This window comes from Syngnathus acus, chromosome 16, assembly GCF_901709675.1.
Source record: "Syngnathus acus chromosome 16, fSynAcu1.2, whole genome shotgun sequence".
NCBI lineage: Eukaryota > Metazoa > Chordata > Actinopteri > Syngnathiformes > Syngnathidae > Syngnathus > Syngnathus acus.
The window spans coordinates 1,492,293-1,614,188 of record NC_051101.1 but is presented as its reverse complement, the minus strand read 5'-3'; the positions used below and the strand labels follow the sequence as shown (position 1 = coordinate 1,614,188).

The following is a 121,896-nucleotide window of genomic DNA, read 5'->3' as shown; positions in this document are numbered from 1 at the left end:
CATCAACCTGTCCTGCTCTGCTGGATCACGACCTCCTGCAGTGTTCCAGTGGTCCTTGGATGGAAACCCGTTGGCTGCTTCGGGACCTGAGCTCAGACTGCAGAATGTTCTGCACAGTCAGAGCGGGAACTACCGCTGTCAAGCCTTCAACAACAAAACAATGAAGTCCAAAACTCGCCGCTCGGCTATAACTATAATTGGTATGTGTATGATCAAAATGGGTTTATTGACGTTCTGATTTCCACATAATGGAGTCTTGAGTTTTCTGCATTGTCTACAGCACCAGTTTCTAGCGTGGAGATCAAGACCAACGCCACAGAAATGTTTGAATTCAGCGGACCCGTCAGTATGTCCTGCTCCTCGGCCGGGACCTCGCCCTCCTTCCGCTGGCTGAATGGCAGCGTCGAGGTTATAGAAGGCGAGAGAGTTCAGCTCACGGACGGAGGCGCCAAGCTTACTGTCGTCAACATGACCCGCTACGATCAAGGCCCGTTTCGGTGTCACGTGTTCAACACCATCAGCAACAGCACCAGTGATCCGGTGGTCCTGTCGGTCTACTGTGAGCCACAAACCTTATTTTCATCAGTTGCCGCTTCGGCCCTTGTTTTCTTGTCCTCCCCACCATTGTTCTGTTGTCACTATTTATCTTCTGTGCTCTAAAAGTAACATTGACTTGACTATCACCTTGCTTATCAGTGATGCGCTTTTCCCCCCATAGTTGGACCGGAGAATATTAACCTGACGAGCCGGCCGTCCCAAGAGAACTACGACGAAGGTTCGGACGTGGACCTCATTTGCTCAGTGAACTCGGGCCCTCTGCCAAAATTTGTCTGGTTCCGCAATGGAGTGCTTTTGTCCCAGGCTGGATCGGAACTCAAGCTGATGAACGTTCATTTGCATCAGAGTGGAAACTACAGCTGTCAGGCCTTTAATGACAAAACTATGAAGAATCTAACATCAGAGCTCGTGGCTATTTCGGTGAAAAGATGTAAGTTGGATGAAAACATTTGAATCCAAGGCGATTCGTGTCGCGGAAGTGATGCGGCTGATTCTGTCCTCTTTTAATGTTTTTTTTTTGTATTCTTGTAGCAGGAATCTCTAATGTGGTGATCATTGCCAGCAGTACGGACATGGAAGAGCTGAGCAGCTCTGTCAGGCTCTTGTGCTCCTCGACCGGATCGTTCCCAACGTTTGTTTGGCGCAACGGCAGCTCCGAGCTGGCGGCCGGTGACCGAGTCCAGATCGGCGGCAAAGGCGCCGTCGTCACCATCTCGAACGTGAGCCGCTACGACGAGGGTCCCTACGCATGTCATGTCTTCAATAACTTCAGCAGCGCCACCAGCACGCCGCTCAAACTCGCCATCAGCTGTGAGTCAAACAACATTTTTGGACATTCATTGGTGGTTGGAATGACTTTTATTTTTTTTGTTTCACCACAGATGGACCAGAGAGCATTTTTTTCCAGCTCTATCCCTCCGGGGAATACTTTGTGAGAGGATCCAACCTCAGCCTGTCCTGCTCAGCTGCATCCAGACCTCCTGCCCTGTTTGAGTGGTTCTTCAATGGAGACCTGCTGTCCCAGGTCGGCGCGGTGCTCAATCTGCAGAAGGTTCAGGAGAACCAAAGCGGGAACTACAGCTGCCGGGCTTTTAACAACAAAACTGAGAAATATCAAACAACAAAGCCATCTGCAATCTTTATACAGAGTAAGTTAGGCCAGATCGGGGGTTCCTCAGCCTGGACCACAATGTGAGCTAAAACTTGGTGTAATCGTCCGCAGCACCGGTTTCCAACGTGAGCCTTACCTCAAACCTCACAGTCATGTTTGAGTTCAGCTCAGCGACCTTGTCCTGTTCGACTGCCGGGTCGGGACTTTCCTTCCTGTGGTTGAACGGCAGCTCAGAGGTCTCGGCCAGTCATAGAGTTCACTTCAGTGACGGAGGCTCGACGCTCACTGTAGTGAACATGACGCGCAACGACCAAGGACCGTTCAGCGTCAACGTGTCTAACGGCGTCAGTGCGGCACTGAGTCGCCCAATGCATCTTTTCATTCAGTGTGAGTTTAAGGCACACACTCTCAGCTCGTCAATACGGCACTGATATTAGTCGTTCTTTGCAACAGATAAATAATGAAACTGTGACTGCTTTCATGTTGTAACACCGCAACATAGAGGCTATTTAGCATTCGGGTGAAGCTAGATGACCTCAGAATGGTGCTTGTTTTTATTTTTTTTAGTTACTGAAATTACGATTGTTTTGTATACTTGTCTTGTCAGACGGACCAGACAGCCTGACCATCGAGGGCCCGGACTCCGTTTTCGGCGGACAGCACGCCATGCTTCTCTGCTCCGCCTTGTCTGTCCCGACAGCGAGCTTCTCCTGGCTTTTGAACGGAAAGCCCACGGGTGTGCACGCAGCTGCATTGGTCATCGTTGCAAGCCAACATTGGGATGCTGGCGAGTACGTGTGCACAGCCCGGAATGCCGTCACCGGACAGAGCGCCAGTGGAAGCCATCAGTTGGCTGTTTCGGGTACGTCGTGCGCAACCAAGTTCACTGCAAATTGAATTTGTATGCAAGTTAAATAAGTAAAAAAACACTATTACATTGCCTTGTTTTCTTCAATTTTTGGATCATTTTAATGAATTTTGATGAATGTGACGAACGGAAAAAAGAAGACGGGTTTCTTTTGGCACAACAATGCCAAAGGAACAAAAAGCAACAACAACGGTCTCGTCAGTTTTTTCCTCATGCCTGTGGATAAAGTAAATTAAATAATAGTTTGTGTTGAAATTGTTATGTCATTGTAGGTAGTGCAATTTGTTGTGAGTAACGAACATCTTTTTCTTTTTCCAGACTTGTCCGACTGCAACTGCTGGACGTCTGTTACGGTCGCTGCCGCCGTCGCAGTTGCATGCTGTGTTGTCGTCGGCATGGTGATCGGCTTGATCCTGTATGGTCTCAGGAGAAGGCAAAGGTGAACCTCCTCATATTATTACGCATATCGAGAAGAGAGAAGAAAAATATGACTTTTTTATGGCTTTGTGGGAGATATTTCAACATCATATTCATTTGACTTGACAGACACAGAAGCATATATCCAACTCTCAAAACAGGTTAGTTCTCGTCTTATTTGGTCAAAACTATTTTTTAGACTCTACTCTATCAATAAAGACCAACTTGACTGCATTCTAGGGAGAAAAAGTATGAGGGTGAAGCAATCAGACATGTACAAGATCGCAGCTGGAACTCAGAGCGAGCGTTAGTCTGCTGCTTCCTTTCAAGGTGAGTCTGACAATTTTTGTCTGCATCCAAATACAAAAATGGATTAGTTGATAACAGATTTTTGCTGTTTGTTTTCTGCAGAAGAGAAGTGCAACTGAGTCCCCCACATGAAAACAAAACTCCATTCTTTCATTTATTTATTCCTACTTCGTGATTTTAGTTGTAATGTAGTGACACGCCACACTCAGCGACCGAATGGTTAGCATGTCTCCCGTTTCATTTTAGCACTCGGTTCACAGCGTGTTTGCCAATTTGGAGGGCGGTCTCAAAACGTCCGCGTCACGGCACAGATGAGCTTCTGCCATGGCCGGGATGGAAGTTGGCTGTGGACCACGCCCTCCGCGGCTCAGGCCTCCCTCTCGTAGATCTGCCGGCTTGTGCTCATCTGTGAAATTAGCACGAGCGGGTCAAACCCACCTACATGCAGTGATACGCCGCACGAAATTAGAGCTCTTTGAGTTGTCTCTGTGTTTATTTCAGTAATACAGACAGTTGTTTATTCATTTTTAAAATTGCAGATGAGCAACTATTTTGAAGGAATGGGTGTAATTATTTGTGCACGCGTATGTACAAAAAGGTAAAATATTTTGACAATGCGCCACATTTGCTTTTGTGTACATATTGTATTTGTGTATATATTAAATGTTTAATAACTATTATTGTACACTGGTTATCTCATGCCAATAAAATGTAATCGCAGTACGTGAGTTGCATTTCAATCGCATGGAAAAGACAAGTAGACAATAAACATTTTATTAGTTTTCATGTTCTTATCTTCAAGTTCATAAAGCAGGTGAGGAACATGAGATATAAAAAAGATCTAATGACCGTGGTGCTATTAAGCATGATTCCTTGCGTTATTTGGTTAGTTTGCAGCTTTATGCACCTAGTGGAGATTTGTTTTGCTTTTATAAATATGTTGATCGTGTAAATTACTCGTGAATATTTGTTTCCTTGGATGAAAAATATGCAGAGTTGTGTCAATGAGCTCAGAATGGTTATTATTTTTATGAGCCTTGTTGTGCGGAGATCATTGGACTTTGTGATTTGTGACAGGCGGTCACCCTGCAGCTCTTCTTGTGTGGCCACCGCATCAGCATAACTCCACGATATTAACAAGAGGTGACTCCATTTCAGACCTTAGCTGCTGTTATATTCATTTTGGGTGAAAATATGTGAAGTTTAGGGAAAACTATTCAGTACTGGACAGAGAAAAATGGAAGCTCGAAATGTGTGGATTGGTGGTTTAGGATGCTTATTTATTTTAGGGGGCGCTACTGAGTGAATTAGGGTTGTCACATTCTGTCACGAGATAAATGTATCTGCCAAATTTGGTCAATTTTCAGTCCTCTCCAGATTTGTCAGAAATAACGAGATGACACAACACAACAGAAGCAGTGAATATGACAATTGTAGGAATGACTCCAAAATCCCTCCAAGCAGGTGCGGCCCTGAAACTGTTGAGGCACTGTGTATTTGCATTTGACAGAGATGCATTGTCTGGATTGTTTGAGTCCGGGTGCCGTAAAAAGTTCAACTCCGAGCACAGTTTCGCCGCCTTTCGCTGTGCACCGCTAATTCACATGGCTCCATTGACGACATCTTGGCCTGTAATTCCTTCCGAAATGGCCAAGAAGGCTTTGATCGCCCTGGCGTTGCGGAACCAGACGAGACGGTTGACTCCTGCTGCTCAAACACGACTCACTCAAAAGCGATGCACAAACACTCGCAAAGCCGCTCTGACCTGGCGCACTCTGTCATCTTGTAATCAGTGACTAAAATAGCCGGAGAAAAAAAATCACTTGGCGTCTTGTGTCAGGTCGAGTCGGGATTTCACATTGGCGTTACTTTTTATTTAGTTTTGACTTTAGTGTTATTTAATTTCAGTTATTTTTGTTTAGTTTTAGAGCATGATTGTTGCTTTATACTTTGTCGAAAATGCTTTGTTTTACTTGAGCTTCTGATAGTTTAAGCATTAGTTTTAGTTTTTAAAAAATGTAAGTTTGTCATTTTAAATTTTGTTTTGGTTTTCAAATGAGAATTTCAATGTAGGTTTCGGCTTTCATTATATAGGGTTGGGGTTTCAAATGAATCTTTTAAGTTATAGACTCAAGGTAGGATTTCAAACTAGGAATTCACATCAGGTTTACAAGTTTGAGTTACAAATTAGAGTTTCAAATTAGGATTTCATGTTAGAGTTTTGTCTCAATGCAGTTTAAAACTAGTGTTAGGGTTTCAAACTAGGGTTCGCCTTGGAGGTGATTACACTGACGGACAATGACGTCAAAGCTGAGTTCCTTATTTTTGGAACCTTTCCGTCAATTGTCATTCAAAATCAGTGGCAGACGGATGGCCCATTCTGGTTCAATTTGAAAAAAATTGTGTGGTGCAAGGTGATAAATGTGCACAATGAACTGCGTGTGTGCGTGTGTGTGCGTGTGTGCGTGTTGTGGTACGCAGTACATGCACATTCCAGCGTTTGTGTTCCCTTTTTAAGAGAAGGGGGAGCTTGTTGAGCATAAAAGAGACGGGAAGACAGCGGCCTCTTCTTATTTGAGACTTGTCAAGTCGCCATGGACAGTAGGCTGCAGTGGAGCACCTCCGTTGTCTTGTTTCTTGTTGCAGGTACACTTCCCCTTTCTTCCTTTTCTGCAGTTCTGGGAAGTACAGTTCAACTCTATCTATGTATTTATTTATTTAGTTTGGAGTCAAGGTCTAATCTGCTTTCGTCAGGCACGTGCACGGCTCAGAACTTGCTCCCGCCGGGCCCGTTGAGCGGCGCTGTGTCCGGCAGCATCACCTTCACCACCACCCTCCGGCCCCCAGAGCGCCCCTTCCTCTCTGTCAGCTGGACCTTCAACGGCGCCAACGTTATCACCGCCACCTCCGACGAAGACCTACCCGGGGACGGATATGGCGAGCGGATCACCCTGGATCGAACCACCGGCAGCCTGCAGCTCCGGAGGCTGACGGCGGCTGACAGCGGGGAGTACGTGGTCGCCGTCATACCGCGGGGCGAGAGTCTGAAACAGGGCACGGTTGTGCTCAACGTGTACGGTGGGTTGGTCCTCGGACAAATGCCTCCTGTGTAAAGGGGGCTCAGACCCACAAACAACATCCGTTTTTAATTTTCGCCAGTGCCGGTCTCCGGGGTGACCGTGCGGGGTCCCACGAGCATCCTGATCGAAGACCAGCACTCGGCCAGCGTCACGTGTGAGGCCTCGGGCTCCGTCAGCGCCCGAGTGTGGACCAAGGGCGGGCGTCCCGTCCTCGCTGGGCCCACCGTCAACTTGTCTCCGGGCAACGTGACCGTCTTCATCCAACCCGTCCGCAGCCACGACGGCGGCGTCTACCGCTGTCGGGTCAGCAACCCCATCAGCGCTCTGACAGCCGCCTTCAACCTCACCGTCAATTGTGAGTATGTCGGCCGGCCTCGCCTCTGCACTCCTCGTGTATGTAATCGGCATTTTCAAATCAACAAATGTCCTTCTTTGAGTCTAAATTAAAAGTTCAAAGGCCTCATTTGAAAGCTATTGTTGTTTGCGCAGTCGGACCACATAACGTGTCCATTGCGGGGCCCACGGCAGCCCCGCTTGGCCGCAGAGTGACGCTGCTCTGCTTGGTCAACTCGTTCCCGCCGGCCGACTTCACCTGGGAGTTCAACGGCAACGCCACCGGCGTCAACGGCTCCTCGTACGTGGTCCCCCGCATGGACGAGCAAAGCGAGGGCAACTACACGTGCACGGCCAGAAATGCGGTGACCCGGCGCCATACCTCCACCCTTCTTTACCTGAGAGGTACCAATCCGCTCGGAGTGCCTCTCCAGTCGGAATTTTCTTACCTGATGTTTTTCCTATTTGTTGCTGATGTCATCAAGCGTCCTGCGTCGCTCCTTGCTGGTCCTTATCAGCGCTGGTGCTGAGTGCAACAAGCCTCAGGTGGTTCATGTCGGCCTATTAGAAGATGAGCGGGTGAGTTCCAAAATCGAATAATAGGCCGGCCGATATGAACTTTTTTTTTTAATTGGTAAAAATTGACCTTTTTTTTTTTTTTACCTATTTTTGTTGACACCAACACATTACTGCTGAATAAAAAGCGCTTGGAGCAATATGTCAATTCGACACACTTTTATAAAAATTTCCCACATTGATTGTGGAATAAAAAAACTGTCAACAAACATTAAAAATCACGTTTATATTCGACGTTGACATTGCTTTATTTTCGGTATTGGACCTAACAAATTACTTAAATTGGCAGATAGGAAGAGTGACAGAATTGATCGACAAAGATTTAATTTTTTTTTTTTTTCTTTGCTAGAATCCAAGAGCCTTTTGTAAATGTTTGCATTCTCTTCCTGATGCGTCCGCTTAGGACAGCCATATCCAAAGTTCTGGCCCGCGGGCCAAATCCGGCCCCCGATCAGATTTCATATGGCCCACAGCTTCGGTCTTATAATGTATTATTTATGGACCGCCTGCACTGTCAAACTGAATATATATTAAAAAAAAAAAAATGAAACCTGAACCTGTAATTCCTCCTATTACCAAAGGGTGGCAGCACCACCCCTCCCCGCTCATTTCTGCCATGGCGACTGCAAAGAAAACGAGGACAGTTGACATTGAGGGCCGTCGCTTTCAAGAGAAATGGGAATTACAATAATTCTTCGCTGAAAATCAAGGCAATTGTGTTTGTCTAATTTCTAAAGAGACGGTTGCCTTGTTTAAGGATTTCAACCTAAAGAGACACTAGTAGACTAAACATGCTGACACATACGACAAGCTAACAGGGAGTAACCGCGCTGATAAAGTGAAGCAGCTCCAAGCTGAAATGGCATCACAACAGCGACTCTTCACGCGGGGCTGTGAGTCAAAATTAAATAAAAATTAAATATTACTTAATATTAAATATTACGAAGTGGCCATGTTAATACTGTTGATGTTATAAACCTGTAGACATGACACAATATATATTGTAAATGACAAGAGCAAAACTCACTTGTTTTAAGTTTTAATAATAACAGACAAATTTGCATTACTTATAACTCCTGTTTAAAATGTTCATGAGGCAAAAATAATTTTAAACTCATGTAAATGTAAGGTATTCAAACAGTTTGTTCAATGTTATCTGACTCTTCAGATATGAATGAAAGGCAGAATTTGTGTTTTTAGCCTGAATGGCTTACATTTGGTTATTTTGTCATTTGAAAAATAAAGACAATTGTGACAATGAAATTTGTTTTATAACAGTGTGTATTTGCATGAAATTTTTGTAGTTAAAAAATGTCTGAAAAAACTATTGGCCCCCGGGCCCCTTCACTTTATTAAACCTGGCCCTCCTTGCAAAAAGTTTGGACACCCCTGGCTTAGGACATATGTCTTATTAAAAAGCCTTTGCGAGAAGCGTCGTCATGGAGATACAAATGAAGGAGCTTGCTTTGGAACAATTAACAGTACAAATATTTCTTTGGACTCAAGGATTCGGATGCACATTTGTGAATATGAGATGCACTAGAGCTGTGTTTAGGAATCCTGTTTTCTTTCACGCTCACAAAAAAAAATCTCATGACACACGCATGAAATGATGATTGTGGATGTGGATGATTCATGTTGAAAATAATTCCCCTGGCATTACGTAATTTAGCAGTATTGTCGTTGAAAGCCCTCCTTTAAAAAGGATATCTTTTCAACACCAGCCTTAATGAATCACTTTTTTATTGTTCGCTTAAATAAACACCTCAAATGACTACAACATTATTTACCCTCGTGAAAATAATGTCTGTATTACGATTGTTTGTTTATTTCACAGTAAAAGCGTTTGTAATGCCTTTGCCCAAATTGATCTCTATGCGCCATTGTGAATTTTTGCATGCCACAGCTCAAAAGACCACGCCGAGGTGATAATGACATGATAATTATGCATTGTCAGCACAATATCCTGAAACAATTGAGCCACTCGCTTGAATAAGAACACGCAAAATCATCATTATTATTGTTATATAAGGTCTTTCTGTGTTTTGTTCAGATGAAAAAATAAAGCTGTTAAAAATAACAGATCAGATTAAAAATGAGGTTGCAAAAAGACATTTGCATAAAGTCAGGTTAAATTTGCTCTTTGAACACACACGATTTATTTAGTCGGCCCCCCCATCGACCCCAGCGCCTCCCGCGGCCCGCCACACGAGTTGTTTTTCTCGTCAAGCCTTTTTACACCAGCGATTTACATGCGGGGCAACAAGCTGATTGGAAGCAAATGAAAAAGCTTTGCATCACTGACCTGATTAGCTCGCTCGACACCTGCGGCTCATTTTGCCAGGCAGATAATTATTTAGCGGTGCTTTTCCCGCAGGGGGGGAGGAAGCTTAACGGCGGGCCACTGGTGAGAAGAGCCTTTAAATAAATGCACCGCCTTGCTACTTTAGCGGTAACAGTTAAGCGAGTCATTCAACCTGATGCTGACAGCGTCATGAAATGGAGACCGCCGCTACTTTTTGAATGTTAGGGGTTTCGGATGCGTGTGAGGGTTAGGTTGCGGGTTAGGGTTCAGGTATGGGTAAGGGTTAGGTTGTAGGTGAGGGTTAGGGGTTACAGGTTACAGGGTTAGAGTTAAGATTTAGGTTAGGGTTCGGGAGCGGGTTAGGGTGAGGGTTAGGGCTAGGTTGCTGGTGAGGGTTAAGATTAGGTTGCGGGTGAGGGTTGCAGGTTAAGGTTCTTAGACTTCAAAAATGACCATGGCTTTAAAAAGGACCATGTATCGTAAATTGAAAAAGTATTACTTTTTATATTTTTCAAAGTTGGGTTTCTAACTAGGATTAGAGATTAGGGTCTGGCTGTTTGCTAACGCGCGATTTCGAAAATGTGGTCTTCTTGCACATGCAGACGCTGCCGAGCACGAGAACATGGGTTGACTGCTGCTTTGGAACCGCCGAGAGGAAGAAGAGGAGGACGTAGTTTGTCGGCAACATCAACTTCAAATGGTTTATTCTTATTGTCATCATCCAACGATCTGAAGAGAGAGCAACAGCAATGTGTCACACACGCAGGGCAGTAACTTTCCATCACACATAGATACCAAATGGCCAGGTGATAACAGAACAGAGGACATGCTTTTGCCTCCCCGCCTTGTCCCTTCCCCCTTGCCGCCTTTTGCCTTCCCGCCTTTTCCCTTTTTTGTTCCTACGTGCGGACAGTACAAAACTTTCTGACCTTGGAGTGTAGGGGTTGTTGTTTCATCTGATGTAGTGTCTCGTGTACTAACCGCCATTAAACAACCCAAGATCTTGCAAATAAAGAACCAACTGTTACTCCACAACTTTGTTTTACTTGCTCAACGATGGACATCTTGAACAAAGCGCAATACATCCATCCAGTTTCTAAATGCTGACCCTCCCGAGCGTTGATTCTAGTACGAGTAGTATGTAAAGAATGTACCAAAATTACTAATTGAATGGAACCACAAACACAATTGAACTGAACACATTAAAATATCCTACATTCCAAATTCAAGTTGCAATTCACTATTATTATCCGTAATACGGATAATACGTACTAACAACAATGTCTAACAAAAAAAGTGACTTGTTTGATTTTAATTTTTTTTCATCCATCCATCCATCCATCCATCCATCCATCCATCCATCCATCCATCCATCCATCCATCCATTTTCTGTACCGCTTGTCCCCACGGGGAACCTATCCCAGCCGTCATCGGGCAGTAGGTGGTCACCCTGAACTGGTTGCCAGCCAATCGCAGGGCACACCAAGACGAACTACCATCCGCACTCGCACTCACACCTATGGGCAATTGGGAGTGCTCAGTCAGCCTATCAAGCAAGTTTTTGGGATGTGGGAGGAAACAGGAGGACCCTGAGAAAACCCAGGCAAGCACGGGTAGAACATGCAAACTCCACACAGGGAGTGCCGGAGGTGGAATCAAACTCGCACCCTCTAAACTGTGAGGCGGGCGTGCTAACCAGTGCGTACTGTGCCGCCATTGTACTATTTTAAATGTATAAAATAGATTCTTAAATTATTAGTTATTTGACAAAAAAATAACTTTACGAAATTAAAATATGAATAAATTACTAAGGAGATTTTTTTTATCAAAATAAATTACTAGGTGAATAAAATTGCTAAAAAAACAAATGTTTTAGTAATAATGATTCATAATAAAAGCAAAATAATGTGAACTACAGAATGCAATTTCTGGAGAAATTGCATGTGAAGGCGAAGAAGTTGAATTAAAAACTTGGGGAATGCTCCGGAATTATTTCAAATGATACTGAATGACTGACAGGAAGTATTATACAATGAGTCGGAATGAGCTGAAAATATTAAAGATGGAACGATACAAATTGGTAAAAAATGTGGAAAGGTGAATATATAAATATTCAGAAAGACCGGAAAGTGAGAAAAAACAGTAAGCGAGAAAACCAGTAAGCGAGAAAAACCGTAAGTGAGAAAAAACTAAGCATGAGAAAACGTAAGCCAGAGAAAACGTAAGCCAGAGAAAACGTAAGTGAGAGAAGACGTAAGTGAGAGAAGACGTAAGCGAGAGAAAACGTAAGCGAGAGAAAACGTAAGTGAGAGAAAACGTAAGCGAGAGAGACCATAAGGGAGAAAAAACGTAAGGGAGAAGAAACGTAAGCGAGAAAAAACGTAAGCAAAAAAAACTTAAGGGAGAAAAACAGTAAGCAAAAAAACTAATGTAAGCGAGAACAACCGTGAGCGAGAAAAAAACATAAGCAGGAAAAAAACGTAAGTGAGTAAAACCGTAAGCGAGAAAAAACATGAACGAGAAAAAACGTAAGCGAGAGAAAACGTAAACAAGAAAAAACGTAAGCGAGAAAAACAGTAAGCGAAAAAAATGTAAGCGGGAAAAAATGTAAATGAGAAAAAATGTATGTAAGTGAGAAAAACCATAAGCAAAAAAAAAATTGTAAGCGAGAAAAACGGTTCGCGAAAAAAGCAGGAAAAACCGTGAGCGAGAAAAATCTTACAGGGATGTGAATTTTCCGCGGATCTGCGGATTTCCGTGTTTTTTTCCGTCGAAAGTATCATTTTCACCACTTCTTAACTTAACTTACGCGGAGAACTAGTGTTTGGAATGGGGTGAATCGGATGAATTATGTGCAAATAGTTAAGCGTCAAAAAGTGGGGGGAATATGTAGAATAATAATAAAGTACAGAAGGGGTTTTCAACATTTTCAACTGGTTTTGTCCAAGGAACCACCATTATAACCAAGAAGGAACTCGGGGACCACTGCTTTGGGGGAATATCATTTCATTTTGCGGCAAAGGAGGATTGGCCTGTACAGGCTATTTATTTGCATCTGTATGTCTATTTTGGGAATCTCAGCTACATTTGACATCATTTGGACGGGTAAACGATTCACAAAATTAGTCAAATTAGCTGGAAAATAAATCAAGTCTAAATAATAAACCAATTTAATTTGTAAAAATGTTAGTTATTTTCCATTTCCGATTTCGCGGACCACCTGCAATGCCGCTCCAGACCACTAGAGGACCGCGGACCACCGGTTGACAATCCCTGAAGTACTGGAATGTCATTAGTGTGAAGGCCTTCACCTTCACGCGAATGATATTTTGAATAATTAGGCCAGTGGTTCCTAACCTTGTTGGAGGTACCGAACCCCTCCAGTGTCATATGCACATTCACTGAACCCCTGTTTAGCGAAAAATTTAACAAAAAAATTCAAATCCAAGACATAGATGTTTTTTACTGGTGTACAAAATGAGCCGTGCATGATCATCACCTTGTTCAAAGAACAAAACCAACACAATCATGACCTCAACAAATTACATACCTGCAAATCAGTGTGCAAACCTGCAAGACCAGTTCAGATATGCATTATCACGAACTTACACAATAAATGTGTGTTCGGACTTCCGCAGTGGAGGCTCTGCCGAACCGCTGAGACCGACTCACCGAACCCCTAGGGTTTGATCAGAACCCAGCTTAAGAACCACTGAATTAGGCAAACCAACGTAGTCATGAAAAAAAAACAATGAATCAGTTTCATTTGAACCTTCGTATTGATCTGTTGGGGTCAATCAATAAGAAAAGGTTATGCGCTGGAAGAATATGCTACAAGTTGAATTTAAATCGTGTTTAAAATGAACGTTTGAAGGTTACCTTTAACAAGACACAACATTCAGCAAAATGTTCACGTAAAGCTTAAAAAACACATAAAACAATTCAGTCAGGTATTTCAATGACAAGCCGTAACTGTCGGTGATGTCTGTTTGAATATTTTTATTGCAAAACAAGTTGGATCTGTCTATGAGCTTTGCACAACGGGGCGGACCAAGGGACTTCATCTCTCCTCCCTCCTGCCGCCATCACCCACACACACAATAAACATCTTGTTCAGCAACAGGAAGAGTGACGACAATGTCGTCAGAATATTCAATAATCCATTTAGCACTAGTATAGAAATATGAAAACAAATTCCATCCAAAAGAAAGAAACAAAAAGAAGAGAGCGCCCGCCCTCTTGCGTGAGTGACCGCCTGAGACTCTTCTATTTGTTTTGTGAGCCGCCCGACCTCCCTCCCTCCCTCCCTCTTGCGTTTCGTATTGAGCCCGTAGTTCATAGACGGTATGTTTGATCTTCTTGACAGCTTCATCATGGTGTTGGTTTGATGCCGGCACAGAAATGGAAAGAGAACACAAAAGGCCATCAAACCTACACAGAGAGCACAGTGTGCAAAACGCTCTTGGAGAAGGTGGCTGTTCTCAAAGTGCTGTGATTTGCGGAAAATGGGTTTTGTTTTCTTGACATCCAAGATGAAGCCTACCCTTGCACACATTACAACTTTGAACATCTAACATCAGAGACCGGCATGAGAAGAAAAATTGCCGCACTTTAAGCTCTCGGCCTCTGGTGGACTCGAGATGAGCAACACCGCACACAGAAGAAGGGAATTTGTAGTACCAAGAATGACCTGACAGAGGCAGCAGAGTGCCACAGGGCATCCAAACTGACAGAAAATCCAAAAAGACAAAGTGGAATGAACGGGAAAAGCTAGGCTAAGTGTTAGCATAGCACAACCAAGGAGTCCATCCTTCAAATAGGTTTTTTACACTAGCGATTGTTTTCTGAACAGATCGGGCTAAAATAATCGTTGACGCTAATCTTTCTGACGATTGGGCCTTTGCTGACTGAAGAGAGACATTTGGTTTTTGTCATCTTGTACTCGGGGACAGGTTTAAAGGATGTCTGTGCTTTGGAAGGGGTTAGGAGACTCGAATTTTGATCAAAGGGTAAAGGATCAACGGCCTTGGGGTCGTTTGTTCTGGGGCAAGGGTAAGGGGTCAGGTATTAAGGTTCAGGCTAGCAGAGGCTTTGGTGAGTAGGCATGATACGGGGGATCAATCGGAGTTGGCGGTGGCATAGTTAGGCTGTCAAGATTTTAGAGTTTAAGCGATTAAATTTGAGGGCTTGGCCAACTACGCCTGCTAACCCATTTAAGGGTAGCAACTTGCTCATGCCGTTGGTGGGAGATCTTTAAAGGGTTTGGTGCTCTTGGTTTCGTGGTTGGCAGGTAATGGTTAAAGGGTTGGCGTTTAGCTTCAGGCCGTTAGCTTAGCAGTCAAGGAGGTCTTGCAGTTCTTTGAAACCGTTTGAAGTTAACCAGATTCCCCCAAATGGGTGACTGGCAGCGACCATGGCAACATCCATTTAGCATAAAAAAACAGACAGACATTGACAGATGTTCAAAATGTCACCGCTATTGAAAGTCAAGCTGAGCAAATGATTTTCACGGGCTGAAGCGGGGACTCGGCCGTTCTGCTTTTGCCTCATCGAGCGAGCGTTCACGTTGCAAACTTTCAAGCGCATCGACCGCTTGAGGGTTTTGCTCAAAACCAAAGTGCCTGTGACATTAACAGCTCGCGATGGAAAAAAACAGAGCGTCGTCGTTTGGCCCCAGCGACTGATAAAAACGTATTCCCTCTGCGTCCAGTCGGCGGTATGCCACCGTTCCAACGGGCAACGTTCTGACGCGCTTCCCCATCAGCCGGGCGAGGGGAGTCGTTAGGCAATCAAAAGCTTGAAACGCTATCGACGATCGAGCCGGACGGCCAAGTCTGGAGCTGCAGTCACAGCTTGCTGGCGTGTGAACAAACCCTTTTAAAAAGATGCCCAGAATTAAAGGATCAGGACCCATCTAATTGCAGTGGATAAAGTCCTCACTGTTTTTTTTAAGCTTCTTTCTGCCATACTTTCTATCTCCCGGGGAAGGGAGCCCGATAACGAGTGACATTCATTTCCCATTTGGAAGTCTCCCGCTCGACTAACAGAAGGGTGCCATGCTGCTCGTCACGAGTTCTCCTCACACTCTTTGAAGACGCGCACACACCGGCAAGATTGAACTACAGACCGAAGTCTTCCATCCTTCCCAGAGCGACGAAGGGAGGGACACAAAACTCTCCAACGCAATTAGCCGCAGTCATGTTTCTTGTTGTCGCGAAGCACCGCAATTGTCACATAGAAGGCTTTTAATTGAAGTCCCACTCGGAACAAACGGCAACAAAACGAAACAAAAAAATGAACAAAACATGGAATAATCCCCAGGAAGTCTTTCTGTGTTGATTTCAAACGGCATACAGGTACAACACGTTGTCCAGTGAGCAGGGCGGTTAGCTTCCAGGAAGTGTCTGTGGAAGAAAAGAAAAAAATCCTCGCTCACGTGAGGGAAAGAATCAGAAGCTCGATCTGGCCATGAGCACTTCCATCATCAGTCTTTGTCCAAATGGGAGTGCTCAAAAGCGCATGCGAGGCAGGCTTCAAGGTCAACCACACAACGGGTTCCAGTTTACATGGTTTTGTAGCCGCTTTTTTTTTTTTTCCCATCCTTTCAACTGCCCGTTTTTTTTTTTTTTGGTTCTACTCTCAGGCCTGGTCCCCCAGTAGGTCCGCTTTGTTCAGGTTCTGCTGAAGAGGAATGGGCCGGGCGGTGTGGTGCGGGGGACTATGCAGCCGCCTGGGGCTGGGACCCCCGCCACCCTCGCTGTCCGTATTGGACGAAGACGGGGGAGGCGGCGGGGGCAGCCGCGGCAGGGGCGCCGACGATGGTGGTATCCTGGTGACGGTCGACGCCAAACCGCCGTCTGATCGCAAGCTTTGGATGCGGCGGCACTCCTGGCAGATCCTCACGTGGGTGCAACCGCGGCTGGGCAGCATGACTGGGGTGGGCGCCGGTGGGGGAGGTGTGGCGTTGGCGCCGAGGGGCTCTTCCAGGAGCCGCTGAGGACCCGGGCCCAGATCGGGCGGCCCCGCGCCGCCTCCTCCTCCGGCCCCGCCCGTTAGGGGTCCGGCTCCGCTGTAGAGTTTGCCGTTGCTGAGGCGCATCTCACGGACCAGGCGTAAGGGCCGCGGGGCTCCCAGGGAAATACGGCCGGGGTGGCGCAGGGCCGCTGCCGAGCCGCTGAGCGGGCGCCGACGGCGCAGTCGAGCGCTCTTCTTACAGGAGACAGCGTTTCGGAATTCGGTGATCATCTCCTGACAGACAGACACCTGAAAGGACAACCGGGTAAGGGGGGCGGGGACAAGGAGGGGAAGGAAAGACGAAAAGGAGGGAAAAGAAAGACAAAGAGTAGGCAGGCGGCGGAACGGGATGCCACACCGATGGGAAAAGCAAAGAAAATGGCGGAAACCAGGCGGGCCCAAAACAATGGACGAACACAATGCAAAAAGAGCAGCGAAGGTTGAAAGACAGGAATGAGGGGGAAATGGATTTCGGGATGGGAAGAGTTTCCAAAGAGCAGAGAGAGTTATTACAATCCAGAGACACGGCAACACCCAATGTCGTTTAGTGCAGCCGTTCCCAACCAGTTTTGCACCACAGCCCCGCTTCGTCCAATTAGAGTGAAACCTCCTTGATGTCTAAAAAAACTAAAAAAAAAAAACTGTCCGTAGCGACGCTGACTTGGGACTAGACATCAGGTGATTATTTCATATGGCGTTCAGCATTCACTCTCTTCGAGTGCCAAAACCTGTTTGATTCCAACGTGTTGGGATTATCACATGACTAAGGTTGACAGGCCCGGGTGGAGGCACCTGATTTCAAAATAAAACTTATTTGAGGTTCTGCCAATTCATCAAACATTTTGGAGGCTCCAAATGGCACAACACACCCCACCCCCTGGAATGGTACCGGTCCGCAACTGAGCGGTTGGGGACGGCTGGTTTAGTTCATGGACACTTCATCATGGCAACGTGGCGCTCAGGCAGGCCGGCCACACACGCGCTCGTCACCACAAACAGCATTCAAAAGAAAAGGTCATGGGCTCACAGAAACAGAAACAGTACTCTTTGTCAGAGAACGCCGACTGATGGACAGATGACAAACAGAGAGAAAGAGAGAGAAAGAGAGAGCAAGAGAGAGAGACGGCGACAGTGAGATGGGGGAGAAGAAGGAGAGGAAGAAGTAATGCAAAAGATGGAAGACCAAGAATACCAGCAGAACGTGAAGCAGGGGCTCTAAAACTTTTGGGGCCCGGGGACCCCACCCCTTAAAGTCAGATTTACTTGATACGTCACACAATCATGTCACAGCTTTTCGTTGGCTGAGAGCTAATTGTTTCCATACGTTAGTTCTCTTGGTGTGTACTGAAGACACATGTTTTCCTAAATAATATGATGCAACATTTTACTCCAAATAACCTCAAAAGTACGAGTCACGGAAAGTCTCCGGACCCCAGTTTTTGAACCCTTTCTTAAAAGGAGACAGCGACATTTAAAGTCGGATCACAACGTGGCATTATGTAAGCAAATATTGTCGGTAAACAATATTGCTCTTGTGTAGCAGCACGTTTAGTACACAAACAGCTGACATTTTCGCTTAACACTCAGAGATGTGCGCTGACCTTAAAAACAGGCAGGACATGCAAAATGGACGCAAATGGCAGTGGGGAAAGTGCTGCCGTTAGCATTTCATTGAGTCTTATGAGAAATCAAACCTGACTACACTAGAAGGAGGGGGAAAAAAGCCGAGTACAGCGCAAGATGGGAAGATTTTGATCAATCTGACTTTAAATTGCTGTTTGGACGATACATTGCTAATTAGTAGCGTGTTAGCCTTTCATCCAGTCAAATTAGCATTACTGGTTTTAGTCGGCACGAGGCAAAATCTTTCCCAATCTGCCCAATTTATGATGGCTGCTATGTGAATACAGTAATCCCTCGTTTATCGCGGATAATTGGTTCCAAGACCACCCGCGATATGTGAAAATCCGCGAAGTATTATAATTGTGTGGACACTCCCTGCCTTCTGCTGGCGTGTGGGCAACTTTTGTGCCATTGTTCCTCAATTTAGAAGGTTTATTTTGAATTTGTGATTTTTTTCTTTTTTTGGGGGGAAAAAATCTGCGATGTACTGAAGCTGCGATAATCAAACTGCGATGTAGCGAGGGATTACCGTATATTTTAGCATTTTGTGTGGTTTAGACCTCTGAAATACAGCTCATACTCAGGTTTGTGAGGTTAACTATATATTATAGCATTCCACCTCTTTGCATCTCAGCATTAGTTCAAAGATTACTATTATTGTTCGACATAAGAGCTGATGTAAGATCTTTCACCCCAAGAAACCTAGTAAGTGTTGTGTGAAAAGGCCTGCCTTCGCATTTTCCATAATCAGGTTGCTATCTTGGCCTCTGATAGCATGCCAGCTAATAGCATGTTAGCCTTCTATCTTGGCAGGTGTTAGTACTTCTGACTTGCACAATCATCTCATGTGCACGTAACAGACATGAAGCCCAAATAAAGTGGGACAGCACACACAAATGGAGACAGTTCCGGAAAAGAAACAAACCACTCTAACACATACACACATACACGCATAAGAAAAAATGGAAAAAGGGTTGGCGGGAACCTACTGGGGTGTGTCCGCGGGTTCGGCGAGGGCAGGTATGGGGGCATACCTCATCGGTCTCTGCCGAGCGGCGCGTCGACCATACAAACTCCATGATGGCCACAAACACGGCAATGATCAGGCCGCAAATGAGCACCACAAAGATGCCGCCGATGTTCTCCATGCCTAGGCCTGACACAAAGCAAGAAACAGAGAAGGACCGCAAACGTCTCAATGGGAAAACAGTTGCTCGCTTTAAATTGACCGACTTGCAAATGGATCAAGTTTTACTTCTGTGACAGTCCAGACAGAATTAAATATATCAAATCACTGATCAAGTGAGAAGAAAGTTAGTGTTTGCATGAGAGACAGCTGCCGTTTTGATGGATAGGAAACAAAAGTAAAGCTGCCCATGCTTTTTAATATCAAACAGGATTGATGAGTGGAGTGACCTTTGGCCCGGTGGTCCTCCTCCTTGGGACACTGCCCTCCCTCCCACCACCTCCTCTTCAGGATCTCCAGCCTGTTGTTCTCCTGCAGCTGGAGGATGGCCAGCGTGATCTCGTCTCGAAACGGCGAACCTGGACAATGATGATGAGGAGAGGAAGAAGAGGAAGCAGGAGTGTTTTGACTTTGTCATATAGGGTGAAAATAAATGTTTCGGACATCCTGGTCGATATTATGAATTCAATAATTTGTGAAACAGAATTGTAAAAAGTGCTAATCACTTGGTGTGTTCAAAAAGAGGTTTAAATTATTATTATTATTATTTCTATCTATATATCAAGGTACCAATAGTGGCATAGAGTCTGAGTGCATGAGAAATGAGAAAAAATTGAGTTAACCCACTCCAGTTGTTCTTTGCGACTCAAATTATGTTCAAACACGAGATGGAAATATAAATTGGCGCCACGCCATTAATTAAAAATGTGAGTGGCTGTTTGGTATATTGGAACGCTTGAAGATTCTTCTTGTTGATTAAGATTCCAGTGTGCAGAATGCAGATAAACGGGCATGGAACGCAAAGGCGATAAGCTGACCTACTTGCGCAAGGAGCGGCGGCTTTGCGTACCCAGCGGCATGCCGATGCCGTAGCCCTTGGTGTCCAGCAGGCCTCCAATTTGCGTCAGGTTGCAGTTGAGGCCGCGGTGGTACTCATTCATGGTGCTCTCCATCAGGAAGGCGTACTTGGAGTTTACCACGCGGGCGATGCCCTCCTCCGTGCTCTTGACGAACACGCTGGGCTGCTTGGAGTTCATATAGTTCCACATGCGCTGGTACGTCTGGTAGCGAGAGTTCTAAGGATGGCAACAAAGAGGAGACAGTGGGCACAGAACGTAAACAAGCAGAAATACTATACTATAATACGCATGTGAAAAAAAAAGGCATCGTGACTCTCGAAAGACACACGGGCTAAGATAAGGAAAGACATTGTGCGATAAGCAAAAAGGGGAAAAAGATGCTTGCCGGATAAACAACATTGGAACCCCCGAATGTGAGCGTGTGTGTTTATGAAAATCCAGTGTGAATAATGACGCGGTGACATCACGGCAGCTAGACGGGGGGGGGGGGTTGGTGGCGAGGTAACTCGATGGAACACATTATTCGGCGGCTACGTTAAGCAGATGCATCATCTCTTGCGATCCAGGTGGGCGGGGCTGGCGGGGGGTGGCTCAGCATTTAGGGGAAAAACGTGGCGACACGATGGAGTGCCTGGAGTGTGCCGCGACATTTTTTAGCGGGTTGCATTGGAAGAGGAAACGCAGCGTGTTGGGGAGGGGCGCCAAATGCGTGTCTTTGGAATAATAGTCCACAGTGTCGTTGAAAAAAAAGGAAAGAAAAAGGAAAGTAAAATTCTGAGAACGGCTTCTGATTTCCACGTTCTTTTCTCAGTCACAACACGAAATAAATATTGATCACACTTTCAAATGCATGTTGTGGACTTTGTGCAACACGGACTAGAGAACCACTTCACGCCTGTCAACCCCCAAAATGATTGTCACAATTTACTTTTTTCGCTGTGTTACTCAACACAAGCATTTTGATCACAACACAAGGGAATACAAACGCTTCCAACCTGGCATGCGGCCATCCGCTCACAGAGAAACAAATACGCTCACCTACTCACATTCCCATATGTAAACACACCTACACGCAAAAACACAACATAAACACACGCAGACTCTTGTTGCGCAAACACAGATGCCAACACGGATGCCCCGAGGCGCTCGTGGAAACAAACAAAGGCGGCCATGCCGCCACTTAAATGCCCGTCGCAGCCAATGAAGATAAAGCGGCAGATGTAAGGACAAACATGAAGACAAATGCGTCACGGCACAAAGAGAAAAAACAAAACCAAAAAAAACAACAGAAACGGAAAAAAGGCCTTACCATGAAGAACGTCATGGTGCTCCCTCCGTGGATGGTCCCGTACTCGATGTTGGTCTGGTCGGCCAAGTCGTCAGGGGACTCGATGGGGACCTCCATCCTCTGCACGGTCAGGAAAGCGGCCAGGTTGGCCGTGTAGGACGAGATGATGATGAGAGTGAACGCCCACCTGGACCGCGGCGGAAACAACGGCCATGGTCACTTCGTGCAAAATGGCTGACTTGGGTGTCTTTGCCTAAAACATCAGTTTCAGCTGCGAACATTGATTAGCTCAGCACATAACTTGCAGTCTTCAGGAAAGCCCTCGGATGAGTTTTCCTGCGAGCATTTACTAAACCGTTCGTCTCGAATCTTACGGCAAGGGAAAAGAAGTGAGCCGCACGTCAGCTAAACGACCGAATGGAGACAATATGCGCTCGCAATCTAATCCCGGTCCTCCAGTTTGTTTGGAGGATTTGTGGATTCATAATTCATGTTACGGGAAGAGCAAGAATCCTTTAATATCCCACGAGGGTAAATTTGATTTAACATTCTGCTTCTAATTTACATGTCATCAAAATGCACACAATTAATCAGAGTGCGAATGATATGCGCCCGAGTCGAGTCAGACTGGTAGTTTTAGTCTGTCTTGAACTTGCCCTCTATCAAAAGCATCCGTGACAACTAACTAGCTATCTAATACTAACCATACACTTTTCACGCCGGTCTTGGAGCTAGTTAGATTTTTACTGACGTTACGCCCTGGTCTAAAGGGCCGTCCTTAAATTCTGTTAGCGTGACGCTTAGCTAGCAGGACAACTCACCACACTCCACTGACACATCTGGTGGACAAGGCCTTGGGCATGATTTCTGAGCCCTGCTGCATGAAGCCGCCGACGGGGAACCACAAGCTGTTGCCCAACGTGTACTGGTTCTCAAGCATGTCCCGGCGCTCTCGCAGACACGGGTGAGGGTTGTACCACTCGTAAGGGCTCAGCCTGCTTGAGAGAATTCAAGTCATCACGGGAGTCCGCAGTTTGATCGATAGGCGCGGCAAGGCCAAATGCAGCGGCAAGTGACCCGCGCAAACTGAATGTGGTTGGCGACCTTGCAGCCAAGAAGAGCACACAGCTCACAGCCAGGTAGGCGAGCAGCATGAAGAGCCAGACGGCCGGCGAGAAAGGGTCCAGGAAGGAGAAGTAACCTGGCTTACGACCCTGAAGAGGAAACGGATCAGCGTGGGACGGACAGAAGGGGAGGTACAAAAAGAGGTCAACACAGCGGGGCGGGGCGCTACCATGTTGTATGCCGCCATCCATACTCGCTGCCTTTTGCAATGTCTTTGCTCAAAACCTCATTCGCGATGTAATGCTGCTAAGACAGAGCGCTCCACAGCATGTGAATGCCTACGACTAATTACAAGGTACAAAAGCACAACACTCAAATTAGGCATTTGAGTTCTCCCTCGGGACCACCAATGATTAAAAAAAATGCTATGTACTAGCGCACTGGAAAAATCTGAAAAATAAAGTCAGACCAAAAAAAAAAGAAAAGAATAAAAAATATAAAGACCAAAAATAATAAGACCAAAAAAGAAAAAATGGAGGAAAAAGGCGTAAACATGACCAAACAGGCATTAGTAACCAGTGTAGTAACTGCCTAGAGTCCCTCCCCTTGTCTAGATAATGGAGGGCTGCACCACTGTGGGAGTGGTCACAATCATGGCCAGTCAAAGTGGCTTTTCTCATGGCCTGTAAGCTTTCTAAAGTCAAGTCTAAGCAAAACAATGAAAGCCAGGAATGGGCGTGCCCCGAAAAAGATCCTTACCAGATGAACCCTGTAGAGGATGCTGATCCCCAAGGTCATAAAGGGCTTGGAGAAGTCAATCACTTTCTCGCGCTCCGACGTGATGGTGAAGCCCGCCACGGCTAGGTCGGCTTTCTGAAAATAGACCAAATACAGAGAATAGAGAGCGGCAGATGGAGAAGAAAAAAAAGAGAGAAAAAAAAATCAAAGCAACACAAGTGTTCAGGTGGGTGCGTGTGTCCGCACTCAATGGCAGTGGCACAGCAGCCGCCAGTGCTCGAATGTGCTTGTAGAGACATTTGAAAAGAAAGAAAAAACAGATACAAATGCATCCCTCTCCTCGTTCTATCCATTAAGTAGATGAGGCTAATTGCGAGGAAGCGCAGGCTTGGCAGCTATTTCCACCTGTGCCCCCCCCCCCTATTAGAAGCTAATTGATGAACATGGGCCGCTAATTAGAGCCAGCGTTGCCTGGTGGTCGAGCGTGGCAAGCCGGTGGGGGGGCACCAGCATGCCAGACCCCACGAGGGGACCGCAGTCTGCTAATTGAAGAAAACCGTATGGTAATTGGGGGGGGCTCTCATTTTGGCTACCGCAAAAATGGCCGTCACTTGCTTCCAAGGCCTGGATGAATGAAAAAAAGACGACATGGGCAATTTCAGTGTTTCTCCCAATTATCACTTTTTGCAAAATCTTGGTGGAGAGCCCGGCCACAGACAGACGGACGGACACATTTATTTGTAAGCCAGTTTGACACGATTCTCTACTTGCCATCCTGCATCACAATGAAGCTGCTCTGGAAAAGTAGAGCTACTTCCGTAGCTTTTGCCAGGCACGGTAAAACGGTTTCCCGACCCAAATATTTTGAGGAGCCGCTTTGCGAGGACTCACTCTGTTGATAAGCTCTCCAACCATGCCCGTCCAGGAGCCGTTGGGTTCGGGGGCGCCGTACAGCCCGTCGTCCACCAGCTTGATCTTGAAGGAGAACTTGAGGATGTCAGCCAGCTCCCTCAGCATGTCCACGCAGAAGCCCTCGTACTGCTCGTTGCCCAGGAAGTCCTGGTAGTTGTCCTTACGCATCACGTACGGGTTTTCCTGAACAGAAGAAACGCATGCACGGACATAGAAAATGTGGGCCTGCTAGCCAATTTGACTCCCCGACTATAACAAGACGGGTTCTTCTTTCCCACAGTTGCACACAAGCGCTCTTTGTTGTGTCATCATGTCAAACTCCTTCGAGCTTGTTTCTTGCTTTCTTTTTTTGGATCTTGTTTTGAATGACTGCAGGTTGCTCGGCAGCTTCTTCCCCTGCTCGACTTCCACTTGGGAGCCGTTTTGTGTAATCCTCCAGAGATACCAAAACGAGAGCAAGTGGAAGCTCCCACATCGCTGCCAAAGACAAAATTCACAACTTTTTTCTGTACGTGAGCGCCCAAAAAGTTACTTTCGAGGCTGGTGATGCTACATTCCTCATACTTAATCTATTATCAGAGAGATAGGCAGAAACGGTGAAGTCACACACAATCACAGTTCACAGATGCTGATCGAGACTCAGGACTTTTTTTTCTAATGTCATGAATTCCTAATTGACGAGATATATATTTTCTTTATTTTTTATTATATATTTATTGAGCTATTTATTAGCCTTTCTATAGTGTTTTGTGTTGTTTGTTAGCATTAAGCTAGAGAGTCTAAAATAAAAGCAAAGCTATGTGGTTATATTCAATGAATCATTCTCTTTGTTTCATATTTAATTTGACAGTCAAATTTAACTGCAAGTTGAAAGAAACGAGTTGATTCAAAGTGCAATTCTCATGTTATCACAATGTCGTTTTAAATGCGGTCTTTTTTTCTTTGTGAAACCCACAGCCTCTCGACTTATTATTTTTCGAAATATTTTTAAGACAACGAATGTGGCCAACGAATACGGTGATGTGGTGTGCCTTTGCATTTGCAAGATGAGTCTGGCGCTTGTTGGGCTGCCGTTGCCGCCGCACAACACATTTGCATGTGTCTCCCGTGAGATGGCCCCAGTCTGACTTCGCTCCAATAGCCAATTAGCCTTTAGTTTTGTTTTTTTCAAAGGAAAGAAAATGGCAGGGCTGATGCATTCCGGCTGCTGATGCGAGCGACAGGATCAAATGGTTTGCATTCCAAACAGGTAGCCGTCGTCCACAAAGCTGGGAGGACAAGCTGCGCCAGAACGCCGAGCAAACCAAGGGCAAAAAACTCGCATCAACATTCCACTGAAAGGATTTTAAGTGTGTGTCTGTATGTGTTTTGAGTACAGTATTCCCAACACGCAGCCGACTTCACACTTGGAATCGAGGCGAGAGGCCCCGCCGGGAAAGCTCGGAATTCATTTGAACGAGCGCAGAGCGTAACGGACGCGTGCAACGGACGCAGACTGCGGCGGCAAACGTCACAGAGGCTGCTGCACCTTGTCAAAATTGCGACTCCCCTGCGAGGAGAGAGCCATCACGCTGCTTTGTTAGCACCTTACAAAACACCCTACCTACCCTGCCATACATCACAAGTACAAGGCAAAGCTTTTCATTTGGTGCAGCAACAGCAAGACCTCTTTTGTTTTTGTTTTTTCATGTTTCAATCCGCACTCACTTCAAAAGATTTCTCATTGATACGACACATCAGGGGTGGGCAATTCCGGTCCTCGAGGGCCAGTGTCCTGCATGTTTTCTATGTCACCCTGTTGAAACACACCTGCAGAGGCTGGATAACAATCCTGATCATTTGAATCAGGTGTGTTGCAGCAGGGAGACCGAGAAAACATGCAGGACACCGGCCCTCGAGGACCAGAATTGCCCACCCTTGCGACACATGCTTCACACACATACTGCTTCCTTCTGGGAATGGGCGAGTATCGGTGCCCATAGCAGCCTTATTTCAAGGTATCGGTACTCGCAACGACCATCTTTTGGGGCCATTTTATCAGGAACTAGAAATTTAAAAGGAGGAGAGACGAAAATTGCGGCTAACAAAACGTCACTTCCAGGAAAAATGCTATCTTGGCATATGGAGGGCTTGTTTTAAAAATATCTGTCATTGCTTTTTGGAAGAAATTGTATGTATCAACCGTACAAAGGGCATCGGTGCTTGGTATCGGTGACTACTCCAAAATTGATTACTCGTAGGGAACATCCCAGTCGCTTGTTTCCAACGCCGCCGAAGCTCCTGAGCGTCAGTTGCCAAACTGTTCCTTCTCGTTACTTCAAGCATCCAAAAATACCAAACAGAAATCGCTCGCAACAGCGGAGCAAGCTGGCAAAGGCAGGAAAGATTTGGCACCTCTGCTCATCGCACAAAAACACTTTCCTTGCGACTTGGCCATCATTTTAGGGGGAAATCAATTGGCACACACAATCGTGCTAAGAAATTAAGCTACCAAGCACACATTTCCACACTTTGACTTGCTAGTAAGCTTCATCTAGTTTATGAAAGCACATACTATGTGCGTTTGTGTGCGTTTGTGTGCATGCGTGTGTGTGCGCTGTTGACTTTTCATATCTGCTCTACTTGACACGAGGTGGGTGTACTGCGGTGCTAAATGGACCATCACTATTCTATTCCTGTAAACATTTCTCACGAGGTCCGATTGTCAGAACTGACCTTGATTAGGCTTTTGTTCCATACAAAGCCAATGGCGAAGGTGAGCACAAAATTAAATGGACTGGGACATTACAACCAGAATGGATCAGTACATGATGGAAAATTGAAATAGTTGGCTCTCTGGGTAGTTTTCCCAAATATTCACACCAACGAAAGCTGCACTTGGCATTGGCCCTGTTGCGAGGCTCAATTGCATGAGCTGGCCCAGCTCCCTTAAAAAATGAGTTGATTTGAGCAACGCGAGTCTCCTAGTCTGCCCCCACGTCCACTTCATCTCACAACAACGGGAATATTGCAGATTGTTATGTCAACACTGTCACTTCCTATGAGAACAGCTCGAGCCATGAGTGAAAAGCGGAATCTCCAACGACGCAGACACACCCGACGCAAACGCCGCGGCCCCCATCTTGTGTCGCTGCCCCGAAGGAAGGGGCGACCTTACCAGAATGGTGGTGACAATGAGGGTCTTGTTGGCGAGCGTCTCCGACACATTAATATCCAGGCTGGTGGAGTTCATTGCCAGGGTGTTGTTGGAGAACCAGATCCCGATCTGAGCGCAAGACAGAAAATGTCCTTCAAGCTTCGGAACCAAAAGAAATATGATTCCACTGTGGAAGGTTATGGCCAGCAAATCATAGTGACACAATGAAATGATGCAAAGCAAATGAAGGAGAGCATAAGACAGTGTTGGTTCCTGCCCGCGCTTAGACTTGCAGCCAACAACGAGGCTCTCAAAAGCGGACACGACCAAACCAAAAGGTTGAATTAGGCTGTAAAGCTCTTTTTCTTCATCCCACTCAGACATTTTATCCCACCGCCGAGCTGGAACGTTAATTATAACAAGTGAGACACCAAATTAAAGAACAGCGGCGTTTTATCGGTTGGCATTTGGCGCTAAACACAGGGGCGCCTCGTAAGTGCCAGCCCCATCTCTTTGGGTTGTCTCATTGCGGGCACGCGCACGGGCGCTTCATTTAATCCCGCCTTTGAAAGGACACAGCTGGTCAGTTTTGTGACACGGTGGCTTGATTTTGGGGAGCTGACCCAGAGATCAAACATTCACCAAAACAAGCTCTTTTATGGAAGGTCACGGGGATTATCACTTTTCAAAAAGACCCTCGCACAAAATACATAAATAAACATGAAGACAAGTAGGGGAGTGGATGAGGATGATTATTCTGATTTATTAGCCAGCCCAGAATGCAGCTCATCCTCAGCTCCCTAAAGTCATTAGCGGAAAGACCAAACTGCGGGGAATGGTTACAAAAGAGCTGCGTGATAAAAATCCCGTCCACGTAATGAAATGGCCTCCGCCCGCAACGGCCTTTTGTCCAGTTCAAAGGCAACGCCAAAATTGCTTTCTTTCTTCGCCGTTATTATTCACAGGCCAAATTTTACAGTCATGATCATCCTGGTGAATATTCATGTCTGGTAGGAGCCGTGGGCACCCTTTGGAATGTTCTCAAAATTCAGCCCCCGCAGCAAGAAATCGGACAGACTCACAAATTACGTCTCAAAAAGCCTCGCCTGAAATTCCGGGTTCGAAGCGGCTACTTTACGCTCAAACAGATTTTCAATTCAACCAAGCATCATGTTGGTTGCGTGCAGAAATAAAATTTGCATTCCCTCCGGGTGTTTATTGATTTCATATATGCAGCAAACTACTTTCATTTTAGACATGCAGGTAACAAGAAAAAAATCAACAACTCTCAACAACTGCGTAGCAGATGGCTGCTGACCTCTTTGTGGCCTCCTCGGTGCTTCTCCAGGATCCTCAGGGTGTAGTTGGTCCTTTGACCTTTGCTGTTGAACTCCACGTGTCCCGTCAGGCCGTCGTACTCCACCTGGCAGAGACGAGACCACGGCGGAAGAAGAGAAACCAAAACCAACAACATTACGTCCATCTTTTGATCGTGGTGACTCATTCAGGTAAAATGCTGCCGTTGCTGTCGCTTCATTTTTTGTTTTATATTTAATACAGAACAACGGTTTAACAGAAAAATGAATGGGAGTCAAATATACTGAAGAATAAAAGCAATTCTTTTATTCTATTTTTCATGGATGCTCAAATTGTAGCTCAATTGTTCTCCCTGTTGTGGAGTAAATGAGACATTTCAATTGCTGTTTTGCTGGCCTCACTTTTTCCCCCAGAAAAGGGCCGCAAATGCAGACATTACCATGACGATCAGTGTTTGAATTCAGTCGGGTAAACGAGGCGGCGTGTTTGTAATGGCGGCTTAACACAAGCATCAATATTTGGCTCCACAACATCAATAGCTTATCAAGGGAAGAATTATCATGATGGAGTATCGATATTTTGTCCCGTCCTTTGAGAGCGCAAAAAGCAAAGAGTGAAGGGCTAGCCGGGTCAGAACGGGACCGGCGGCTTCGATTCAACGAGGAGACGATGAACTTGAGTGCCCGGGAAAAGAAGGAGGAACGTGGAGGACGGCACTCATCGTGATGTTGACTAACATGGACAGATGTCTGGCCGGTGGGGAGGAGGCAATGAGGGATGGCGCCACGGCCACGTTGACAACGCAGACGCCGTCCTTCTCATACAGACGCACACGCCCAGGCCACATGCAACATGAGATGAGGATGATAATGAAGCTGCCATTTGTTCTCATTAAGCGGCCAGAAAGAGACAAGCGCTCACAAATCATCATCATCATGACAGCAGTCAACACCACTTCTACGGGATTTCATGGCAAATGAAGTCAAAAAATGACTATTTGCCTTCTGGAACGCTCCACGTCAGCCAAAAGAAAGCAAAAAGCAGTTTTGGAAATTAACACACAATAGTCTATGACGCGCCGTGCATTGAGTTTCCCACTGAATGTAGAATGAAGCGAGAAGGCGTGTGCGTACCATGCGCAGGTAGTTCATAAGACTGGTCCCGTGTTGCCAGATCTGAGGTGAGGTGCAGCTGAGCGGCTTCACTCCGATTTCCTGGCTGCGGTTGAGTTCCTGCACCGCCCCCACCACCACGTGCACTGCATCAAACATCAGCGCCGACGACAGCTGCAGAAGCCAGAGTGGGAGTACGGGAAAGAGGAAAGGGGAGGGGCGGGGGGGGGGGTGTTTGTGGATGGATGGATGGATGGATGGATGGACGGACGGACGGACGGACGGAAGGAAGGAAGGAAGGAAGGAAGGAAGGAAGGAAGGAAGGAAGGAAGGAAGGAAGGAAGGAAGGAAGGAAGGAAGGAAGGAAGGAAGGATGAGGGTACAGATGGATGGATCAATAGTCATTACATAGAAGTAAAAAGAGGTTACGTGGCCTGTTTGCATCATCAGGAAACAAAACGTCTTTAGTGGCTGCTAATTAGGGTCGGTTTTTGAGGGTATGTGCAAGGGAGGGGGAGGCGCTGACTGTCAGCGTATTGGAGATGGTACCTGTGGGTGAAAAAAACTCAAGTAGTATAAAATGAATACGGAGTTTTAGTGTTAAAATAACTAACGAGTAAAAATCATTAGGTCAGATGCTATTTTGTTCAAAATGGATCGGTACAGAACGAAACTTGTCATCTTCAGCGCTAAAACCGCTTAGTCAGCTGTTTCATTAACGGCATGGCACCAAGAGCTGTGCAAAAAGAGTTTGAGAATATGACTTCAGCATAGTTCGAGGTGTGAGCAAGACCTGGTATGAATCCATTTTCGTACAAAGGGACTGACCGCCGGGCCGGGATAGGACAGGTGGCAGCCCTCGTTCCATGACAGGTTGAGGCTGCGGATGAACTCCAGGTAGAAGGGATGGCTGGTGTTGAACATGGAGAAGCCCACCACGTTGGACTGCTCGTCCACGATGTCATCCAGCCTCATGAGAGGGAAGTCCTACAAGAAGCCGCAGAGACTTTGAAGCCACGCCGGATGACGAAAATACAGTGCCAGCAAGTGACAGCATCTAATCTTAGAAGGGCTTTGACAACAAGGAGAGGAGATAAGTAGCAATTGAGTGAGACAGTGACTCAGGTTGCTGACGCAGCCGCTCTACTGTTATTATATTCTTAAACGACTTGCTCTGTTACTTGAACGACCTTTTCAGTCATTTTGTTGTTAGTCATCCCCACATGGTCACATTTCACCCCAGACATTTGAGAAAGCGCAAGAAACCTTACCTATACTCATGGGCTAATGTGCGCTAGCTAACTTGGCTCGTTAGCCATTTTTAATACGAATTCAAAATATATCTAAAATATTCTTTAGGTTAAGCTAAACATATTAATTAATATGTTCTATGCGGCCCCACTGGTTCAGAAATGGCATTCAGATTCATATTGCGTTTGTGGAATATCAGCGAAATGTAGCCATCACAGATGGCAGTCATTTTACCACTTGCTGTGGATTGAAATGACATCATAGTGCTTGAATGGGACAGTCCAACTCCCTAGAATCACAACCGTACTGACTTCAAACATTGGCCGTTCAGACAGTTTTGTGACCCCGGAACAGATCAAAACGTGCACAAACCGGAGCTTGACAAGCATCTGAAGCAGATTTTCTTTTTGAAGTGCATCTTTAGAGGCTTAACGGCAGTGTACGTTGGTCAGAGCTTTGCATCTTAATAGTGACTTTTGCGCGGTGCCGCACGTAAACATCCAAATCGCATGTGAGGCACGTACGGAGGACGGACAAGGGAGGGAATGTAAGGAGGCGGCGGAGTGAAGGCTGCATGAAGCCACACATTAATCGAAAGGCTAAAAAGGGGGGGAGGCGTCGGCACCGCTTGGCTCGTCCTCTGTGCGTTCCCGCGTCTCAGCCTTCCCCCAAAGCGTGGCCTGATCGTCTTTCTTGTGCACAAACCCAAACAAGGAAAAGGTGCATCTGTAAATTACGGCCAACAGGCAGTTCAATAAGTAGAAAAGTCAAAATATGAATTAATAGTGAATAAAATGAAGTTTGATGGTACTGTCCCGAGTAATCAGTCGAGATCCTGTGAGCAATTTTGCGCTTGTCACCATCGTGGGAATATTGCACATGTCAAATCTGCACTTGGGTTGCTGCACTTGTAATGTGATTACAGCTCATATAAATAACACTCGGGATTTACTGCACTTGACTTTAAAGTCAGTGTAAAGTGAAACTAAATAAGTCTTCGGATTTTGCCACACCACAGGGACAAGTGCTGTTAACATCCAGGCTACATTTTAAATAATACAAAAAAATGGCAAGTACTGTAAAGGAGGTTTCAAAATCGACAAAAATCAAGCCGTCCTCTACGTGCTGAATGAAAAAGTCACGCTTACCAGTCAACTGTCAATCACAATACTGCAGATGCGACGCCGTCAACTAGCCTCTATCTTGTGCTGACACCTTTTAAAATTAACACCTTCCCACTCCATACTCTTCTTCTTACTCTGTCTGACAGGTGCGCACTTGTGGCCTACAATGAGGCGCTCTAAATCAGCCAGCCAGGCTCCAAATGAGGACAACAGTTAAACGGATGCATGAAAAAGATGAAGGTTGCACTCTTACCATTGTGGTGAGGATGTACTTGTAGAACGGTGACGTCATGCCCAGCTCTGACGCCTGCGGCAGAAAAGGTGGGGGGGGGGGGGGGACAATGACAAAGAGACAGGTGGGTGAGACGACGAGGGATGGGAGCAAAAAAAGTAATGCTGGCGAGAGAGGATGGCGAGTCGAATCATTATTTTACATCACGGGAAACATACAGCCCCCGGAGGGCGCAACGGCTCTGCCGCGCACCCCGAATGAGTCCTCACGGAGCTGCGGAACGATTCCCGCTCCGAAGTCCCGTTATCACGATGGTCCCTCAAGGTAAAAATCCGCCAAGGTAAAATTAGACCTCCATCCGCTTACTGGGGCAAGCGTGGAGCCCATGGAAGTTAAAAAGTTGCTCTATTCTATGGATGATGAGCTCACTTGAGGATCTGGCACTCCCACCGAGAACACAAACACACACACAAAAATAAAAGTACTCCCACAGTGTTGCCGTGGGCACCAGATTAGCTTTACACACTGCACGAACAATGGCAGGAGCTTTTGTGACACCCCATTTCAAATAATCGTCAATGAAATGTTATGAATAAGCACTAGCCAAAAAACTTCAATAAGACTAAGTCCTTACACTATATGGACAAAGGTATTAGGACACCTACAGGGAGCTAAAATAGGATGAATAAATGCTGCAAGTGGTGATGAATTTTCTACAGGTGTTGGGAGGTACTCACTCACACAGAAGCTGCTGTTGGCCACGGCCAACAGCCAGATGCTCACGCAGAGACTGGCTGACATGAAACAAAAAAGGTGTGTGCGCGTGTATGCTCTGACCTTCTTGAGGATGAGGTAGGAGACGGAGGCGTTGGCGTCAATGATGATGGTGGCGACTTTGTCGTCACGGATCTCCTTCAGCAACGGGGTCGGGTCCAGGCTGTCATCCAGCATTCTGACTGACAGCGTCTCGCGGGAGATGAGGAAGCGGCGCACCAGTTCCTCCAATCTCAGCAGGCCTGAGGCAGAGCGACGCGGCGTGTCAGGCTGCATATCAATGTCTCTATCAGCGCACGGCAGGCGGAGCGACGGCTGCCTCGCAGGGACCGTTCAAACGGTGAAATATTGCTGGGCTCGGGGCTTATGTGTGTTCAAACCTCCCCGCTCAGTAAAAATAATTGTTGCTTCGTGACAGCTCTGGAAAACAGATTTGTGAGCTGGTGTGAAAAAGAGTCAATATTTTATTCCTCTTGAAGGATTTATTTGAGACCATGATTTAGGGTGCCTTGTTTTATTTGGCTTGTTTGTTGTTTCCAAGTGTAACCGTAGAGATCCGGGGTCGCCATGGCAACAAGAGAGAAAACAATTTGATTGGATTGTATAAAATATTTCAATAAAAAATAATTTGACTGCAAGACGCTTGACTTTCACCTTCATTTTTTAGAGTCCTGCTGCTTACTGTCATGTACGACATTTCTATGTCGTTCTGTCCTTTTGAGTCAAGCAGGTGCAAATGAGCAGTCTGTACAGGCAACAACGGTGATATAATGGCAGCAGCTTCCATTTTAATTTTACGCAATGGGAGAAAAGAAATGTCCATCTCGGAGGAGGCCTTCAGGCGTGCTGCAATTCACAGTTTATGTCACAGCTCAATTACAGTTTTCGTTCCTCTGAGCACTGCTGTGATTATTCTTTTTGAAAGGCAAACAGGGAAAACCGAAAGCCGAGTTGAAGAAAGGAGCAAAAAGACAGAAATGTGTGCACTTGAGCTGATTCTCGCTCTTCACACGAACTTCTTGGTTTGGGTAATGAGCATAACCAGTGGCAGTCGAGACACATTTGACGCCGTATGTGGAGTGAGCCTTGACCGCAAAGTCGACTCTGCCGACGCGCGTCGCCTCATAGTAATGCGAGAGTAAAGCACCCCCCAGCTATGTAAATAAGTGGCAGAGGAGGAGCGGGGCGGCATCACCGCGCATCCGGATTGAGAGGTAGCGGATAGAGCCCTTCGGCGGGAGAAAGCCTCTGTAAGCAGAGGGGTAATCACTGAAGCAGGCCAAAACTTTAATTAGTTTGAGCAAGGAGGGGAGAAAAATCAATGCACTTTACAGCTTCCTCTCTTCCCTCCCTCTGCCTGCTCACGTCACATATTTTTCTCAGCTGTCTTTGGGGCGGCCTCTCTTCTCTCTCCTGTTCTCTGTTTTTCTGCATTCAACGTCTCGCCGTCCTCCACCTCATCGAGTCGCCGACGACCGCTTAATGGAATTAGTCTCACGATAGAGCGTCGGTAGCCGGCCGCAGCGAAAGAAAAGATGCGTCGGAAATGACCCGAAATTCGCTCACATTTGACGAAGCAAACGGGGATTAATTTCTGTCGGCGGCCGGCCATGTTCAAACGGAGCACGATGCAAACCATTCTAATGGGTCCTGGGATGGCGATGACGGATGATAGGATGAGAACCATAGAACAAAAAACAGCGAATGGGAAAATGCAATCCTAAGCTTAGAACAGGAAATGAGCTGAGGAAAAATGTGACAATAACCATGGCATGAAAATGGCAAGAAAAGAAAACGGCAAAACAAAGAAAAAACAGCGGACAAAACTGTGTTGATACCCATGAGCGTAAAAGACAAAATGGGCAGAGAAATTAAAAAGGCACTAATTGTTATAGAAAAAGAGATGGCAGAAAAAGGAACTGTGATCGCAACCATAGAACAGGAAACTTAAAATGACAAGTCGTCAGTGCAACGTCATCTGTGTTCTTCTCCCCACTTGAAGTTTGCTCTCATTTGTCCCTGCGAGGACGATTCATAGTTGCCGTCTGCGTCAATAACAGCCGCCTGCCAAAAGGTTAGCCCCGCCTCGCCCATCTTAAATGACTCAAACGTCAGCCTAACAAATGGCCAAAAACACTCTCAATCAAAGTGGACCTTCCACACTGGATCCAAAACACACACACATAGACGCACATACACACACACACACACACACACACACACACACACACACACACACACACACACACACACACAGTCATGCACACACACGTGTGTGTCTGCCCCAACGCAGGGCAAAGTGAGCACGCAAGCAAGCAAGCAATCAAACAAATGACGAACGCATCACGTAGCAGGACAATGAGAAGCGCGAGCGGCAAGCGCACGTACGCCCACGCCGCGTTTGCGCAAGTGTGGAACAAGCTGGCTGCTGAATGGCAGTTAGCACCTTTCCCGCAGCCATGGCAACTGCCGCCATGGCGATAAGATAGCACAGCCAAGTGGGTCACCGGCTTCCTGTGTGATAACCTCGTGGGGGGAAAAAAAAGAGAGAATTGGAGAGAAGGGATGGGAATTGCAGCGTGTGCTCCATAAGGGCCATCGGAATATAAAAAACATATGCGATACGTTGCGGAGCAAAGGAGAGAAAGAGCTCAAAGAGGCACGAGAAAAAGCTTTTGGAAGTCAATGGCGCGCCGGGTCCATAAGAATTTGAAAAAGCACCTCGCGGCTCCCTCCATTCACGCCCGAGGATAATGATCGGCTCTGTGTGATGCTTTTTTTCCCGGAGGCCTCCAAAGACTTTCGTGGGCGCAGCGCAGCGCAGCACAGCGCAGCACAGCGCAGCACGCTGTCCATCCTTTGATTCCGATAAGCCACTGCATAATCAATCAATAATGTGCTCTTTCAAAAATGAACATAATGAATTCCCTGACGCTGTCTGAGAGCCTCGTCATTTTTCCCTTCCGAAAACAAAACATTCCAACATTACTTCTATGATTAGATGAGTGCGGCCTGACAAGCCTCCCAGGAGAATGCGCATGCAAGTATAATAAGTAAAACAAAAAAAAGCCTCCAGCACGAACTCAACTTTATGATCGCTGTCCAAACGGTGAAAAACACGCTTTTAAAAATCAGTCACGCGCTGCATTGAAAACAGAACTGTACAACAGTTTGGCAGGCAGCACAAGAGTGGCCTGCTAGCCCTTCAATTTCGGGACACCTGCTGATTTTCAGAACTGAATATGAAAGAATCCATTCCAGCCAACCCTGAATAAATTGTATTATTAAACATTTTTTTGGGTCATTTTCCCTGCAATGACTGCGTTTCCCCAGTAGATGGGGAACCGCCCGCCCGCGCATTTACTAGCGGAAGCTGTGTCAGAAAACTCAGCGCACACTCACAAGTGCGTGTACGTATTTCAGTAGTACGGACACGCCGCACTCCGCGCTCTATTTCTATCAGTGCCGAATTTAGAGTGTGGGCTGTGACGTCAGCGTTCTCGTAATTCGCGCGCTGAGCTTTCAGATACAGTTTTACGCTAAAGCCACCCACAAACCTTCCCCTGGAATCCTTCCATTAAAATGAGTGGCCCAAGGAAAAGAAAGGTGGACACTGAGTGCCGAGTGTTTAAAAAAGAGTGGACAATTTGGCTGGACCTATGCGACGTGACGTTCAGCCACATGAACATTTACATCAACCCATCACAGATCTAGGTTAACACACCAACACCTCGGCTCTATTCCAAGAATTGCCAAAACAAATTTTACTCCAGACTATGATGCACTAGCAAAAAAGGGAGACCAACAACACTGTTCCCACTGAAAATGAAGGGGAGTTTCTCAAGTTTGTTGTAAAAAAAAAAAAAAAAAAATGCATTTTGAATATAATTTGTACAAATAGCAGGGATTGAAACTAGCGACCAATCTCATTTTCAAACAATGCAGGATCCTCAAGGACATTGATGCACCACTTGTTTGCGACTCATCTAAACTTTTAAAGTTCTTCAGGCCGACTTTAAGGAAGTGTGTCCCGTTTCCTCACCTCTGTCACCAGGTGTTTGTGAGTTAAAGCTCTACTCTGATTTTCAGATATTCGTCACCGTGTTGCCGTTTTGATTTCTTTATTACTTTATTTAGATGTATTCTTTCACTGATTCTTCAAGATGATGTATTTGGTCAGAATGTTTGCCGTTTGATGTGATTTCGCCTCATAAGATAAACATCTTTCATAAATCTGACCTGCAGGCGCTGAAGTGATGGAAACTGTTATTCATAATAACAGTGTTGTATTTAATGAGAATCACTAATAGCAGTTTTTTGGTGAAATATTCTTTTTAATGCTGTTAATAAATGCATTTGTTTTCAAAAAGCATTTTTTTGAATATCCATGCTTTACTAAAGGCCAAAACCTTTTATCCAATGACCTTTACATGTCTTTTATATTACTTCACACAAACACTACATCCATCTGCTCCTGGTTCGGCCCACCGGTCAAAATTTAGAACCCAATTCGGCCCGCAAGTCAAAAAGTTTGCCCACCCCTGATATAGAATATAGTAGTGCTAGCAATATTAAACTAGCACTAGCATGATAAATAAAATGACTTGATCATAGTTGCCACATTGGCAGCATGGTGTTACCTTTACTTTAGCATGACATAGGGAGGCATTTCTTTCTTCTTCAGGGTGTGCGCATACTCACATTCCGCCTTGGCACAGAGCAAGCTGGCCGACGGGTAGCTGAATGAGCGCAGGATGGCCCCGATGGCCAGACTCAGGTCCTCGTTGCTGGGGTACAAGGTGACCGAGGCAAAGCGCAGGTACGGCAGGCGGGGCGTCTCCTCTGGACCGATCTTCACATGCGGAATCTGCAAGGCGGAGGGCAAGGAGGTATCGTATTAGAATAATATTACAATCTTGCCAACTTTTCACGTGGCAGACTCACTCACCTCCTTCTCACCGCATATGTGACTGACAGTGGAGCCGGACGCTGGGCTGGAGGCGGGCCCGATCACCGAAACCACACCTTTGGGTAGAATCTGACACACTGCGGGGAGAAAGTGGACCAAAAAAACTTGAGATATATACGCCGTTGCCGAATCCAGGCGGGGTTGGAGTTTTGGAATTCATCCATTGATCCCATTGTAGCAGTGAAATCCGACTGTCTGTAATCTGATTTATTTGCGAGGAGGAGCGCCCCCAAGGACAACAACCGCTGCTGAAGCTGCTTGAAATGTTTTGCTCTAATGTAACTTCAACAGCACAAGAAAAATAGAACAACTGAGCATGCCAGTAATGAGAGCCAACACCAGAGCTGAATCCAAAAGCCGCTTTTGATGAGAGGTACATATCTCCATTTGTGTTTTCGTTCATTGTGGAGATTAAGTAAAACAATCAGTTTTTCATATCCTCAAATACTGGCCCTGCTTTTAATAAATGCTTTGGCTCAATGTACTCATCCTTTGTAAGTGGAAGTTCTATTATAATGATTGATTTCTCCCAATAAATGCCTAATAAATGCTTAAAAGTTAGCTAGAAGGACATAAGACTCACGCTATGGAGTGAAAATGAGGCTTCTCGTGGCCAAAATCAAATGGGCAGTGGGGAAAAAACACATCAAGCAGCAATCGATGGCGCTCTCACGCTCGCTCACGCCGTCCACCTGACAAACGCAATTAAAAGGAAGGCCCAACATCAGCCAGCGGACGCACAAGCAGATGTTTGCCGAATAACAGCTCTGCCATCCAAAACAGATGATGGACCAAATCTTCTGATTTTGGAGATCACTTTGTGACCTGCGTCACCAGGCAGAGCAAATAAAGAAACAAAACCAAATGAATCAATGCCAGACAATTTGTTATGTCCAGCTTGTTGAGAGTCAGGGAGGAAAACAACAACAACATCCGGCTCGAAGGCGTTTCAGTGACGCCTGTGTTAGAAAAATGTATATATATATATATGTTATCATGCGTTCTCTAATCAATGCTTTACCGCAATATTACTGCAATATATGCTTGCTGTTTGGCCTTGCTGTTTTTATGATGTACCACAGAAGAGAAAAGTTACGGCTGGGTCAGGAGAGAGGTTACAGCTGGGTCAGACAGGACCAGCTGACAACTCAGCAAAAAGAAGACATCTACCGAGACAGTTCCTTTTTAACAAAGACCACTTTGTTAAACAACATGCCTCATTGCTGTCTTGCACCTCAGATGAACCTACAAGTGACCATCATTGTCAGGGTTTTCCAAACTATCTTGATCGTAAGATTATGTCGGAATGTATGTATCCAGTAATAAATAACCTAGCTTGTCCCATTCTACACAATGTCGTAAAGCATCCCTTGCTATGTTTTGACTAGAGGTCAAAGGTTTTCTTCTCTATCCAGGCCACTCAAATTCCTCTTCCCACATGTTCTTATCAGTATGTAAACACCTAGTGATTTCTTCCTTACGAGGCAAAGCCCACATGCGTTCCCCCTCCTCTTTTAGGGGCTTTTGTCTCACGATTTGTGGGTAGGGCAAATCCCAATAAAAAGAGCGGGAGTGCATACAGATATTTAGTGTAGTGAGATTGTTGTGAAGCTATCTGTACTGCACTCCTCGCGAGAAAAGACTTAATATTCTGTCTCACTTGTGGTTTGTTTGCTGTTGCTCTTCTCTTGAAATTTGTTCGGTCAGCGAAAAAACCTAACAGTAATTGGGGGCTCGTCCGGGATCTCGACACACCTGGCGGTTCCAGCGGACTCTTCGACGCAGGCGAAAATCCTCGGCCGAGGTAAACAAAAGCCCTTTGACGGGACTGTCTCGATCAGTCCGGCTGGACACCGGGAGGGTTGACGAGGCTATCCGAGGAGGAGAATCAGCAGACCGTGAGTAGGAATATTAATTCTACTAAAAAGAAATGGATGAGCGGTGACAAGAGGTCACCTAATGAATGAGCAGTGACGAGGTCACTTACAACGAGCAGTGACAAGAAGTCACTTAAAGACCTTGAGAATTCTAGACCCTATCAAGTGCAATCAGAAACAGTTAAATTCCGCAGGGGCGGTGTGGAGCCCCCTAACTTTGTTAGTTAAATTCCGCAGCGGGAGTGCGGACTCCTCTGTTATTAAAAATCGCGCGTGGTATGCTTGTGTACGGTTTGACTGAGAGTGATCTCATTTGAGCGCTCCTCTATATAAACACACAGGATTGTAAACAGTGGCTTTGTGTGGGTGCAGAGGCAAAAAACTCTCCGCTCCCTTCGGGGAGGTGAAAGGAGACTTACCACACATCGAACTTTTAACCACTGTCCTGTGAATAAAGTTGGTTTTAGGACACTGTAGGTGCCATTCAAACTACCAACTCCAAAATTTAGAAAAATAAACCATGGGAAATTTAGATAGTAAGCGAAAGTCCCTACCCCGACATGAACTACAATGCAAAGATTGGAAAATAATTGAAAGGCAGGATCCCGACCGACTTAAAAAAGATTTCGATAAATGGGTTAAAAAATATAAATTTGAGGGAGAACTAGAAGAAGTACAAGAGCGGGAAGAGAAAACACATGCTACAAATTCAAAACTAAAGATCATAGCGAAGTTGTATCCGCAAATACATGACACACGCAAAATTGAGGAATCACCTCCTCCTTATGGGTTGATGGACAGGGCCACTAGGCAGAAAAGCCCGCTAGAAATGGATTGGTCAAAGGAAATCAGAGCAAATTATACAGAAATAGGGAGAACAAAGCAAAATGATAATGAAACCTTTGTTGAGTATCGAGTGCGCATGACAAAAGTGTTTAAAACACACAGTGGACTGGTGGAAGATAATGCGCCTCAAGGTGCTTATCAACAGCAATTAAAAAATGCCATCCACGCAGGGTCCAGACCAGCAATACAAGGCTGGGTGATCAAACATTATATGGGCATGAACACCGGAACTTTGGAGAAATACATAAATCACGCCCTCCATGCGGAAAAAGTAGTAATAGACAAACAAAAACGAAAACAAATGAAAGCTTCAAAAGACACTTTTCTGGTAGACCAGGATAGTGACACTTTTTACCAAAATGCAGGCAGAGGACAGAAAGGCCAGAGAGGGCGAGCAATGTCTAACAGAGGAGGCTTTAGAGGCCGTGGGAGAGGAGTTGTGCAACCTCCAATAGAATGCTGGAATTGCGGAGAAAACGGTCACATGGCACGTGACTGCACAAATTAACAAAGACAGTTATGATTAGGCCAAAACCAAATCAAATCAGGTTTCCATGTAATGAAGTGGGAACCTGGCTGCCAAAATTAAAGAGAAATTAGCTTAAATATACAGGAGATATTTGTGTTAAAGGGATAAAGTAAGATAAAGAAACACTGAAGTTAAAATTGGCTAAATAAATGGAAAAGAATTACAAATAGCTTCTAGAAGTAAAATAAAGAATAAATCTGACAAGTAAGACGAGCAAAAAGGTGTTCTTAGTGGGATCTATGTGGTCTTATACGTATGTTGTGCGTCATCCTTTTGTGTTGGTGTGTGTGCGTGTGCGCGCAGAGGATCCTCATGAGTGGGTGTGTATATGAGTGTGTGTGTGAGTGAGATGTGTGTTCTATGAAAGAAAAATTGAAGAATAAGGGAAGTGAAGAAAAATCCAAAGAGAGCTTGTTGTTGCATAGGCAGGAAGATGATGAAACGACATCAGCGCGGCCTCGCTTGAGGGCCGTAGCTGAGGGTGTGGACAAATGACAACAAATGTTGTGTAGAAGACATTGAAAGATGTCGAATGTGAACATGACAAAGGGCGCAACAGCAAAGCTGGCCTGCCCTTTGAGAGGGTGAGACTGATAAGCGTGCCTGCGCTCGCGCGTTGTCGCGGGGCGGGGCTGTGCGCGTGGGCCTTTGCTATGCTCGTGTGGGCGGTGGGCCGGCATCATGGTTGTTGCAGGAAATGGCCAGCCTGTGACCAATCAACATTGATGCTGCGCCCCCCCTCGCACGAGGGGTGCTATGGCTGCGGGCGACGCAGGGAAAGTGCGAGTTTCTCAGAGAATGTTTGAATATTTGAAGCAGGGTGATGCTTAAGAAAGATGTGACAATATTTGCATGAAGGATAATAGGCACTGATGAGAAAAGGAGTATAACCAAAACGTCAAAACAGAGGATGACGTTGGCGCAGCGTTGTTTGTTGGTATTGTTTGTGAGCTGTGTCTCTGTTGTTTTTGTGTTGTCTGTGTGCTGTCAGTGTTATGTGTTAAAATTGGCTAATGTAGGTGCACAAAAGAATTTGCTAGACTGTAGTCTATCTGATTTGCACCGCAAAACAAAAGCAATTTTGTGAAAATAAGAAGAAAAGAAAGGCAAGCAATTTTTTGTGGGCAGAAACTGGTCCACACTGCATTAATGCCTAGCCCTGATGAAACAAAATTTGAGAGATGGAAAGAACTTGCTTTCTGGAATTGGATGAAGCAAAATTATTAAATAACAACATTTCAAAGCTAAATTTAGAAGAAATAGTCGATTGGTTGTGTCAAGACTACACAAGTTTTTACATTTGAGAATAAGAGAGTGATTGAGTTAGTTAAAGTTAAGAAACAACAACAATTGACTATTATATTAATTTACTGGCGGTTATTTTGTTGGTTTTTATCTTTTTATCTTAATTGGTTTGACACCTTGAGGGAGAAAAGATTAGGATGTGGAACACGGGTTGAGACAACCAGTTACACACGCAAAGCATGTGAGCACTGGGACACTGAGAAGCATTTTGAAAGGTGTGTCAAATTAAATGAAGATGAAATCATATGTAGTAATACAACACTTTACTACATATGGATGCTCTAAATCAGTGGTTCCCAAAGTGGGCGGTACCGCCCCCCTGGGGGCGGTGGAAAGATCTGGGGGGGCGGCGAGGAAGAAAGGGGCGGCAGTCGATTTGTACACAACACGCCGCTCTGGCCCAGTCAGATCCGACAGCATAGACTACAAAAGCAAAAGCTCAGGTTTATAATTTCAAGCTTGTAATGTTCAGAATTGTATCTATAATAAAAACCGCACTCTGGCGGTCAACATCATCTTGAGTTCAAGTCAACATGAAATTGGGGACTCGCCAGAACGCGCCGTGTTGTGTTGAGCTGGTTAGGGCAGTGGTCCCCAACCACCGGGCCGCGGACCGGTACCGGTCCGTGGGTCACTTGGTACCGGGCCGCCAAGCCGCACAGAATTTTTTTTTATCGACGATCAATTAATTCAGGTCAAGACACTTGTTTCCATATGTGCCTTGGGGGGGGGCGCTAGGAATTCACTGGGGAGCCAAAGGGGGCGCCAGCCTGCAAAAGTTTGGGAACCACTGCTCTAAATCATACAATTGAGTAAAATAAAACATACATTTTGATTTTCATTCAAATTGCTAAGATTCTTGTGATAAACAATGAGAGAATGATTGAAAGGAAACTACAAGGAACTACAACTAAGCTAGTTGTGGAAGCAGTCCAATTGCCACGAAAAATAGCTATATGCACGTGTGCAGGGCACACATGAGACTGATAAGGTGCCAAGAGGTAACAAGCTTGCGGACGGAACCGCATAGCTGTAGTGCAAAAGACGCTTCAAATTTTGTACACACAAGAAGCAGATTAAATTACTGAAACGTTTTTAAAGATGTGCAGCGACAAAGTCCATAGACTGAAATTCGATTATGGACGAAAAGAGGGGCAAGAGTGGAGAATGGTATCTATAAATGACCAGAAGACTGACCTATCCTACAAAAAGCCTATATAAATGGGCAGCAATATTGAGCCATGGTGTGTGTCACATGGCTCAAGAGGAGGGATAGTGGGGCAGTTCATTCAGCTTTATACAACATATGGATTTGATTCATATTCAAAACATTTATAAAACAAAATTTTTGTGGAGTTTGTTTAACATGTGCTAAACACAATCCACAGGGTTATAATGCCTGGTCATAATAGATGCATTCTCAAAATGGTTTGAATTGGCTTCAACAAAAACACTGAATGCCTTAACAGTGGAAAAAAAACGTTATGTAAAGAAATAATACCGAGATATGGGATTTCGGAAATTAATTCTCATGACAGGACTGGTATAAAGTGTGAAAATGTGCATGGAAAAAAGTGGAAGATCATGGACAAAATGTTTACACCTGGTCAAACTGTACATAAATATTACAAGTACTGTGGGTTTAACCCCGTATGAAAAATTGTTTGGGCGACAATATAGATTACCATGTTTCAAAACCAAGTGGGATACTAAGGATGATTCAAATTTGGCATTTACATTTTATATTTATAATTAATATTTTAAAGGCAAAAAGAACAAAGCACGTTCTCATTAAGAGCATTGAAAACGAAACACTGGTGTTCTTCCAAGGGGGAAGGGCCACATTGAATATTGATAATTACATCAACTGCCATTAAAATAGCAGAAAGGTCAGTTGAGGTGGTCCTAGCAAATTACAAAAGGGTAATTTCTTTTGAGGTAACGTTCAATCGGAAAAAGTGACCCAAAGGAAGCCTCAGAAATGCCGGGAACAAGAAAATGGAACAATGACGTTATTGCATGTAAGGTGGCTATCTTTGTTGCCATTTTGTTAACTTCAGCAATATGGTATTTGTGGGAACTAAGTCATAATGAGTAGGGGAGAGATGAGTGAACAACTTATATTGATCACTCCCAAAAAACAATGCTGCATTGTAGCAATTTAAAAGATCAATTTGACTTTTGCAGGATGATCTGCTGTGTCGGATCTGGACTGCAATGAAAATATGATGTTTATATGTGTACTTTGTCAACAACCGCTGTAGATGTTAAAGAATGGGATGATTATATCTAAAACGAATGTGGATAATTTGTTTCAGGTAACTATAAGAGTTGCTGAAAAACGAAACAATTGATTGCTAATGGCAAAACAAGCTGCAAAGACAGAAACAAAAAGTGAATATGTCATATGTATGGATTTGCGACCGATTCTTTATGTTGTATCGTTGCCATTGACCAAAGATTGTGTGACATCTGTCACATCTACTGATTGTGAAATGTGTGACAGAGCATTCTATATAGTAATATCCATTGAAAAAAGAAAAAAGAAGCCATTGCTTTCAGAGAATGTAGTCAAGCTAAATTGTATATGTATCAACATGCCAAGATCTGGGAAAAAGCTGGAAAAACAAACAAACAAAATGTCTTTAAATTTGAGAGTCGACGATGATCTGACTGAAATTGATGCAATCAGAGTCCCCAGAGGAGTTACTGATTAATAAGAATTAATTGACCAAATTGTAGCAGGATGGGAGTCTTCCATTTGCTGGTGGTGTACGATGAACAAAAACGTCGACATGATAAATTACAACCATTGCAACATGCAGAAATTGGGCAAACGGACACAAGCGGGACTTGAGGCAGTGCACGGACAGCTAGCCACGCCTTCCCTAATGTCAATCCAGAACCGCAATGCTCTTGTTATGTTGTCGTCTGAGAAAGGAAGGGTCTGCGCAATGTTCAGAGAACAATGCTGCACCTTCATCCAGAACGACACCGCCCCTGATGGGAGCCTGACGAAGGCGATTGCAAGCTTGCAATCCCTCAAAACGAGGATGAAAGAGCACAACAAGTGGATGACTGCTTTTGGGAAGTATAAAGCCCTTGTGTCCTCAATTACTGCTATACTCACCTTGTGTGGTTGTTGTTGTATTCCATGTCTCCGTGCTCTGTTTAATCGTCTCATCACTACAGCAATATCGCCCATGGAAGACAAGATGGCCGGGGTATGCCTAATGTCTGAACGCCAGCATGTTGATGATAACGATGATGATGATGGAATTTTTGCACTTGGGTTTACAGACTTCTTCCCAGATCTGGGTGTTTCCGAATGATAATATCGCAACGTTTATCCTTTCTTGGTGTAAACTTATTTGTGCTCATACTTGTGATCCTACGGCTGAAAATCTTTTTGAAGTGGCCACTTTTAGGTGATAAGATGGTCTCTGAGAACTTATGATAAAGAGGAGGGAATTGTTAGAAAAATGTATATATATATATGTTATCATGCGTTCTCTAATCAATGCTTTACCGCAATATTACTGCAATATATGCTTGCTGTTTGGCCTTGCTGTTTTTATGATGTACCACAGAAGAGAAAAGTTACGGCTGGGTCAGGAGAGAGGTTACAGCTGGGTCAGACAGGACCAGCTGACAACTCAGCAAAAAGAAGACATCTACCGAGACAGTTCCTTTTTAACAAAGACCACTTTGTTAAACAACATGCCTCATTGCTGTCTTGCACCTCAGATGAACCTACAAGTGACCATCATTGTCAGGGTTTTCCAAACTATCTTGATCGTAAGATTATGTCGGAATGTATGTATCCAGTAATAAATAACCTAGCTTGTCCCATTCTACACAATGTCGTAAAGCATCCCTTGCTATGTTTTGACTAGAGGTCAAAGGTTTTCTTCTCTATCCAGGCCACTCAAATTCCTCTTCCCACATGTTCTTATCAGTATGTAAACACCTAGTGATTTCTTCCTTACGAGGCAAAGCCCACATGCGTTCCCCCTCCTCTTTTAGGGGCTTTTGTCTCACGATTTGTGGGTAGGGCAAATCCCAATAAAAAGAGCGGGAGTGCATACAGATATTTAGTGTAGTGAGATTGTTGTGAAGCTATCTGTACTGCACTCCTCGCGAGAAAAGACTTAATATTCTGTCTCACTTGTGGTTTGTTTGCTGTTGCTCTTCTCTTGAAATTTGTTCGGTCAGCGAAAAAACCTAACAGCCTGAATGAGATCGCTGAGCCAAAGCTGCGGGTCAACAAGCGCTCTTATCTCACAAGATGAGACGGACCGCTGTGAGGGGAGTCAAACGAGCCGAGTCGAGCTTGTAGGCAGGACATGAATGGACACGACTTAAGTAGAATTCTCAGGCTTTTTCTGTCAAATCAAACAAAATCTATTTTGAGAACCCGGTGTGATACCTGGGCTCACTCAAGCCATACTTGAAAGGATCATAACCCAAATACAGTTTTGTTGTATTTCACTTTTCAGTCTGAGGGTTGAAAGGGCTTGACTGGACTCAATGGTGGCCAGGCCGCTGACTGTGTCCGAAGCAAATTTTATGTTGCAAGGACTTTTTTTGAAACGCTTCATTTCTTATCATAAAATGTGATCTTTAGCAAACAATAAACAAACAACGTTAAACTAATAGCCCAAAAACAATTTTGTTGTTTGTTTTCATTTTGACCTCGCATGTAAACATTCACAGTGCAGGGTGAAGGGAAACAAAGAATGCGAACCGTCAGCTAACGACTTCTCCAAGAGCTTATCGGCGCGAGCAGTTGGCCAGCCAAGAGTGCGATCAATATGATGAGTTTGAGGGGATGGGTTAAATGCGCGCCGGCCTCAAACAAATACACACAAGCATTGTCCGATTCGGACCGTGCCACGCACAGTAAGAGCTAAAAATGTTTATCTTGCATGAAGCTTGAAAATACGTAGCTGAAAAAGCCTCAGCATTCATCAGGCCATGGTAAGACGGAGTGTCTATTCAGCGCTGTTGCTACTCTCGCTAGGCAAGATGACTGCAAGAGCGCAGCACGAAATGCTCTTGGGTGACTTTCTCATGGCGGAAACAATGTCAGCCAGATGTGTGCAGTTGTTGCAGATCAGACCTGCACAACAGTCAGGAGCAATTTCGGACCATTACCAATTAGGACTCCGCCCCACAGCTGTGTGGTGTTCCACCAGGGCTCAATTTCAGAACCCCTGCTGTTTTATTCTATTTGCTTCCATTTAAAGGAAACTTGGGATTTCCTTTGATGACAGTCAGCTCTATGTCCCGCTAAGCAAAAAGACAAGGGGTTCACATAGTTTCCCCATCCTGTGCTATGAATGTGGCTGGGTCAGAATAATGAAAACCTATCATTGTTTTACTGGGATTTGTGAAGCTCAAATGACACTAGCCCGTAGTGACACGGGCCAATGTATATGTTGGTGCTTGCTGTATACGTCGGTATGTTAGTTGTGTGTGCATGTGTGTGTGCGTGTGTGCGCGCACTTCAGACAGTCATAGCTGTAAGATGACAGAGCTCTCCGATCTAAAGACCCTGCCAAAAAAATGGCTTTGAGCAAACAAGTCAGAGTCTCCTGCCCATCGGGCAAAGACACAGCCGCACGCACACACACAGCCGCACGCACATATGTACACAAGCCTTGTCATGCACAAGTAGACATTGTGCCAGGGGCTGATGGCAGGGTCAGAGAGCCACAGTATCAGAATTGGAACAAGGGAGTCTCAAGCCTGCACCGATGCTTCATTTTTTATCAAAATGGGCATTTTAGAGAGCCATACTGGGCACAGTGGCGGACAGAAAGCGCTGTTCCTGGAGGGCACTGGTCCACTGCTTTTAATGAGACCGGCTTGGCGGGTCAGCAGCACTCTCCACTGAACATATAACCTCATTAGCATAAGACCATCAAAGAAAAAAGCAGAGTGTTTTTTTTGCTCCCGGTGTCATTTTCAGCCTTTCTTTAAGAAAAGAAGGAAAAGAAGAAACACAGTGCTAATGAGAACGGTGTTTTTTTTACCATTTTCCAAAGCCAGAGCTGCATTAACGCCTTCATTCATCAAAGTTGAGCAACAGCGGAACAGTTTGAGTTTTTTGAATGAGAGCACGACTCACTGGTGTCAGTGGTGTCATATTGGGAGTCTTTCTGCAGCTCGTAGATGTCTACCTCCACTCGAGCTCTGGCCGGGCCCTCCATCAGGCTGTTGATGTTTTCCCTGGCCAGCGACAGCGCCAGACGCTCGCCGCGCCCACACACAGACTGGTCATCCAAAATGGCCGCTAGACAGAGAGCGAGAGATGGGGATGTAAAGAAAAAAAAACTATTACAATATATATTTCAGATCTGTTTTAAAAAAAAAAAATCGGAATCAGTGGGTGCTAAACGGCAAATACCCAGAGGCTGATTGCAGTTTTTAGTTGTGACATCACCAAGCACCACCAGGCGGCATACGGGTCTCAGTTCCAACTGTATGTGCCCCCCCCCCCACCCCACCCCCGCCCCTCCCAGTCGCCCTGATGAAAGATTGCGGCCGCTCCAGCTTTGAAGTTGCCCTTCCAGGTCTAAGCTCTGTTTGTATTTTGGACTGTCTTCAGTCTCGCCTCCTGCTTGAACTGTTTCTGTTCTGTTGAGTTGCTCGAGGCAGTGATGCGCTCCCTCGACCAGATTGAGGAATGATAGCGATGGCCCGAAATAGCGGCGACTCAAAGTAACTCTGCTCGCTGCTCCTGTTTGCGAGGTTGACATTTTGCAAGGCTGATTACACAAGAACTGTTTCAATCCCAGCAGCAGGTAGGAAATCAGATATGCAAGCCGTCGCATTAAGGCAAAAATGACTCTTCATCTTGTTGGAAGCACCTCGTGAAAGCTTGTTTAAGAGGCCGCGATGCTGTAGGATCGTTAGTGAGGACCCTAAAAGATGCTGAGTGGACCAGCTTGCTAGTCAAACCATTCAGTTGTTTTTATTTTACAGCGCTGGAGGTGCCACAAATTTCATTCTCGGCGCTGTGACAGGTCCCAATTTTCAACGTTGTCGTTATTGCTATCAAAAAAACAAAGTTAAATGAAGACACAAGATGAAAAGTCAAAAGTGAAAGAACTGCAGCAGTAACAAATTTCATTCTGGGCATGTCGGCAGGATCCAGTTTTCAATGTTACGAAATCTACTTTGTTTTCTCTCAGAACATGTATGGATTGCTAGATCGCAAGGCAGGTGGTGCGATTGTTGTCTTTGTAGCAATGTAACGACATAAGATGATTTATTTGAGATTGAGTCAAAGGTGGAAAAATGACTGCTCCTTTTCGGCAGCAGTGTATTTTACTCTAATTGCTCTGCCGGGGCCTAATTTTCAACAAACCAAGAACTTTAATGGTTTAAAAACAAAGGACAATGCTACATGAGTGCAGGTTAGGGCTCAGAAGCTTTTTCAAGTCGATTAATCGATAATTAATCGACATCATTGATATTTTTCTAGCAGCGGACAGGCCTCGCCAACTGATGTGGTTCGTGATGCAAATGCAGTTTTCTCACATATTATTGGACCTAACATTTTTGTGATGAAGGCGGAGCTTAACTTTGCGCCACTGTCGTCATTCACAGGTACTTTTGGGGAAAAATGTGTTATGAATCAGAAAATTACAGAGTTTTGCATGGCAAAGTTAAGAATTTCTCTCCTCCATCTTGGAAAGACAGATGTACCCTGACTTACTGTCCCGGAAACGCCACTTGAAAGATTGGAGGCTGAAACTCACCCAAGCGAACGGCAGAGAGCACGTGAGTCTGACAGAGCGAACGTGGCGGCATGTTGGCTAGCAGCAGGAAGGACAGCAAGTGTATTGACAGCAGCAGTGCTGGCAGAGCCGGCATCTTCTACTGCTCCTCATGGAGAACGGTCTGCTGGCTGCCTGTACTGCCACCTGCGGGAACGGAGGACATGATGCACGTTCATTGACTGAAAATCACATTGATTGAACATGCAAGAAGAATGAAAATGGCAAGTCTTTCAGCTCAGCCTAGCAAAAGTGCAACATTAAGGTGAGATACTCTCCAATCCTGCTTTTTACGGCTACGAAATGGGACAGCTGTCGGATCACTTGATAATCAATAATGATGAGTCAAATGTATTAGTTTAGGGGGGTGGTTGTGATTTGTTCAGTGGGAACAGAGTGATCGGTATGTTGTTTGTACAATATTTTCTTATCCATTGCTCTTCCCCTCTCCCGGTATATTACGTGTTTTTATATTTGTATTATTTTAAAAGTGCGTTTAAAGACCTTTAAAAATTTAAGTGTTGTAAAAGCTGTAAAAGCACAGCCAGGGAGTATTTGAAGAGGATATTTCTATTCTGCGGATTTCACTTATCGTAACGGATGGTCTGGAACGTAACCCCCACAATGTTACTGTAGTAGTAGTTGAGCCCACCGAGGTAGCGCAAATGGCCCCTGGGAAGAAACATGTTCTTCATCGCTGATTTCAATCGTGTGCCGTAACAAGTTGCGCCAGCTCTCACTAAACTCGACTTTCACTGTGGCGAGATTTAATGTGGTGCCGCCGTGCACCTCCTGTCTGGGGGTGAAATATGCCCGGCGCATTCCCTCGCCAGCAGAGACTGGCTCTTTTGGAAGTGACAGGCCTTAGCCTTGAGATCTCCGGAGGCAGTTCAAAGACAGTGTCGCCGCAAACAAGAGGCTCAGCTTCCTCGCTCGTGTCCCGACATGAACTTCTTTCCAAGTTCATCCAGAAAACGATTACAGCTGCTAAGCAGGCAGCCCGGGGGCAAGGCGATGCCGCCTGGCCCCGACTGACGACATGGCGAGAAAGGATGGAGCAGGTGGACAAGCTCAAAGAGTTGCAACACGCATGTAAAACGCCCAACGAATTGAGTCATTCGACAAAATGAAAAACTGTTCGTCTTCTATGTTCTATGTTATTCTTCCTGTATTTCATGTGTCAAAGAGCGTGCAAAAAAAAACAAACGGGGTGGGCACGCGTGAGCAAACATGGCGCTAATACTAATAGCTCGACATCATACTGTGCAGATGGCTGCGGTGGCCTCATTACGCTTTGCCATGGTCAAAGTGAACTGAGGACGGACCCCAGCGCGACACCTCGGCAAAAAATGGCCGCGCGGTGGGAGACATTGTTTTGCGTCCAAGCAGAGCGTGTATGCACAAAACTACGTGTGTGTGTGTGTGTGTTTGTGTGTGTGTGCGTGTGTGTGTGTGTGTGTGTGTGTTTGTAAATGAGCGGAATGTTGTTGTGGGGGGGAAAACAACCAATGATTAGTTTGACAACACACTGAGATCACGTGTTCACACGACCCGTGATTTCCCATCGGTGTGCCATGAAAGATCACAGGGCACGGATCACCACGGTAGTAGCGCGCATGTCATGTCATTATCCATTCTTTGTTTTTTTGTGTAAACCGCTTTGGTCCAGCTGCGGTAAAAGCGCCATGAAAACAAATTTGAGTTCCTTTGGTGTCAAATGTGCGGCCTTGCTGTTGTCGAGCCAACCGGGCCTCAGCATGTTCATGGCGTGCACTCGCAGAGTGTCAGCGTGATGGCGTATCGATCAGGGGCCATAGAGGTGGCCCCGCAGCCGCACTCAATCAAAACGTCGTGGGTAACCTATCCCGGAAGAGGGCCAGCATTTGAGCCAGGCTGTCTGATTGGCTATTACCGAAAGGCAGATGACTAAGAGCCCGACGTCTTTATCAATAAAGGGAGATGGAAACGGGCCACTATTTCATTGCAACTGAGGGCTATTGACAGCATTAGAAGGGGGAAAATAACAGCATCTGTGCTCCCGGCGGGGGGGTGGTCGGGGGGGCTGCGTGGAATCCAGGAGGATGAGTGAGGAAAGCTAGGCCAGGGGAATTGACTAAGGCCGGCGAGGGAATCGAAGAAGCAAAATTGAATGCCCGGGCTGAGGAGATTGGAAAGTGGTTGGCTGGAATGAGAGAGAGGAGCGAGTCGGAGGAGAAAGAGCACCTTTACAGACACTTTGCCTGCCACCATGTTTACATAATTTTCACTGACGCCGCCCAGAGATGTGATCAAGCGAGACGGCGAGATCGTCGTAATTTAAGCTCCCGGCAAGCGGTGGCTCCTCCTCAACCTACGGCTACAAGTTGCTGATTGATTCCTCCGAAGGCTCCATCGCTTGACGAGCGCATGGCTTCCATCCCAGGAGCCTGGCGAGCCGATAACAAAGCGACGTTGCATTCATTCGCCTGTCTGGAAGGACGTTCTGATGCCGAGATACAGGACAGCCATTTTCTCTTGGGCTGACCTGAAGTGAGAGGCAGGCGAGGTCATGGACGTGCCGCCAACATATCACAAGGCACAGACAACCATTGGATCAATTATTTTTTTCCTGGAATATGTCGTCTTGAAGTTGCTAGCGAGATCGGAACGTACATGCTGACTGCCCGGCTCTCATAATCGGCTGTAATTGATGCGGATCTAAAATGGGCGGGCAGGCTGGCGCACGTTATCATTTCCACTTGGACACGAGTCGCTTGTTTTATCTGGTTCCCAGTCTAATGTATTCAAGACATCCATCCACATTAGGCTTGAGGTGATTTTGGTGAGTTGGTGCAGATAAAAGTAGATGAGTAATGAGTCTCTATCTGGTATAGTATTACATCTGGTGTCAAGCCTCTCAGCCAGGAAATGATATTGTGGTAGGCGGCGAACACGCCTATTGTGCTTGTCATACATGCAGGAGGGAGGGGGACGTGGGATGGGCAGACGAGGACAATAGATAGATGGATGGAAGGATGATTACAATGCAGAGATTGTACTTTTCAAGCCATTTGAAGGACCACACCAACATTCCAACACACGATCATAAAACTACAGGGCGCTTACGCAGTTCATTTTAGTCATATAGTAGGTCCTTCTACACAGAGGATAAAGAATATATGCCTATGAGTAATGTGTTATTATCTGTCTTTTTGGATTGCTTCACCGTTTGTGGACCGCTAAACATAGAACTCCCCCCGCCAAAAACTCAAATATAAATTTAATATTCAATTGTATCGCCACCACAGGTACGGTATAACAGAGCCACAGTAACAAGGACTAAGAACATGTCACGCTGTGATTGTACCGTATTTTCCGGACTATAAGGCGCACCTAAAAACCTAAAATTTTCTCAAAAGCCGACAGTGCGCCTTATATATGGATCATTTGATGAATTTGTTGATCCATACTGGTTGTACACAGTGCTCTGCCAAAATGTTTCAGTACGTTTTAGTACGACTAGTAAATTACAAGGTCGCATCGCTTCCCAACATTACGGCAACTGTAGTCAGGGAGCGTCACCGAATAGCTGTTGTACCCGCGAGGCTATTTCATTTCAAAATAGGCTGCTCCGTTAATGTTTCGAGTAAATTTACGGATTGATATGGAAGGGAAACATAGGTAAGCAGTACCAATGTGTTAGATCAAACTTTAGTCAGTTCCGATCATTTTATAGGAGATCGTTTGAGAAACGCGATTGTTTACACTTTGCTGAGGCTCATGAGAGATTGCGAGCTGAGGCTCATGGGACTTTGCGGATGGCTAATGCTATAACGATAGCTGCTATACGTACCAGGCTATTTCATGTCAAAATAGGCTGCTCTGTTAATGTTTCGAGTAAATCTACGGATCGATATGGAAGGGAAACATAGGTAAGTAGTACCAATGCGTTAGATCGAACTTTAGTCAGTTCCGATCATTTTATAGGAGATCGTTTGAGAAACGCGATTGTTTACACTTTGCTGAGGCTCATGGGAGATTGCGAGCTGAGGCTCGTGGGACTTTGCGGATGGCTAATGCTATAACGATAGCTGCTATACGTACCAGGCTATTTCATGTCAAAATAGGCTGCTCTGTTAATGTTTCGATTAAATCTACGGATCGATATGGAAGGGAAACATAGGTAAGTAGTACCAATGCGTTAGATCGAACTTTAGTCAGTTCCGATCATTTTATAGGAGATCGTTTGAGAAACGCGATTGTTTACACTTTGCTGAGGCTCATGGGAGATTGCGAGCTGAGGCTCGTGGGACTTTGCGGATGGCTAATGCTATAACGATAGCTGCTATACGTACCAGGCTATTTCATGTGAAAATAGGCTGCTCTGTTAATGTTTCGAGTAAATCTACGGATCGATATGGAAGGGAAACATAGGTAAGTAGTACCAATGCGTTAGATCGAACTTTAGTCAGTTCCGATCATTTTATAGATCGTTTGAGAAACGCGATTGTTTACAGAGGGCTCGTTGGTTATTGGCTAGTGGATGCATACCGCAACCCTAGTCAACCTCAGTTTGTTGCAGTATACCTTCTATTTTATGCGCCTTATAATCCGGTGCGCCTTATATATGGACAAAGTTTTAAAATGGGCCGTTCATTGAAGGTGCGCCTTATAATCCGGTGCGCCTTTTAGTGCGGAAAATACGGTAATCAAACGTGTACGTGTGTGTGTGTCAGCTGTCAGTCTGCAGAAGCCCTCCCCACCCCCCACCCGCCCCGGCTGCACCCCCCTTCCCCTTGTTGTACCGAAGAGTACACGCGCGCCGATCATGGCGCAAGCCACCCTGCATGCCACCGACAAACACACAAAAGGCAAAAGCAGAGAAATATTAAAAAAATTTCCTGCCTGCAAATGCAGCCGAGAAGAAAAGAGAAATCAGGGGGCATTCATCTTGCCGCGCGTGTATGCAAATGCCTATTGTGTGCGTGTGCGTGTGCGCGTGCGTGAGAGTGGACTTGGCTGCCTGCATATTGCGTCTGCAGTGTCTGTTATGAAAGAGAGAAGCATAAAATCAGAGATCCTAATTATCTCGAGAGAGAGAAAGACCAAGGAGAAGATGTGGGAGTGAGGTAGGCGAAGAGAATGATGGAGGACAAGCTGGACGGGAGAAGGGTGAGGCGGGTGAGGCGGGGTGAGGTGGGGTGGCGCTTGGAGAAAATCAGAAAGGCTATCTGGCCTTGTACCGGCCGGAGATGAGCAGAGGATGAATGAAGACTAAGGCGAGGAAGGCGGGGAGGGGGGAGCCAAAAGACAAAAACAAGTCGGATGGAGGAGGGCAGCTTGAGGCGGGGAGGAGGAGGGTGAGGAAGGGAAGCTGGGGGGTGGGGGGGCTCTGGCGAATGGTTTGTTTTCCCCTCTCTGCCTTATTGTGTGACACAACAAAATGTGACAGTCGTCATAATGGCGGGATGAATCATTCCCGTAATTGAATCTGCGAGTGGAACGGCTTGGGCAGGATTTCAACAGCGCCGCAGCCTTGCAACATGGCTGACTTTGGCACGTTTGTGTGCGCGCGTGTGTATGTGTGTGTGTGTGTGTGTGTGTCAGATGCACTACCGTAAACCTTCAAAGTCGAGCGCAAGACATACCATGACACCGTTCGACATTTCTTCCCTATGAGATCAATTGATCGACATCAATGCAAGCATTGAATGATTCCACTTCAAACATCTTGTACTGACCCGCTGTGATAAGACATAGTGATTTTCTAGGAATGTTTGTTTATTGTTTTATAAACCCATATTGTGCCCCCCCTCACCCTTACAGAAACAAAGTTTGCCACTTGCATTTTCCCTCTGGGCCGAAGAACGCTGAGCAGCCCGACTGGACGTGGACGCACAGATGGCTTTTCTGTTCACCAAGTGTTCCCCTTCTGCCATGTTGTTGCAGTAACTTTCCATGGGCTAATCCTCCATCTCCCCTTTTGACACTCACTTTTCTAATCTCGCCATCGCTGCGAGTCTCTTGGCTCTGACATTTTCCGGCTCTTTGTTCCTTTTTATCCCTTTTTTGTCTAACTTTGCGGCAGATTTGTATCCCCAATTTCCCCCCCCCCCCCCCCCCCCCCCCCCGTTCATGCCCACCGTTTTTGTCCCAGACTTGAAGGGGAGCGAGAACATTTGGAGCAGACGTTGATTTATTCATTTGATGTGGATCTCTACCTGGAAGCCGCTCGGCGCGGCGTGCCTCCATTTGCATTTGGCAATGTTTATTTGAGCGCGGCGGAGGTAAAATGCCATCTTGGCTGGGGCGCATCGAATAAATCACCATAACGCAAAAATGCAAAACCAGATTCAAATGGAGGGGGGACGCGGTAATATCACCAACGCCGACGTCGATTATACCGTCCCATGCAAATCGGATGAAATCCGGCCACGGACGAAGTCCGCCCGATATTTTGTCATCCGACGCGGCGGCTTGTATTTAAAATGATAACACGTCGAACGGAAAAAAGCTCTTACATCACAAGACAGAAACTCTCGAGTGCAGTTAACATTTCATGCGGCCATCTTTTTATCTTGCCTCTGGCGGTGCAACGCTAACTCCTGGAGCAAGACACGTTCTTCTCCTTAGCGTCATGAAGGCTACACAATGAAAGCTAACATTTTGTCATCTGCTACATAAAGGCAACGCAATCCTAACAACGTACAAGTTGATGACATTTACTCACTATTTGAAGCTATCAAGGAACTCACTTACCTGCAAATAAATGATCACTGTTATTAGCCCAAATGATTCTATTATGAGCCTGGCAGGTGCTATAAAATGACAAATACTTTGTAAGTGTCACATTAAAAAGTGGAACTAAAGTGGGAAGACACTTTGAAAGTCAACTTTTTCGGGAAGTCAAGGAAGCAAGCAAGGAAGGATGGAAGGAAGGTAGCATTTTGATAGCATTCTTTGGAACTATTTGAATATCCAAGCATTTAAGAGATTAAACTGCGCCTAATTTTTGAAGCACACGTCAACGTGATGAAATGAAAACAATTTCTTTTAAATTTTGTTGCCGCGTGTATCGGAATGGCAGCGCGGCTCCGACAGCCGAGGAGATGTAAAGAGGAAGTGAGCCTTCCTCCCACCAGCTTCCTCTTTTCATCTTGCCCACGTCTGACCTTGTGACCCCTCCGTTGCTTATTCTCCCTCCCTTGCATTTTGTCTCCGGTTCACCCCCCTCGCCCGCCGTATCTCCTCGGCAACCTGAGCGTCATTTTGGCTCTCGCGGGTGACGACAAAGACTGCAGCATTCTGTACGCTGCCGTGCGGCTGCAATCGCATATGTAACACAAGCTGTATCATCACAAACAATTATTTGCAGTCACTCGGAACAGGACGTTCGAAAACAACCTCGAGCCACGCGCCACATGCTGCTTCATCAAGAAAATATTACACGATACAACGCTCTGGTAGATTTTCATCAAGTTGACAAACACTGCTGTGGCAATCATTTTAATATCACGGTAATTTTCGTAGACTGCCGTGCTCATGATTTCTGGATCAGTGGAAGACCACTGGCAGAGAGACCTAGGATTTTGTTGTTTGATGTGGCCAAGGATATCTCAGGGGGTTCGCAAAAAAAAATGATTCATGATGTTTCCCTTGTGGAATGGCTGGAAATGTGGGGAAAAAAATACTGGATGGAAAAGAAAAACAATGAAAATACCCAAAAGTCAATAAATGGCGGGGTTGAGGGATATTTCAAGGAGGGGGGGGTGGGGTCAGTCACTTGCGGCTTCCCCTCCAGCTCTGCCACTGTACAAGACTCCGGTGTATTTTTGCCCTTGAAGTCAGCGCAGGATCGAGTAGAACCAATGACAACGCTGCTGATGCACTACAAGAATTGGTTGGGTTGCTTCCCCTTATGTGGAAACAGCAATGTGTGAAGGGACGGTGGGTGGGGGCTCAAATGGTTTACCGTTTTTTTCCGTGTATAATGCGCCCCCATGTATAATACGCACCCTAAAAATGGCATGTTGATGCTGGAAAAAAACCTGTACCCATGTATAATACGCACCCAATTTATTTATTTTTTTTTCCCAATGATCGTCACACACGCAGGGAGGCAATGGGTCCCATTTTTATAGTCTTTGGTATGGTCTTAACTAGGCTGGATGTATTTTTTTTGTTGGCGTTGATTTCTCCGACTGCCCGTAAAGGCACCACCGCGATCAGATGAAAAGAGAGGAAAGTGACGTGCGGACATGTGAAAAAGGCGGCTCTATATGGGAGAGACGTTGAAGAGGAATAAAAACACCCTTGGAAACCAAAACTTGCCCCTCGTCGTGACTCGGAGCCGCAACAAATGTTTTGGATTTGTGTAGGGTACATTGTGACAGCAAACGAGCAGGTGATCGAGCAAGCGTCTGATACGAGAGCATTGCGTTCGTATGGAGCGTGTTTGAAGTGAACAGCAGAGACGAAAGGAACAAGGCAAAGTGTTGTGAAATAAAATATTACCTGTAATACGCATTTTGTTATTTGCTGATTGTATTAAACTATCACATTCATTGTCAGTCAAGAAAAGAAGAGGACTATTATCCCTTCTTTGACGAAATGACCAGAGCACAGTACAAACACACTATTGTTCTTGTAACGTGTTTTGTATTTAAGTCCTGTCTGCCCCTCGCTCACCGTCGAATCATTGCATGTGTTACTGTCATGATGTCTGTTTGGTTTCTGTTCCTGTCTTTGGTAATGTCACCCTGTCTTTTTGTTCCACGTCTTTGTCGGTCAGTCCTGTTGTTGGTTTTGTTGTACCATGATTTTCTTAAAAAAAAAAAAAAAAAGAAAAAATTTAAAAAAAAAATAAATAAATTTTTTAAAATTTGTACCCATGTATAATGCGCACCCCAGATTTTAGGACAGTAAATTAGTTAAATTTTGCGTATTATACACGGAAAAAAACGGTAATCACTATTAGGATGCTCCCCACGAACCCTGCACTCGCCCTGTGGCTTTTCTTTGATGAGTTGAAACATTTGAATGGGGCTTCAAGAAAGGTGGCTGGCGTACATCACGTTATGATTACATTGTGTTGTTACAAAAGGACAGCGAGAAAAAAAGAAGAAAAAAAAGAAGAGGAAATGGTGGGTCTTGTCGCAGCGGATGTGGAATATTTTCTCTGGGGGAGGGGACAAGCCTTGTTTCAGGATATTACACGACAGTATTACTTTCTGCTTTCTTTGCACTTGTCCCCCCACCTCATGCCAACCCCCCGCAAACACGGATGCTGCCATGCGAGAAGATTTTTTTTCCCTTCTACTTCTTTTGAACTGCCTCTCCTGAGGTTTCAGCGCCTTTCTTTTTTTTTCTTCTGAGGAACGCACTTGCGAGGGTCTTCTTGGAGAGCCTCGTGCTTCTGTTGTGAGACGAAGAAGCGTACGTTCCTTTTCGTGCAATTGGCTTACTTTCGTATTGTAAGCAGGTGTTGATTTACTTAAAGGCAGGTGGGGCAGCATCAACGTGTGGGGGGCTTTTTTTTTATATTAATGAAGACCGGTTGTCTTTTATTTTGGGGTAACACTACGGAATAGTCAGCATGCCTGCAGACCGGGTTCTCATGGCGTTGGCTGGGTAACGCCTTCGCCTGGGAGGGCCGCTCGGCATCAACGAGCGCACAGAATCCCGTTTGGTTGGAAGGTTGGCCGTAGCAGGGAGCGGCTTTGTCTTCTTGCAGCCGCGGACGGACGTCTCCACAAGCACACACAGATTGCGCACCCAATGACTCACATGACATTTGGTCCGTCTCTCCTTGTCACGCTGTTGCTGCTGTGGCAACAGATTCGAGGGTGACGGATGGAGGCGGTGGCGCCGATGGTGGAGGGGAAGCTGCTGGCGCAGGTAAAACAGACTTTGAATTACATCACAAAAAGAGTCACTTCATCCCATTTGAGGGGATTTTGATGCTCTGTTAATGATCATATTACACACACCACCAGAAACCGTTTTTGTGGTCTTATTGTCCACAAAGAGAGCGAACAATTTTGCACGTGTCACCAACCTTGTCATGAAGAGAGACGGAAGTGAACTGAGCAAGTCGGACCACCCCTTGTTGCTAAGAAACCAGTTTAAAGCAAATGACTCAAAGTTTCGGGGGGCTTCATTTCCGACGGTGGCACCACGATGCGTCGCCCACGCAAAGTGAAAGGCAGCAAAGCGTCCCTGACATGGCTCGCCACCTGCGCCGCCGACGACAGCATTTGCAGTGGGAACTTTGCAAGAAGCCAAAGAATAAACAGGCCCATCTTGACGAAATTGTGTTTGTATTAGTGCTGACTGAGAACTGAGAGCAAGGCTGGCTCGCTCGCTCGCTCGCTCGCTCGTTGCGCTGCGCTCTCATCTTCTCTAATTTGCCGGCGTGCTCATTTCGGCTTTGTTTTCAGCCCGCCGCGAGCGAGAGACAAATCCATCCTGACTGTGCCGGCGAAAGACAAATCCATCCCGACTGCGCGGCGAAGTCGGCACAATAAGTAGGACGAGACGTCGACGCGTTGTGTCGCGGAGCGGCGGCTGTGACGGCGCCGCCTGCTGCTAATTAGCCAAGTATTAATGCGGAGCGCCCCGACAGCCTTTTAACATCAACTCTTACATGCTGTTGATTGGAGGAGGAAGCCGGTGGCTGATGCGGGGGGGTCGCACACAAGCGGATACAGATGCAACAAATGAAGCCTTTAATCGGCCTCGTGTTGGGTTTAGGTGACTTTGCCGGCTCTACGGAATTCTTTGACACATTCCGTCGATTAGCTTTTTTGTGCAACTTCAATTACTTTAATTGAAGCGATCAGATTTTAGATTTGCAAAAGCGGGACTTTTTGTCGCTAAATGTTTATCCCTTCTCATCCCCTCGGCTGATGCGACAACTTTTTGCTTTTCGCTTCATTTGGGCGCTAAAAGCGCTAAAAAGCTTAATAAAACCAATTTAGAGAAATCAAGGCAACATTGTAATTATCTGGTTTAATTCATTTTTTTTAACAGTCCGGGCATTATTGGGGGAATTGCACCTCGGGCTAAGTGTGGAATTTTACTTTTGATGCTGTTGCAAAAATAGCAGAGAACTTTTGTGTTCAAAATCACTCTGGAGAAGCTTTGTAGTCTGGAACCCTTACGTCAGTAAGTCAGAAGTGCTGACAGTTTTGGTGTCAGAGCACATGCGGGGGGGTCACAACTCTTGCACACATAATTACAATTTGATACAAGTCTGTTAACTATGTAACAAAAATATACAGGACTGTCTTCGGTTTACGATGTCAATCCGTTCCAACGCGGTGACGTAAACCGAATTTCGGTGTAAGTCGGAACAGTAATAAAATGAAACAGTACTGTAATATAAAAAAGAGAAAAGAATTCCTTAACTTTATTCCTGTGATTGGCTTTCACACTGGAAGGGGCGTTGCAAGAGCAAGATTACGCAACAGTCCAAAATGGCGTATGCCATGTGAGTGGGTAACGCCGTCTTTCCTGGTCCACAGCCTCTCTCGCAGTGTATTCTTCCGCCGTGCGCACCAACTAGTTCCTGCGGGTTTAGAATCTTACAACGCTTTCACGACGCTTACGACGCAAAACTGCTTAGGTCGAAAAAAGGCTTTAAATACCGTATTGACCCGAATATAAGACGACCCTGATTATAAGATGACACCCTCTTTTTCAAGACTCAAGTTTGAAAAAAGATCTCTTATTTTATTTTCTTTCTTACCGCTATTTTTTATTTTTATTCTTCATACTACCGCTATTTTTATTTTTATTCTTCGTGACAGGGGTTCGCTTTGCCCTGGGGAGTTAAGTTCAGCATTCGCTTTAAAGATATCTCGCGCCATGTAGCGTTGTGAATGGGTATAATGTCTAGACCCCGAATATAAGACGACCCCCACTTTTTAGGTCTTATTTCAATGCAAAAAACACCGTCTTATATTCGGGCCAATACGGTATATGAGACGTGTGTCGTAAACACGAAACAGCACAACTCAAAACCGTCGTAAACCAAGGACCCCCTGTATTTGGGTGTGCATGCGCACTCTCTGGACACAACATTAGGTACACTTATAACTGCAAGGGTTCAAATAAAGGTGCACGCAATCGGTGATCATTGAAATCGGCAAACAGATTGACCAACAGGCAACCTATTGGCGCCCGTCTCGTATAACCGATTGCTATTCCATCGCCGTCAGGCGTTGCGGCTGACGTGTAGTTCATGACCTTGGTGTGCCGCCATCTTTTCTCCAGCACACTTTATTTTTAGACGTGTAGTTTGTCACACTGCCGGAGGAGGCCGCGCAGCGGTAAATGACTTTTCTGCCTCTGCTAAGGCAAAATGATTTCATCAGTGTGAACGGGGCTTTTTCAATTGAACTGCCGAGCCGCAATAACTGTAGCAAACACTAAACGATAAAAAGAAGGGGGGAAAAAAGCCCCGCCTCTTAACAGCGGTATTTTATTATGCTAATCCCGAGGCGGTGTATATCTCCCAGCCGGGCTGCTTTAGATTGCAATTGTATATATTGGATTAAAAGTTGAATTCGCAGCCGTTTATGGGAATTCAATTCACCGGCAACAGTTTGTCCACTGCTGACTGGAGTCGTTCAAGTAGCGCCACTTGAAACCAGATCAAATTAGTCTCGTAATTACATTTTTTCACGAGACGGGAGTGCTAATGATCGATATCGCTCCAAATTTCATCCCCGTCGTTGAGACGGTGCAAAGAGACGGCCGGACGTTGCTAAAATTGGCGTGTGGAGACGTTGCGCTAATGAAGCTGAAAAAGGCTGAGTGCAGAGGGCGGGAGGCGAGGAGGGCAGTGAAATGCGCAAAAGGCAGCTGCTCAATACTTTGGCATCTAGCACCCCCATTATTTTCCGTCCTTCCTTTACGTGACAAACAAGGCACGAGTTGAATTTGACTACAACATGCTTGCAGTTTAGCAAAATTTTTGGGGGAGAGACGCCTAGCAACACGACTTTTGTGATTTTTTTTTATTTTAGTTTACCGTTGACTGTTAAACTATTTTTAAACATTTAAAACACCATCACATTTACTAGAAGCTCTTATCAAAATTTCATCATATGCATTAAAAGTAGAAATTAGCTGACGGGAGGCCTCCCGCTAAGAATAAATGAAATGTGTCAATAGACAGCCACTTTTTATGCTCGAGTGTCCATTGATTTTTGACATTGCGATCCGTCATTTTTCCCGTGACGGGACTCGGCTCAAGGTCGACGAGCGGCGAGAGGTGGCGAGTGTCTCAACGACATCATCAAAAGTGTCGCCTGTGAGAAATGATAAATCATTTCGGCGCCGTCTGGAACCGAATCATATTCTCGGGTCAAATTTTAATGTCCGATTGGCCGTCACATTCCCCTCGCCTAACGGCAGATCAGTTATTAAAATCTCCATCCGCGGCTTTTTGCTCACGAGGCTCGCTGTCGGGTTATTCCGAGCCGATCCCGGGTCGGCTTTCACCCTGGACTGGTCGCAGACCACACGGTGGTTGATGACGTCGTGATGATGAGGTGCCCAAGGCAGATTAGCTGCCACAACATGATGACTTCAGTGTTACTATTGAATCCCAAATATGTAGTAGGGGGTGACAATTATAAGGCACTTTTCATGGTTGTGATAAAATTGTATTTTATGCAGGTGGACCTCTGAAGCAGAGTGTGCATCTCCACAAATGTGCGTGACACTGAATGGCTTCATCGGGCTCCTCGCCATTCTTTTCTACGCTGAAGGGGTTCGCGCTCTATGCTAATAGACGCTAGCATATGGTAAGAGCAGCTACAGCCATATTCTAATGCAGAATTAGCATTTGATTTGCTCTGTTGTTGGTAAACGAGTGGCCCTGGCTGAACAAGCGCATGCATAATAGCACGTCACGTGAGGCCGAGCGCCACTTCATCCAGAAAATGAGGAAAACGAGCGCATCTCGCATTACCATAGCTCGTTCGGCTTTGACGCCGCCTGGGTCAGGTTTAGTTTAATTGCTATTTGTCGGGAACAGTCACCTTTATGTATTCCGCCGGCAGACCTTTTTCTTTTTTTAAACAACTTTTTTAATCCATAATGAATTCATTAAGATGACCAGATACATGCAAAACAGAACATACAATGTGATTTCATGCAAATGACCATGAAATTATGGACTATATAAGTCACTGAATGCCTGCGAGCAGAATAGGATGTGACACGATGGCATTTACAGTATGCGCCATTAATAAAACACATTGTGCGCACACTGTATAAAATAATGAAATTGTTGGCACGTCTCCAATGAACCCAGACGGGGTTTTATATGGCATGACTAATACAAAAACCTGTGTGTTGACAAGATTATAAGACGATTTACATGTTAATGTAGACAACAGGTTAAAAATAAACGACGTCGTGAAGGATACAAAAGACAGTTGAACCTTTTTATCAGATTCATGCTAAAATCGTAACTGGGGTAGCAGAACCGGCTTTGTTTTGTCTTTAACAATCGACAGTTTTGGGACATTTAACTCATCCGCAATTTTAAAAAATCGATATATACACATTTATTTATTTATTTATTTATTTATTTATTTATTTGCCTGCCTGCCTGCCTGCCTGCCTGCCTGCCTGCCTGCCTGCTTGCTTGCGTGCTTGCTTACTTACTTACTTACTTACTTACTTACTTACTTACTTGCTTGCTTGCTTGCTTGCTTGCTTGCTTACTTACTTACTTACTTATAATTGATAGATTTTTCTGCAATTCCAAAACGAGGCTTTTCGCAATTCATGGCGCAACAGGAGTAGTTGTGTAAGATAAAGTTGATGTTATATTGTAGCTCCCATCTTCCATTTCTTTTATGCACACAGCCGTAGTTACATTTGCTGAAGGAATTTTTTTGTAAGTCCCAAAGGTGGTAGGAAACAACAACCATCTGGACATGTTAGTCTAATAGTATGAAAGTCAGGTTGTGGTTGCAATCGTCATAATGTCCTCAAACTGCTCGAGGGACAAGAAACCAATTTTTACGGAATAATTCATAAAAAGGCAAAAGACACTGAATATCATGCGTGATAGAAAAGCAGTTGGTTGAATTGTCGTTCTGAATGATCAGTTATTGAGGAGCTCACTATTTGGCAAGAACAAATGCCAGCCACACTAGTCAGTCACCATCTTGGGAGTTTACCCATTTGTTTTATCGCCAGCCGGGTGGCTAGGCGGGAAGAATATATGTGTATGTGTGTGTCGGTGGGGGGGGGGTCTTTACACAGCTGGTTCACTTCCCCAAGGTGCCAGGGGGTTGTGATTTGAAATTTGCCGTACATTTGGCTCGCTGCCTTGAAAATCTTTCACTCTGCCTGATTTACTCTCGCCCCACCCCGCCGCTTGCTCAGGTGAGTTATTGACATCGTACGTACGCGCGCACGTACGTACACGTTGTAGTCGTGCGTTGCTGTGGCTGTCAAAGAAGCATACAATCAATACTCTGCGTACACACGTGATGTGATGGAAGCCAAGACAGGAAAAGACGGGATGTTTTGGGCTCAAAACACCGGCGGGGTGCAAGTCTTGATGACGGAAAGCGATGGGAAATGACAAGCGAAATGTCAAGAGAGCAGAGACAAACAACGGGGAGCGCTAATATATCCAGTCGGAGCAAATGCCGGCCCGATGGAGCGAGTGTGGGAGTGCGGCGGCTGGAGGACTCCGTGAGGGGAGGCGGAAAATAGAGTAAGTGCACCGGGAAGAGAAGGAGAGAATAGCGAGTGGGTGGCAGAGAGGATAATGCTATATATAATGACACCGCTTCGGGAATAGATCAGAGTGATTACCTAACGGCTCGCGTCGGCAAACACCGCCGCAGCCACCTGCTGACTGGAAGCGCACGCACGCATATGGAAAAACATATTCCCTTGGGGGGGCGAAACACACATGCAAGGCCCGCCAATCTTCATGCTAACGCGGCTAATGCGCCACTAAAGGGCTTCGTCGGTCTGGGCCGCCGTGATAACGGCGAGCAAACAACACGCCGGCAACAACAAACACTTGAAAACGTCTGGCTTGCATCAAAGATGGCCGCTAATCAAGTCAAAACACACTCGCACGTGGACCCGGCGCCGCGGATGCCAGCCACCGTCTTGCCACACTTTGCTCCTCGGATGCTTTTGTCCACTTGTTGGCGCGAATTTTACTGACGCAGATGAAGAAAACGCGGCTCTGCTTGTGTTGCAGCCTTGCGCCACACAGCAACATTTGGGACGGAGTCGATACCAAATAAAATCAGCTGCTTGGGTTTTTTATGCATTTCCCATTTTTATGCATTCCCCATTATGGGTTAGCATTAGCATTAATATAGTGGGCTAAAGGCAGCTTTTAAATCTAGATTCTCATTCACTTTCCTCATTACTATCCTTTAACAGTAGTCAGAAGTTGGATATAAGTGGAATGCCGCGCACGTGTGCTGCATTATTGATGGCTCGCAATCTGGAGGGAGTGGCCTTCACGCACGCAGACAAGATGTTTGGTCAAGCTATAACCATGTGATGATGACTTATTAGAAGTTTCTCGCTGCCATGTTCAGCACACGCACACACATACACACGCACACACACACACACACACACACACACACACACACACACACACACACACACACACACACACACACACACACACACACACACAGCCAGTTGCATTCAACCTGCACAGTGGAGGAAAGAAAAGAGAAGGTCACAAAAGAGCCCTAAAATGGCCACTTCAAACCAAAATGGCCGTCTTTTGGGTTCTTCTTTTTTTTCTGCATCTACCTATCATCATGTTGAGTAAAATTGCTTTTGGAAGCAACATCTGAAAACAAAGATTGTGTGCCAAAAACTGAGGCAGGAAATGGAAAGGATTGACCAAAAATGGCACAGACAAAGAGAGAGAGTGCAGGTGGTGGCATGCATGCAACGAAACGAACGAAACAACATGAAAATTCAAACGTAACCTCGCTCTATTATGGTGTCGTCGAATTTAGCAGTTGAGCGGCTTTAAAATGTTGCGTTGCAGGGAGAAGGCGGCTTTGAAATATGGAGGAGGAAAAAAGACGTCCGGCCCCCGTCTGCCACGAGACCATCTGCTGTCTGGGAAAAACTGGTCCCAGGGCAGCCACCTGCCATCAGCAATTCATACGGACACCAGACACATCCACCCAGACGCCTGTTGAAACACACAGCGGAAATCCCAAACAGCCTGCGCAAATATTCCCTGCAATTTGCAAGCTCTCGAGATCTGTGTGTCCTCCACAGACAAACGTACGGCGAATGTCGACAAATATTTCAAACCTCCCTTAACAGATTGTTTGGCGAGCGTGCAAATATGTCGTTAGCCGAGCCGTCGGCGTGCCTTATGAGACCTCGCTTTTTCCATTTGCCTTTTTTGCAGGGAGTCGATTCAAAAGTTGCCGCGAAAGAAGCGTCGAGTTTGTCGTGCAGATTTGCCGCCATGCTCGGACGGCAAGCAATGACATGATGCCATAATCTTCTGAATATTTTTTTGGGTGTCCTGTAAGAGGTCAGGGATTCCGTTAGGCAAGTCGCACAAGCTCAGATTGAATTTCTTCAAATCGAACAAATGTTGCCTTTACACGATTACTGGATTCTGACAAAATTCTGTCCTCAAACCCAATGATGGTTTTTTTTTTTTTTTGCCACCAGCACTTCCAATTCCATCAAAAACCCTCTTCAAAAGAGAGGATGAGAACTTAAGTCAACGCAACTCGTTTTTCTTGTCACTAGCTCGATATCAACTCCAGATGACGTCTGTGGAACAGCCGCCTGTTATATCAAATTGACGTGTGGCAACGATGCTTTGGAGAATCATATTTGAAAATGCACATGTAAGTCACACGAGTCTTGATTAAAGAGCCAGTTAGCAACTACGCGGTGCGCCAGTTTTGCGAGGGACTTTTGTGACAAAACGAAGACGCATCATATGAAACAACATCAGAAAGAATGGAAAAAACACAAGTCTCTAAAGAACTCAACATAGTAAGCTAATTAAGAAAAGATAGGTTCCAAAGGAAGTCATGATTCAAACTTAAGCAGGAAGAGACGCTCCCAGACGGTTCGGTCCCGAATTTGCTTTGACTGGCGGCGCGTTCTGGCACCGTTTCCTCCCAGTCTGAGGAAGACGGCGCCGGCTCGCTGGGAATGTTAAAGTCGGTGCAGGAGCCGCTCTGCTCCACTCTCCTAAATTGCCGGCCAACGGGGCAATTCGATTCTGCTCTTCACTTGATGCGGAGCAGAGTCGAGCCGCTCTAGTGGGAGAAGGGCGGGCGCGAGGCCTGGGTGCTCCCCGCCAGCTGTTTTGCGCCCTGTATTCATGCAACCTGCTGCCAGGAAGCGGAAGCAGTGCACACCATCGCGAACAGGCTCCAGCAAATTAAGCTCATGCTTGAACAAAACGGGTGCACAATGAGAAGAAGACGGTGCATGTTTGGGGAACGCTGAAGCGTGTCATTGGGGCTGTGCTGATTAGGGAACGCAACCAGGGGATTAAACATCAGTCATGAAGCAGCATGTGCCTCGTTTGGAACGGACCGTTGGGAGCAAACTAAAGTTGGGCTTTCAACAAAGTGTTTGGCCTTTACAAACAAGGTTTAGGGCTTTCAATCAGCCTTTCCAGATCAGGTCGCAGCCAAAGGTTAGGTTTTCAAGTAGGTATCGCTAAAGAGACGGAGGAGGAAGTCAAATGGTTGGCGTGAGACGGAGAAGAGCAACAGGGGGGATGGATGATGATGACGCCAGAGGCCAAGGGAGCGAGCGAGAGCATCAGCGGCCTGGCAGGCAAGATGGCTGCAGGGGGGACCAAGCCCCCCCTCTACCAAATATGGTCATCAGCTCTGTCCTACTTTCTCGAATGGGCTGAAGGCGCAGCTCGTATGATACAGGAAGAGCCATCTACGGTTGGGGAGGGTCGCATCTATTTTGTGTGTGTATGTGTGTGTGTGTGTGTGTGTGTGTGTGTGTGTGTGTGTGTGTGTGTGTGTGTGTGTGTGTGTGCGTGTGTGCGTGTGTGCGTGTGTGTGTGTGTGTGTGTGTGTGTGTGTGTGTGTGTGTGTGTGTGTGTGTGTGTGTGTGAGAGTCTAAAACAAGAGATAGAAGCCAGGCTACACTTTTGTTCTCCGAGTGCCACCAAATAAGAACTTGCCTCGAGTTTAGCTCGTCGGTGTGGAGTAGCAAAACACAATACGCAAATCCATGTGGAGACTGTAACACATCACATTTAATGGGAATGAAAGAAATCGCTTTGATTGGGCTTGACTGAAATGGTCTGTGAGTACCCCCAAAACGGCGCAGCCCTCCACATTGCAGATCCCACCTCCGCACCGAGCCCTGAAATCATTCTGCCGCTAACAAAGGTTGGGAAATCCTCAAAATCGGGGGGCCAGCTAGACTTAAACGGTGAGGAAATGCTTCCCGTTGGCTCTGAGAAAACAAACAGGAGGTTGTCATCTCGGCAGGACTGCAGCAGAAAGCAGCGCCGCCACCTATCTAACTCATTTATTCCAGATGTCCTTCACAGGTCCCAGTTGCTATGCCCGTTGCCATGACTGTCCAGCGCCTCGCACCGGACTCCATTCCCGCCTGAATGATGCCATTAAATGAGATGCGCTGCTTCAGAACAAGGGAGCCTCTCTCGCTGTCGCTCTCGTGACATGAGCAGCATAACAAGCACATACCTTCCCGGAGCCGCATTCCCGCAGCCGCACTGTACTCGGCAACGGCTTGAAAGCTGCACGTCGGCCCGGTGAGTGAGACGAGTCTGAACGTGACCAAATGCTCGGCTGCCTTTGCGCCGGCACGTGTACACGGACACATGAAAGGAGGTGTCGAGGAAAAGGGGATCTTGAAAAAGCAGAGGCGGTCGCCAGGGGCCCACGATGCTCGGTGACAACGTGGGCGGACGTTCGGCGGATACAACACATGTCAACACACCGTGTTCACATGCCAGGTTTTGGCAAAATGATAAAAAAGAGAGATGAAGTTTTGAAAACAATTTTCATCAGTGGTTGCAGAAGTGTACACATTCTCATACCGTAAGTGGGGAAGCGGCTGCCTTCACAATGAACCAACTGAATTTCCATTCAAAATACTGGAGACCAGAATCCTCTAATATGGCGCAACAGTGACTTTTGCAATAACTGGTAAACTGATGAAAAGATGCAAAAACTAGTCAGAGGCACTGCCACCGAAGGTGCCGACGGAATTTCTGGCAAGTAAATATGCAAACTCAGGTCTTCTTCATATTGTATGTCGGGGCTATCAGGTAAAGTGGTGGGAGATTAGGCCGCTATCATTAGATAGGTCGTCAAATTGTTGCTATTGCTTTCCTCATCTGTGGCACTCTTTCCACACTTTCTAGTTGAATCCACATTGTCGCACAGGTTAGGAAAAGTCCCCCTTATACGTGAGCCCAGTTAAGATAGTATAAGACCACACAAAAAAGTGCAGTGAAAAAGTGTTACGTTGAGTTGTACATGTCACATCAATGGCGTAAGACCTTTTGAAACAATGTACCTTGGTCTCAATATCACATCTCAACAGGCTAGTGCAGGGGTGGCCAAACTTTTTGGCTTGCGGGCCGAATTGGGTTCTAAATTTTGACCGGGGGGCCGATCCAGGAGCAGATGGATGTAGTGTTTGTGTGAACTAATATAAATGACATGTAAGGGTCATTGCATAAAAGGTTTTTACTTTTAGTAGATACTAAAGCATGGATATTAAAAAAAAGCTTTTTGAAAACAAATGCATTTATTAACAGCATTAAAAAAATATTTCACCAAAACACTACTATCAGTGATTCTTATTAAATACGACACTGTTATGATGAATAACATTTTCCATCACTTCAGCGCCTACAGGTCAGATTTATGAAATATGTTTATCTAATGAGGCGAAATCACATCCAACGGCAAACATTCTGACTTGAAGAATCAGTGAAAGAATACATACATACAAATAAAGTAATAAAGAAATCAATAGTATTGTTGGTTTCCCTTTTTTGCTAGTGCCTCATAGTCTGGAGTAAAATTTGTTGTGGTAATTCTTAGGATAGAGCCGAGGTGTCGGTCCGTTAACCTAGATCTGTGACGGGCTTTGTTGACGTTCATGTGGCTGAACGTCTTCTCACACACGTAGGTCGAGCCAAATTGTCCACTCTTTTTTAACATTCGGCACTCAGTGTGCACCTTTCTTTTCTTCGGGCCACTCATTTTAATGGAAGGATTCCAGGGGAAGGTTTGTGGGTGGCATTAGCGTCAAACTGTATCTGAAAACTCAGCGCGCGAATTACGAGAACATTGACGTCACAGCCAACACTCGAAATTCGGCACTGATAGATGAAATTACTACGTACTACTGAGTACGCACACGCACTTGTGAGTGTGCACCGAGCTTTCTGACACGGCCGCAGTTGGCCCGCGGGCCGTAGTTTGGACACCCCTGGGCTAGTGGCTAGTATAGACATTTTCTAGCCACTGAATGCAAGCCCACGCACGCCATAACCGCAGACTATAAACGCCGGCGCGCCAAAGGAGCGCTTGTTTTATGGTACATAAATGGAGACGTGATTTGCATCAAAAGCAGAAGCTTTTAAAACAACAAGCAAGATAGCTTAGCATAGAGCAGGGGTCACCAACCTTTCTTAAACTGAGAGCTATACTTCCTGGGTACTGATTAAGGCAAAGGGCTACCAGTTTGACACACACTTCTGAAATAGCCAATTTGCTCAATTTGGCTTTCACTATGTGTTATTATTGTCCTTTCCAGTTCACTGTCGCATTGCTTTAAGAGCGTCTTTGTGTTTTAGGATGGCTTTACTGCTCCCACTTGCTTTCTTTGGAGGCATGATTAGGGGTTAATACAATCCTCAAAGTAACGAAAATACAATAACAACGAAGTCAGTCGACATCCGGGCCGCGCGGTCGGGTTTTCTCGGGTCCTCCCGGCTCATCTTGCGAGGTTCGACATCCGAATTTTTTTCGACAACCGAAGCAAAAAAATCGCGAATTTTTTGTTCGAATTCCGATTTGTTCGAGAACCGGGACGTTCGAAAACCGAGGTTTGACTGTAAAGTAAATAGATGCAGATCACTGACAAGTGCTGCTATTTGAGCTAATTTTAGAACAGTCCTGCGGGCGACTCATGCGGTCCTCACGGGCGACCTGGTGCCCGCGGGCACCGTGTTGGTGACGCCTGGAATAGGGGGTAGTCATTATAGCAGGGGTGGGCAATTCGGGTCCTCGAGGGCCGGTGTCCTGCATGTTTTCTCGGTCTCCCTGCTGCAACACACCTGATTCAAATGATCAGGATTGTTATCCAGCTTCTGCAGACCTTGCTAATTATCTGACCATTTGAATCAGGTGTGTTGCAACAGGGTGACATAGAAAACATGCAGGACACCGGCCCTCGAGGACCCGAATTGCCCACCCCTGCATTCTAGGCTAGCGTTCAAGCTGGTAAACCTTGAATGACAACAAACCCCAAAATGGTGGACTCAAAACGAGGCCTGCCGGCTCACGGCCTTTGGTTAATATTCAGCTACGACGACGCGGGCCAACGATTCCACGGCAGCAGCGAAGCCATGTATGAAAGCGTAGCCGGTGCGCTGGCGTGCTTCGTAGCGCGTCACCTTTTTAAGCAGCCGCGCTTTCACTTCCAATCCCATCGCCAGGCGAAAATGCAAGTCGTCCCGGAAAAGACGTTTCCATTTCGGCGGGGAGATAGTGTGCGGATTTGATCTGTAGCTCCCGGAAGTGTCCAATGAATCGGTATCGCATAAAGATGAAAAGAATATTACATCAAAGAAAAAGCAAAGTATGATCTCACGGCTCGATTCAGCTATTTGATGGCAACGCATTATACCGGGCAGCATCCATCTTTGGGGTATGGAGAGCTACTTCTCATTTAATACACAAATTTGCGTCTAACAATGTTAGTAATCTTGATGTTAATTAACGTGAAGACACTGATCATACTAATGACTAATAATACATGTTTTTGACCATCAACATGAGAGCCAAGAATGCGACGTCACATGTTCATGATTGTGTGTGTGTGTGTGTGTGTGTGCGTGTATGTGTGTGTGCGTCCGTGCGCGCACGTGTGTGTGTGTGTGCGTCCGTGCGCGCACGTGTGTGTGTGTGTGTGTGTGTGTGTGTGTGTGTGTGTGTGTGTGTGTGTGTGTGTGTGTGTGTGTATGCGCGCGCGCGCATTGCTGACGCGTGCGCCCTCCACGACACCTCGCGTTGACAGCGCGCTCCCAGCGAGAACGCGAGTCATAACAGAGCAGCAGGAAGGTGGGAGGGGAGGATATTACCTCGGAGCGCGCGCTCACGCACACGATGCAGACACAATATGACACCGTGCTAAAGTCATATCAAGGTCCTGATTTGGATTGGCTATCATCTCTGACCTCCCTCTCCATCCTCATTAGTGGGACGAGACAGCCTCCACGGGCGGGGCAGCGCCGCGCACAAAGACGTCACGTCGCCTCAGCGCCACCAAATTGCCGCCGCCATAATTGACTGATTGATTGACATCTGGAGGCGCGATCGTCTTTTTGCTAATACGGCCGCAAAAAAACTCCGCACCGACCTCCAACAATCGATACAGCAACGTGCTGCGCTCGGATGAAGACGTCGAGCGCACGCTTCACCGAGACCACACAAACAAGGTGAAATTGTCTTCTCGGGGCCGAGCCCAATTGAAGCGTTTTGGGTGTTTACTGTCCGTAGCAAAAACTATGAAATAAGCAAAACCATTGGATTGGAAAAACAATGAAATAATATAAAAATGAAATGCTTTTTCAAAAACTAACTGAAACTATGGGTTCCAAGCAAATGAAGGTCCAGTTCTTAATATTGGCCATGGTGGGGCTTCAAAGTCGACTAGAAGCAAAAACAATCAAAAGAACTCATAAAAATGCTGCCAGCACGCTGCTTTATTTCTATTTTGAAATGTCAGGTGTCAAAAGGCCCTCCAAGCGGTGAAGTTTGAAGCCGGCGTAATCCGCAGACATTGTTTGCCGCCACCGGGCGGCCTCACTTTTAATTTGAAAGCTTAGCTTCAATGACAAACAAAGAACAGTCGAATAAAAAAAAAAGCATTTCAGGGGCTCACTCGATCTTAACCTGGAGGACAAAAGCTTTCATTCCTCTTCTGTGGGCCGTTCATTCGTACCCGTAAGGCGTCGTTGATGTCATCTAAGGCACATTTAACGGCCTTGTGCTCGCAGGTAGACGACCACCCGCCGCCCGTCTGCACTTGAAGAACTAAGCATTCCCGGTCGTTACATTCAGAAATATGTCACACGTATTTAAAGGATCCAAGCAGGAGTGAAAGCTCACGCCTGCCTATGAGCTTTGACTGGCACTCGTATTGTGTGCCGCTTTCAGCGGGACGCATTAGCCGCCTGCCAAGTCGCTCGATGATGAAGAGCGCTCGCTCATTGACTGCATAAGGCAAGGATTAGCGTGCGTGACATCATAGAGGCCACAAAACAACAAAAAAAGGTGTCCGATAAGAGCCGTTACAGCCCGAAGACGGATTAATTGGGTTTTTGGCTCTTGGCTTTTTGGTTCCACGCGTATCCATCAACGAGTGAATACTCGTACTGGAATCTGTCTGGGGAAAAAAGTGATATTAAATGTCGCTAATTGCAATTAATTTGCACATTTTCTTCATTCAAATCAATGAACATAGCCTTAGTCACCAATGTGTTACATGGCTAAGTCAATAAGATGATGTAATATTTGTCTTTTTCGCAATGAATAAGCATTCTTATATTGTCTGCATGTGCCATCCACCGTTAGTGTTCAAATGCCCTTTGCTTCAGAAACCACATCTTGAAGATGATTTTTTGTTCTGTGGAGGCGGGGCTTCTAACGATAATTGTCGTGACACATAGTCGCTCCGCATTGTTGTGTTTACGTTTCAGGAATCACACTAGTAATACTTCTGGAAAATAAAGAGCATCAAAGTGCCTCTTGTTTTGTTTTGCTTTGCTTTATGGGGCTTTTTTTCACCGAGATGAGGAAAACTCTGCTTGTTAAGTTCATATATTTCCTTTTCTTACGCTCTTTTGTTGAAGACACTTGACAGAGGAAATTGAGGCATTGCTCTGATGTTGCATCAACCTGCTAGAACAAAATAATAATAATAAAAAAAATATATTGATGTTTTCTCCGTGTGCCTCTTTTGACAAACTTTTGAATGCAAATGATGGCACACGGTCAGTCGCGCAGTTGATGGTTCTGAGAAAACAAATGATGTTCCTTCGATCCTCTCAGTACACTCAGTAAGTGCTCAAAGAAGCAATTTTTGGATCATGCTTGCAATTTTCTCTTGTTTAACGTCAGCATTGTTTTGATTGAACACATTTGCAAGGGCAGCTCGTTGCAATTGTCACGACAACAGCGAGTCCGAAAAGAAAACGCTCAGCGGCACTTTCAGACTGAACTTGGGCTTGTGTCTTGTGACACAGCACCCAAGGATATTCCAGGATATGTGACGGTGAGCAAGTCAAGATTTGAAAGGGAACGAGTTTCATAAAAAGTGCGATGACTTTGGATGACCTACAAGGATGTGAATCTCAGAAAAACCAAAGACGTTTTGTTGCCTCGCTGCTTAAAGACCCAGGTGCACATTTTGATTGGTTTAATAACAGGGGGAAATGGTGTAAAACATGAGAAGGGGATGGGGAGCACGGGAGGGCGCCACTCAGGCAGGTACAGTTGCAAATGCAAATTGTGGTGCACCTGCCTGAGGTGGCGCTCATTAGGCCATTAACTGGGCGACATTGGCTCCTTCGTCTGCGAGTTGGAATTTGGGGAACGCAAGATCGACCGGGACACAACAACAGGGTTCGGTAACCGTGAGTGGTGGTGTGTGTGTGGGGGGGGTCCTTTCCTATATAAATAATGTTTAAAAAAAAAAAAAAGATCAGAGGATCTCGACATCTTAATTAAAGTGAGCGGCAGAGCTGAATCTTAAAGGCGCTCCAAGGTGTTTCTTTGTAAACAAATCAAAGTTGTGTTTACTTTATTGAATTAGCCAAGTCAACGCTTCTTTAGCCATGCGATGCGTGCGCGATGTGCACGGTGCTATGAAAACATGTCGTCTCGTTGATATCACCACGATTGAGTCACCCTGCTCACACTTTGTTTGATCTACTGCCCTCTGGGAAGAGGTGCAGAAGCCTGCGCTCCCACACCACGAGACTCACCAACAGCTTCATACTCCAGGCTGTTAGGATCCTGAAATCTTTCCCCCCTCTCCCCCCTCCACCCTCGGCCTTTTGGGCCACGATGGCTGCCTTGCACTACTCCACTTGCACTACTCCTCCTGTACTTTTGCGCTGTATACTGACTGTCTGCTGTATGCACAATTGCTCCATTTCAACCATGTTGCTTTTATTTATTCATTGCTCTTATTTATTCATTGTATGTGCCTTCTTATTTTTACTTTTTGTATTGTTTACTTGAATGTTTTGTTTGTCTGTGGACCAATTGGGTGTAATATGTCTTGTCACCGTGGGATAGTAGGAAACGCAATTTCGATCTCTTTGTATGTCTTGACGTGAATATTGACAATAAAGCAGACTTTGACTTTTTGACTTGATACCTGCCTCGTTGACATTTCCATATCCCGTTCAAAGTCGCACTCGGCCCCAATGAGGCCATTCGATGGCGCCACTTGAGCGTGTTCAAAACGCAACAGCTAGCCATCTGGCGGTGCGCGTGCTCCCGCCATTTCACTTTGCTGCCATTTCCAAACAGATTTTCCCAACAGCAAATGATGGAAATAGAACTCATCTCCCTTTGCTACAATTTTGTGCATCTGCTTAAATTCAATGAATTGGCTTTTTTGGTCACACATTTGCAGTTTGCACCAAGAGGGCTGTCTTCCTAGGCCCACAGCCTCTCTCGCGGTGTATTCTTCCGCTGCGCGCAATAAGTAGTTCCCGCGCACGTTACGAATCTTACGACGCTTACGACGCAAAACCACTTGGCTCAAAAAAAGGCTTTAAATATATGAGATAAAATACGAAAAAAATGATAAAAATAATATCAAAAATAATATATGTGACGTGTGTCGTAAACACGAAACAACGTAAACAAGCACTGCATTCAAGCTAAGAAGTCAGCTAATGCTAGCGCTAGCGTTACCAAGAAGCTAACAAATGCATTTAGCACACTATTGTGTTCCCCAAGAATAAAACAGCATCTTTGATGCAATTCATTGGATACAACTGCTCAAAATACATCCACAAGAAGCGAAAACAGAGCACACAACACTAAAATCAAAGACCGATGCTAATGCTATGAAAACGAGGGCATCATAGAATAATATGAACGTGAAATACATGTATTATTTTTGTGTCATCTCAACCTTGCTGCTTTGCTGAATCCATCGTTTCCATAGATTGAAGGAACTGAACCATCAACGAAACTAAGTCTTTCGGCGAATCCTTCTCTAACTGACAAAAGATTTCTGAAACACTTGTCCTTGAACAAGCAGGACTTTGCCCAAAGATGTGGGAACACTGCTTGAAAAATGAAATTTGACCAGGCACTTCTTTGAGGTTCTGATGATGTGGGACGGTGCAATGAGTTGTGTGGATTGTTGCATCCAACAATGGAACATTTTGATCTCTCCACTTTGGCATCCTTGAGTCTCTCCGAGTAATAAAGATGGCGGATTTGCGAAACCGTTTATCAACACCCATTACCTTGTTTGGTAATCCCGCCCCAAAGACTGTGACGTAATAGATAAAAATACATAATAGAAAATGGGGAAAACTGAACGGAGTAAAAAATAGCCCCAAAACAGATCATATAAGTACCTCTACAACACCTTGAGGGATAGATTACACTTTTCTACAACCTTGGAGACTCCAAGTGCACAATAAAATGAATATAAAAACAAAAGAAGTGGATATTTCTATGATATGTCTCCTTTAAGAACAAGAAAATGACCGTTTTAATTTTTGGTATGATTTCAATAGTCTAACTTTAAAAATGAACTGAAATTATAAAAATACAACTATTATTAATAATAGGTAATACTTGTATTGGTAACGATAATAATAATAATAATAATAATAACATATTTTTAAATCATACAAATAAAACATTCTGAAGATGAAATTGTGGAAATATTTAGAAAGGGACAGAATCTAAATTGCAAACACATTATCTCCCCCCCACCCATACACACACAATTTCCCAAAGTCAAATTAAAAAAACAAAATATGCACACAATGGAGGTCACGCACAACAGCGTTTTCCTTCTTGCCCTTTAAGGGCAAAAATCTTGCCATGGTCATTTGAAGACGTGACAGTTCACTCATCAGCTCGCCGCCTCCCGTGAGCTAGTGCAGCCACGTGACAACTCATTCAAAGCTCCCTCAGTGACAAGTGTGACCCTCAAATGATCCACGGCCTTGAATATGCTCGTTTTCCACCAAGTTTGCGTCTGGCAAATGACGGCTCGCCGGCACCGAACGCTGATGATGAGAGGCGACAATGGCGACACCCACGTCCTCGCGGCGGCGCCCCCCGTGTCACCTTCCACCTGTCACTCAACGTTATAATCAGCACACACGCATCTTGCAGTCCAGTGATTAGCCCGACATCACGAGGAACACGAACGAGCCGGCAAGGGACCGGGCGGGTACGCTTCGACAACAAAGCCAATAAAGATCCAAGACACGCTTCGGCGCAAAACACTCGCACGTTAATGAGAGTGAGGGGTTCAGAGTCATATTTTCAAATCATTCTAAAGAAGAACAATAGAGGCAAGGTGCCTGTGGGAGATCACTATTTGCAATCCAAGGTGTCATCATCGCTCTTGCTCGCTCTCTTCACCTCAAACTGGAGATTAGCAGTTTGTTAAGAGCGAAGCTTTCATTTCTTACAACTTTGCTTTATACGAGTAAAGGCTATCTACAATATTTCCTCGTAGTGGCAGGGGTGTTTATTTACGCAACACCTGTAAACATCAAGCTTTAGTTAGCTGTAAGGCATTTATTAAGAGAAAATTAATTTTTTTCCGCATCATGTTTTATGTACCGTAATTTTCGGACTATAAGTCGCGGTTTTTTTCATAGTTTGGGTGGGGGGGCGACTTATACTCAGGAGCGACTTATATGTGTTTTTTTTTTTTTCAAAAAATTAAAAAAAATAAATAAAAAAAAATAATGAAACCGCGATAAACAAACCGCAATGTAGCAAGGTATTACTGTAATTTGAATTTCAAGTGACGACAGCAGCGCGAAACCATCTGCGTCACTCCAATTCATTAAATCCATCAATCGTCCTTTGTCAACAATGCGTGCGCGCCGCTGACGGCTTTTGCACTTAAAAATATTCCACAGGCCCATATAACGATATATAAATTATATATCAAATAACTATTATATAAGCAATAATGTTATCAAACCATCTGTGCACTCTAAATCATTAAATCCATCGATCAAATTCCTCGTCCTTTGTCAACATCGCCGCGCGTGCGCCCTGACGTCAGCCTCGTCGTTATTCCACAGATCTACTATATAACTATATTGTAGCGTTAACAAAGTTCAAGGAAAGACGTGGGTTTGGTAAACGGCTCTTTATTTAACAAAACAAACTTACAGGCGTGTGGCGGCGTGGACTTCCAGCCACGGAAGGGGACGAGAGCTCCATACGATAGGACCGGGCGTGCGTAAAAGCCATGACCGAGCCCCATCCACCGTCCTCGGACAGCCACCCGGCTGAGCGCCGGCCCTCGACTTCCATCCACGGAGCTGAAAGACAGCTCGGTAGAGTAGGCCCGGGCGTGCGTAAAAGCATTGTCCGAGCCCCATCCACCGTCCCTGGGCAGCCACCCGGCCGAGCGCCGGCGCCCGACTTCAATCCACGAAAGTGAAAGTAAGCTGGACGAGTGACGCGCGACGTCGCGCTGCTGACGTCGCGCTGCTGACGTCAGCAGCGCGACGCGACGTCGCGGTCGCGCGTCAGCAGCGCGACGGTTGTTTACATAAAGGACAAAGATCGACTCGTCCAGCTTTCTTTCACTTTCGTGGATTGAAGTCGGGCGCCGGCGCTCGGCCGGGTGGCTGTCCAGGGACGGTGGATGGGGCTCGGACAATGCTTTTACGCACGCCCGGTCCTACTCTACCGAGCTGTCTTTCAGCTCCGTGGATGGAAGTCGAGGGCCGGCGCTCAGCCGGGTGGCTGTCCGAGGACGGTGGATGGGGCTCGGTCATGGCTTCTACGCACGCCTGGTCCTATCGTATGGAGCTCTCGTCCCCTTCCGTGGCTGGACGTCCACGCCGCCACACGCCTGTAAGTTTGTTTTGTTAAATAAAGAGCCGTTTACCAAACCCACGTCTTTCCTTGAACTTTGTTAACGCTACAATATAGTTATATAGTAGATCTGTGGAATAACGACGAGGCTGACGTCAGGGCGCACGCGCGGCGATGTTGACAAAGGACGAGGAATTTGATCGATGGATTTAATGATTTAGAGTGCACAGATGGTTTGATAACATTATTGCTTATATAATAGTTATTTGATATATAATTTATATATCGTTATATGGGCCTGTGGAATATTTTTAAGTGCAAGAGCCGTCAGCGGCGCGCACGCATTGTTGACAAAGGACGATTGATGGATTTAATGAATTGGAGTGACGCAGATGGTTTTATTAACGTGTTATTTATGTAATAGTTTTTTTAATAACTGAATTTTACGTCAGGGCCGTTCTCAGCTCTTAGTTTGTGTTTATGTCACGTTAGCATAGCTATCGTTTAGCCTGTTGTTGCTCGTTCATGACTGTTCTTGGTGTTGGATTTTGTCGAATAAATTGCCCAACCAAAATGCGACTTATACTCCGGAGCGACTTATATATGTTTTTTTTTCACTTTTTTGGGCATTTTATGGCTGGTGCGACTTATACTCCGGTGCGACTTATAGTCCGAAAATTACGGTATTCCTTCTATCATACAGAGCATTCCTTTATATACTGGAGTGGCTGGTGGGATGTATCTGATCGCTCTTACAAGGTAATCATTACAGGTGAGGCCTTCTTTTCTTTCTATTATAATGGATTTTTTTTTTTTATTGGGAGGAAGGCATTTATTTATTTATTCATTCAATAATAGTACATTTACAAAAGAGCAATTGATAAAAGGTGCCTGCTGGACATGACTGTATTTGTACTCCTATTTTATTTCTCTTCTGCCTCCCCCCTTTGACATTTTCCATTACCACGTCTTTCTTTTGATGCCTCTCCTCGATTAAAAGGCTGCAGATTGGGGAGGCAAAGCGCCACAGGGGCCCGGAGCCGAGACCTCCCTTCCTCACTAGATGGAGGACAAACCCTTCCACTTGCCGCAATCTTTTTCCTTTGCTCATCCAACCTTCTTCCCGGGTGCCTCTTTCACGTGTCTCCATTCCATCACTGACATCCAACCCAACCCCCCACCTTCTTGCCTCCCTCACCGCCATCTGCCTCGCTTCCCCCTTGTTCCCTCATCTCCGATTCCCTCGTCTTGCTCTCATCAACCGCAGTCTTCCTTTTCACACACACACACAGTGTCTACGAGGGGCCTGCACTCCGCGAACGCCCACCCGCCCACGCTTCCTTCCTCCCGTTACCTGTTTATCCACAGAGAAAAAAGGTGGAGCTCAATAACGCAATCTCGCTCCTGCTCCCGGACTGTCTGCGCTCTTTACAATGTTGCGCCATCCGGAAATAATGATGGCAGAGGCAGTTGAGTCGTCGGAAGGTGTTTAGTATCTGAGGTCTTTATTTTTTTTAAGCATTTAGATGATTGACTCAAATATCATATTTGCTTCCATAGTGGCTGAGGGGTTATCAACAACGGTTACTCAACTGCCAAGTAGTTACATATGTGTCTGAGGCCATTCATTTAGGAACATGTGCCAATATTGTAACCGATTAGCTTACATCTGTCACGACTCGTCCCCGGTTGCTTTATTATGCCTGTTACCATGGTTTCTGTTCGCATCGCCCCTCCTGTGTTACCTCAATCAATGTAATCACAGTCACCTGCCTCTTGTTACCTGTCTTGTATTTAAGTCCTGTCTGCCCCTCACTCCCCGGTCAGATCATTGATGTCTTCACGTTTGATGTCGTTCTTGGTTCATTTGGTTCCTGTCTTTGTCAGTTCTGTTTCGGTTAGCCAGTCTGTCGGTCGGTCCGTTAAGTTATGTCAGTTTGCCGGTTCTGTTAGTTTGTTCCCCTTATCCTCTCTTCCAACTACCTTTTCCCTCAATAAACCCTGGTCCAAGCTGCATTTGGTCGCCCTGCTCCATTCCGACCCTGACAACATCATGGCCAGGGTCATTCATTTACTCTGCGACAAAAAAGTCAAGAATTTGTCGTCATTTGCTTGGTAGGTGAGAGGCCTTCATTGGTACACATGCATTTTTCAAAAATGGATGAACTCAAATATTATTATTATTCTTCATCTAGTGAGCGGCGGTGGGCATTCGTGTTCAAAACCCTTGAGAGCAGCAGGTGTCTATTACTCATGAAGGGCTTATTGGGGCGAGTACTTTAAGTCTTACAAATGCATTTTTATAACAATAAATAATATATCGCCCATTTGTGCATAAAGTGCCACTTATTTATGAACCTGCTGGTAGACCCAGACGTCGATTCATTTAAATGTTGCACATGTGCGTTACTTTCCCGTCGGATGTCTTTGTTAAAAATAAGTTCATGACACGCTTGTGCATGTGTGCCACCACATGTTTGTAATTAAATGACGTGTCCGGCCATGCGCCGGGAAGAAGCGAGCCCGGTAGCCGCAGCGGCGGATTAACATGACAGCCGTCAGCACCTCTGGCGCCGTACCCTTTTTGCGCCGTGACTAGTCGTGCTCTGTCACCAAGTGTCACGACACAGCGTGGCGGGCGTGCGCGCGCCGCGCAAACGCTCCTATGGTAATACCTTCACGTTGGATGGCAGGCCGATATTGAGCTGAATCGGCACTTGACCATTCGAATGGGCTCAACATGGGCTCCATGGACTGCTTCCAAAGGAGAGACGGACCCCCCCAAATGATCGTGGAATTTATTTATTGGACACCAATAAAACAATATACTTCCATCACTCAGATCTTGTTTGTCATTTGAGTCATAAAAAATACTGCTTCCATCTTTGGTGTTTCACGATGGCAACCAAAACCCAGACTGAATCTCTCGCTTGGCGCTGGCCTTTATTGGCGCAATAATGTCACAGAAGAACTGGCGGACTGGATCGGTGCCCGCGCGCACATTTGTGCGTCTGCGCATCGCGATGACAATCAAATACGAAAATGTACATGGCTGTCGTATCTCATTTAACGCACCGCTTCTCTCACCAGCAATTTTGCCGTTCGCTCGGCCCCCGCCGTGCGTCTATCTCTTCCGATCTGCTACTGTCTCACCGATACGTATTTCCCTGGCTTAAGCCTGGGAGACACGCAAATGCCTCTCAGATGTGCTGACACAAGGATATTTTTCCCCTGCCGTCATAGGCAACGAATGCCGGCTCGCAAATTATGCCACTGTGTTGGGCAGGCGACGCCAGCAGCCACTAAAAAGTCAAAACAGATCAAAACGGCTACCATGTCTTTTTTTGCTGTCTCAAACAGGTTTCATTCAATACTGGGCTGACAATTAACATCTCAAGATGTCCCCCCTCGACATAGCTGGTGAGGAGTCAGTATGGCCCCTTTCACGCGTGCTAAGACGAGTAATCATTTCCAGGAGAACCTGAAATGTGCGGCCACGCAAGAAACCGCACTTATGATTTTTATCATCTTTCACCTTCGCTGGATGGCACAGTGGCCCCGCCCCAACCAAAAAATAATTCTCTAATGCTCACCCTTTCCTCCCTTGCTCAACTCTTGGCACAAAGGTGAAGGGCGCCGAAACGTGGGAGGGGAGAAAAGCGACGGGAGCCGCTAATGGTCATGCTTTTCAATTGTCTTGATTTATAGCGCGTGGTTGCCATTATTTCACCATTTACGGCGGGCGAGCAGGCAGAGGGAAGCAGGCTGGGCCGCTCCTGCCTGGATGTTGTTTGGGGGGGTGGGTGGAAAATGTGAAAGGGCACAGCAAGATGCTAGCGTGATCATAATGCTGATTTCAAGACTCCTGGCAACTACAAATTCAAGCGGGCGTCTTGCCATTTTGACGTGATTCTGATTCTGCAAATTGAATCATCTGATAAAACAAAGAAGGAACGAAGAATATGTGAAGGAGCAAAAAGTGAAGCGCAACTATAACTATATTTGCGACTTGATTTGTTCTGTTGATCACTGCACTCCAAGGACGGCGACTTTCCTTTTGGAAGGTCAGACATCAGACTTGACAGTTTTTGCAAACGCAGTTAAGCAAGCAGGAGAAAGGCAAAGCGGGTACAAGGTAGCAACAAGGCGACAAAATGCTAGCGAGGCACCCCAAGTTGTCCATGAACTCAACTCTCAAGCGTGTGTCGGCGCGCCGGAACGCTCCAGTTTAGCCCGCTCTGCTCAGATGCTCGCCGGTGCAGAGAGTCCACAAGCAGGTGTGACCGAAGGCAGGCAGCAGAATTGCGACAAATGATGGGAGCAAGATGGTGTAGCAGAGAAAGCGAACTGCGAGGGTCGCGGGAGGGGTTGGTGGATTCATCTGGTGGAGGAATTCTCCACGGGGAAGTCAGATAGCATCGCTTGTTGGGATATAGCACAAGATAGCTGGTGAAGAGCGAGGGCCGGCCTGGATGGATGTTACGAAACAGAGCCAAAGCCAAAAGGCGGCGCCGGCGCTGCATTAGCACGCTGCAAGACGCTTTTTACTTTGAACAGCCCTTGCCAGAAACAGAAAGCAGAAAGCAAAGCGTCACGCTCTGTAAATGACGCAACAATTGGGTGGTGGGCGCAAAGTGGGAGGTTGCTTCCTTTTAACTGGCTTGTGCAATCCGCAAGTGCAACCGGGAGAAGAATGACAATGACGCGGGACAAAACGACTATGCAGAGCCAAACCTTGCGGTACCTTTTATGGAGACTCGTTAGCAGCATTCTACGATGATCAAATGTCACAACATTAAGGGCCCATTTGTCACTGTTACTGGGGCCATTGGGAGCCGAGTGGTTCACATAGGGCAGTGGTTCTTAACCGGGGGTGCGAGAATGCTTCCTAGGGGGTGCGAGGATACCCTGGGGGAAATTTACAATTTTTCGGGGATAATGGTCGGGTAACCGAAAAAAGTGAAAAATTCTGGAAATCAAGAAGTCATTGTGTTAATTGGCATTAGGGATAATGCTAATTAAGCCCTATAGCTGTAAAGTAAACCAATTATTACTATAATAATTAGTTAGGGTTAGGGTTAGGGGTGAATTGAATGGGGTGCGAACAAGGAAAAAGGTTAAGAACCACTGACATAGGGGATCAATTCCTAATCAATGCACCATTCCCTTGGACACTCACAGCTAAAGCCAAGATTTTGAATTGAAACAGACTTTCAATCCATCAGTTTCTACACTGCTTATCTAAGAAACTACTTCAGCTGACATCAGGCCCGAGGCAGACGAACGAACAAACAAACTCCCATTCATCCCTATGAAGAAGACGCAGAGCGCACACAGGTGGTCCTGAGCATCTTCAAGTTCAGGACACGCCCCCCAGGTAGACCCCGCTAGGCACATCCAGCAAGGCAAGGGCGAAAGGTTTAGCACCTGACATGGTGTGTTGTCGTGTGAAATGACACCGTGCAGGCTGCATGTCGCCTGTGCTGCCTTCTGCTGGAGAAGGAAGACGAGATGAGTGCAGATGGGCATGGACGGACGGGATGGAGGGATGGATGAGGTCACAGATGGATGGTTGATAGGGAAGGCAAGGGATCTTTTTAACCTTGAAAGCATTGATGCTTTGGGCTAACTTCCACGCCGTTAGCTAAATGCTGATGCGCCATATTTACTACTGTGCTAAGAACTTGACTGGGTTCAAACTCCATTAGCATTTCTTCAACACTAGTTGGATGAACACGGCTTGACGGATGGATGATGGACAGGTGGGTGGAAATGGACGGATGATGCATGTGGATGAATAACGTACATGAATACTGGTGGATGATTAGCTAGAGTGGACGAATAGATGGTTGTGCGGAAGGAAGGAAGGAAGGAAGGAAGGAAGGAAGGAAGGAAGGAAGGAAGGAAGGAAGGAAGGAAGGAAGGAAGGAAGGAAGGAAGGACGGACGGACGGACAGGCAGCGCACAGTGCGACCAGCGGTCAGGCCTCTCGGGCGGCATTTCAAGCCAGCCAGACGGCAAACGTGAAGGGACATGTGTCATTACCACTTAAAACGACTTCACTTGCCGGATGAGCAACAGCGGCACAAAGTCTTCTTTTGGCACGTCGGCCCGCCAGCGCAACTTTGACTAATAACTCCTGGCCGGGCTGGGCCGGGGCGGGCGGCGGTGACGGATGCGCTTGCATGATTTATTTGGCTGCGCGTTTCTTTTTTGGCCGGCTGGGCGTCACGTGACGAGCCCTTTCAATTCATTAACGTGAGTTCGCCAAGATGATGACTGTTTATGAACGCGTGCCCTTGAAGAGCGGGAAGGCTTTTCAACGCGCATTGCCGAAGGAAGACTCTATGAAAAAGGATTATCCCGCAATTATGGGGGAGGTGTCGGATGCCTGTAAAAACCCAAAAAACATTTGCGCCCGCCATCTCCCTTTCAGCTTCATCTCCACCCCGATCCGCCTCGGAAAGTCTTAACGGCTGTTAGTGATTCGCGTAACGCTTTCAAAGCGACACGCCGCTCGGGTTTGTATTCAGTTGAGCTCAAAGGAAGGATGCGTATTCGGGGGGAGACACAACTTGAAATAAGCAAATGCAGAGTCCCGCCCCCAGACCATTCGCAGGGGATTTAATCGCATTAAACATTTAAGAAGTGTGTTATTATTATTAAACTAACAAAATTGCGAACACTAAAATTGGAAAAACATCGGTTCACAAAAAAATTGAGTGCACGGGTCATGTTGACCGAGCGTGGCAGGTGGCCGCTTACAAAGCTTCGACATAAGCGGCCTTCCCTGCACCTCGCCGTCCGTGTTGAAAAGTGGCGCACTTAGCAAGGGTCAACTTGGAAAGATTTTCTAAAGTGATGTTTGAAGTGCATCCTCAAGAGCCAGTGTAGGAATTTACCCGAGCCACATGCTGCTTCACCATGACCATGATTTCTCGCGGCTTTGGTTCAGTTTGACGAATGAGCCTGCGGGAGTTGCCGACAGACATTTCTTGGACGCGCTGTTTTCATCAATCTGCCGCTAATGAGCGTCACACTGTGCAGAGCTCAGAAAACAACCGTTGATCATGTTTATTCATCATATGCCAATGAGGGACCGGGCCACTTCAAACCAGGGGCCGAGTCTTCCTGCTCTCTCTGAGTTAGCATAATGGCTGGGTTGACTGCGACCTGTCTCGCCGCCAGTTTTGATTTCCCGCAAAGGCTCTCACGCAGATCAGCAGCTGCCAGCATGCGCACGCACCTCTGCCGATTTTGGCTCCAGATCAGAGCAAGACCAAACGCAAGCGCTCCGTTTTTTTCTTTCTTTCTCGTCTCCTGCTGTGCGCGCGTATGCTGAAGGAGGTCAAAGGTGTTGCACGCTCTCACCGGGTAATCAATGTGTTGCGGGCCGGGACTGCAGAAGCCCTGAGTGGACATTGCCGTTCCAGGTCGGACAGAAAAGGCACCGCTTGCACCTAAGCCTGCTAGATCAGCCAACAGCCGGAGGAGTTTACACCTTTTCTGCTGAACTATCGCTTATCGCACACTACCCCCCCCAACCGCCCGCCCCCACTCTGCTTTTACATTCACTGGCGGGGAAAAGCCTCGGAGGACGCACACATCCGCTCATTAGCATCTTTCAGCCTGGATTGTTGTACAATGCCGTTTTAATATTAAAGCCATTGTGGGAAGGTAAATGAGTATGAATTAGTAATGGTATGGCTTGCTTTGGGAAGGAAAACACCACATAATTGTACCTTTTGGGACTAATCGTCATTGGTCGACACAGCAACCGCTGACTGACAGAATTGGTTGCGTCAACTATGTCAAAGGTGCCACCTCACCGCAGGTTAACCCGATGACAAATTCCACCAAGCGTTCCCTGACAAAGTCCTGCGAGCGGCTTGGTAGAAACGTGACTTTCACACTCATGACAGTCATGCTCGGATCGAGTCGTTGAGGAAAATGTAAGTCAATACAGCGTTGAGATAAATGGCCCCAATCTCCACGCAGGCAGTCGGCCAATCAAATCCACGCCAATCTGCCGAGCGGTACGTCGATGGCCCGGCGGGCCAGCGCATCCAAATGAAAACACAAGCAGCGTGCACACGGCTGACACCCGCCATCAGTCACGCAGCGCCGCCGGCCGGCATGATTACCTGCTCTATGTAAATCCGGCGAGCAATAAGGCAGGTTATCCCTTTACGAGGCGCCGCTGTTATTGTCGTCGGGGGGAGGGAGATCTCCCCGCGGCGGCCAACTACAAAGCCATCATCATGATGCAGCGAGGCGAGCGGCCACAATTGGAAAAAAGAGAAGATCTGATCTTCAAGCGGCGGCTAGGACAGTTTGGCGCCAAAAAAGGATGAAAATGCAAGTAAGATCTGCCGTCGAAAACCATTCAAAAGCATCTTCATTGGTGGCTTTGGTGCTAAATGTTACTTGTGTTGTGCTTTGATGAAATGTGCTGCTGTAAAACATTTTTTATACGTAGCTCCTGGAAAAAAAATCACGGGACGCGTAGTTTCATTGGACGGCGACATTAAGTTCTCAATACTTTTGATTTCCATAAAAATGCTCAATAAAGCAACGGGCCATTAAGTATCGACTGCCGAGCAGACGCAGGCAGGCAGCCATTTGCTAACCCGCAGAACCACAGCAGAGCAAAAGCCGGGGTGAAAATGGACTTACGCAACTTTCAAAACAAACAACAAACAAACAAACAAACCCAATTTAATTCCGATGTTCCCTCGGGTATTCAAACAAGCAAGTGTTTACCTTTATGAGGTAATAATTACGGCTGGATGTGAGAGGCGCAAATCACTTCTTTGGGGCTTTGAGCATAATCAAGTGAAGTGATGCAATACCTGCTATGTAATAGGCCACAATCTACTGCAAAGACCCAATTTGCCAGCTAATACCAGACGCTTAGCGGCTCTCGGGATAAGACACACGCAATTTGCTGACTGCTTTTGCGTTAGTCGCTACCAGGGGTGGCTTTGGGATTTTCTTTCCCTCCCGGGGCTAGACTTTGGGAGGCTGAGAAAATCATTTACAACTATACTCGCCGGAGAGGCTTAACTGGAGCTACACAGATTTCTGAGGGGGCCTCCACCGGATGCCACAGTCAAAAAAATCTTGGAGTCATTCAGGGTTTGAACATGACTACTCGAGGCTAGCTGACCCGATTGAAAGTACCAAAAAGGGGGCCGGTATTTTGCCGCCCTGTGGCCATTTGGACGGAGGCTGCCGCCATGGATGTGACTCACGCGCTAATATCGCCGATCGACAGAACCCGTTGCGGCATCTTGACTCACGCTCCAAAAATACCAAAAACATTGGGAGCGGGTGATGCAATTTGGCAGCAAAAACACATCTTGCACACAAATACTAAGCGAAGAATAAAATCAAAGGGTGGAGAGAAAATAAAAGGCAATCAAGCTGTTACTGTCACGTCCCCACGTCACCTGACTTCCAGCCTAGCCCGACTCATGGAATTGCCAGCACCTGCTACAGCTCGTTAGGTTCCCTATTTAACCTCTCTGTGTTCTGCCAGTAGTTGTCAGTTCGCCTGATTACCCTGCACGTGATACTGCTGCCTTTTTGTCCCCGGACCAAACTTTGTAGCCAACTGCTTCCTTGACCTTCGACCACGCTCCAGATCGCCGCCTGTCCTGACTACTTGCCCGACCTTCGACCACGCTCCAGATCGCCGCCTGTCCTGACTACTTGCCTGACCTTCGACCACGCTCCAGATCGCCGCCTGTCCTGACTACTTGCCTGACCTTCGACCACGCTCCAGATCGCCGCCTGCCCTGACTACTTGCTCGTTCTACATCCCCGTTTTCCCTCTCACCATTAAAGGATCGTGCTGCACTTGGTTCCCTGTCTTTGTTGCCTGACAGAACGAACTGACCAGAAATGCAACCAGCGCACGATTCCCTAGACACGGCCCGCTTGACCCACACGGAGTGGGAGCTCGGCAAGACCACAGAGGAGATGGCGGCGTTAACCAGGGTCGTTCAGCAGCAGCAACAGCAGCTCCAGCTGCAGCAACAGCAGCTCCAGCTGCAGCAACAGCAACTGCAGCAGCAGCAACAGCAACTGCAGCAGCAGCAACAGCAACTGCAGCAGCACCACCAGCTCCACCAGGACCTGGTAGAGGCTCTCAGGGATCACAGAGACTTGGCTCCTCTGGCTGCTGCAGATCGGTTTGTGCCATCTCTGTCCACGTCCGTGCCGCTTAGCCCCACCGTTATGTCCACGCCCCGTCCTGCCTCGGCACCCGGGCAGTACGTGGACGTCCCTGAGCCCAGACTCAGCAACCTCGCAAGGTTCGACGGTGACCCCAAGTACGTCCGGGCCTTTCTGACGAACTGCCGTGTCTTGTTCGACCTCCAGCCCGTCACATTTGCCACGGAGCCAGCCAAGGTGGGTTTCGTGCTGACTCACCTGACGGGCGAGGCATGGCTGTGGGGAACGGCAGAATATGAGCGGCAGGGACCCGCCTGTTCGTCGTTTGACGCCTTCGCCGCTGAGATCCTGCGCGTATTTGACCTGGGCTCCGCCTCGGAGGACGCCTCCACAGAGCTCCTCACGCTGCGCCAAGGCAGCAGATCCGTCGCCCAGTACGCCATCCGGTTCCAGACGGTGGCGCGTCGTAGCGACTGGAACACCCCGGCTCTCGTCGGTGCCTTCATCCACGGACTCGCGGACTATATCAAGGACGAGATGGTGTCCTGCGAGCGCCCACAGACCCTTGAAGTGGCCATGGACCTGGCAGTACGGGTGGACCGGCGGATCCAATCGAGGCGACGCGAGGAGAGGAGAGCGGCTCCGCCCCCCCGTCACCGTGACATCAGCCCGACACCTCGGGTGTCATGGAGCGCACCGGTTTTTTCACCGGACCTGTCGTCCGCCAGGGACCCTGTCCACGTAAGTCAGCGCGCCTTTATTGCTCCTCACACCCAGCCCAGCTGGTCAGAACCCATGGAGATCGGACGCACCTCTCTCTCTGTGAGGAAACGCAGTCAGCGCATCAGAGAGGGGCTTTGCCTGTACTGCGGGGGTGAGGGTCACTGGGTGGTCTCTTGCCCGACGAGACCCAAGGACACCCGCCAAGCAAGGATCCGTGTGGGGTCGGTTTTTTTTGCCCCCCACTACCTGTCGCGAGTCCCTGTCCCAGGACCACTACTCGACTCCAGCCCGCGCCCTTGCCTCTCGGCCCTCCGCTTCTCCAATCCGTGGGCAGCCGCCGCGGGTCCGGTCTCGCCGTCGGCCGCAGCGGATGGCCCGGGCCCTTACTCCGCTGCCGTTGCGACGTCCGCAGCCGGGTTCTGCTCCGGTGGGCGGGGTATTGGGGTCTGACCGGCTTCCTGCTCGGAGTCGTCCGGTAGGGACCCGTCCGGTTCCCACGCCGGCCCCCTGGTCGGCGTCTCCCGACGCCGCGGCTGGGAAGGTGGACTGGGCGGTAGTGCCGCCTGATGACGGGGCTTGGTCGACGTGTTCTGATTCGGAATATTGACTGCCGCACGTCTTGGGTTCCCCCCCTCCCGCCCGGTCTCCTGCTCCGTCTTGGGGTTCTGCTTTTGGGACGTCGGGGGCCGTCCCTTGGGGGGGGGGTTCTGTCACGTCCCCACGTCACCTGACTTCCAGCCTAGCCCGACTCATGGAATTGCCAGCACCTGCTACAGCTCGTTAGGTTCCCTATTTAACCTCTCTGTGTTCTGCCAGTAGTTGTCAGTTCGCCTGATTACCCTGCACGTGATACTGCTGCCTTTTTGTCCCCGGACCAAACTTTGTAGCCAACTGCTTCCTTGACCTTCGACCACGCTCCAGATCGCCGCCTGTCCTGACTACTTGCCCGACCTTCGACCACGCTCCAGATCGCCGCCTGTCCTGACTACTTGCCTGACCTTCGACCACGCTCCAGATCGCCGCCTGTCCTGACTACTTGCCTGACCTTCGACCACGCTCCAGATCGCCGCCTGCCCTGACTACTTGCTCGTTCTACATCCCCGTTTTCCCTCTCACCATTAAAGGATCGTGCTGCACTTGGTTCCCTGTCTTTGTTGCCTGACAGTTACGTGCTTTAATGAGGGATGGTGCCTCCGCCAGACCGACCTATCTGAAATTAAATTGACTAGATAGCGTCTTATTTATTCAAGTATGGCACAATAATTCTCAGGTGGCTGCTTTCATTACTGGCCCGCGAAGACATAAAGGTTTCCGCCGGTGCACTTTTATTGTCATCATCACAGCTGCGGTGAAAATGCGACGCAATGTGCCGGGAGGGGCGCAAATAAAGTATGAAGAAGAACGCCCACACTTGTTTTGAGATGGCCATAACCGACGTCAACGGCAAGTGTACAAGAAACTCGTCTTTCATGGGAACGCGCCAGATCGTTCATTTGTTTGGGTGTCAAAAATGCAAAATGGCTCATTTTGAGTGGCTTCTTTCATTTCACACTTGATGGGTGGCCAGGCACTCCAGAAAGCCATCCGTTTGGGTGCAAGCAATTCTAAAGTCAATTTCCATCTTGACTTTAGAGGAGCATTTCCATTTGGTCTGGAGACGGAAATCTCTCAATTACGCCGCCTGCTGGTCATTGCGGCCATTGGAAACAAAAGCCCCGGATACAAGCGGCCGAAATGAGTTTTCTCCGCAGGATGTCCGGGCTCTCCCTTAGAGATAGGGTGAGAAGTTCGGTCATCCGGGAGAGACTCGGAGTAGAGTCGCTGCTCCTCCACGTTGAGAGGAGCCAGATGAGGTGGCTCGGGCATCTCATCAGGATGTCTCCTGGAGGCCTCCCTAGGGAGGTGTTCCGGGCATGTCCCACCGGTAGGAGACCCCGGGGACGACCCAGGACGCGCTGGAGAGACTATGTCTCTCAGCTGGCCTGGGAACGCCTTGGGATCCCCCGGGATGAGCTAGATGAAGTGGCTGGGGAGAGGGACGTCTGGGAGTCCCTCCTGAAGCTGCTGCCCCCGCGACCCGACCCCGGATAAGCGGAAGAAGATGGATGGATGGATGGAAACAAAAGCGCTTTTAGTCACAACAAAATAAAAGACCCCCGTGACAAAACGTGACTGTCAATTATGCTACGAGGCTCAAACAAGTGGCGCTTAGACATCGTCAGGAGCAACAATTGCAATATGGAGAAGGCTGCATGCGCCCGCCGCATGTGTGGCTTTCGATTGCGAATCAATTAAGACGTGTCATGGGTGCAAAGAGTGTGGTGGTATCTGATCAAAGCGTGAGGCTGCTCTCCAGATTTGCCTTTGTCTGTAGTACCCCCCGCGGGAGCGTCAGGTTTGATCACTGATTGCATTATTGCGGCCCCCTGCTAGGATGCCATTTTACGGCGACATGCTTTGCTTTGCACAAAATGCTGATTGGATTAAAGGGAACGCGCTGTCACCTTGGGATCAGTTTTTTTTTTCCCGGTCGGGATGAAGATATGCTCAAAAACGGCGCATCTTTGAATGAAGAACAAATCGAAATTGGAGGAAAGGTCAACGCCAACAATTGCTGTTATGCCTCTTTCACAGTTTTGCGACAAAATAAAAAAATAGCTGACTGATCTGATTGAGGTCTGCAGACTCATTTCAGAGTTTGAAGCAAACACGGTGAAGCAGCATTGGGCTGTTATGCTGGCACCCAAATGCAATAAGCCTCTTACAATGCCACAGATGTGGCTCTTTGTGGTATGTTTGGGTGTAATTTTTTTTTTAAACTGCTCTGTGCAGTGTGCTATTCTCGTTTTCATGTAAATGACCATCCCCCGGTGATCCGACACCGCAGCTGCGACCGACGCAAGCAAACAAGCCTCCGGACAGCATAAAGAAAGACTTGAGCCGCGGTGAAGCAACACGCCAGGCCATCCAGAATGCCTTTTGGCCACGCTCTGCGGTGCCCCCGAGTGACCTCCCGTCACACGGTGGTGACGTGGCAGAGTCAGGACACCCGTCGAGGATTGCGATGACGCAAAAACGGGGCGCTGTCAAAAGTTGTGGCGGGTGTCGCTGACACAGCGGAAAACGCCAGCAAGCGACACGGCTGGCGTGACGATTCCTCCGTCCGCAAAAAACGATCACGCCGGGCACACGCTACTCGCGTTGCTTTTATCTTCTTACAATTCGATCTTAATGAGTCCATTAAGCGGGAGGCCATTAGCGGCCATCTCTTTACGAGCCACCAAACAGCTCAGTCGGGAGAACGTTTATAAAAAAGAAAAAACAAGTGTCCATTCAAGCCCAAGCCCCCATCACAATGGTCACTAACACACATGCACTCGCTACCCAGACCCTCTCCTCCCCCACTCAGCCTGAGGCTCTAAAAGCAAGCAGGAGTGGACAAACAGCTAAGCAAATAGGGCTCTATTTTTTGCTCCATTAGGCAATGATGAGGCAAGCTTTAGTGCAAGCTGGTCAAGCACCTGAGGATTGAAGGCGCCAAGCAAGGAGGCTCAAACACGCCGCTTGCTGGCTCGCCTCAGCTTGACGAAAGCCGCCCGTGCGGCGCTTTATGGAGATGAGACGCTCCATGGGACGCCGTGGATGCTGGGAAAAGCTGTCACTGAACTAAAAACGCTAAAAATACAGTCCACAGCCCGTGACCTCAAATGACCCCCAACCTCGATTTTTCATGCCTCATTGAATTAAACTTGGGAAGATTTTGCTTTTGTTCCCATCGCCACATTTTCCATGCCATGTCTCTTTAAATTGAGACGTCGCGCTTTGATTTTGTCATTGTAAATTTTGCGTGCGTATAAATTTCTTGCATTTTGCAGAGCTAATCTTCATCTCAGCGGGCAAGTGATTCCTTCTCACAGGGCTGGCGGTGGGGAACAAGCCTCGATATTTGGTTCAGCGGGTTCCGCGTGCTTTCTCGCCAAGGACCCGGGTCGGAATTTTCTGGCTGCCCTCCCCACTCCTGACGTACTGGAGAAACATTCATCAAATACTGTCCGATTTGGCTTTTTACAAGACGGCAAGGTCAAAACGTTTGTGAGGCGTACTATACTACAAGATGGATGCGCCGTCATTGTCATACAGCAAAGAGAGAAAAAATGCCCAGCGCCTAGCACTTCGCCAAGACTACATACCAAGACAATATTTTCAAATCCAATTTTTCTCTCAAGATCAATGTTGTAAATCACACAAAAAAACGTGCAAATCAATCAATCGCTTTTCATTGTAAACTTCTGCACCTGAAGTAAGGACGAGAACTATCTTGCAAGCGCTAAATCAGCACAATGGCTCTGATTGGGTCAATGTCGCAGAATTGGACAGAGTAAATTCCGATAAAAATGGGAAAACGGCATTTAGCAGCCACAAACCTTCATTGAATCACAGCTCTATATTAAATATACAACAGGAGAGGTAGTCATTGCTTAGACCTTATAGGCAGACAGATCACGTTTATAGGCTTCAGTCGAGAAAGTCAGAGAGACGCCCAAGCCAAAATGGCTTGCTGCTCTGCATCAAATATGAAATTGTTCCACTTGTTGCTAGGTTACTTTGTTTGTCAACCAAGTTGTGAAGCCAATCATGTCTTTGAAGGCAACTATCAATGTGCAGCTGCAGAAATGGTATTATTTAATAATCTCGGTTGTCAGAGGCTGAGCGGCAGTGCGAACAAAACGAGGCCTCGCTAAAGCCATCACATTGATCCCATGGATGGAAGGTCTTTTGCTGCTCTAGGGCCCCTCTAATACAGTACAGACACACATGCACACTACACACACACGCACGCACGCACGCACACACACACACACACATGCGCACACCCACATGCACACAAACACACACAGACTGCATCTTTTTTGCCTGTCCCTCCCAACCTTTCCGTCACCGTGACACTCCAAGCTGGAAGCCGGCGTAATAGCGTTATTCGCAGCTCATTGGTCTGTTTGACGGAACGATCTTGATTGAGCGTCTCCCGGGTATGGTGGTTGGAAAGAGGGGGGGGGGGCAGCTATGCGACTGTGACAGTGTATAAAGACGTGCACATGTCCCAGGCGAGATGACGTCATTGCTCGCATCGGATGCAATGGTAAACCAAAGGAGGCGGAAGCATTGCGCAACGCTCTTAGGTGTGAAACAGAAGCGGCATAGTACGAGTCGGGGAATCGGGGCTCTCTCTCATCAGCTGGTTTATCCTTCGTGACAGAAGATCATAAAAAAGGAAATGCTCAAAGAAGCTGTGGGGGGAAATGCCACTAATTAGTCCACATTAACCTCAGGACCAATATGAAGGCAAAAGGCTAATTCAAGATCCCAATAAGCTGAAATAAAACAGATGCTAGAAACATTGTTGGCCTTATGCAGAGGCTTCTTGGTTGACAGTCAGAATTTGATCAAGGAATGCTAATTTACGCCCAACTCGCAAGTGAAAATAAACTACATTTGGACCCCACCAAAAATGCCCAAAACATATTTGAAATATCCGTCCATCCATCCATCCATCCATCCATCCATCCATCCATCCATCCATCCATCCATCCATCCATCCATCCATCATCTGTACCACTTGTCCTCATAGGGGTCACGGGCGTGCTGGAGCCTATCCCAGCAGTCATCGGGCAGTAGGCGGAGGACACCCTAAACTGGTTGCCAGCCAATTACAGACATTTGAAATATTATATACCAATACCAAAAGACAGAGAAGCATATCAGCGACTATCGCTGCCCTTTGCCACATGAAGGGCAGTCAATCACGTATGAAGTCAAAAGGCAGGCTGCAATATTGATATGGTTGATACTGTGCATTGCCACTACTCGCACATGTACAAAATTAAATGCACTAATACTACAGTCGCAATACCACTTCCGCGGTGTGACATTTTCCTTCCGAGTAAGAGGCATTTTGTGAAGCATGCCTAAAATTGAAACCGGAATTTTGTAAATTGGCTACACAAAGTGGGTCAATTAAAGCAATTAAAGTAACATTTCTTTGTGCCCAATCAGATTTCATCTTATATTTGTCGCCATGTTCGTCTAAGGAATGACCGAGGCTGTTTCTTTAATCAAACAGGTTTTAAATCGATGACAAAGAATTTTCCGCCCTCTGATTTGTTGGTGGGACCACAATAAAAGCAAGTTTGTCCCAATCTGCACACGTCAATACATTTAATAATTGGCATTTTAGCTAAGTGTGATATTTTCTACTTCACTGTTGCACGTTTTTTTCCCTTAGTTGTGACCTGCATCGATTGATGGGTTCTATAATTGCAACGTGATAGTGGCGGTATTGGGAACAGATTTTTTTTTCCCTCTTGGGGCTAAAGGGGGGCTTGACTGATACATGCTAAATATATTTTAGAATATCAAAGAAAATGCTGGATGGGCTTGAGTGATGTGTACAAAGATTTTTGAGGGGGCTGTGGCCCCTCAAAGCTCCGGTCTAGCGCCCTCCCTGTGACTGAGGGCCCGGTACCAAATACACAAACGTATTCACATTGCCCGGAGCAGGAAAAGCGCAGGAAAAGCAAACCGCTGCTGTCAACAAACTAAACTAAACAACAGCGCACATCCGTACAGGCAGAACGGGGATAGGAAGGTTGTTACTCACAGAAGGAATGAAGATGGCAATCAGAAGCGTCACAGCAGGAGAAGAAGGGGGAGATCTGGCACCGAGATCTGAGCTTTCTGAGCGCTTCAGCCAAGGGGGGCGGCCGAGAGGGGGCCACAGGGCCGCATGGTGTGTCACTTAGGAGCTGCAAGGGCAGGGGCGCGTGCAAGGGACACGAAGGAATTTGCAGGCTTCCGTCTTTATTGAGCGATGAAACAAAAATAATCCCTTGGATTGATGGGGGGGCACTGGGGGTGGGAGGGGGTAAAAAGGTCAACAGCAAACAGATGAAGAGGAGGCTTGGCCACACCTGCTCTCTTTCCTGCCTTCCACCTGTTCTGTTGGCGCGGGCAGGCCTGCTGCAAAAACAACAGGGCTGCCGCCGTCGCCTCACCCCTCCCCTCCTCGCGATGCCTTTTATTCTTCCTCCTTCCTCTTTCACACGACGCTCAGAATGACAATGAGTCGACTGCCCGGCACGTTTGTTCGTCTACCGAGTCATCTTTCCAGCGGCAGGTTTCTATGCGCTCCCGTTCTCCAGCGCGTCCACGGCAACAAGAAGCTGCTTAATTTGTCGCTCTCGCTTTTGTACCTGCTCGTTATGTTCTTCGGACAGTCTACTCCATCAGGATGAAAAAGAATTACCCCGTGCCTTATCTCGATAAAAAGAAAACTGCAGGCTAAGATAAAAGGGGGCGGGGGAAAAAGTGGGATGAAATTGTTCCTTATAAAATTGAGCTCTCCTTCTGCCCTGACAAGAGAACGGGGACACAAAGTCTTCTTGGTGGGGAGGAGGGGGAGGAGTGGATTTTCAATTACTCCTTGTGGAAAAGAAGCTCGGCGGCCAAATGTTGCAATCTCAACAGGATATCCGGGGGATAGGTCCGGACATGTCCAAAGGCGCTGCCGCCTCGCCGGGGCATCACTGCGGCCTATTTGCTCTGCGATGATCCCCGACAAGCCGCTCGACAGGCGAACCGGATGGCGGACTCTTCCGAGGGGCCTCCTTGATTGCGCCGGTAGCGGTTTAGCAAGCCGTCACCCAGGCTGCGCGCTGCCGTTGCGCGCTGCGTCCACCTTCTTCACATCTGGAGAAGACTGTGGACACATGGAGGAGACATGAGGAGCACACGTTATAACGCTTACTTGACGGTCTGGCCAATTGCGGCCCCGGAGGAGCTCCAATGGCCTTCGGGCTCCTTTGGGCTCCTTTGGGTTCCTTTGGGCTCCTTCGGGGCTACGTGAGAACACAACATTGGAAACAGTAAGCCGTGTCTTTTTAATCACATCTTGGCGAGACAGAGTTGACCACTCCTCCCTCAAGCGTCTCCAGTTGTGTTGTGATGGCCTTTATCGGTTTTATTGGCAACTTTTAACGTTGAAGTGGCGTGCTGAGGCTACCCTGCGTGTCTGGATGGAGAAGCGTATGAAAGGTTAGCAGGCTGCTCTGCCCTCGATGGCCACCTCGGCCCACTTCCTCCCCACATCTCCGCTCACTTCAGTCGTCTCACTTTGGAAACACTCCACCCTGTCACTTCCTCCGCTCAATGCCCGCATTGGATTTGATACACTCACACCTGATCATGACGCTTCTTGTTGTATATTCGCAGCCAGACAGTTGCTTGGCATCCTCAATGGTGGAGAGATAAAATACATATTTTTTTCTATCTCCACTAAATAAAAATAATATCCTCTAACAGTCACAAAATGCCTGGTTTGCGTGGTGGAGTGTGAAAATAATTTCGTTTCTCAAGAACAAAGAAGGGCAAATAAGGTTAATGGAATTATTTTTGGGATGTTGAAGTATAGGTGCAGGTTTCAAAGTTTCGGGTTTTGTGCAAATCCTTCATCATGTGGACGTGTCGAGCACATAATCACGCAACTGTCATCACGGCTGACTAAAATAGAGCCATTTACACGTTTGAAAAAAAATCCCTTCAACTGCCACTATAATAAATACGATTTCAAGTTGCTGCCATGAAATTGCGACTTTAATGTGCGTTTGATGTGTGCGGCGCAGTTGATGATCTACACTTATTTGACAAGCGATATTTTGTAGGCGCAAATTAAATGCCGTGATTAATTCCAACGTTATTTTATCATTTTGAACCGCTTATTTGTGTTGTCACAAATCAGGTGGCCCTTTTATAAGGTGCCAAGACATTTGGTTACGGAGGGAAGCTGACAGGTATGAAAGTCGATCGCAGATGGGGAGCTTAGACACACACATTTTTTATTATTCATCAGGCCCTATCCATCGGTTTATTCACACAAGCTCAAGTCAGACGGCGGATGTCAAATTTGAGCTCCGCAACAGGTTGCCTCCACTCTTGTTACTATGCAACAGTTTGCACTTGCTCAATGTCTACAAGCAATCCTGAGGCAGCAACAAGCACTGGTAGCTCGCGAGAAATCCTCGCCGGGACCGACTGCATCATCTCCTCCAGGCTGCCTGTTAGTGTCCAGTATAGCGGATGGCCCACGTGGGAAAAGAACAGTGGAGTCCATTCGACCTACACACCGATCGATACCGCAATGTGGACATACGTGACCCTGCAACGGATTGCCAGATTCGCAGAAGACTGTTTAAAATGGGATGGCCGTTAGAAGAGTGTGTGCGTGCGTGCGTGTGTGCGTGTGTGTGCGTGCGCGTGTGTGTGTGTGTGTGTGTGTGTGTGCGTGTGTGTGCGTGCGTTGGCGGGCTTGAAAGCAGAGCTCCTGTGGTCTTTTGCTGCAAGAGTATTTTGACAGCGATTGTGAAAGCTAGTAATTAACGAGTGAACACTGCGAGCTCATGACATATACATGTTGACATATACATGACATATACATGGTCCAAATTTGGTAGCATTTGGACAAATCCAAAGACACATTAATTTTTCAATTTTTTAATATTCTGTAAGAATGAGAATTATTTGAAGACATTTTGCATGAATGTTTTATTTTGAGAAAAACTATTGGCAACTTCCAAAAAGTTTCCGCCTCCAAAAATATGGCAACGTTATTGACTTTGTCGAACGGCGGATTTAAGAATTAAGTGTCATTTTTTGCGATAATTAAGACGCTCATGCTTGGAAAAATCACATTTAAAAGCATCGCATTGCCAAAGTGTTTAGTCCACGTGAGTGTGTGCGATTGCATAGCCTTTATTGCCACAATTAACATGCACGAAGCGGATGTGAAAACACTGAGGTGGGCGTGAATTGGCATGTGGGAGCTAAACGCTACGAAAAGCCAGGCGTGCTCGTGTGTGTGTGCGTGTGTGTGTGTGAGTGTGTGTGCGTGCGTGCGTGCATGCGTGTGTGCGTGTGTGTGTGTGCGTGCGTGTGTGTGTGTGTGTGTTGTGTCGCAGGTGTCACGCCTGAGGCGATTAGACGTGTTGATCTTGCAATCCGGCAAGCTGGGCTTGAAAACACACCTCTTTGCATTGTCTCGCACAGCCACAAGAAAGACAATCTGAATGATTGACACACGCAGAAATACACGCAGTACTTTGACACACACACACGCACACTGGTCTATTCATTCGCTGGTGACGTGTTTGGCGTGTCTGTACATCCAGAGAAAGAAAGCAAGAGAATAACACTCCAAGAGATGGCTATGAATGAGATGAGGATGAGGAGGAGAAAGATGAGGGTTGATGGAGCCCAAGTAAGAAATTGAAGAATGTGAGGGGGAGGGCAGGTTCATCATTGGGAAGTCGGGAGAGTGCACGACAATTGAACTAAGCTGTTTACAGCCAATCATAGGAACAGGACAGACAGAGGGATGAGGCCGGATAGAAAAGTTGAACAGAGGGAAACACAGTCAGGATCATGATATGGACGTGCAGATCACAAGAATGGATGAGGGCATTAGGAAGGAGACGTTAGCAGAGGGCCTGAGAGTGGATTAAGCGCAATACGCATGAGTAGGGATTCATTAGATGAGGACATGAGGCAGGAGATGTCAGAGGACATGACCATCAGGAGTAGGAAGGAAAATGGATACAGCAGGAGAAGATATGGGGAGGAGCGGACGGCGTGGACAGCACATGAGGGCGGAGGCATCAGAAGAGGACACCAGGGGGGATATTTCAGGAAACATGAGGAGGATGCCGAAGGTGGATTCATCCGGAAGAGATACAACAGGAGACGACGGTTAATTCCGGAAAAGACATTAAGATGTGGACACGCGTGGCGGTGGACCCCTCAGGAGAAGCCACAAGGATGGTGACATCATTAGTGGACATGCATGAGGGGGACTACATTGGGAAAATACATGAGAATGGACACCAGCGAGGTGGACAAGAGTCGAGTTGACAAGACCAGACTGAACAGAGGACATAAGAATGAATGGACCGGATATTCGGATAGAGGCATCAGAAAAGAAAATGAGGACGGCTGCATCGAGAGCGGAATGGGGATGCGTGCGGAAACTGGACAGAGGACATTGTGGACATGACATCAGGAAAGGACGTGAGGATGGCTGAGAAGACGAGTAAAAATAAGGATGGGGTGGAGGCAAACAGGTGGGAGAGGGGGGGGGCGAAGAGGAGGGGGAGCGGAGCTGGCAGAAGCAGAGACACCGGTTGACGCTTGGGGAAAAAAAGAAAAAAAATCATAAATCACTGGACAGAGGAGGATGAGGAAGGAGGAGAAGAGGGAGGGAGGACAGACACGCATGCACTCACTCACCCATCGGAGGGGGGCTCCCGGTGCCTCGCACAATTCCCGCTCTGTGATCCAGTCCTGGGGAAAGGCGCAGTGAGATCGCCGAGCTCCTGTCCGCTGAATACCAATGTTGCCGACGGGGGCGCGCACGCACGCATCAAGTCTGAAGACTATGCGAACCACGACACGGGACAGCGGGACACACGCAAAAAAAATCCACACTTGCACACTCACTCGGCTGTGCTCGCACACTCCGCGCGCCAGTCGTCCGCCTCACTGCGGCGCGGCGCTCGCTCGCTTGCTCGACCGCTCTCTCACCGGGGGATGCAGATGCTCGCTCTGTCCGCGTTCAGCGTACTTCCATGTGTTGCTCCGTCCGTCTGTCTGTCCGTCCGTAGCAGTAGTACATCCACTCGGACTTGCGCGCGTGCACTTTCTCTGCTTCGGCTGCATCCACTTTGCGTCCTCCACTTGCCCAATAGTGCGTTTCTCTCTCGCGTGCGCGCTCTCTCACTCTGTCTTTGTCTCTCTGTCTCTCTCTCTCTCTCTCGCGCTCTCTCTATGTGTCTGTCTCTCTCTCGCTCGCTCGCTGTCTGACTCTCTCTCTCTCTCTGTCTCTCTTTCTGTCTCTTTCTGTCTCTCTGTCGCTCTGTCTCTCACTCTCTCGCTCTTTCTGCCTCTCTCTGTCTCTCTCTCTGTCTCTCTCTCGCTCTCTCTTTCACCCACACTCACCACCCACTCCTCCTCCCCCTCTCTTTTCCCCTCAAAGGTGTTTTTCCTCAAAGATGAACATCTACTGCCCGGCACCTTCGTCTCTGTCAGTCAGTGCGATCAGCCTTTGAATTAGGACAGGCAACACACACCAGAAAAAAATACTCACGAAGAGGGAAAACACACTCGTATTAAACACACACATAAACACACACTGGCGGAGGACGGGTTAGACACACTAAACTACCCTGACAGAGTTTAACACTACTTCATGCTCAAGCGTGATAAACGCTATCACACCAGCATGCCTCGCACCCTGACTGACACACAAACACACACGCACGCGTGCGCGCACACGCATGGACTTGAGCCTGTTCTCACAAGAATTTAGTCGAAATTTACACCCAAAGAAGCACTCAGAATTGTCTATATCTCATCAGAAGAAGAAACCCAAATTTCAATCAATAAAAATAAGCAGATTAACAAAAGCAAAATAAGCAAGTAAGGCAAAGTGTAACCCCCGCCCCTTCCTCACATTATGAAATGGAAAAATGACCGAATTTCCATGGCTTACACACAGCGAGACTTCAATATAATGAAATGCAACGATAGATCATCATTACAATCAAATATGGTGATAAAAAACGAGTTTTGTAGTAGAAAGCTCCACTTAACTCTGCGAGGGCAATTTAAACAGTAATGTACACCGTTAATTGTCTTTTAATTAAGTTCTACATTTATTCAGCATTCCTTTGAGGACGTTCATCTCTGTGGGTGATATTCAATTCCCGGCCTGTAGAAGGCAGCATAGATGGGAAAGACGAGTGTATTTTCACTGGAGCGCCATCTACTGGATGTGGTGGGTCACTGCCCCTCTTGGTCCCTTTTCAAGCAACTTGGACCGGCAAAAAAGCACCAACATTTTATCTAAACAACCACCGACACAAAATAATGATTTGACGCATTTAATAACTGCATCATAATCCAGCTACAATCACTTTGAACATGTCTCAATTCAAACTTAAATAACTGATTGGGTGAGGGACCAGTGAGTGAGGAACCAAATATGCTTCCACAGCAGAAATCAAAATCACATTTATACTGGAAATATACTTCCTAATGAAGGAACCAAAAGTGGTTCGCTGGCAGCTAAAGTCACATCGTAATGTCAAAATGACTTTTAGATGTGAAACATTTCCTACCCAAGTGGCCAAGTATCGTTCTTCCCCATCTGAGAAAGTTCTAATATGCAACATTTCTGACTTAAGGGCCCAAATGCAGTCCCACACAAGCTGCACATCAATGAAGAGCAAACTGAGGCAAAAATATTTCCTACTCAAGTAACCACAGGAACTCCACAAGGCGAGAGCGAGACCAAAAGTCAGACTTCCAATGACAGCAACTCACGCACGGCAATCGCCACAGAGAAATGCTGTGACACAACTTGAACTGCCACTGGCATTGCACGCAGCCCCAACGCCCGTTTGTCTGTTGGCGCCCCACCCCCACCGTGCCAAAATATCTATTCCGCAGCAACAGTCTACAGCTCATTTCCATCCTACACTACTTTGCTCTTGACACCTTGAGGAGGAACATTTGCCACACGTCACACAAACACACAAATGACGAGCACAGCGCAAACTTTACTCAAGTGTTACATGTGCACCCCCACCCTCGTCCGAAGATGGTGGGATAATGCAAGAGGATGCGGCGGGATGTAGGGAAGGAAGGCGGGAGGGAGGACAGGGGATTGACATTCAGGCCGAGCTGCACGCTCTGTTGCCAGAATAATGATGAGCTCCTTGGCATTCTGCTCACATCTGCTTCACTATCAATGAGAGGGAGGGAGGAGAGAGGGGGAAGGGTGGGGGGAGGAAACAAGGTGAACGACAGAGCAGGGGATGAAAGGAGGGATGTAATGGAGGACAAAACAGAAGAGTGTGCAAACGCACTTGATAGGCTCCCCAAGACACACATGACACGAAGCTAACAGTCCCACAGCGTTGCAGCAAAGCTATACACACACACACACACAGACACACGCACACACATACGCACACGCACGCGCACATGCACGCACGGTAGAGAGACCAGTCGTTTTCAAATCGAGGACCACCCAAAAAGAACAGCACGGCGCTCTCCACGTACCAGCATAATGGCATCAAAATACAGCAACATAGTAGACCTAAGTGCCCAGCAACAATAAAGCTATTTTAATCCTAAAAAGTACATAAAAGCTTGGGGGAGCACCAGCGGGGGCGATCTCATTTGAGTCAGGACCACCAATGGCTCCAAAACTAAATTAGCAAATTAGCTTACGATGTTTATTTTAGTGTAGTTACGCTACGCTCGCGGACCCCAGTTTGAGAACCAACAAGTATTGGCTCCCATATTAAACAAAGCTAACGGCCCCTTAGGAGTGACCAACTACAAGAACAAGCACACTGCATGCACACAGCCAGGCGCGCAGGCACTACTTTGTCAAAGTCAGGGCGGGTATAGTCGCGCAGCCTCAGCAGAGGAAAGCAAAGGATGCTTGGAAAACGGCGAGCGCCAGCAGCAGAATGGAGCAAGGTGCCGAGCTGAGCAAGCCGCAAACGCAGGGAGCCATCAATTAAAGCAAAGCGCAGCGAGTGATTCATGTGGCAGATTATGCCGGCAGCCCTGCCCGCCGTTAATAACAACAATATGTTAATAGAGTGGAAGACGGTCGAAGGAATCGTCGTGTCCTTCTACTTGACGCCGTCCCAATTAACTGTCGTGTTTTTTTTAACCACTTTCATAGAGACTGAATGTGCTTGTTTTCCATCACACACTGAAAACACTTTCCAGGTCGTGTCAATATGTCGTTTTGTTTTGCAAAATGGCGAATGCAATGCACCTGTTTTGGTGGGGTGGTCTTCTCTCATGCAAATTGGCCACTTCTGACTCCGCCCCTCTCTCACACAGGACCAATGATGAGTGCTGATTGTCTTTTTTGATGTGGCTTCGTCTGACTTCTTTCAGTCCATTTATCAATGACAGACATGTTCATGTTCCACGTTGCTCAGAACATAAAAACATTTTATTTTTTAAATAGCAGTCCAGTTCACCAAATTGGTGGAATGATTTCCGCAATGAATGACAATGCACGGTAAAATCCGAATTGCGGCGAGCTTTTCGAGGCCCAAATTGAAAACAAAACATTAAAATTAGGGATGCACCGAAATAAAAATTCTTGGCCGAAACCGAAAACCAAAAATGAGGAAACCAAGGCCGAAAACCGAAAACCGAAACACCGAAAGAAATGATTATGTCAGTTATTAGAACCACAGCATTTATGGCTACATGTGTACTAACCTCACTAAAATCAAGGCATTGCAATAAACCAGTTACAAAAGTATGAAAATATTTATTTAGCACTGACATTACAACAATGCACAATATAAATTAAAATTCAAAAATAAAATAAAAATAAAATGTTTAACTTGACCCCACTCATGTGTACATTAAATAATAATTTACAGGCTTATAACTGACTGGCCTGCTGAAAGACTGTAAAATTAAATATGTTCTCTTGGCAGAATCACTGGAGAACTTTCTTGCCTTTTCAAAAACGTCCGCCACAGACGGAGTGGGCGTGCTCGGTGTCAGTTTCCTTTTCTGTGTCGCCTTCTTCTCATATTCAGAATGGCGATCGGGATGTTTGGATTTCAGGTGATGAATTAAACCCGACGTGGAGAAACTTTTTGCAGATGCACCCCCTCTTGAAATTTCAGCATTGCATGTTTTGCAAATCGCTATCCGTGGGTCTTTCTCTGAGATAGTGAAATCAGTCCACACCGCAGACATGCTGGCTCTTATCCCATTTTCCCGCGTGCTGGCTGCGCTGTTTGCTCACGTCATCACAAGTTTCGGCCGTGTTGTTTCGGTGATTTAGGTCTTTCGGCCAAAAACCGAAAATGCACTTTTGGGTCATTTTCGGCCGAAAATTTTCGGTGGCCGAATTTTCCCAAAAGCTGAGGTGCTAAAAAAAAAGGGAAAGAAATTATCACCAAAACAACTTCAAGCCATTTCTAATTATAATTTGTTCCTGAATCGATAGTAATAGGCGAGAACTGACACCGATATCATTATGGGGCCGATTCTAGGCTTGATTCCAAATATCAAGTCTTGCGAAGGCTGCCGAGATGAGCGACCGATACTTAAGGAGACCACTTGCTACCGTTCACCTGCCAGGAAGTAACCAATATGCACGGCTTTTGAGAAGAATATGAACAAATGTGAACAATTTCATAAAATGAAACAAGCATTTGCTGATAAAAAGTCATTTCATTTGTTCTCACCAGGACAAATTGTTCAGTGCGGCGCAGGCGCTTCATGCCAAGCAAGATGATTGATTGGATTTTGCCTTCCCGGCGCCGGCTTGCATTGTTTACATTGTTAAATCCATCGCATGTTCGCAGCGGTCTGGCTAATCATGAGCGGGGGTGATCAGTTTTCCAATACCCGCCGAGGGCACGCTAACGCCCCAACATCCACAAGCAATGCGGCCATGAATGTAGTTAGTACTTGGACCATTGATTTGCACGCATTTCGTGCAAGTCCACACAATTCATTCAAGGAGACTTTGCGGGCTAACAATTTCACTGCAATCATTGCCGAGATTTAATTGTGGGATTTTGTTGCACGTTTTTGTGTATTTCTTGTTATCCGAGGAGATACAGTTGTCATCCACGGGCTGCCTTCCTCCTGGAGGGCAAAAAAACAGCCGCAAGGCATCGCAGAACATCAAACGGCGGCTGGATGACTTTGAAATTGTACACAAGTGACGAGGCCTTCCGAGAAATTCCAAAAAGTATCAAATCAAAGAAATGATGCTAATTGTGGCCAAAGTTCACTTTTGAGCTGAGCAACAAAATGCAAACAAATATTTTAACACAGCATGTGCGTTTTTAGGGATCATTTTGAAAACAGCTTGTTTCAGAGAACTGATTTGAATTGAAAATTGAATTTACATCAACTACATAAAAAAATCTAATACTTTTTTAATACACGAAAATTGTGGGGGCAAATGTTTGGGAAAATATTAATTATAACAAAATTAAAATGTTTTGCAAATAATGGTTTTGTGGCCAAATGTAGCATTTTAATGGCCTTTTACTTTTTACAATAATTTTTTTAATTTAGTTGAGATTTTTTTCATTTTATTTTCCTTTGGCAAATGTTTTGTTGACTCAGTGGCCTGCTTAAGCGGCGTTCTCTCCTGCGGCTCCAAGGCGGTACAAGCTGGACAAAGCGGCGCTTGCTTGTTGTCCTTCACCTGCACGGGACATTGTGATGTCAGCTTGTTTACTGCTGAGAGAGCTGAACATCGCACGTTCTCTCCCGAGGGTCACTTTGGGTATTTTTAGGGTGCGTGATATCAAGAGAATATTACAAGGGGGATGCAAGGAGACGGGGAGGGGGGTGGAGGGGGATGGGCAGCTCACTCATCAGGATAAAAATCACTTTCCGTCGGCTCTATTTGAAGATAACCTTGGAGTAACATGGACCTTCTCGTGGATGTGAAGAATTGAATTTTCAAACCGCTTTCCAGAAGTTCTTATTCTGCATCTTTAAATACAAGCTAGTCATATTTTGACATGCGGTCCAATTCAAAAACTTCTGTCAAACATTTCAGTTCCATGGCGTGTCAGCATTTCCATTATCCAATATACTTCCAACAAACATTTTAATTCCATAGTATTGTTGAAAATATTCAAAAATTCCAATCCCTTAAATGCTTGATGCCTTTAGTTTGTGCCATTTGTAACCAAATTACAATGTTCACAAGTCAAAGGTGTCAGCAGGGCTTCAATGCATTCACTCACCATGTTTGTTCACTATGTTGAGGCGGTCACGACTCAAGTTGGGGATGTTGGACGGGTCGGTGAATAAACTGCACGAGTTGTTGGGAGTCGCTGATGGTGTAGGGCAGTGGTCCCCAAACTACGTTCCGCGGGCCGAATACGGCCCACCTCCACATTTGGTCCGGCCCCCTGAACAATACCAGAGACTCTCTTTTCATACTTGTGTATTTGTATTTAATGGTAAAGTTGGACTTTTGCAATAAAATGTTCCTTAGTTATGAACGTTTTTCATTATAAACCATTAGTAACTATTTCATACACGCATATAACGTGACATTCTGTTCTATCCTTCTGCGGTGTGTGCCCCTATCTGGCAACCCACAGAAAGAAAAATCTTAAACCCGCCCTTCTCAAAAAGAGAACGGGATAATGGCGAAAAGATTACCGAGGTAAAAGAAAAATTGATTCAGAATGCAAGGCATTTAACCTGCAGTGGACTGTTGGATTTTGTCCACAATTTAGGGAGCGCGCTATCTGCGCCTCACGGCAAAAGCCATTGCCAATCACCTGTTATCCAATTTACCGTTTTTTTCCATGTATAATGCGCAAAATTTAACTAATTTATTGTCCTAAAATCTGGGGTGCGCATTATACATGGGTACAATTATTTTTTTTTGAAGAAGAAGAAAATCATGGTACAACAATTTTTGAAGAAAATCTTGTCACGGATGGTTCTTTACAACGTCACTTTCCTCTCTTTTCATTTTAACCTAACTGATCGCGGTGGTGCCTTTCTGGGCAGTCGGAGAAATCAACGGCAACAAAAAAAATACATCCAGCCTAGTTAAGAAATCACCAGAAAATGACAATTGTGAATAATAAATAAATAATTATTATATATATTATATATATTATTATTATAATAATAAATAATTGTGATAAATAACTGGAACATCACTCAAATATTGGTGATCCCGTTGAGAGTCTCACATATTTCTTCGCTATCGAGTTTGCTACTGCATGCGCAGTGATACTGACCGGCAGAATAACATCCGGTTGTTCCCAAAGATGATCTTTTTTCTGAAATAATTTTACGTTTACGGACTTAAGTAACCCGGCCGGGTCATACCAAAGACTATAAAAATGGGACCCATTGCCTCCCTGCTTGGCACTCAGCATTAAGGGTTGGAATTGGGGGGGTTAGATCACCAAATGATTCCTGAGCGCGGCGCCGCTGCTGCTCACTGCTCCCCTCTCCCCAGGGGATGGATCAAAATCACACGGGGATGGGTCAAATGACAAATCAAAGGACAAATTTCACCACACCCAGATGCGTGTGTGACGATCATTGGGACTTTAAAAAAAAAAAAAAAAAAAAATCAAAATTTGGGTGCGTATTATACATGGGTACAGGCTTTTTTCCAGCAACGACATGCCATTTTTAGGCTGCGTATTATACATGGGGGCGCATTATACATGGCAAAAAAACGGTACTCACTGCATGCTCGTTTGATTTCTTCAGATTTAGGAAAATGCCAAGACACCGAAGCAGAAATTAGACTTACACAGGTTGGTTGAGTTCAATCACAATTCTTGTTAAGAAAGCTCTGTTTTCAGGAAAGTACAATACAACGCTGGGCCTTTCAAGAGCAGAAAGTCTCCATTCAGAAAAGGCAACGTTCAAGGTTCTTTGGTCAGCTTATATTCAGTTGCACATGCCGGTGTGGGCCGAGTTTGATGGGTGATGAGTCAGGGGGTGTGGCAAGTTCGCAGGAGATTCTGATTCCATGGGAGTGGGTGCTGGTTATGGGCGATTCGGTGTGTGTGGGGGCTGTTGTCTTCCATCCCGTCTTTCGGCCTTGGCGATCATCTTTGGCCAAGTCCTTGGGTGGGGGCTGTTGTCTTCCATCCCGTCTTTCGGCCTTGGCGATCATCTTTGGCCGAGTCCTTGGCTGACTCCCTCTGGCACCTGCTGGTTTTTATCTCCAAGTGACCTTCCTGTAAACATTCTCCTCCATTCTTGCACATACACTGTCGCACCTCATTCTTTCATCATTCTTTCAATTTTGTTATTTTGTACGAAATTATGTGAGCTTTTTGGCTGTGACATCATGAATCTATTAATGTTCCCTGACTATGCAAAGTTTGTTCTTTTGATACTCCATGTCTTTGCTTACGTCATTATATTCTTAGTTTAATCATGCTTCCAACCATATCTTTTCTTTGTTAGGCAAAATATTTCCCTCTGTCCAGAACGTTCAGTAGTAATCGAAAACTGGCGTCTAGCATTAGTCAAAACATAAGATACAATCAAGTACTGAACATTTTTAGACGACTTTGGCAGTGTCCGTGATTTAGAGAATCATCAGGCATGCATTAAACAGTTCCTTAAGGGTCATTAAGCTATTCAGGCAATATATCAAAAAACATTTGTTATTTCAAAGTGCTCAGAAATATACATATATCAGATCATAAAGTTATAAAAACCTTTGTCATTACCACCTATCAAAAATGTCTAGTTATGTCTTCTTTATTGATTTGGTGTGTAGGTATAATTATATGCTTAAAATGTTTCTTTTATTGATTTAATATGTGAATATACTTTTCTGTTTATGTACTTTATTCAATGAGGTTTGAGCATATCTGTTTTTGTAGCTAGGCAGGACTTTTTGTATTTCGACCCCATTCCTTCAGGACAAACGATTATTTTTTTGTTCAATGCAAAGAAAAGGCTGTCTGTCTCATCTGTCAAAAGGCGGTGGCGGTATTCAAAGAATACAATCTGCGGCGACACTATGAATCCCGCCGCAAAGACAAGTATGATAGCTTGCAAGGCCAAATGCGAGCAGACAAACTCTCAAATCTCAAAAGTGGACTGTTAGCTCAGCAGAATACTACATTTGTAAGCCAAGCTCAGCTGAACCAGTCATCTGGTAGATGCAGGCCCACAGTTCACACTGATGAACGTACTAAGGCTAACTTGAATGAGTCATTCGGAGTATAAAAAATATCATCATAATAAAATCTACTTGGATAAAATCCATCTCCACAACCATACTGGTAGTGGTACTGGTATAGGCGCAGGTGTATCACATAGTTCAGTTTCTCAGCCTGCTTGCTTTGTGGTTTTCACAAGGAAGTTGATGAGAGAACGAGCTGCAATTAGCGATGTCGACAAGCCTACTGGAAAAGAATTATAAGGAAGGAACACAAGAACTTTGAGAGCCTGCTCATTTAAGTAAGAGATTCTGCTCTGACAACTAAGCTGAACTTGGGCCAGTTAAGATTGTGCACAGCACAACAGAAAGTTTGTGTTCCATGGACTTTTTTTCTGTGAAGAACTCAGAGAGGGTTATTTGGTTATGATTTATTTCATAGTGTTTGTTTCCTGGATTTTTTCTGTGAAGAACCCAGAGAGGGTTATTTGGTTATTATTTATTTCATGAATGGTGTTATAATTTATTTCCTGACTTTTGCTCTGTGAAGAATCCAGAAAGGGTTATTTGATCGTGCTCTCTGGAAAACAATACATTTTTACGTTTAGGCCCTCCTGCAATCGTCACACTTTTTCTGTTACAAACTTCCCATCAGAGAAGGGAAAAGTTGTGTGGCCCTCACAGGAAACCGTTTGGGGACCCCTGGTGTAGGGGTACACTTGCCTGTCTTGTGTGCCGACACGTGAGTTCGATTCCCGCATATAATGATGGATGTGTGTAGTGTGTGTGTGTGTGAAAAAACAGTGCGAGTGGACCTTTCAGGCATGGCATCATGTGTCAAATGTCAACAATGCTTTCAAGTAATGCTTTGGAAAACCGAGGAGACAGCTAGCATGGCTAGCTCATGGTCAACCAAGTGACCTATGGCGGCCATCTTGAACTGAACTACAAAAAATGTTCAATTCTTTATCACAAACACAACTCTTACCTTTTTATTTCACGTAGAAGTGAAAATAAGCGATTCACACAAATATAGTAGATAGTAGGAGTATGTAGTCCATGATAACTTGGGACTTTTGATTCCACTTTTGCTTTTTTTCTCCTAAATCTTAATCTACAAAGTACTTAAGAAAAACAGTTTAGACCATTGCCTCTACCTTGGTGGACTCGCTTCCAGAGATGCCATCGTTAGGGCTTTGTACAAATATGGCAGGATGTGATGTGTTAATCAGCGAATATTCAAGCAGTGAACTTGATGCCGTCAGATGTGCAGAAGCAACTTACACCAGTGATGAAAACTATCATGAAAGAGGCAAATTATTTTTCTGTGGTCTGAGGTTTGGTTTTCATTTCTGTATATAACTGACAGTAAAAATGTATTTTTCACTTTTGCCACCCCTGTCAAACACAAAACTGGGCCTCCGTTCTCCGGAAAAGATTTGGTTATTAGCCGGCCCCACGTCGAGCATCAGAAGAAAGCAATACAAGGCAGACAAATTGCCATTGCCGGACGCCTTTTGCACCTTGGGAGGCCCATCCGTTGCCACCATTCGCCCATTTCACTTCCCCTCGCTCACCATCATCAGCATTATTGCTTTCCTTGACACCGTAACAAAACAAGACAGAGTGGCCCCGTTTGCGCCGACACGTGTTTGCATGTGTGTGTGCAAATACAAGGGTAGAGGACCTCCATAATAAAGTCTTGCTTACAAATAGATCATTATTTTGGATTTTCAGTGCCGGCAACCACTGGATTAATTCCATGGAACGACACGCACATTATTTGAATAACAATAGGATTTATTTAATTTGAGGACTAAAAGTCACTAACAATGAATAGAGCAGACAATTGGAGTTCGCACGCACCTCGCCAAGCCGGTGACAGTGCGGGGGGGGGGGGGGGGGGGGGGGGGGGTCACTCTGACTCGTACTGCCGCTGAGCTGGGTGCCTTTTCACTCCCACGCTTGTTAGCCCGAAGAGGCGTGCGACAGCAGGGGCTGCCGAAGGTGGGATGATCTACAGCTGCAGAGAGGTTTTGATGAACGACTCTTACTAGCTTGCACAATGTGATTTGAATTAACCCTTTGAGTTAACCCTTAAGCAATCCCGGTGTTTTTGGGTGTGCCTTTCAGGTTTTTTTTTTTCCATTTACCATTTTCCAAGTCATTTGGGGTGTTTTGAATAAAGCGCCAGGGGATGTATATTCACATGTCCTGAGTGTTGTTAGTCACCTAAATGTTGAACAGAGGGTGTGATTTACCGAAGTCAAATTCCTTGTTTGGGACGCTCAAACATGGCGAATAAAAAACTCTTGAATCTTGAATATTCATAATTGTCATCTACTCATGAAATGAGCACAACATGGAAACGCAACAGACAAAAAAAAACCACCCCATCAGAAACTCAATTGAATCTAATGAAGTCATTTGTTAAGATTTACATTTGGACTGTCGGCTTTCGCATTGATCTTTTTTTATTGTCCACCAGATGGCACTACATTTCGCATTCAAAGCATGCAGTAAACTAACACAAGTAGGAAGATTTTTTGTAAGATTTTCTTCAAGGGTGGCCGACGACCGAATCAATTCGGTGTGTCGCCACTGATGTTGGATAATGGTCATAACAAACACCAGTCTTTCTTCTTCCAAGTCCACATTCTGTGTTATAAACTGAACACAAGTCCAAAATTTAGGCTGAAGAAGAGTTTAAAGTAACCTAAATGTTTCCACAACAGTTGTCGGAAGATTGAATTTGAGGAAAAAACGGAGGGTGGATCTTTCCAGGTTTGATTGTATTTTAAGGCAGGGTGGTTAAAGCTGGAAACTATTAAGTTTGCGTGAAATTAAAGGAAGATCCTAAAATGCGCTCTAAGCTTTAAAGGTGACCTCCACGATGCACATGAACACTTGGTCAATGTTTCACTACTTGTTTGCACTTCAAAATTCACAACAGGTTTTTGATAAAAGAAAATTTGCAATGTGTCCATTTCTTGGACTTTTCTGGTCTTTCCCAATCTCTGTCGCAATGTGCTGAGCGCACCAACTCTGCGGCCACATCTCGTTTTATTGATCAATTGCAGTATTTGAGGTGGGCGTGCACTCCTCATGATGAAGAAGAGGCGTTAAACCCTAATTCGAAATGAGCCAGGGATCGTGGCTCACAACTACTGTTGTTAGCAAGTTGTGCAAAAGGCACTGAAGCATTGAACAGATGGGCTTGTATTCCAAAGTTAAGAGAAGGTAAAATCAATCGCACATCTAACACTTGTGAACTTTAGCGCTCAAGTTGACTATCTAATTTTCTTTCCAAGGAATGTATATTTTGAGTGAAACTTCACCCGGGGCTCGACGCTCAAATAGTCTCCTCCACGATGAACTCGATGGAGTGCTGCTGCGGGGACTGCGAGCCGTCCATCATGGTGATCTCGCTGCCGTCCACTGTGATGGTGGGAATGGTGATGCCCTGCGCTCCCAGCATGGACGAGGGCAGGATGACCACCTGCGAGGTTCCGTCCATGCCACTCAGCTCCTCAGCGGGGATCATGACCGCCTCGCCGCCGCCCTCACTGGCCTGCAGCACGTAGATGGTCTGCATGCCGCCGTTGCCGTCGTCCACCTCCACCTGGGTGGCGTCGGCAAGGGAGGAGAGCACTTTGGCACCCTCCAGCACCTTCTGGACCTGCGCCGCCTCGTTGGCGCTGGCCACCTCCTCGGCGGCCTGGGCAGCCTGGTCGCCGTGCTGCCGGATGTGCTTGTCCAGGTTGGAGCGGGAGCGGAAGGCGGCGGGGCAGTTGGGGCACGGGTACGGCTTCTCGCCGCTGTGGGTGCGGGCATGCTCGGTGAGGCGGGCCGCCACGCTGAAGCTCTTGCCGCAGATCCAGCAGCAGAAAGGCCGCACACCGCTGTGGATGCGCTCGTGGTCCTGCAGGTGGGGCAGCTGGCGGAAGCATTTGCCGCAGGTGGTGCACTGGCGGAGGAGAAGAAACCGGACAAGACCATTAATATGCGAACCGCTCCCGGTCCGGCTCCAGGGGACTTTTGGCCGGAGAAGCGTCCTCATATTTTACTGTGCCTTCAAGTGCCGCTTGAGCAAAGTTAGCTTTTGCGGCGGCGGGCTACCCGCATGGCTTACTGTGCCTCTTTATAGCAAAGACATTCGCGCATCAAGGGTTAAACATATTTTACGAGTTTTTTCACAAGGTGGGAAGTGAACAGCAGACTTTATTAGAGCACAACATCATCTGCTGCTTGATCCACATTCTGTGGATTTTTCATACTTTTATGAGCGACTACACAAAACCGCAGCATCAACTTTTGTGGCTCTTCTTTTTTAACTTTGTCGGCGAAATTCTAAGAAAATGCATGATTTCTCTCTGTCGCCTGGCTTCAATTAATATTCAGCCACAGAAGGACAGCCTTTGTTGCGTCTCCAATCAAACATCCATCTTTGAGCGCGGCCAGAGTGATGCTGCGTGGTTGCCAACATTAAATCAATTCCCGCAGCGGCAAGCAGGGCGGCTTGGTGGGGAGAGTTGATGTCACCGGCACGGCAAAGATGGAGGGTCGCCAGTGGGATGGGGGCGGCAAAAGAGGTGGGGGTGGCGGGGGATTCCCAGAATAGTAACAGGCAGCGAGGGGAGCTGACAGGTCCTAATTCAGCCCGGCCATTAATCACAAGTACAGCGAGGGAGGAAACACCCGTAGGACACACATACACGCACAGGTTGCAAATGGCTCAGGTCCAGAAGTGGCAAGATGGCCATTGCGGGGATCAGCTTGTGACCGTGAATGCTGGATTTCAATTTGTGATGTAGGTCATGAAAAAAAAGCAGGTCTTCCCAACGATTCTGAGTGACTTTCTTACCTCGAAGGGCCTCTCATTGGTGTGAGTCCTCATGTGAACCTGGAAGGTGGAGTTGTAGGCGAAGCCCTTGAAGCAGATCTCGCACTCGAAGCGGACCCGGCTCTTGGACTTGCTAATTTTGCCCTGGCAGTGGGCCAGCACATGCTCCTCCAGGGCCTTGTTGGAGATGAAACGGCGGCGGCAGGGCCGCACCGGGCACTTGAGCGGCGTCTGGCCGGTGTGGGATAGCCGGTGGAGGTCCAGGCCCTCCTGGGTCATGCAGCGGTGGCCGCACAGGTCGCACTCAATCTGCGGGGGCGTGTTTCAGACTTTCAGGTTCTGATCCTTTGTTGACATGGTGTGGACAACTCCGTAAGGCTTACCTGTCCTGTGGAGCGCCCCCGTCCTTGTCCTCGCCCGCGTCCGGTGTTCCTCTCCTCCTCGCTTGTGCAGCGCTGCAGGTGGATCTCAAGCACAGACTCGTTGATGAACTGGGAGGAGCAGTGGGGACAGACGACGGGCTCCTTGTCTGAAATGGAAGAAATGGTGGGATTGTGAATCCAAGTGGAGATGAACACATTAAAGGTCCTGGCTTCAAATCAAGTCTATTTAGGTAGACTTTCATATGGCCAAAATTGACAACTCATTCCCTGATCTTGACCCTCAAAGTTAGCATGTTTTCCCCATGCTGTGCGTGTTTTCCAAAAACATGCACTTGAGGCTGATTAAGTCCTCTTAAGGTGTGAATGGTTATTTTCTACATGTGCCCTGAGATTGGCAGGCGACCAGTCCAGAGTGTACCTGGCTTCTCGGCCAAAGTCAGGGACTCTAATGAGGACAAGCGCTAAAGAGAAGAAAAAATAAAATAAAAATCAATGCACAGGCGGTGGCACGCGCAAGTACAAGCGCTGTTCGTTAGTGTGCGTTGTAAAACACGTCGAGTGAAGTCCCGCTTCAATTCACTGAGAGAGATATTTGACTCCATCTTAACAGCGCTGCAGTGATCATCTGGTGTTTGAGTTTCAGGAAGCGTACAGCTTTCAATTTAGGAGCATTAATAAGCGGCAACAGTATCATTGGATTCTCCGGGGAGAAAAGGTCACATTGGCTCATTGACACTTTGCCACTTGATTCACTCCTAAATGAACACTGTTTTCCCACTCTGCCAAAAAACAAAACCAGCCAGAAAAATAATCACATATTTCCCAACTGAACATTTAAACAATTTTTCATGTTTACAGTAGGAGAATAAAAAATACACGAGTTCCCACTTCAGACGTAGTCTCATTCTTAAAGCGACTGCGTCACCAGGATTGATGTGCAAGTCGGAACGAGGTTGCCATCTTGCGCTAACTCAGTAAAAGAAATGTCATAATTACAGTAACCCACATGGCAGGACAGCACAATACTTTCATTTTCCACTCAAATGGCATAAGTCAAGTCTATTAGGTGCTAAAGTTCTATTTTAAAAAATTCCTGGTTTACTCCCCGCACCAAAAAGAAAAAAACAAAAACAGGAATGCCGTAAATGAGCGCACATCTCCATGATTGGACGGGTAACACATTTGCAGTGCCAATGCTGCAAGTTTTGCGTGACTAACTATTGCAAGTGATGCTCAGTCTCTAGTGATCAGCTCATCAATGAATTGGCGGCAGATATCCAGGGTCTATTTAGCGAAAACCAAATGCTCTCCTGCTGGGATGAAAACATGTCTGGGGAAGAAGGAGGAGAAAAAAAAAAAGCCAACCGATGGATCATGAGCACGTCAAGTGGTCGTCACCCCAACGGCTGGCAATCTGCTAACCATCAGCACCTTTCTACTCCAGGAGGGACGACCGTCCCGCCCCGGCCCCTCCTTCCCCTCGGGAAGCAACTAATTAAACTTTTATTAAGGACAATCTTGCCCGATGGCCCAGGGCTGATCGGCGGATCGGTGTCTTCAATCATCTCTCGCCGAAGAACGCCGTATCTCTGACCTCTGCCTCGTGCGGACTCATCAAGCTTAACTAATGAGCCCCCCCCTTGTCCCCCACCTTCCTGATTAAGATGAAGTGTGGGCACGTTGACCCAATTCATATACCTGCACCTTTCCAATTCCGTTCCACTTGAGACACAGATCAATGCAAAGTCGGTGCCCTAATGCATGGGCGCAACAACGCCAACGTATGTTTAGTAATAAACAAGATTGACCAGGTGAGTGGGCAGGCATTTATCGCCGAGTCAATAGTAATTGACTGGGAGTTGTACTAATAAGAACATCATAATTGATTCGTTTCCATTACGGCATAGCGGGTTTTTCATTACACGCTGATACCTGCTCTTCCGGTCCCGAACAGAAACACAAAACGACTGACGGGGACGATAACGCAAAAAAGAGGAGCGCAAAGCGTTTCCTGCTAGAATGCTTTCTTCCCGCTGACAATACAAATTGGGTAAGTCCAGGGGGCTCTGACCTTGATGGGTGAGGGAGTGCAGGTCGAGGTCCTTCCTGCGACTGAATGCCTCTCCACAGTCCGGGCAGGGGAATGGGTTGCTGGTGTGGAGAAGTCTGATGATTAAAAAAACAAAAAAAAAACACTTTTTAAACATATGAATAAATAGCCAAGAGTGTCTGAACTAGAAGAACAGCAGTAAACTAAACCCTACTTGACATGCAGATTTTTGCTGCTCGTGACAGGGCTGTCGCCATGTCCACTTAAGGACACAACCTGTCAATAGTGTACAAATGCAATCGTTCTACTCAAAGTTATTGAGGACTGCGACATTGTTCTGAAAATAAAGAAGCTAGGGAGGTGACTTCATCAGCCATTTCACCTCATACTCACAAGAATATAATAGACAGACACGGTGTACACATTTCCTCCCTCCTATCCTGTCCTGCCCTGTCCTGTCCTGTCCACTTAATTTGCTTGGGCTGTCTGTCAATCATACGTGGCTGAAACTCAAGGACGTCGAAGATATCCGGGCACGGCGTGTTCAGAAAGCTTAAAGGTCCGACAAAGCTGCTACACGGCCAGCCGAGAGAAGGGCGTTAATCTAAATGTCATACTGTGATAATGGGACACACATTTAACTGTATTGCCAAGGCTGAATATTCTCACTGAAGAGAAAATAGTGCCGCGAGACACAAAAGAATACATCAAACAATACAGAGAAAGGAAACGTGTTACTTGTGATGGTTGAGCTGTTCCTCTGTGTTAAAGTGTGAAGGACAGAGGGGGCACGAGAAGAGACCGTCTCCAACGTCACCATCTGCAGCATACATCTGCAGCCAAGGACACAGGGAAGGACAAAGGAGGAGGGGAAAAAAAAAAAGAGATTAGTAAGCAAGGTCTTGAAAAGCCTTGTGCAGTACGCTTTATTCAGCCTTTAACTCAGTGAAACGCAAAAGACTAGCACTTACAGAATCCTTCACATTAAATAAAAATAATGCACTAGAGGGCTCACTAAAGAGCAAGAGTAAACAAAGCCAATTAAACAAACATGAAGCGATAGACAAGAATTTGTTTCAAGAGGCAAATGTTTTTGTTATGGTGGGAAGGTACAGGACCAACGGTAGAGGCGTGCCTCTTGTTGAAGAGGCAGAAAAGGGGACCGACCGGTTTGCGTCCGCGCTTGCGACGAGGCTGGTCCGAGGTGTGAATGAGCTGGTGCCTCTTGAGAGTGGCGGCCTGCGTGAAATCTTTGCCGCACACGTCGCAGCAGAAGGGCCTGTTGCCGCTGTGACTCATGGTGTGGCGCAGCAGGCTCTGTGAGTTGGTGAAGGACTTGGAACACACCTGCAGGACAACGGCAAGGCAAGGCGTGACGTGGCTGACTTGTGTTGCTGCAGTGCGCTTGAAGATTCTGACGGCCACCTTGCAATTGAAGAGCTTCTCTCCGGTGTGGCTGTAGACGTGCGTGCGCAAGAAGACGCGCCTGGTGAAGGTTTTGCCGCAGTAGGGGCATACGTGGGGCAGGGCGGTGCGGGACCAGTCCTGCAGCAGCTTGGCGGGTGGCGGGAGGTTCGCCGTGTCCACCGGAACTGCTGCCCCGCCCTCCGCTTCCTCTTTACCGCTAGAATCCTTGTTTCCTAAAAAGAGAAATAATCACTTTTGACATAAACAGGCTACAGGAGCAGATTTGAACATCTTTCCTCAGCAAAGGCCTGATCGTTGCATTGTCAGCTTTCTTACATCAGTTTTGCGGAGTCCACTTTACCTTTGCCAACGATCCGGAAAACCTGCCTGCTCCTCTTTGGGGCTGGTGCATCCGACTCAGTGAGCAAGCGCTTTGAGGTCTGCGCCTCCTCAGTCGGCGACGCGATCTCGTCGCCGGTCTCCACTTCATCTATCGGGCCGCACTCCAGAACGCGGTGCTGCCTGCGATGGTACAGGTACTGGGTGGTGTTCATGAAGGTCTCCTTGCAGTAGGAGCAGGAATGGATGGGCGTGTCCAGGTCGTGCATGGCCCGACGATGCGTGGCCAGCACGGCGGCGCTGTTGAAGCTGCCGCCACATTGGAGGCACAGGAAGAGCTCGGCGGGCTG

General features: G+C 46.5%; 3 protein-coding genes and 2 long non-coding RNA genes across 12 annotated transcripts in view; 3 read left to right on the top strand and 2 right to left on the bottom strand.

The window, feature by feature from the left end:
- Positions 1–2,874: 2,874 nt before the first annotated feature.
- On the top strand, positions 2,875–3,986 carry LOC119135690. Its single transcript, XR_005100594.1, has 4 exons — positions 2,875–2,976; positions 3,084–3,115; positions 3,195–3,284; positions 3,366–3,986. It is a non-coding gene; the product is annotated as an uncharacterized LOC119135690 (long non-coding RNA).
- A 1,871-nt stretch (positions 3,987–5,857) lies between these two features.
- Positions 5,858–7,244, top strand: LOC119135789 (carcinoembryonic antigen-related cell adhesion molecule 1-like). The gene is made up of 5 exons (XM_037273666.1): positions 5,858–5,864; positions 6,018–6,341; positions 6,423–6,698; positions 6,833–7,081; positions 7,195–7,244. Exons 1-5 carry the CDS (start codon positions 5,858–5,860, stop codon positions 7,242–7,244), a joined length of 906 nt encoding a protein of 301 aa, XP_037129561.1.
- Positions 7,245–12,898: 5,654 nt separating this feature from the next.
- LOC119135691 lies at positions 12,899–33,595 on the top strand. The gene is made up of 3 exons (XR_005100595.1): positions 12,899–12,968; positions 17,862–17,867; positions 33,582–33,595. It is a non-coding gene; the product is annotated as an uncharacterized LOC119135691 (long non-coding RNA).
- On the bottom strand, positions 13,531–99,008 carry grik5 (glutamate receptor, ionotropic, kainate 5). Of its 6 annotated transcripts, none has more exons than XM_037273162.1 (20): positions 98,395–99,008; positions 50,485–50,649; positions 48,849–49,013; positions 38,138–38,235; positions 37,891–38,056; positions 33,253–33,431; positions 32,437–32,490; positions 30,625–30,795; positions 29,830–29,982; positions 28,698–28,802; positions 27,401–27,508; positions 24,223–24,426; positions 23,353–23,466; positions 22,633–22,742; positions 22,350–22,523; positions 21,550–21,715; positions 20,231–20,456; positions 19,611–19,739; positions 19,184–19,350; positions 13,531–16,820 (listed from the first exon to the last, which is right to left on the bottom strand). In XM_037273162.1, exons 2-20 carry the CDS (start codon positions 50,597–50,599, stop codon positions 16,197–16,199), a joined length of 3,228 nt encoding a protein of 1,075 aa, XP_037129057.1. In that variant the 5' UTR covers positions 50,600–50,649; positions 98,395–99,008; the 3' UTR covers positions 13,531–16,196. The 6 variants fall into 6 exon arrangements, with proteins under 6 accessions (XP_037129057.1, XP_037129059.1, XP_037129058.1 ...); XM_037273164.1 differs by having other exon boundaries at positions 19,229–19,350; XM_037273163.1 differs by having other exon boundaries at positions 30,637–30,795.
- A 15,939-nt stretch (positions 99,009–114,947) lies between these two features.
- znf574 (zinc finger protein 574) overlaps positions 114,948–121,896 on the bottom strand; it is a 10,972-nt gene continuing 4,023 nt past the window's right edge. For all 3 annotated transcript variants that reach the window (XM_037273184.1, XM_037273186.1, XM_037273183.1), the window contains exons 3-10: positions 121,569–121,896; positions 121,226–121,440; positions 120,968–121,147; positions 120,539–120,633; positions 119,822–119,916; positions 117,751–117,896; positions 117,389–117,676; positions 114,948–116,491 (exon numbers count right to left, since the gene is read on the bottom strand). The exon at positions 121,569–121,896 is cut by the window's right edge and continues 783 nt beyond it. In XM_037273184.1, the coding sequence (XP_037129079.1) occupies positions 115,877–116,491; positions 117,389–117,676; positions 117,751–117,896; positions 119,822–119,916; positions 120,539–120,633; positions 120,968–121,147; positions 121,226–121,440; positions 121,569–121,896 (1,962 nt within the window). In that variant the 3' untranslated portion in view covers positions 114,948–115,876. The remainder of the gene's footprint in view (positions 116,492–117,388; positions 117,677–117,750; positions 117,897–119,821; positions 119,917–120,538; positions 120,634–120,967; positions 121,148–121,225; positions 121,441–121,568) is intronic.

Excerpts from the sequence above, each read along its gene's own strand:
- LOC119135789 (XM_037273666.1), top strand. Across the intron at positions 6,342-6,422 it reads GGTTGTGCTCAACGTGTACG|TGCCGGTCTCCGGGGTGACC; the intron begins GTGGGTTGGTCC and ends AATTTTCGCCAG. Across the intron at positions 6,699-6,832 it reads CTTCAACCTCACCGTCAATT|TCGGACCACATAACGTGTCC; the intron begins GTGAGTATGTCG and ends TTGTTTGCGCAG.
- grik5 (XM_037273162.1), bottom strand. The coding sequence starts at position 50,599 with ATGCCGGCTCTGCCAGCACTGCTGCTGTCAATACACTTGCTGTCCTTC. Across the intron at positions 49,014-50,484 it reads GCTCTCTGCCGTTCGCTTGG|CGGCCATTTTGGATGACCAG; the intron begins GTGAGTTTCAGC and ends CTCTCTGTCTAG. Across the intron at positions 22,524-22,632 it reads GTGCTCTTCTTGGCTGCAAG|GCTGAGCCCTTACGAGTGGT; the intron begins GTCGCCAACCAC and ends TCTCTCAAGCAG.